Source organism: Dipteris shenzhenensis, chromosome 22 (assembly GCF_047967505.1).
Source record: "Dipteris shenzhenensis isolate YYH24624 ecotype China chromosome 22, Dip_SZ_1.0, whole genome shotgun sequence".
Lineage (NCBI taxonomy): Eukaryota > Viridiplantae > Streptophyta > Polypodiopsida > Gleicheniales > Dipteridaceae > Dipteris > Dipteris shenzhenensis.
This window is the reverse complement of record NC_141617.1, coordinates 15,450,149-15,568,332: the sequence shown is the minus strand read 5'-3', so window position 1 is coordinate 15,568,332 and position 118,184 is coordinate 15,450,149. Positions and strand designations below refer to the sequence as shown.

Below are 118,184 nucleotides of genomic sequence, written 5' to 3'. Positions count from 1 at the left end.
CGAAATTCTGCCTGTCCCTTTACTCTGGATCCCTGCATCTCTGCAAATCGACTAACCTCGGTATCAAATATTGATGCATAGATCTTGGACATGACATATCCGACCATGATGGTCTTGTAGTTCTCTGGGTTCATGGGATCCCCTGCCTTGTAAATAGATGAAATGGTGTTAATCATCCAAATACATGGAAAGCCAAGCCTTACAACTTCATTAAAGAGCTTTGTTAAGGTCAGAGCTAAGATATTAATCCCGTATGCAATGAATTTAGTGCATAAACCCTAGTGATCTTTTGCTCAACCATTATGAAGCTTCACCACGGCCTCCTTAAAACCACCTTTAGTGAAGAGAGTAGATGAGGTGGGGCAAGGTGAGTGTGAGAGGTTAGGAACGGTCTGGTGTGGAATGTCGTATAAAGTGCGTGCATAATCGTGCTAAACCTGAATATCTATGAGGGGTGAAGGGGACCACCTCTCAACGATTTTCCTCCAAAATTCCTTGGAGTTGTTAATGAAGAAGACAATTAATAACTCCTCATTCCTATGGGGGAGGAAAACATGCTTCGTCCGGTGCACCAGTCGACAATACTCACGCATCGTCTCTGATTCATTTGGAAGGTTATGTTTGGTTTCGAATCCGGATTAGCGACGAGACAATGTATATAATCGGGCAGAGTAACTAGGTCAAAGACTACGATCAAGATGTATATCTTGGTAAGTGGTATGATTGATTGGTGGAGTGTGTGGCATTGCGAGACCGGGAGTAGAGATGCAAAAGAAGAGGTACGTGTGGTCAACCCCTCAAAGGGGTGGCGCTAATGAAATAAGTGATACGAGACATAAAAGACAAGGGATCCCATGATGTAGTCAAGTACGTTGGAGCCCCTCCCATGTGGGAAACAAGTCAAACCACCTGAGGAGGGCCATGGAAGGTTATGTTTGGTTTCTAATCTTAGTTGAGAACATAGAGCCTTACACTCATCATCATACCAACTATTGCAGGGGACGGTCCCAAGAGTTGGTCGACGGGTGGATCGAGTAGTGTAGGAAAAGGCGTGAAGTGCAACCTCATGGAGTTATCCTCTAGAGTACGCCTATATAGCTAGGGGACAACATAGACGTATCAGGTGGATGGTGCTTTCTCAAGCCTAGGAGTCCCTCTTCAAGCCATAGTTCTCTTGTGGAATAGTGGAGAGGACACTTTGGTTTTCTATGTGTAGTATGGTGGCAAGTTGGCCAGATCTCCTATTTCTAATGTAATTTTGATGCACGCCTTGAGCTAATTCAAATAGGGGGATGATCTTTCTTAGAGACCATCATAGGCATGCGTGGCATTTCCAACCACAATAGTCATTCTATCCAATTTTTTGGCCTTTTCATACTCTTTAAGTGGTATTTTACCACCAGTTTTTCATCCTCTGCATATGTATCTTTGCCTTGAGTTTCTTCTCTATGATGTTTCTTTCATACTGATTAGGAAGTCTATTTCAAACCCCAAAAAAAGTACTCCAATGAAGGGTCATTGCAACTCTTGCACATAAGATCCCGTTCAACTAAAAAATTAGATCTTAGCATAGCCATATCAAATCGTCTAGTGCGTGTGACTTATATTCCAACTTGAATGCTCAGATGCTTGGGAACTCGTAAGGGCCATGTAACCCTTCTAAGTTAAAGTGATTATCCTTCAAAACAAGCCAACAGTGCAGATCTTTTGATATCCAATGAGATTTGAAAGTATTCAGGTGTCAATCTGAGGTTTCTTGTAAGATTTACATTTTTCATTTAATGCTAAGCATTTTATCAATTATGACAGAATTTGCAGCAGATGATGCTGAAACGATTTCTGATACCCTAACATAATTGAAAAATGGAGGAGCCAAGCTGAGTATAATGCTGGGAAATAGTTATCAGAAAATAAAAAACTAAAAAATTAAGACTGCTTTCAATTTATCTCAAAATAAGATCCAAGCTCAATGGCTATGTGAGCCACATAAAACTATTATGCCTTTTAACGACAGGGTTATCAGCCTTCAAAACAGAAGTCCAAAAAAGCTCTGAGGCTGTTCTGAATTGTCAATTTTTTAATAACCCTTTCTTTTGTGTTGAGGATGTGCCCCTCTCCTGATGTATGCTGACATCTGATTTCTGTTTCACAGAAGGGGTTTTCCTGACATATTCTGGACTTTCACCTCTGTTCCAAACAAAGGCTTTTGATCCTTGCACAATCTGCTCATTTCACCCTATCCCTTGCACACATATCCTCTATATGAGCTAAGAGCTGCTTAGTGAGACTAAGAAGCTTCAAGTTGTCTTGTTGTCTTTGCAAACAGACTTCACAAGTAGTTGCAAGATAGCCAACCTTTTCAAACCCTTGACAAAGAAGAGTAGCCCGCCAGATCTTTTCATCAATTGTCACTTCATTAAGTCTGAAAAATAACCAGAATTAAAGAATGAGGTGTTGAATGGTTCCAATAAAAAATACCACACCATACTGTAAACATCTGAGGAAAAAAAGACGCCCCTCTCTCTCTCTCTCTCTCTCTCTCTCTCTCTCTCAGAGGCAACAGAGCTTTTGCACAATGCCTACACGAGGATGTGTAGAGGATATTTAGGGAATGCAAGCACTGGAAAATGCCATGGCAACATACTCAGCAGGAACAACCCACACTGGCACATCTAATGTACTCGCCAGTCTCAACAAGATATGCCTAGCTTTGATTGAGAAAATTGACAGCATGGAGGCCACAAATGTAGCCCTTATAACATTCGAGACAGAGTAGACAGGGAAGGGAAGGAAACGATGTCAGACTCATAGGATAAGTGCACAAAGTGGACTGAAAATGGCAATATGGAATTGCAATGGCACCCTTCGGTCCGATCCGGGGGGGTTCTTGGAAACATACACCGATAGAGACATATTCTTCTATATCGAGACACGAGAGCCTAGTGCGAGGATCTAGGGATGTGGCTGTCCTTTTTAGATCACATGTAAGACCACTCATATCTATGGTGCGGAGAGAGAGGAGCATGCACGGCATATGTGGATGCGAGTCCAGCTACTAGATGCACGACCGATCTTTATTGAGGTGTGCTATTTCCCCCCAGATACATCATCTTATGCATGTGAGGACAGAGGGACACAGCCCATATGAGACGACACATGATGCCATCATGGAGTTCTCTAGGCAAGGAGATACCCTCCTCCTTAGTGACTGGTGATTTTAATGCACGTACAATAGATAGATAGGTGGGCTTGCTTGACTTTGCATCTGATCCCCTCGTAATACCAGAGCTAGATGTAGCAGAGCTTGGGACAGTGAGGCACTCAGCATATGCACCACACGTGACAAGGTATGGGTGACATCTACTGGAGTTGCCGTGATTTGATCATATATAACAGTCTCCAAAGATGGCGGGCTCACTTGTTTCCCACATGGTAGGGAGACAAGTACAGTGGACTACCTACTGGGTCCCTTAGCCGTTTGCCTCATGGAGACACGACTTTGTTGTGCCTCCTCCGTCACTCGGTGCTGACCACTCATATGTAGCCTTTTGTATCTATGCTACTATGCCAGTCACAAGGAGGTCTCGTCCCACGTCCACTCATGTCCACATCCACATTGATCGTGCCCTTGGCCCAATCTATGTGAACCACCTAACCCAAGAGCTCCCAACCCTACTTGGAGATGATGTAGACCTCACCCACGCCTCGGACACCCTTGCCTCAGTGGTATAGGACGTTGCCACCAGATCTTTCCCCATGACTCGATCTGCACACGTCCTACTAGGAAGATGCGTCAAAACCCTTGGTTCGACGACGAGTACATACGTGATTGAGCCTTAGGCCATCTGACGTCAATTGAGGCACAATGGATCTCACAATGATTGAGACGTTGTACGAGGCAGATTTTTCTCACACCGGATGGATGAGGTGATCATATCCTTTCAAGGGGGAGATCCTACCATTGGATGGTGACTTCTATCAGAGGGGAAGCCGCATATTCCCATCACAAATCCAAATATTTGGCACACATACGTAACGTCCTGATGTAGACACCACCTGATATGTCCTCTATGCTTAGGCCCACTACTTGTCATTTGTTCACTGCACAGAATGTACGTGCTGCACTCCGTCGGCTCCATAATCGGAGAGCACAGGATCAAGGGACTTTGCACATGTGTAGGAGGTCTTGGCTCCGTTTCTAGCGCGGATGTTCAACCTCCGGTATATCATCGCTTCCTACCTACTTGGACCACTACCACTATTGTATCGATACCACCCTCTTATGATTGGCCACACGTTGGCCAAGATTTATGGATCGGTACTAGAGAGGGAGATTAGTACCCGCATAGAGAAAGAAAGAAAGAAAGAAAGAAAGATATATTAATGTCCACGGGAGACCTCGCCGGCCTATGGGACAAAGTGCATAGAAAAGCGGACTCATACAAGCCTCAATGGGCTGAAGCAAAGGGTACGCTAGGACCGTTGCTGAGTACTACTGAGTACTACTCTATGCTAACAGAATCATAATCATATCAATCAATCTATCCAGGCACTGGGACAAAACCGAAGCCTAGTACAGTGATGGCTCTTTGGTGGGCTGCAAAAATGTCTCGTATCTACGTCTGTCGAGTTGTCTCGCGCTGCGGTGGGGGGCGCGGACTCCTTGCTCTCTGGGCTCTCTGGGCTATGTCTAGAGTGACCCCTCGTCTCTGTCGGTCTCCCCTGAGGAAAGCTGTGATAGGCCAAACCTCAATAGAGTGTACTCTGCGGGCTCTCTGTCGCACATGTGGCCTCTGCGCCCCTCTCTCGATGGTACTGTGCCGGCTGCTCATCCAGGCTGCTCTCATATCGACTAGCTCCTCTTCCTCCACTCCACTGTGTCCGGGGACTGACTCAAATGTATAGAAGTCTGTGACGTGCCGCTGTGCCCGCTCACCCTCTATATCCTGTAGTGGTCTCTGACCATCCCCTGCTGCTCTCTGATCTGTTGTAGAAGCGCCTCCCTGTGTCGCTGCATCTCCATCAGATAAAGCCCAATATAGACCTGGTCATGGAAATGGATCAGTCGTGACAAAGGACCGAAGCCACTCCCCTCTAGGTAGAGACAGTGGTAGTGTCCCCGAATCTCGTAGTAGGCTAGGCAAACACAATGAAAATGCTCCTCTGTCCCAACTGCCCCCAGTGTACATAGCGTGCAGACCCACTGCTCTCTAGGTATACCCGTTGCTCTCCCTGCCTCAATCCTCAGCTGATGGGATGAAACCCGCATCTAACCAATGGCAATCCTCAGTGCATGAGATACTCCTTTATCCTCGAGATACCAAGGTCTGATAATGAATCCCTCCTCTGATACTCTCTGGAAGTGGTCGCGATAAAACTGGGTCTTGGTGGTAAGCTCCTAATCCCTCCCCCAAGTCCGGGATGTGTGAGGCTGGAGAAGGTCTAATCGTATGATACGGTTGATCTCATCTCGCGGGATCAACTCAAGAGGTGCATCCATACTATACTGAAAGGGAGCAAGCCTGTCCATCTGGATACCGTGCCTGGCAAGCCATGTAGATATGCGTGCATACCATGTGTCTGCCCCGCTCTCTGCGAGTCGTCTGGATGACTCTAGGGCCAACCTCGGAAGTCTCCAATGAGGTAAGTCTCTCTCTGGATGAAAGTCATTGTCTGAAAGATGGCATCAACCTGGAGACGTGTCATGGCGAACTCTGCCTGTACTATCTCATGTGAAACTGAGGGCTTACATCAGATCATCATGGATCCCATCGTCACCTGTAGCCGCTCGAAGCTCCTCTAGTATGTCCTCGGAAGATCGCACCCCCAGAAAGGTGCTGCATACATGACAGTCGGCCGCACTAGTGTGTCGAAAAGCCAGCCCTTCGTCGGTAGATCTTGGAAGTGCGCCTGGAAACACTGCCGCTCTAGTCTAGCCAAAGCACTACGCCCTCGTGTGAGTTGTGCCTGGGCTGCATGTTTCATCGTGAAGATGGGTCCTGTGAAGACTGCTCCCAAATATGTGTATGACTGCAATATCTCCACTGGTTCACCACGATAGGTGAAAGTAAGTCGGTTAGTCACTGCTTGTGAGGTGTTGAAGATCATAGCCTTAGTTTTCCGAAGGTTGACGTCAGATCTCTCTCTGTGCAAAACACCTCTAATGCCTCCAGATCTCTCTGCAACCCCTCCGCTGAAGAGGATATAAGGACTATATCATCGGCATATAACAATATCTGTATGAGGAGATCCCCTAATAATGGGCCCTCGCCACCTAGGCGATCTATGAAAGATGCGATCTCATCAATGTAGAGTCCAAAGAGAGTCGGTGAGAGAGGGCAGCCCTGCTTCACCCCAATGGTGCTCTCGACCCAATTTGATAGACCGCCTGGGACACGGACCCTGCCTCTGACTGACTCATATAAGCTCATCGCACCCCAAATCAGCATCTCTGGGATCTGCATCTCCTGTAGTCTCCTGATCATGCGGGATCATGGAACAGTATTGAAGGCTTTTTGAAAGTCTACGAAGCATGTGTAGACTCTCTGATGTCTGGACTTCGCCTCCTCAATGATAGCCCTCAAAGTGAAGATGCGGTCTAAAGTAGAGTGCTGCCTCCTAAATCTTGCCTGCCCTAGTGCTCACTGCCCTTGTGCCTCTGTATGACTGATGATCTTTCTCTCTAGTACCAATCCATAGATCTTGGCCAATGTGTGGCCAATCATGAGGGTGCGATAGTTCTCGGTGTCCATGAGGTCTCCTGCTTTGTGTATTGGTACGATAGTAGTGGTGCTCAATGCTGGTGGGAAGCCATGACAAACTGCAAGGTTAAACATATGTGCAAGGATTGGTGCTAGGACCTCCTGCCCATGTCCGAAGTGCTCTGTCCAAAGGCCTTCGTAGGCCTTCGTGATCCTGTACTTTCCGGTTGTGGAGTCGGCGAAGTGCAGCCCGCACATTCTGCGTAGTGAATAGATGATAGGTAGTGGCATAGAGGACATCTCTGTCAGTGTCTGCCTCGGGACATCATATAAGGAGCATGCATAAGTGTGCCACACGCCCGGATCCGTGATGAGGATGGGTGGCTTCCCCTCCGAGAGGAATCCGTGATGGGGATGGGTGGTTTCCCCTTCGAGAGGAATCCCCACCCTGTGGTTGGGTCTCCTCCGCGAAATGATCTGATGATCTCATCCATCCTATGTGTGAGGAAGGCTTGTCTCTTGCGGCGTGTCAACTGCTGAAAGATCTTGTGTGCCTCATGTGATGTCAACTGACCCAAGGCTCGCTCCCGTGTGAGGTGGGCTCGCATCTCTCCGCATTCATCATCAAACCAGGGGTTTTGAGGCATCTTCCCATCTCTACCCGTGAAGATCGGGTCGTAGGAAAGGATTTGGTGGCAGCATCCTGTATCACTATGACAAGGGTGGCTGAGGGGTGGACGAGGTCTAAATCAGCCTCCACTAAGGCCAGAAGCTCTCTGGCTAAGTGACACACATACACTGGATCAAGGGCACGGTCAAAGTGGGTCTGGGTCCGGGTAGTGGTAGGAACTCTCCTTGTGCCTGGTGTAGTAGCGAGAACATCGAAGGCTAGATATGAGTGGTCGGCTCCAAGTGAGGGGAAGGGGGGGGATATGGTGAGGTCATGTATCCGTGAGACAAAAGCCAATGGACCTAGTCCCTTGCTACCATTACCCGTATCATGCCTTCCCTTCTATGCTCCTGCTGTAGAAGGGCGAGGTCATCATCCAAGTAGATTTTGGTCCCCTTCAGGGATGCTCGCATGCTCATGAGGTTGGACCTATCTATTGCAGTTCGGAGTTTCAGCACTAATGGTCTTGTTGGTATCTCCGTCTTCTCTACCCTCCAAGTTGCCTCACGTGTAAGGTTGACTTCCAGCTTGACAAATAGGGCTTGAGCATCTGCCATTGGGGTATCTCCCACTGTGAAACCTCTAACTAGGACATTCATTGCTTTATCGGCCCGTCTTTTCTCTTCCTCTAGTGTCTCAGAAATGAACTCTTTTTTGGGAGCTGCTGACTCATGGGCAGAGGGATCTAGGACAGGCAGGATTTCGGAGACAACACTCCATCCTAGACCACATCGTCACCTTGAGGGCTATCATTAAGGAGGCGAGGTCCAGACATTAGCAAATCTATGCTTGCTTTGTAGACTTTCAGAAGGCCTTCGACACTACCCCATGATCCTGCCTGATCAAGAGGTTATAGGAGATTGCAAATCCCAAAGCTTATGATTTTGGGGGTGACGAGCCTATACAAGCTTGCTACAGGGAGGGTTCATACCCAGGAGGCCTATCGGATTGAGTTGAGAGCACCATAAGTGAAGCAAGGATGCCTCCTTTCACTGACTCTCTTCAGGCTCTACATTAATGAGATCACATCCTTTATAGACTGCCTAAGAGGCGAGGGATCACTATTGGCTGACATAATGATACAGATATTACTATATGGGGATGACATAGTCCTTATATCATCATCAATAGAGCGATTGCACAAAGATCTGGAGGCCCTCGAGGTGTTCTGCAAAGAGACAAAGACCTGCACTTAATCTTGGGAAGACCAAGGTTATGATCTTCAACGCCTCATGCACCGTGCTTCACCGACCTAGCTTCACTTACTGAGATGAGCCAATGGAGAGTGCAGTCCTACACATACCTAGGGCAATCTTCACAAGGCCAGTTTTCATGATGACCCATGCAGCCAGAACACGACTCACATGAGCGCACGGTGCTTTGGCCGGACTAGAGAGACAGTACTTCTAGGCACACTTTCAGAATCCACCGACGAAGGCCTAGCTTTTCAACACCCTAGTGAGGCCGACTCCCATGCATGCAACTCTTTTTTGGGGGAGTAATCTTTCGGCGACAAAGTGGAGGATATTTGAGCGACTACAGGTGACTATGAGGTCTAGGATGATTTGGAAGTCCTCAGTCCCTCATCACATAGTACACGCAGAGTCCACCATGCCACCTCTCCAAGTTGATGCCATTTTTCAGACAGTGACATTCCTTCACAAAGTTTGGACCCTATCCCAATGGAAATTACCGAGGCTGTCATCCAAACGGCTAGCAAAGAGCGGAGTTGATACATTATGGTATGCACGCATATCCACATGGTTTGTGAGTCATGGTATTCAAATGGACCACCTTCCCCCCTTTCACTACAGCATGGATGCACCGCCCAAGCCAATCCCACAAGATGAGATTCATCGTACCATATGGTTAGATCTCCTCTAGCTCCATACGTTTCCGATGTAGGGAGGGGACCAAGAGTTCCCCACCAAGATCCAATTCTATCACAACCACATCTTGAGAGTATCGGAAGATGGCCTCATCATTAGAACCAAGTATCTCGAGGACAGAGGAGTCTCACATGCACTGAGGATTGCCATTGGATAGATGCAGGTCTCAACCCATCAACTGAGGATTGAGGCAAGACGAGGTGCAGGCATAGCTAGAAAGCAGCGGATCTACAAGTTATGCACGTTGAGGAGGTCCAAACGGAGGAGCATTTTCTATGTATCTGTCCAACCCATCGGCTAAGAATTGAGGCAGGAAGAGCTGCAGATATAGCCAGAGAGCAGCGGATCTGCAAGTTATCCCGAGGACGTTAATATATCTTTCTTTCTTTCTTTCACCCCCGCCTAGCTAGTTCCTCCACTCCCACCTAGATCTCCATCCTGCCTAAGCTAGCTCCTCCACTCCGCCGCTTGTAGCAACACCACCGGCAGCAGTACCACTAGCAATAGTGCGACCAACAGTAGCACCTGTAGAAAGCGGTGCCACTAGTAGCAACACCGCCAGAAATTGTAACAGCGCTGCTACCAGAAGCTCACGCACAAGGTTGCACACAGCAAGGACGGATCGCGCACGACAGCAGCAACAGGACCCGTTTCAGGCGCACAGTCAACAGGTCGGGGGACTGCGGGTTGTGCTGAACCCCCTGGCCCATCTGGAGTGCTAACTACAGCAGAGGGGGTTATCCATTTTATAAAGGGTGATATGGAAACACCCATGATCAAGGCGTTCACCCACGCGAGGCTTTCGTATTCGACTGTTGTAGGTTTTGCTCCGACTCCTACCCCATATGCAAAAACATATCAGAGGATGAAGCCTCTCGATCCACAAGAGAATGTCAATGAGCTAGACAACTCAAGCTTTGGCTTGCAGCTCTAGAAAGGAAAGTCCATGATATGGAGGGAAATGGAAAGCATACGGATATTGGAGGAGCTCACTCTGACTCAGCTAAAGCAAAGATCCATTTGAACTTCCTAAAGTGAAAGAAGCCAAGAAAGAAGGAAAATAGGCCATCTACTGTGAAGGACAAGCATTGATTACATAATTCAAACCTAAGCCCCAGAACCCTAAGTCTTAAACTGATGTAATGGAGGTCACACTATGATAGCACTAGAATATCAGTACACTCTATAATTACTATAAGCTAGCCAGCCACCTTTCCCCTCCTCAATCCATCTCGACACACCTGCACTCCAGATGTGCCCTCATCATCAGTCTCCATCCCCACTCCCCATCATCCAGCTCCCATTCACACCATATCCATACCTGCTCCATGGTCAAATGATCCCATCGAGCTCTTCGGACCACTTTCTCTTGAAGAGATACACTACCTTCCCACACAAGAGGCAGAGCAAGGCCGTCTAATCCATAGCCTGAGCCACGAGATATCACAGCTCCATAAGGAGGTGGCACCATGGCGATAGCCCCGCGTAGTGGGCCAGCAATTGAGGCAGTGAAAGCACAGATCGCCACCATCCGGGTGGATGTCGTGAGATGGGAGCCTGCAAAGGCCACTGTTTCAGCCACCATTTTAGATCAGCAGCAGATGGCCAATAAGGGTACGTGGCATTCCTCACACAAAAACCACTCCCATGGATGACACTGATGAAAGGAAAAGGGGAAAGACAGAGAGGGTGAGAGAAGGGCTCAAGAGACAACGCTGATTTCCAAGGGATTCACTATCTACTCATATAAAGTCTTCCTCGTCACAAAGTTCCAAATGCAGGATGCACTCAGTGAGATCTTCATTAAGAAGAGTTATACCAGCCCATTCCTCATCTAACAGATGTAAAATCAAAGACCAGTAACAGCCATGAACTAAGGACAACATAACTTCAACATGAAAACCCTCAAACAAAATTCCTAGCACTTCCAGTCCTAACTCGAGACAAATACATTCTCTTCAATGGGATCAGCAGCTTGAAGCTCAAGAAGAAAAAGCAAATGCATCAGGTGCCAAAGCAGGTATCCAAATCACAAGACTCAAGGTACTCCCCACAAACTTATTGAAAACAAACACACAGACTCACAAAAAACCCACGATTCACACTACCCAAGGCAATGGCAACTTCAGGTCAGCACTTTATCCACGAACTCTTGACAGCTCAGAGGACAATCAGCCACGTAATGCTCACAAAACTCCACCTCCTCATCAAGGTGGAAAAAGCTTCCTTTCGTGTCTACTCAAATACTGACTACGATCAGATTTCAGTTTGCCTTCTCTCCACAATTCAGGCCACGTACATTGTCATTTTCTTCTTCCACTCGCAAGCCAGCACCAACCAGCCCATGCGTCAAATCAACACTCTCTTCTCATTAACTATCAGGAGGCGACGATCAGAATTCGTCAACAATCAGCAAGCCAGCAATCCACATGAGGAGGCTTTCAGTTCCCTTAGGACAGCCCCCTTCTCTCTTATCTCTGCGTCAAAAACCCCACAATCATCTCCTCGTCCAACGTACGTGCGACGTCAAGGAAAATCTTCCTCTTCAGCCCTCAGACTAACCCGCTTCGCACGTCACGGTCTCACGATCTATTCCAAGGTAGCATCTAGTTCCCTTAGGATCGCTCCTGTTCTTCATCTTTTATTGCAACTCCACAAGAACCATTCTTAATCTTTGTCTCACAACGCTTCTGTGAAGTGAAGGAGGAATCCATGTTAGAGGGGAGGGGCACGTCGCACTGATGAAAGAAATAAGTAAGATGGGGGCCACATCTGCACATATGTGTATCCTGATGCTTGCATACTGTACTATGAAAAGTGGAGCAAAAGAATGCAACAAAGTTGCACGATTGGGTTGTAAGAATGCATTGAGGGCCAGCCAAATACCCTTGGGGATGAAGAAATGCCCTGGTGTTGAATACAGTCATGAGAAGAAATAGTGATTGAGGATGACCTCCTTGCTTGTCCCATCAATTTCATTGTGACACTCATGTCCCCGCCGTTGAGATTTGCAAGGAGTGAGGAAGGTGAGAAGCCATTGAGACTCTCCAAAAGTGGAATGGATTAGCAAGTTGGGAAGGTGAAGGTAAGTTGACACGAGAAGGTGTAAGAGTGTGCGTGAACCCAAGAACTCAAAAGTGTCATTACCGATGTCATAGGACTTGATGAGAGACGTGCACAACTTTCCATCCATGAAGGAAAAAACCACCTTGTCAAACTGTGAAAGCGACGGTGCCTCAATCTTCCTCTTTGCCTATCATCCCTTCTCCCGAATTCTCCACGAATTGCAACTTCACGTGCCATTGCCAACTCGCTCTCTAGAAGCTTGGAAATTTCCATCACGTGGCCACCTCGTTCAGCAGCGGACACCTCATGCTTGATTCAGCCACGTATCATGCCAGCCTGTCGACTAGAAGCTTGGAGATTAGTTTCACGTAGCTACCTTGCATGCACATCCCTTTGCTTCCAAAGTTTCCACTTGCAATTTACCACTCCAATTCCCTTTCCCCAAATCTTAGACCAAGGCAATTAATGCCCAAAATCCCAACCTTTGACACACCCTTTGCACATACACTTAAACACGGCATTTAATGCATGCATGCCACACATGACATTACATACTTCACCCTCATTCATACATCAATGCCCATATGACATTACAACGAGACAACAACCACACATGCCCAAATGAATACTCAACCAACCAACACCGTAACACTGGATACTATGATCTAGAGTGCTTGGCATCCACATTGCATTTCATCACTTCCCATTTGTTGCCCTGCAAAATTCATTCATAAGCTCAAAGAGATTTTTACATCAGAGCTGGAGAAGTCTCCCTGTTATGCAGGATGATAGTAATAGGCAGCCAGTTATGCGGAATGATTTTATATTGGATGAGCTTGATAGACCTTCTTGGTGCATCATGATATATGCAATGGTCCAGGTGGGTGAGAGGTCATGCTTCCTCTATGGACTCTTGGAAGGTCTTCAAGTACCTTCCGGAAGAACATAGACACCAACACATCAGTTGACTAGTCACCTCATAGAGCGTGGTAGAAGGGTTGCTCAAATAGGTTAACTATTCCTCTAGTGTGGATCAATAGAGACACAGAGCATCATAGACTTATCAAGTGGATCGGTTTCTCCAGCATAATTGTCCCTCTTCAAGTCATAGGTCTCTTGTGGGACACAGTGAGGACCCTCTGATCTTTGGAGGCAAAGTTCAACTCTTCTCATTATGATGTGGTATCTGATGTGCACCTGGAGCCAATCGTTGTAGTAGGCCTTGTTAAGCAATGCATTTTGCTTCAGGCTGCTATGTAGACCCTCCTCTAGAAGATATCCCACTTGGGACTTGGAGGCTTTGGTGTCCCCATAAAGTATCTTTGATGGGGTTAAGGTGAGTGGGATCCAATAGAATGAAAGTGGATTGGCTTTATGGAGGTGTCCTGATAAAGTGTCTTCGATGGGATCCAAGTTAATGGGAGTGGATTATAGCAAGCAATCACTCAAAGGTCTTCCTTTCTTTGACTTCACCACCACTCATGCCAGAAAATTTCATATTACTGCCAAAGATCGGAGAACTTCCAAAGGACAACATGGGAAGAGCTTTCAGGTCACCTTGGAGATACAGACACAATTTTGGAAGAGGCACTGCAGAATAGAAAAATCATTGATAACTTTCTATACATGGAAGGATTACAGTAAATCAATGGAGGAGTAGCTTTTGAGCTGATCCCTCTTGTCCATGTGCTTTGCAACTAATAAGTCTACTCAACACCACAGACAAGCCAAAATCATTTGGGTTGGGGTAGCAGAACTTATTGGCAGATTTTCCTTTCATCTCTACTTATTACTTGGGGTTCATTGCTCTGGCTTTCGGTTTTTGGGCCTCAAGTGTTTTATGAGAGTCAAGACTCCTCTTGGGCTACTGCAATTTGGCATCATTGTGTAGAATTCTTCCACTTTCATGCCAACCTGTCTCTTAATACAAGCCTGCACATGCAAGATTGTAGCGATCTTCATTGTTTGGCACATAAGGAGATCTAGATGCACAAAGGCTAGTGATGGCACCCAAGTCCACCTAGCTCAATATCATGGCTATTCGATCGAGGATGAAGGGATCTTTGAGATCCAATTCGGCCAAGAGGATGATTAAGACCATCACATTCATGATGTGGCATTTCCAGCCACAATCCTAGTTCTTATCAGGTTATTTCATTTGCTCAAACTTTTGAGTGGTATATTACCTCCAGTTTTTCATGCTCCGCATGATGTATCTATGCCTTGAGTTTCTCCTCTTGGCTGTTTCTTTCATACTTAATAGGACTCTGTTTCAAGAAAAAATAAAACGAAGGAAAGAAAAACTTCATTGCAATTTACATTTTCAGAAGTCCATTTTAAAAATCATGATTGATGGGAAACTCAGAATCTCTTAATACGATGAAGGCGTAAGAAAGAGAAAATGAACTAGAATGCTTGGCCGACTGCTAAGTATATTGTAAGCAGCTAATAATAGGCCAGTTGATCTAACGGCTTAGAATGTGCCACATCGTTTCGTAGGATTATAGAGTTTTATACAACTCTAGTGCTGGCCAAGTAAACACTCTATAGATTAATAGGACTAGCTTCACGGTTGTACAAAAAGTAAATCTATATTTGCTAGGGTTTTACATGATTATGATCAACTTTCTAGACACTGTATATCAATGTTAGACAAAAAGAAGAGGATATATATATATATATATATATTTGGCTTTATTCTGTTGACTCTTATATATACCATGTTATTTGTTTTCATCCTCTTCTTTTCATCTAATATTGATATACACTATCTAACATTGTGTGTGCGTGTGTAAGTGTGTGTGTGTGTGGGAATTGTAAAGTCTTTGGTGATCCAACATTTTCTTTATCTACTTTTTTCCAGTGTTCTCTGCAACAATCTTTTTTTGATTGCTTGCAGACTCGCTACATCGATCATGATGTATATTTAGCATATACAGAGGTTTTCAGCTGATGTAATTTCTAGCTCCTCGCTTTGAGATGGTTTTTCTTGCAATATAAACAATCATGGCTTTCACTAAAAAAAGTGTGTGGGTACACTGGTTTCACCCAAAAAATATGTGTGTGGGTGTGTGTGTGTTTCACTTTAAAAAAAAGTGTGTGTGTGTGTGGGTGGCTGTGGGGGTGTGTGTGTGTGGGTGTGTGTGTTTCACTTTAAAGAAAAGTGTGTGTGTGTGGGGGTGGGTGTGGGTTATAATCAATCAATTTAGATTTGTCAAAATTGACATGCAATCCCGCTGCCAAACCATACAATGATAGGGTGCTCATGAGCATGTGAACTTCCCGGGGAGAATCATGTGGCATAAAGAAGGAATCATCAGCATATGCTTGTGCCAAAAAAGATGCAGCCCCAGGGATTTTAAGACCAGTCATCTGTCCTGTGTTTGTAAGATGATCAAGATACATTAAGAGGGGATGGGTCGCAATGGCATAAAAGAGAGCACTAAGAGGGCAGCCCTGTCTAACTGATCTGCCCAATGTCCATGACCGAGATAGATGACCCCCAAGAATACACTGAGAAGTAGAGCCAGAATAAAGCCAGTAAACTGAATTTGCTATCTTGGAACCAAAGCCCATCTTTGTCATGATTTGAGAGATAAAATCCCATTGAACAGTGTCAAATGCCTTAGCAATATCTACCTGCAATATGAGCACATCTTGATGTGAATACTTAGCATATTCAATTGCAGTCAAGGCATTGGAGATATTATCATGGATTTGTCTGCGCGGCACAAACCCATATTGATGAGGATGAAGTCCCCTGAAACAATGTGACTGGCATTCTATTCTCTGGCCAGGTCAGGTGGTGCATTCCAAAGATGTAGTCAGGCATTTGGGATATCCTATTGGATGGCATATCACCAGGAAGCAGTAGTTAAAATGGATCTTCCAAAGACTTTAACATAAACTCGACTACTGGAAAATTTCTACTTGGCCTCTTCATGTCAGGCTCAAAATAGTACAGCCCATTGTAATGTCCTATGTCCAGTTCTTTTTGCCTTTACTGCATTGGTCCTCCAGAGATATTTCAGCTTTTATGTCTCAAGCAATGGAGATGTTATGGAGGACAAAAACTGCTGTGAAAGCATTGAGACTGATGAAGATGAAAATGGTGTGCTCTCCTAGGATGCATGGTGGACTCAATGTCCTCAATATAAGATATCATCTACTTGCCAGGAAGGCGACTATGCTCCATACTTTCATTGGGAGATTTGTAGGGAAGATACCTGGCTGTCCTTTCTCTACTGCTCTGATACTTGACTGGAAGCAAGTACTTTCTAAGGTCAAATGGGCTCTTGATAATTGCTCGGGGACAAATTCAATGAGGAAAGAAAGTATTCATTGGAGTGCCATCTTTGACATTCCACTCGCTTTACAGGAACCTGTTCGGGCATACAATCTCATGAAATTGGAAACTAGATACATAAATGATGTGGTAGATAATCAGGGCTATGTCTTATCTTTTCCCCAGGCCACTGCTTCCTATGCATTGGGAATGCACCATAGGTCCATATGGAAGAAAATTGCTGATCTATTACTTCCTTTTCTACCTGTTCCTCCTGTGGCTGACATAGACAGGCTTATGGATTGGCAATTGCAGCCCTCTGCTACATTCACGCATCCTGTTCCTCTTTCTGCCTTGACCTCCATCAAAGTCTACACGCTTTTTCAGCCTGCTCCATGGATTCAGCAATATGCTAATACTCTGTGGCATATAAGGAAGCCCCTCTCATGGTGGCGGAAGAATCTCTGGATATTATGGAAGTGTAGAATGCCATTGAAACAAAGACTTTTTCTTTGGAGATGCATGACAAGCACATTGTCAGTGGGAGTCACGCTTGCCAAACGTCGCATTGCACCATCCACATGTTTAAGATGTCAGGCTCCTTCAGAGACTGTCCCTCATTTGCTTTGGCACTGCCCGTGTTCTAGGAACCTCCTCGGGAAAATTTCAAATCATCTTCGGCTCTGTTTCGTGAGTCACATTTTTGGGAAACATTTCTGGCTCTTTGGCAGATTTATGAGGTCTTTGTCTCAATACTCACTATTTCTCTCTTGGGTGAGATATTGGGCTCTTTGGACAATCTGGAGTGAGCATAATTTGGCATACTTAGGTCGGCAAATTCACAAGTCATATGAATCTTTCCGAGCCTCATTGCGTCAATCCTTATATGATGCCTGCCATGAGGGTGATATGGATACTTCTTGCATAGAGCTTTTCTTTTTATGTTTCTGATCTTTGGGATCCTCTCCATTTCGGAGACTTCCCATCTTGTAAATTTATGAACATATAAATATACTGCATTGGATATTACAAAAAAAAAAGTGTGTATAATCAATCAAAGATTTCACCCCAAAAAAAAAGTGTATGTGTGTGTGTATTCTTCTTTGTATAAGGTTCTTTAGGCCTTGCCTTGGGTTTCGCAGCGGGCAAACAACCTTTGGCATATGAATCATCCTGCACAATGGTGGCGACGGAGATTGCGAGGGATTTGGAAATCTAAAATTCCTCTTTGACAGCAGGTTTTTCTCTGAAGAATTTTATTAAGAGTTCTTCCATCTCGATAGTTTCTGTCATGCAAACACGTTTCTCCACCTGTTTGTCACAGATGCTTGGCTCCACAAGAGTCATTGCCTCATCTTCTCTGGCATTGCTCTCACACACGTGACTTTTTGGGATTGCTGCACCAACGTTTACAAACCACATTTCCCAGTGCTGCTTTTGGAAAATCTTTCTAGCTATTTGGGATTCACCCCCACCAACAAGGTTTTGATTTGTTTTTGTATGGGTTCGGTATTGGGCACTATGGACTCTCTGGAAAGATAGAAATCATAGAGTCTTTGGTGATCCCTTTTCCCCCCGATACTCTTTCTTCAGGCACTCTTTGCAGCAAACTTTTTTTTTTTGCTTGCAAACAGGAACTTTTGATCATGATGTATATTTGTCATATCTTGAGATATTCTCTTGATGTACTTGAGCACATCCTGCTTTGGGATTGTGACTCTGTAATATAAAAAATAAATCTTTTTCACCCAAAAAAGTGTGTCTGAAAAAGGGACTTCTATTAAGTATGAAAGAAACTCCAAGAGCAAGTTCAAGGGAGCAGTAGCATGCAAGAGAAAATAACACTCTAATAGGACAGAATCAAGCTCATGTAAGGGAGCAAAGTTCCATGGATAAGGCTGAAAGTGCCCCCTCAACCCTCGGAGGACTCCAACAATGGGGAGCCACTCCAATCCATGAGGACGACAACCTCCCGGCAGAGACTGCCCACTTGTTCTCCCAAATGGCCACCAAGGTGCATATAATATCTATCCAAATACTGACCAATGCGCGTGTAGGATGGACTTTAGTACCATCTAAGGCCTTTGTGCATCTAGATCTCCATATATGTGCGTGCAAGCTGTGCCTGCAAGATGGACTCGAGTACCATATAAGGTCTCTATGCATTTGGATCTCCATACATGCCACGCAAATATGCTCGCCGGAATCTCCGAGAGCTAGGAATCATAGTTACCAAGGAACGGGAACATTCTGGAAATTCGGGTGTCAGAATGGGAACATTCCAGGAAGGGGGAACAAGGCAACATGAACCGGAACGCCACGTCATACACGACACCTAATCATATGACATAAAACTATGCTAGAAAATGAAAGAAACTAACATTTTACAGCTTTAACCTTTCTATATAAGCTCTAAAATACCCATTTGAAACTTTCAAAGTGCAAAAAAAAAAGGGGGGGACGTTCTAGTTCCGGCTTGCTTCCTGGAACGGTGTTCCGGATGTCGGAACACCATTCCCTGGTAACTATGCTAGTAGGAATGTCATTCAGAGAGCATGACTCAACCAAATATTGTCGAATCGAAAGAGCCCAAGAGGGGTCATGTCTTTCATAAAACACCTAAGGCCCTGAAAGAGAAAGCCAAGCTACCGAGCCCCACGTCATGAAGAAAGGAGAAGGCGTAAACTTGCTCAATAAACTAGCAATCCCCTTCTAGAAAATCGACGCATGTTTGCAGCCCCATAAGCAATGTTAAATAGTCTCCTCAGCAGAATGGCAACAATACGAGTATAATCTGCCGCAAACCTAGACCTTCACTACAACAGCAGCTTGATGGAACCAACATACCTGGCTCCTGATTGTCTCAAGAAACCAGAATTAAGTCTGTCATAGGCCTTGTTAGAATCCACTGCGATGAAGCGTATATCTTGCTTAGAGTCTCTTGCATATTGACACCCTTCCCAAAAGTTGATAATTGCTACCAGTAAGTTTCTGCCATAGATAAACCCCTTTTTTTCCTTCCTAATCCACTTTTGCATCTTGGTCTCGAGTGCCAAGGCCTTGGCAACAATCTAAAACCTGTATTTCAGCATAGTCAAGGTGTCTAGCTCCTGAGTTCCTCTTTACTTTCTCCTCTAGGAAGAATTAACTGGATGATGGACCCATTCATAGGTGCACGTACATATCCTAGCTATACACTTTCTTCCCAAACATGAGAAGATAAGGGCCCACTCAATTTCAAAATTCCTTATCGAATTCTATTGGCAAACCATCCTCTCCTGGATTCTTGCCTTCAGCCATTGTTTTTTTTGTTTGCTCCAGCTCTGAAGGGTAAGAGGCTCTTCCAGCTGCTGATTTCACCCTTACCTCTTGATATTTAGTCCAGGCTTCCTGTGAATACGGGCTGCTTAAAGCTGTTTTTGGCTATCCCTGTAAATCCACCTATTACTGATTTTGCCAACTCATCCTTGTTCTTGGAGCTTTTGTATAGCTATAATGGTTCAGAAGACTCTGAAAACAAACAACCAATTGGCATGCCAGTTTCATTATGAGTCCCTTTAAGACTGAAACAACCACCTGGGCAGGGACCAGGGCCAACTGGAAGTCAGCCTCTATCCTATGGCCTATATAACAGGGGCATTCCTACTGTGCTACATGCTTAGCCTACACACAGCACATGGGGAGCAGCATAGGAGAGGCTTGTGATTCCAATTTTTGTGCCTCCTGCAGGCAGTATACGTTTAGTTTGGTGTTTCAATTTGGTGCAACTTTGTGTCCACTCTTGCGCATGTTCTCATTGTGCCTTTCAAGACAGAGTCTCATGCATCTGTCATCCTCCCGCTTATATCTTGGTCACTCTTCATGGGTAGGAGGGGAATGTAGGTGTTGCAAATATCTAAACAGCAAATTGTTAACATACAGAAATGTTTTCAAGCCCAATGCATTACACAGGCGATGACAATTGAGCATACCTGTCCAATATTTCTTGAATTTTGTTTGTCTTTCCTGGTTCAAATTGAACATCTACCGTCTCAGAGCTCCTAGCCTTCATGCTCTTGACTTCACCATATGTCTGACAGACGTTCATAACTTTGCTTGAGCCTGTCTCTGGGTGTATATTCTCTATTCTAATAACCAATGGATCAGGAAGTTCATCTTTCTTAATCTGAAAAATGTGCCCATCAACAATGAACTGCTGAACCTCAAGAACCTTGTTCTTGTCCATTTCATTCTGTTGAACATACACAGCCATTTGTTAGAGCATTGCAACATGTAAGAAGGTACAATTCAATTTAAAGTTCCACTTGAGCTAGCTTCACAGAAACTACCAGCATTCACTATTTTTTTAAAACCATCTTTCACTCAAAGTTGCACCTCGTATCAGCTGGTTTGAAAAGTAGCACAAAATGAAGGCATCATAGACAGTAATTGGACTCCACTGCTTTATGCAGAAATTTTGTGTCAACCAATCTACACAATACTCTAGTCCAGAAGCAAAGAAAAAGACAGAGAAATGTCAGTTCCTAATTACATGCACTTTTAGTCTGATAATTTCCTCTTTTTATTATTTCACTCCACTTTTCCAGCATTACATGACTATCTTTATGTAAAATTGACAGCAGACATATGCCATGTGAGAAGTGTTTTCGGGATATAAATGCTCCAAAGAAAGTCAAATAGACATGGTATCTTCAGAGACTCAAGAGCAATAGACCAGCAGCATCAAACATGCCAAAAAAACAAGACAACCAACAACTGCAACTTTTGGCAAAATCAATGACCTGTCAATAACTGACCTTAAATTCTATGTAACAAGTCTGTTCACCACCCTTACTAGCTGCAGCATTACAGCACATCACCTCTCCATATCTTGAAAAAAGCTCCTTAAAATTGTCAAGATGCAGGTGACTTGGACACTTGTCAATGCTAACAATGTTCTGTATTCTATTGAAGGTTTGTGGCAGAGGGATTCTCCGAGATGAAGCTGGCTCCAGTGCAGCAAGAAGAGAAGAAAACAAACCATCAGATGACTTGCTTTGGAGGACCTTCTCACGTGGGAAACGTTTGTTGTCCATAGCTTTTTTTGTGGATGGCATTCCAGCCAGTCTGTTCAAAACCTCACTGAATGCTCTTTTACTCTCTTCCTCAGGAGACAGAGAAACCTGTTCAATAGTTTCTTTTCCAGCTGCCGAAGAAATCCGTTCCACGTTTACCCCTTCACTTCTGAGTAAATCAGGTTTCATCTCCCACGCCTTCTTCAGGCCCTCCCCTGTCTGTCCAAATTAATCAAAAGGCAGAATTATATTATGCTTTCAACAAAAAACTTCATTTGATTAGTAAAACAGACAATTAAGGTTCCTTTCTTTGCAAAAAGAAAAAGTAAAACAGACAATTTTATCGAGAAATTGCAAAGAGATACAAGCAAGAGGTAGAATTGCAAACCTTGAAGTAGATAAAAGCTTGATCAAGACCATTCTCGTGATGAACAATGCGTGTCTTTAATATATCCTCAGGATTGTGAAATGCAGCCTTGAGTTCTGCTTTACTTATTCCTCTCAGAATTGACTTTGTATCACTTGAAGTGAGTGATATTCCATATGCACTTGCATGTCTGGGCTCATTGGAGGTAACTTCTCTTTTTTGTGGGTCTGGTAAAATAGAAGAAAGGGTCTCCATCCAAGATGAATGATCCTCTATTCCCAATCCAGAAGACAAGTTGACTCTTCTGCTTGCATTAGTTTTGTGATGCACAGGTTTACCTGAAAGGAGGACCTCTTCTGAATCTGCTACCTTACAACTTGCTTGCATCATGTTATCAATATGATTGGAAACCTCTACATCACTATCGTCAATCTTTATTTCACTTGATGCCTCTGACATTGGAGAGACCAAGCAATCAGGTGTGTTATTTCTTTCCGTACCTACTTGGACTGCAGTAGTATCCACTTGGACCAACCTTTCAAGTCTGTGACAAATGTGAATGTCTGTATTGTCATACCCATTGCAAATAATATCTGGTGCATCTTTAACCACAGAGATTTGCTCTACACCTTTGCCTGCAGTACCAACGTCCAATTGCTCAGACCTTTCAACTTCATGATGATTCAGTATATCTGGTTCATCCTTGACTGCACAACTTTCCTCTATGTTTTTGACTGCAATACCTATGTCCAGCTGCTCCGACCTTTGAGCATCACCATAGATGAGCATGCCTGGTTGGCTGAGCACGTTATTATGGGCATCATTCACTAAAGTCTCAGCTGACACCTTCTCAGGTTGTAAAGAAGCTCTAATTGTCTGTTGGAAAGTATCACCAACTGTCAAATCAAGTTTTCCAGACTTTAATTGACTAAGGATTTTTCTGACAACATATGCTGACCCCCCTGTCTCTTCCATGACAAGAGCAACAGTCGGATACTTTCCTGCATTTGCAGCCAAATGGCTGAACGAAGTATATTTCCAATTAAGAGCTACTAATATGGCATGTAAAATATGAAATAAAAGTATTCAACGTAGTTTAATGGCATCATTTTTCCAGGCTAGTGACAAACTATCACTGCAGAGCACAGAAGGCAAACATTCACACAGTTGGGAACCCTATGAGTTGTAGACACATGGGTGAAGCTAGCATAATAATATATGAGGCCCCGCACAATGTGTCATTCATGTTTTAAAAAGCCAAGAGACAATGAGGTATTAACTAAAATCAAACGACTATGCAGATGCTACTTTCACTGCAAAATAAATTCATCACTTATCTAAGAATCATGCCATCTATGAATTGAATCCGTCACTCAATACTGATTGAAAATTTCCTGAGCAATAATGATTAAATAATGGCATGCTTTAGTCAAGGTAAGCTGCCAGCTTCCTTCCATTAAAAAACCCAGTTAGACAAGAACATGCCCTCTATCCTTGGCCGAAATTACACGCTTTGAATCAGCACAAAGGAAGCTAACCTTAAGCCTGATCTATCACTGTAGATATGAGGGAAGTGATGGGGATGTCCAAAAGTTTTCCCAACACAGCTATCGTAGGCTTGTTATGGAAAAACATGTTCACACTTTAGTAGAATGATTAAACTAATTAAGAGAAAATCAATGATGACCCGTGGGCAGGAGGAGAGAGTGAGTTAGTCTATCTCCTGCTACATTGGTATCAAACCTTCAAAAGATAGGGAGGGTCAGTTTAGGGGCGGCTCTATTGTTTTATCGTCCGGACAAGTTCCGGTAAGGATACCATGAGCACCAGTGAGCAGTCCAACACAAGGGGGGATGAGAGCTCAGTGCCTCAACCACCACCACCACCCCCACCTGCAGATACTTCCATGTCTACCATGATGGCCATGATGCAGATGCAGCAGCAACAGTCCAAGGCTCTCCTCAACTGCATGGCCTAGCTCCAGGAAATGCGGGACGATCATGAGCAGGCCGCCAGAGACTGTGACAGAGAAGCTTGGGAGGTGAGAGAGGAACGTGATCGGGAGGCCCGGGAAGCCAAGAAACCCCGGGACTGCGAGGCTCAGGAGGCCAAGGAGCGCAGAGAGCATGCCGCTTGGGAGGAGAAAGAAGAACAGGACCAGCAAGCCCTCCTTACTCTACTCCGACCATCAAGAGAGGACAGCGAGAGGCCCCCCACCGCCAGTCAAGTCTTCTTTTCCAAGAAAGCTCAACTTCACGCGGTACGATGGTAAGCAAGAACCTTTGGTGTTGGCGTCATGGCTCAATCAATTTGAAAGCTATTTTTCTATGATGGCCACAAGCGACAACAAGCGGTGTATCCTAGCATCCATGCACCTTACAGGAGATGCAGTCACCTGGTGGCTCAAGTGGCAGAAGATAGACCACTTTGATGCAAATGAGGGGACACCTCTTTACAGTTGGACAGAGTTCCTGAAAGACCAGATCACGATTCCTGCCACCCCAGTACTTGGAAAGGCTCCAGAGTTAGTTCTACGAGCTATGCTAGGGGGGCACCAAGATGGTGAATCATTATGCCAACAAATCCACTCAGGTGTTCATACAATTGCAGCTAGAGGAAGGTCAGAAGCTGAGTGCCTTCGTGGGCTGCGGTCAGAGATCCAGTGATACGTCCGTAGTTTTCGGCGAACAGCTCAAGTCAGTTCAGCAACAGCAGGAGTCGGCTCTGCTGGTTGTTGGGGCCCAAGGGGCCTATAAAAGACAGCCCCTTGGCCCTCATTCCTCATCCCACACTCAGGCATTCCAGCCTTTAGTCTAGCACTAGCTAGGCCTCCCCGCAACAGACCAGTAGGGTAGCCTCAGCCTCTACATGGATCCCTAGTGAGGATTCACCTCCTCTCCTCAGTATCTAGTCTAGGACAGTTTTGCAATGAGGGTTTCAGCCCCTTCATACAGTTATATTCAACCCTTTGGGCATTCATTACTTACTTGTATCTATTCCTCTTCAGAGGCCCACTATATTCTCTCCCTCTGATTCTCTGACTCATCCACATTTTGTGTATTGAGTGCATTATCTTGCAGTTTGCAGTTAGTGTTGAGTAGGAGAGAGAGTGGATTAGTCTACCTCCTGCTAGATATTTGCCATAAATGGATTGAGAAAAGTTATAGTTGTTGTTAAGGGTATCCTTGGAGCAATGTGCTGAAATCTGTCAAGAGGGAGGTAGTCTCACGATGGGCTGTAGAAATACGCCGTACTGGACCCACCATCAGGGGTTGAAGCTGTTAGTGGGCCTACACGGGATCCTAGCTAGAGTCTCGATGCCTCTAAGCATCTGAGCCATCCTTTCTTATGCTCGGTGGGCCTAACACACGGTCGTCATCACGAGGTGGCCTGTTTCTGTGTAATGTTGCCATGCTCAATGGTGCCCACTAAGTGTGTTCTCATCTCTTGTGAAGAAGTCGTCAGTGATCCGTTGTTGCCCATGATCCTAACCATGTGCTGGTCATAATCCTAACAATGTGCTTGTTGCATTAGTGTGTCTAAATTGTGTAATCTCTAGCACAAAGAGAGTGGCATATCTCTAGTCTAGGTCGTCAACGACCATCCACATATCTTGGAACTCATGAGCACATGCTCCTCTGTCTCCACCTCTTGTAGGTCACACATGGTACATAGTCCAATTATGTCTAGTAGTCACCTAGTCTCAATGTGGAACTTGTGAGATGATGTCCAAAGCTGACCCATGGCTATCCGTATTGCTTGTGACAGATGAATCTGCAAGTACCTCTAGGAAGCCATTTTAGTAGTAGAGTCCACCTTCTCATCAATAAACAAGAGTTATATGCCGTGATCCATGCTTTGAAAGCATGACGACATTATTTATATGGTGCAGATTTTTAGGTCGATGTCGATCATGATACTCTAAAATATTTTTGTAAACAACCTGATTTAAGTGGCTACCAAGCAAGGTGGGCAAAACTCATGCAGGACTTCCATATGGAGATTTGTTACTGAAGAGAGAAGGATAATAAAGTTGTTGATGCATTGTAACGCATTATGCATAATATGAGTTTCATAGTATTAGAAAGCGTTAAAATGACTTTAGTTAAGGAAACTCAATTTGTGGACGAATATGTCCAAAGCATTTGGCCTAAGGTTTTGGTGATAAAACTTGAAGTTAAAGATGACCTGGCATCTGACAAAGGCCATAGTATGCAAGATATACCATAGAGGATGGCATGCTGAAAAGAAATGGCAAGGTAGTAGTACCTAATCGGAATGATCTCCAACAAAAGATCATCCAGCCATGATAGCCCATGTGTGAAACATCCAGGTGTTGAAAAGACATATGAGCTGTGAAGCACGATTTCTTTTGGCCAAAGATGAAAAAGCATGTTCATGAATATGCCGCATGTGTTTTTCATGTTAGGTAAGTAAGGCAGAAGGTGTAAAGGCCAGGTACCTGGCCTTTTATGACCATTGGAAATTTCATCAAGTAGATGGGAGAGCATTTCCATGGACTTTATAGTTGATCTGTCATAGACACAAGGAGAGTATGATTCTATCCTTGTGGTTTTTGACCGTCTTACCAAGATGGTTTGCTTCATTCCAACTAGACAGCTAGTAATTGCCCCGCAGGCTGCAAGTAGCGGATTTAATTTTAAAACGTATTTCATTTGCATGGATTACTGAAATTCACAGTGTCAAACAGGGATATGAGATATATTAGTTCGGGCTGTTGTATTTGATCCCCTTAGGACTAAGTTGGAAATGAGTGATAGGGATCATCTTGAAATGCATGGTCAGACGGAAAGAGAACCAAACTCTTGAAGATATGCTGAGGGCATATGCTTCCTTAACGCAAAGTTCTTGGAACAAGTGGTATGCCATTATTTGCCTTTTCAACTGAATTATGGATTCTGAATACTGCCCCGGTCTAGCTCTAGAAGGTGGATGGAATAAAAGAACAATCAGCTATACATCAATGCCAATAAGAGCAGCTTCTTTTTGGAGAAGGTACATTATTTAAGCTACATCGTCTCTCTGATAGGTGTTTGATTGGACCAAACAAAGTGAAGGACATCGTAGAATGGGAGGACAGCCCAAGATGTTTGCATGTTCATGGGCATGTGTCAAGCATACACGAAACACATCAAGGACTTGGCAAAGATTGTGGTTCCCATCACCAATTTATTATAGGGAGTAAAGACCAAGAAGCATCCCATTCAATTTACTCCAGAAGCCCTTTCATCCTTCGCTCGTTTGAAGGAAGCAATTACCACAGCTCCATACCCTACATTGTCTCAGTGGGATTTGACCGCCGCCAGTGACTACACCATAGGAGTAGTCTTGGAGCAAAATGGTCATCCAGTTGCCTTTGAGGAACGCAAGCTGATTCCGAGGCCAAGTATTTAGCATATGATAAAGAGCTGTTAGTAGTGATCCATGCCTTAAAAACGTGGAGGCATTTTTTGTGTAGATAGGATTTAATGTTCGGACAGATCATCACACATTAAAGTGGCTTCAAACTATGCTAGCTGGCTAGTGGTCTAACCGGCAGGTTCGATGGAGCCAAACTTTTCAGCAGTTTGGTCGAGTGATTGATGTGGGGGTTAAAGACCACTGTACCTTAACCCCGGTTATTGTTAGCACCTATGTGTTGGGAGTGTAGGGTGACACCTTAGGTGTAGGCCCGGGGCACTTTTTACTCCAGCTAGTGGAGGTTTTTTCCCCCGAGCTTGGCAGGCACACTTCCATGTGACCTGCAGGGTGTGCTTAGCAAGCGCAACCCTATCCATGTATATGATGTGACTTTAGTCACATCTTCTCTATCAATCATTCCAATCATTGCTATTGCACTCGCTCACTCCTCGTGTGTCTTGTCTCTGCACCAACAAATGGTATCAGAGCACAACCTGTGAGACCACTGCTCTACGTGTAGTCATCTTCTTCCAGCCATCGCCGCCAAGCTTGTGGATGTCGCTATCACCTTGCAGCCCTGCGGCTTTGCTGTTGCTGCTCGTGAAGTTGTTGAGCGTGGAGCTTGATGCTCGACTTTGCCCTGCCTGTGGTGATAGTCACCTGTGCATAGCCGCTCCAGCCCAGCTCTACGCTGCTGGCTGCACGTCGTAGAGACCTGTATCATCCCGTTTGGAGGTAGCCGCTCCATCCAGACCTGCGCCATCACTTGTCGTTGCTGTCGCATCTGCCCAGCCTGTGAACCGGAGCTCCTGTCGTGGAGCTGTCGCTGCTGCTCCATGGACGTAAAAGCACAAAACAGACGCTGCCTACCTCTCTACGTCGAAACGCCGTCATCTGCCTGCTTGTGGAGCTGTTTCATGCGCACGACGTTTGGACGGGAGGCTGCTGTTGCCCCGTGGTTGTGGAGACTCAGACAACTATGCCTTTGCACCAGACGGGCCCTGCGCCGTGAAAGCCGTCGTCTACTCCAGCTACCTTGCCGTCCCCCTGGCCGTCGCCTGCGCATAGTAGCTCCAGCCTGAACAGGCCGTCGCCACGTGACCTGCGCCGTCGACGTGCTGCCTACACCTGGCTGTTTGCCTCAGACACGTAGCCCACGTCGAGCTACCTACGTGGCAACCACAGAGGGATTGTTTTGGTACGGGGAGTTCTCTATCCATGTGATACGTGCTGGTGTTTTTTCTTTAGCCCGCGTGCCTCGGGGCATTTCTTTTTATTTCAGGTACACAGTCATTCAGGGCAAAATTAGTGAATTCTGAGCAGAAAGCACATGCCTTATTGGTCTTGAGATCTTTGCCTTGGGATTTGTGCATTTTGGGGAAATTCAGTGCAATTATACCTACTACAATGGCAAAAAGGATGTATTTGGATTGCTATCTGCAGAAGATAAGTTGGATAGGACCAACTATCCTCTCTGGTCGTACATGATGCGACATGTGCTTGTGGCCAAAGGCTTTTGGGGCATTGTGAATGGCACTCAGTTGCGTCCACATGCACTTGCTCCTTCACCCAGTTCAGAGGGTGAGTCGTCTCGAATTACAGAGATATCTCATGCACCTACTCCAGAACAAAGTCGATGGGATGGCCGAGATGCCAATGCACATGCCTTGATAGCATTATTTGTTAAAAGAAGCACTATTCCTCACATCCGCTCATGCAAAACAGCAAGGGCAGCTTGGGAAAGTTTGGCAAACTTGTACCAAGTCAGGAATGAAGCCCGTGTGGCATACTTGAAGAGGAAATTGGAGACTCTTCCTATGCTTGATGGTGATTCCATGGATGATTATCTCACGAAGGTAAAGGATTTACGGGAGCAATTAGCATCTGTGGATGAGATTATTCCGGATGCCTCGTTGGTTTCTACAGTGTTGCAAGCCATCCCCGACACGTATCAGAATGTGTCCACTACTATGCGGCTCTTGATGAAGGGTAATCCCAATTCGATTACCTTCGATGAGCTTGTTTCTGTACTCTTGCAAGAGGAGCAGTCCAGACATAACAGGACCGTGATGCGTGTGGCTGATCAGGCTTTTATTGCTAGCCAGAAAGGCAAAGGTAAGGCTGCGTTTCAGGGGGGCAGCAAGCCCAAGAAAGATGCAGGCCAGCCATCTGGCAAGTATGAAAAAGAGGGTGATAAACCCAAGAAAAAAGGGAAGTGCAACTATTGCAGGAAGCCAGGACATTACATTAATGAATGTCGCAAGAGGCTTGAGAAGGAAAAGAGCAAAGAGGCCAGCATGGCAGTCCCCAATTCAGATAACAAAGAGGCTGCAAATTACACTTATACATCCTCCCATGATGAGGAATGGGCTTTTACAGTGTTATGCAGTTGCCAATGTATGGTATTTTGACAGTGGTGCTAGCAAGCACATTACCTCACAGAAGGATTTGTTTACATCTTATGCAGCTGGTTCTCATGGAGGCACGGTGACATGTGCCAACAACTCCTCCCATCCTGTGCAAGGAGTGGGAAAGATTGTACTTACCGCAGCAAATGGTGGTGCATTTACACTCTCTGATGTGCTATGGGTGCCTGGCATCAAAAAGAATTTGCTTTCAGTTTCAGCCATTGCCCGTGGTGGCTTAATGGTGAAGTATTTGGATGACAGATGCACCGTACATGACATTAGTGATGGTGAAACAATTGTGGCTTCTGGAACTTTATGCCATGGTCTTTACAGACTTGATCACTATGAGAGTGCTTTGCATGATGCTTTATTCACCACCACCCCATCACAGTTGGCAAATGCTGAATTATGGCATGCTCGATTTGGCCATCTCAATTTCAGAAGTTTGCTGCATTTACAGATGCCACACATACATACTCTGACTCGCCATGTATGCGAGGGATGTATCTTGGGGAAGATGTATCGCACACTGATTATGGGACTGTTAGAGCTGTCCGGAGATTACAGCTTATACACAGTGATGTTTGTGGTCCTATGAGGACTCCATCTATTGGGGGATATCTGTATTTTGTCACTTTCATTGATGATTTCTCTCGTTTCACGTGGCTCTACCCATTGAAGGAGAAGTCAGAGGTGTTTACAAAATTCAGACATTTTATTACTCAGGCTGAGAATTATGCCTCAGAAAAAGTGGGGACACTTCGCACTGATCGAGGGGGGGAATACATGTCCAAGGAATTTCATGCATATCTTGCAGAGAGAGGCATCATCCATCAGTGTACCACTCCATACACCCCAGAGCAAAATGGGCTGGCTGAAAGGAAAAACAGGTCGGAAATGGAGATGGGTAGATGTATGCTCAAAGGCAAAGGTTTGCCCAACAGGTTCTGGATGGAAGCTCTCGTGTGTGCAAATTATGTGCTTAACAGATGTCCCACAAAGGCCTTGCATAATCTTACCCCGTATGAGGCATGGCATGGTAGAAAGCCTTCTGTTGCTCATCTCAAAGTATTTGGTTGCTTGGCCTATGCACATGTGCCACAGCAACATCGTACTAAACTTGATGATAAGGCTCTCAAATGCATTTTCGTGGGGTACAGTGTTGAATAACAATTGGTATCGGCTGTATCATCCCTCCAGCAGGAGGATTATTACAAGCAGAGATGTCATTTTTGCTGAGGATTCCACTCAGTCATTGCTGTCCTGTCAAAAACAGCCTGATGTCTACTCCAGGGATGTGTTTGAACAAATGCTGCCCATGACAACTCAAGGTCCCTCATTTTCAGAACATTCCAGTTTGATTCCCCATGCTGTTACGCAGGCCGGTACAGCACCTAATCAGCCTATTGTGGCTGAACCACATATGCCTATGGATGAGGCAAATATTGACCAAGCAGTTGATGAGGAAAGGACAGCCATTCATGTTGGAGATAAGTGCACACTAAGTGTACTATTTCCCTAGTCTACATTTGTCTAAGTCTAGTCTAGTCTTTGTGTCTTGAGTGTGTGCCATGTGGCACCTCTACAATTATCCCATAAGCACTCTTGCTTTATGTCTTGTACTTTGGCCCATATATTCATGGGTCACATCATTGCAATCTATCTATCTAGCTTGTGTCTTGTCTACACTCATCTACAAGGTAACTCTTTGTCTATCTTTCAATCTTGTTCTTATTTTACTTCTAGTTTTCTAGTTTCTACTTCTTCCTTTTATATTCCTACATGGTATCAGAGCCATAGCCGCCTCTTCTCTCCCCTCAGTCTGCTGTAGCCATAGCCGCCTCTTCTCAGAGTTCTGCCCCGCTCAGCTGGTCGCCATCTCCATTGTCTTCTCCACGCTGCTGCCGTTCCTATTCAGGTTGCCGCTGCAGATCTGCCCACCTCTTTCTGCCCCGCCATCTCTCTGCCAAATCTGCGCCACCACATCACGCCACCACTTCTCTCTGCCAGATCTGCGCGCCAGATCTGCATGCCATTGCGCTGCCAGGTCTGCTGCGTAGTTCCGCTCTCTGCCAGATCTACTCTTGCTCCTGCTGTCGCTCTAGCACCTGCATCAACGAACGAAGACTGTCCGTACAGTCTGTACGACTGTACAAAATCCGTACCTGCACGTTTGTACCTGCACAGGCCGCACCTCTCCAGCTGCTGTTCGTGATCTGCGCCATCTTCACGGAGATCTGCGCCATCTGTTCAACCTCCTGGACTACGCCCCTTTTTTGCGCCTCTGCCTAGAATTAAGGTACTGTGCTTTGCCTCTTTCAGTTTGCTGAGCAGTCCCTTTTTTGCTGGTTCCTCCTGCTTCGATGGGCTGTCACATGCTATGGCCTTGACAAAGTGGTGAGAGAACCGGCTTCTTGGATCTCTCCTTTCATTTATTTCTGCAATATTGTAAGGGAATAGACACTGCCCTTGCATCTTAGCAAGAGGTAAGACCTTCCCACATGGCATCTTCCTCTCATTCTCTCATGTCTATCGACAAATTCAATGGGTCCAACTTTCATACTTGGCAAATCAAAATCAAGTGCCATCTTATGAAAGAAGGTCTTTGGGGCATTGTTCACCGTGCTGCTCCTGAAGATCCCAACATTGAGTAAGTTGTCACTACCAAGAACGACAAAGCCTATGCTATCATCTTGCTCGGTCTTGGAGATGATTACATTCATCACATCTCCGACATACAGTCTGCTCCTCAAGCATGGATCACTTTGGATACCCTTTTTGGACCCCGATCTAAAAACTCTAAGATTGCACTTATGATCCCATTCTTTGATCTACATATGCAGGAAGGAGCTACTATAGCCTCTCATGTCAATTATCTTCGCAGTCTTATGGTTCAGCTTGCATCAGTAAAGTCTCCCATCTCCGAAGATATTGCTATTGCTGTGCTTCTCAAAAGAAAGGAAGTTCTAAGGTAAGAAAGCCTTGCACCCATTGTGGCAAAACTAATCATATGGAGAAGGATTGTTTCAAGGCTCATCCATGCACCATTTGTGGCCGTGATAATCACCGGGAGAGGGACTGCTACTCCAAACCCTCTACATCAGCCCCTGCATCTACCTCAGCCCATGTTGCTGCAACATCTCCATCAGCAGATCCTGCTGTTCCTTCCTCATATGATGAGAAGTGCTATTTCTTGTCTACCACTTTGACCACCGATGATGTAGGTCAAGGGGTTCTAGTGTCTTGGTCTTTCTGTTTGTCTACAGTCAGTCTTCTGTATATCTAGTCTTGTCTGTATGTCTATTTGTCTATCAATCTGACTGTGTTTTGTTTTAGATCCATCTTGTCCCTACCCTTGTGGACCCATATGAGGATATCACTTGAGGAGGGGTGTCTCAGGATCTTTGTCTGTCATGTCTTCTATCTTGTCTCTCAGTCTATCAGTCTTTATGTCTGTCTTCTAGTCTTGTCTTTTTGTCTTACTCCTAGTGTCCACTTAAGGAGGGTGTTGGAGATAAGTGCACACTAAGTGTACTATTTCCCTAGTCTACATTTGTCTAAGTCTAGTCTAGTCTTTGTGTCTTGAGTGTGTGCCATGTGGCACCGCTACAATTATCCCATAAGCACTCTTGCTTTATGTCTTGTACTTTGGCCCATATATTCATGGGTCACATCATTGCAATCTATCTATCTAGCTTGTGTCTTGTCTACACTCATCTACAAGGTAACTCTTTGTCTGTCTTTCAATCTTGTTCTTATTTTACTTCTAGTTTCTACTTCTTCCTTTTATATTCCTACAATTCAGTCATCCAAACGGGTGCCCAGGTGACTGATTGAAACATTACGGGACAGCAGGTTACATACTCCTTTACCTGCGAGGACTCGTGCAAAATCTCATCATGCATCTGGGTTATTTACTGATTATGCCTTTCAGAGCACATGCAGTGATGAAGAACCTTTGACATTTGAGGATGCTGCAGAGGACCGTAATTGGATGGCAGCCATGCATTCAGAATATGATTCTATCATGCAAAATGAAACATGGCACTTGGCTGAATTGCCTCCAGGCAAAAAGGCCATTGGTACTAAGTGGGTTTACAAGATTAAGAGGAAGGCTGATGGTTCAATAGACCGCTTCAAAGCAAGGCTTGTTGCGAAAGGGTATGCTCAGCAAAAGGGTATTGATTTTGATGAAACCTTTGCCCCTACCTCTCGCATGACCACTATCAAATGCATGATTGCCATGGCAACCCATCATGGATGGCAAGTACATCAGTTGGACATCAAAACAGCGTTCTTACATGGAGACTTGCATGAGGAGGTTTATGTTACACAGCCTCGTGGATTTGTGCAGGATGGTCAGGAACACTTGGTGTGCAGGCTTCGCAAACCTCTGTATGGCCTTAAGCAGGCACCTAGAGCTTGGTATGAGAAGATACACACTTATTTGGTTGCCCAGGGATTCCGCAACAGTCCAACTGAGAGTACCCTCTATGTTAAGAGGATTCAGGATATTTTTTTGGTCATTGTTTTATATGTTGATGACATGCTGCTCACAGGCCCCAATGAGCAAGATATTGCAGCCTTCAAGGCTGAATTACATTCCTCATTTGAGATGAGTGATCTGGACCCTTTGCATTTTTATTTGGGCATTCAGTTTATACAGCGGGATGATGGTATTGTTCTGAAACAAACTAAATACATCCAGAAGTTGCTTCAGCGGTTCTCTTTCCAAGATTGCAAGCCAGTTGCAACTCCTGTGGAGCCTGGCATGAAATTCAGCATTGAAGATTCTGGAGATGCCTTTGATCATACATTGTACCAGCAGGCTGTGGGCTGTTTGATTTATTTGTGCAATACACGGCCAGATATTCAGTTTGGGGTCTCCTTATTGAGCAGATTCATGCATTGCCCAGGAGTTAAGCATTGGCAGGCTGTTAAGCGGGTGTTCCGCTATTTGCACGGTACTATGCACCTTGGTTTATTCTTTCCCAGGGGGGCTGATCCACAGCTGCATGCTTTCTGTGACTCCGATTGGGCAGGATGCTTTGACACAAGAGTGTCCACTTCAGGTTTTTGCTTCTACTTTGGGCAGTCATGCATCTCTTGGTTGAGTAAGAAGCAACCCTCTGTGGCCACTTCCAGTTGTGAAGCTGAGTACAGGGCAGCTTTTACAACCACCGTTGTGTTTGGCTCAGGCGATTATTTGCTGATTTGGGTATGAGACACGAGTCTGCTACCTCTATTTTTACAGACAGTCACAGTGCTTTGGCAATTGCGAAGAATCCTGTCTTCCATGCTCGCACAAAGCATATTGAGGTTCATTATCATTATGTCAGAGAGAGATTGTCTGCCTCAGGAATCAGCATGATCTATGTGCCTACACATGACAATGTGGTAGATATATTCACCAAAGCGTTGTCTCGTGAGAAGTTCGAAGGCTTTCACAAACTTCTAAACTTACTTCCTTTTGGTGATTGATATCACATTTGCATTGTACATTGTCACCACTTCACTCCAGGGGGGTTTGTTAGCACCTATGTGTTGGGAGTGTAGGGTGACACCTTAGGTGTAGGCCCGGGGCACTTTTTACTCCAGCTAGTGGAGGTTTTTTCCCCCGAGCTTGGCAGGGACACTTCCATGTGACCTGTAGGGTGTGCTTAGCAAGCGCAACCCTATCCATGTATATGATGTGACTTTAGTCAAATCTTCTCTATCAATCATATCGGGTCTGCATTTGTTTTGCAAAATGTGAGACATGTTTTTAAGCTGACCAAGAGTCTTATTTCAACGGGTCAGCTACATGATGCTAGTTTTCAGACCACCTTTGGTTTTCAGAATTGAAAAATTCAGAAGGGCTCTATGGTTTTGGCAAGAGGTGCAAAGTGTGGGTCATTGTATCCCTTACATGTATCAGGGATGTCTAATCATGTTGTTGCAATAATCGGGCAACCAAGTACTTCTTTGTGGCATTGCCGCTTGGTTTTGTACCCTGCAACAATTGGTACGATGCGGAGTGCAAGGCTTATCACTGACAATTCCGACTTGAAACCAAATGTCACCTCCCGAACACACCAGACACGGTACGCAAGTGACGATGTCTCGTACGTCGAAAGAAGCAGGCATTTCTTCGTCGAAATGAGGAGGAGCTGCTGCACATCTTGTACAGCAACAACTCTAAGGATTTTTTGTGGAGATTCCTTGAGCGTAGGTCTCCATCACCCCTCACCAACACGAGAGTCTGGCACACGTATGCACACCATCTTTATGATGTCCCACACCAACCCACTCCAGATCTCATACACACACATCGCCCCACCACTTGCACATTGTTCACCAGAGGGGGAGTCAAGGACGCGACATTGAAACTGCACAATGGCCAAGCTAAGGATCACGAGGGGCTATGCACTGAGTTTATCGCATATAGATCGACACGTTAGCCCCGATCCTAGCAAAGCTATTCAATGACCCTGTTTGCCTTGGCTTTTCCCACACCTGGACACTCAACACCATCACCCCCATCCACAAGGCAGGGGATCCCATGGACCTGAGTCATAGTTAGGGGAAACGGAAACGGGGAACCGGGGAACGGAAACGTTTCGGGATTTCTGGGAGGGCTGAAACGGGGAAACGCCATGTCAGCAAGGGAGGTTTAGAAAAGGGAGTTTGGAGATGAGAACACACACATTTAGAATGCTACAGCCTACAGCCTACCTGTAACTTAAAATATAGTGCATAATACTTACCACATGGCACAATGTCACTTAGAAGTTAGAAGTTAGAACTTAGAAGTTAGAACAAGTTACAAATTATAACTTAGAACTTGGAGCTTAGAAGTTAACTTAGCAGTGAGCAATACATATTACAAATATAAATGACAAATCTGAAATCAATGAGAAAAGCTGAAGATTGACAAGTTACAAAATGCCAAAGGCAATATAATATATGATTCATATATTATTATGTCTCATTGTCAAGAGTCAAGACTCAAGAGTCAAAAGTACAAAATTCAGATTCCCAAAAGCCTAGGCTCTAAGCCTTAAGGCCAACCGCTACATCACTGATGATATGATCAAAATCCATAATGTAGATTCTAGAATCTACATAGCTCAGCTGCTCAAGAGTCCTCCTCCTCCTCCTCCTCCTCCTCCTCCACTGCCATCTCCTCATCGTCGTCGTCGCCGTCATCGTCCTCCCCCTCCTCATCATCATCAGTGAGGGTGTCATCAGGCTTATGAAAACCAATAAACTTGTCATGAGTGTACTCCTGTCTCATCCTGTTAAGCAAACGCAAGTTTGCATTAACAAAGACAAGATCGTTCGCCTTGTGTGCTTTGAGACGGTTCCTCTTCTTTGTATGGATGTGGGCAAAGCTGCTCCACATGCGCTCACAAGAGGAGGAGCTACAACCCTGGCTGAGAATCCGAATGGCAAGCGATTACAGCTGTGGGGAATCAGCTCCATAATCCTCCCACCATGTAACAGACCCAACTCGAAATCTGAAATTTGAAAGATCATAAAATTCAGATATATGGCAAAGCTCATGAAATCTGAAAATTATGAATCATTAACTAGTAAAATTTAAGAATTTAAATGAGTTAGGATTACCTGTCATGCTGGGCATCTAGCCATCCAAATATGCCCTCCTTATTGCGGTAATTGGCGAGCTGGTCCTTCACTGTCCGGCAAGCCTCTGGCATTTGCACCATCTTCTGAAGAGTGAGGTTCCAACCACGGACCACCTCTACATCACTTTGTTGTGCAGTTGCCTTGTGTTGAAACTCTGGGTCCAACACAAATGCAGCCGCATGAATGGGAGAGTAGTACTGATTCCACCTAGTCACAGCCAAGTCCTCCAGCTCTTTCAACCTGTGGGGATCTTCGTAGAGATGAGAGGGCTCAGAGCAGAGGGTCAGTCCGGTTTCAGGTGAGACCATGAGACTATGGATCACATACTCAGACTCAGGAGTGTCATTGAGGAGGCCAGATCACGGAAGGAGAGGGTATATTGCTGCTTTGTGGATTTCCACAAAGCCTTTGACACTACCTCGAGCTCGTCTCATCACACGCCTACAGACACTGGGATTTGATCAGGAGATCATCTGGGCAGTCATGGCACTGTATGAGAGAGTCTCAGGCCGAGTTCGGACAGGCGCAGGTTGGACAGATGACCATAAGAGTCAAACAGGGTTGTCCCTTATCATCGACCCTGTTTGGCCTCTACATCGACGAGCTTGAGACTTTCATGGGGGCGTTCGGAGGGACCGGTTGCTCACTTGCCGGGATCATCATCAGGATTCTTCTTTATGCAGATGACGTGGCACTCTTATTGTCCACACCCGAGGAGCTCCAGCGACACTTGGATGCACTGCAGGCTTTTTGTTTATCCCATGATTTGGAGGTCAACCTTGGCGAGACCAAGGTCATGATCTTTAACACCTCTCAAGAAAACATGCAACAGAAGCAGTTTACTTTTACTTTCGGTGGGTCACCAGTTGAGATCGTATCCTCATACACTTTCTTGGGGGTCATCTTCTCTAGCCCAATCTTCATGATGAGACTAACGATGCAGGCCAAACTGAGCAGGGGAAACGCCTCACTGGCTCGGCTAGAGAGACAATGCTTCCACTCCCATTTCCAGGACCCTTGGACCACGGCTCTTCTCTTCAACTCCTTGCTTCGACCAGCCGGTATGTATGGCAGCCCTTGTTGGGGGCTTGACATGTCAGAGATAGAGTGGACACAGGTAGAGCGCCTGCAGATCCTCATGCTGTCACAGATGATCCGGGGGAAACCGTCTGTACCACATCACATCATTCAGGCCGAGTTTGGTGCTTCTCCACTCCAGCTAGATGCAGCCTTTCAGACCATTATTTATCTACTCCGGGTTAGATCATATGGGGACTGCACATCAGGGAGACAGAGGTTGCCATGGTTGGCTCTCGATTCCTCCATGAGGTTGGCAACAGAGGGAGACGATGCTGGTATGCATGGACTCATAGATGGTTTGTGAGACTAGGGTTCCACATCGATAGGATACCTCCTTTTCACTACAGTTTAGATGTCCCTTCGGTACTCCCACCCACCATCCCGATCGGGCCACACACCAACTAGGTCATTCGTGAGGATCTCTTGCAGCTACACACCTTTAGGACTTGGTTGGAGCCAAGCGAGCTTCCAGTGAAGCTGAGTTTCTACAAAGATTACTGTCTTCGTATTTTGGAGGAGGGATTCATCACACCACCGGGGTACATTGAGCTTCATATGCCTCACTCACTACGGATCTCCATCGGACAGTTTCGGGTATCATCACACCGCCTCCGCATAGAGAGCGGCAGAGCAGAGGGGATTCCTAGGGAGCATCGCTTATGCATATTGTGTGACTGTCAGGAGGTCGAGTCGAAGGAGCATTTTATTTTCAGGTGCCCAGTGTACTACGAGATCCGAGGCCGCTACCACTGCCTCTTCAGAGACAGCTCTGAGCTCCTTTCCAGATTCCTCACCTACCCAGATCAGAGATGCCTCGCGGCCTTCATTCACAAGGGGGTCCTACACAAAGAGTACTTACTCAGGTGACGGGGCTTGGCCACATCATCAGACACCTCTCAGAGCAGGATCACAGAGTTCTTCCCATCGAGTGACATTGATCATCCAATCTCTAGCCGCAGACGTGACAGAGACCCCAACCCGACGACCACAACATGACACACGAGACATCGAGGAGACACAGATCACTCTGGGGGACCTCCCGTCATTGTTTAGACCCGGGATACATCCCACGAGAGTCACAGTGGCTTTAGTCTTGCATCAAGCCTCGCCCAGGAGACCGAGACGTCCAGCACCCCTTGATGGGCACCAGCATCCCATCACCGGCTATACACCAGCTAGGGCGACATGACATACGGAGGATTCCGCTCCGCTCCAGTCCTTTTCTTTTCATTGTTACATCCAGATGTATTTGATTTGATTATGTATGATCAGACTTAGGATTCAGCATGGGTGATGATGCTCGTTTCAGTAGCTCCACCCTTACTGTGATTTGTATCAGATTTTCTTTCAGTCTCATAGACCCATCGGTCTTCCGAAGACTCTAATAAAATTTCTTTCTTTCTCTCTCACACACACACACACTGTCTGGGACTTACCCCAGTGGAGACTACCGAGGCTGGCTCTGGAGTCATCTAGACGACTAGTTGAGAGTGGGGCGGACACATGGTATGCACGTGTATCCACATGGTTTGCCAGACATGGGTTTCACATGGACAAGCTCTCTCCCTTTCAGTACAGTATGGATGCACCCACTGAGTCGAACCCACAAGATGAGATTAACAGTATCATACAGTTAGACCTCTTCTAGCTCCACACATCTCGGGCTTGGGGGGAGATTAGGAGCTCCCCACCAAGACCTAGTTCTACCGCGACATTTATTAAGAGTCTCAGAGGAGGGATTCATCATCAGACCCCAGTATCTCACACGCACTAAGGATTGCCGTTGGGCAGATGCGGGTTTCATCTCATCAACTGAGAATTGAAACAAGGAGAGCAGCACGTATACCCAAACAGCAACGGATCTGCATGCTATGCACACTAGGAGAGATTGAGACAGAGAAGCACTTTCTCTGCACCTGTCTCGCCTACGACGAGATCCGAGGGTGATACCACTGTCTCTATCAAGGATGGCAGTGGGTTGGGCCCACTGTCGTGACTGATCCACTTCCATGACCACATGTGCATTGGGCTTTCTCTGCTTGAGATGCGCCAACACAAGGAGACCCTCCTACGATAGATCAGGGAGCAGGAGGAGGGGAGTAGACCACAGGATATAGAGGCTCACTAGACACAGTGGCATGTCACAGATTTCTATGTATTTGAGTCATCTCCAGGGCACAGTGAGGTGTAGGAGGAGGAGCTAGCTGATATGCGGGTAGCATGGATTGCCCAGAGAGAATTGCAGAGGCTACTCGTGACAGGCCAGAGCACACTCGTCCGACCTATCACAGCTTTCCTCAGACGAGACTGCCCAAGACGAGGGGTCATTCTGAACATAGCTCAACGGGATCAGAGATCGAGGAGACCACGTCCCCCTTCGCCACCACAACGTGAGACGGCCACACAGATGTAGATCCGAGACATTTTCGCCACTCATAGACGAGGCACCACAGTGCCGGGTTTCAGATTCTAAGTTCCATTCCTAGTTCCAGAGCTCTTCCTACTTCAGATAGTACATGATATGACATGACATGATATGATATGATACGACATGTTTTGTATTTGATTTTGCTTGAGCAATTGAGCTCTTTATTTCAGCATAGTACTCGGCAAGGGCCTTAGCACGCCCTTTGCCCCAGCCCTTTGTGTCTTGTATGAGTTTTTTTCCCTTTTGGTGTTTTCTGCACTTGTCCCAAAGGCCCGCGAGGCCTTCTGCGGATTCTCTCTCTCTCTCTCTCTCTCTCTCTCTCTCTCTCTCTCACACACACACACACACACACAAGGTCCCATCCAATGGCCAATCAGTTTGATAGATCATCAGTTTATGCTCAGGTACGCCTTCAAATGAGGTGACAACACGATTGCCCACTCTATACCATCACCTCATTGGTGCTATGAAAGTGGAGGGCACACAACTACTTGCTGCTGGCCCACTGCACGGGGCTGTCATCACGGCAGCTGCCATCTCCTTCCATAGCTATGATATCTCTTGGCTCAAGCTATGGTGGATGAGACAATCTTGCTCTACCTCCATGTGCAAAGGTGGTGTATCTCTAGAATATCATGTAGGTACTCTAAATAATTGGGGTTGCTTTTTGCACTCCTTGGGAGCTGCCATGTGCCCTCCCTAAAGCATATGTACTACAAGGTTTCTTGCTGTCCCATAGACCTTTTGGTCTCCAGTGGACATTAATAGACTTTCTTTCTTTCTTTCTTTCTTTCTTTCTTTCTGGGAGGACATGCTCCAAGGAGTTCGATAGGATCATGTGACCATGAAGTGTGTATAGGTGTGGTGTGAATGGGGGGTGGATGATGGGGGGTGGCAATGGAGAATGGTGAGGGGACACCAGGAGTGTGGGCGTGGCGAGACCAACTAAAGAAGGGAAAGGTGTCTCAGTGAGGGCTAAGGGTGACAGAAATGAGGCATATTGTGGAGGGGGGGCATAGTGATCCGGGCTAAGAGGAGCTCTCCCTGATCCAAACACTGATGATAATGATGATGATGCAAAATCTGGTGCTGCCCCTGAAGCTCACACACCCAGGGATAGTGGTGTTGTCGCCTACAAAGAAGTGCAGAGGATATTGGTGAGGATGAAGGTGATCTTAAGGATGATGATGGTGATGTAGAGGCTGATGCAGGCTGATCTGGAGTTAGAAGCTGTTTGGACAGAGGCTTTGTTGGCTGCCTTCTGTGTGGCAGTAGTATCGACCTATAGACCACTTCGGTTGCTGCACTATTCACATCCTCGATCGTGAGTTGTCTCTCTTGATTGCACTCTTCGCAGCAATCCTTTTATTATTGTTTGCAAACTGAGTACATAGACTATGATGTATACTTGTCATGTATTGAGATCTTCTCTCGATGTATTTGGGCACTTCCCTTTTTTGACACACACACACACACACACACACTTCTTTTCTTTTTTTTGGTGAAAATTTTTATGGATTATATTACAAAATAACTATCCCAAGAGGGGATATGTCAAAGTACATAAGTCCCAAAGTAGATAGCTGAAAATTACACATACTTTTTTTTTTTTTTTGGTAAATCCAGTGCAGTATATTTATATTCTCATAAATTTACAAGATGGGAAGTCTCCAAAATGGAGAGTATCCCAGAGATCAGAAACATAAAAAGAAAAGCTCTATGCAAGAAGCATGTATATCACCCTCATGACATGCATCATAGAAGGATTGCCGCAATGAGGCTCGGAAAGATTCATATGACCTGTGAATCTGCCGACATGTATGCCCAATTATGCTCACTCCAGATTGTCCAAAGAGCCCAATATCTCACCCATGAGAGAAATAGTGAGTATTGAGACAAAGACCGCATAAATCTGCCAAAGACCGCATGAATCTGAAAATTACACACACACACACGGATAATCAATACACACACACACACACACACACTAGGCCTATCAATACACACACGCACGTATATAGATGTATAGGTATGCGCGCAGACTGTAGGAGCTCAGACTACTTCTACTACCCAGACCCTCGTAGACATCTGGAGCACGATCGTTCACACGCTCAAGGGTCAGTGGGATCAGATTCAGGGAGAGTCCTGGGCAGGGAAGGAAAAGAGACGACGTTTCCTTCGCGACTGGGACCACCGGGAGTTGTTCTTCCAGCACTCTACTCAGAGTCTTCAGTGGCATTACGCCCCTCCACCGTGGCTGTTTGTCCACTCTCCGATGATTATGCCCTGAGAGGCTTGTATTTAGCATTTTGACTCCTCGGGCTGAATCCGTTTTGTGATTGCAGCCCGCTGGCCTTTAGGCCTTCTTGTACTCTCGCTTTCAAGTAATATAACTAGCACTACTTTTTGCGCAAAAAAAATATAGATGTATAGGTGTATGTATGTATAATCTTTTCAACCACTCTAAGAAGCTCACACCCCTTTATGGATTTTTCTTTCTCACCACTCTCTAATACAACAAGAAAATGTCACATAGGAATTCAACTTCCAACGAAAGAACACAAACGAGTTGTGGATGACCACACAAAACGACTTCAAAACTCATTCACTAGTAAGAGACAAATGCTGATCTCTTACTGAGACACTCCAAATGCACAAGTTCTGGCCGACAGGTATAAAGCAATGGAGCTGTGGTGACAATTTCAAAAATAGTTCTTCCACCCTTCAACTTTTGAAGGAACGCAATTGCTCAACAATGCTCTTCTCCTTTAATTGTGCAAGGAAACAGCTAAGCAAGAATATCCTCACTTCAGCTTTGATACCATGTTAGGGATAAGAGTGAGAGTGGGCAAGAGATCCAATGAGTTGTGAGTAGCCAACAATGTACGGCTACTGTATTATGTGAAGTTGTTATATACAAACTCTGAACAAGGGCAAAGCTAATCAACGTAAGTGAAAGTAATATTAACCATGATCAGGTTAGGTTAAAACTGGTTTGATGTATAATGGGTACATCAAACTTCAACAAAGAATGCATTCGCAATTAAACAAGAAAAGAGTTTGATACAGTAATAAACAAAAAACATCAGGCAAAACCTGAGAGATTTCAACAAGCACAAAGGATCATACCACAAAGAAGCAATAGTTTCATATTGAGCATTTAAACGGCATACAACTATAATCCCCACAAGTGCATTTGCACACCCATGCATAACCAGGTACAGGTTGTGTAAATTAATCTCTTTAATGCATTTGCACATGCATACTTAGGACTGCATTCTGTAAATTCACCTCTTCACAAAAGAAACAACTGGAATCGTAAATTCCTTTGACGATGCCTTATGCTTCCCTCCCCTTGCCTCATTATGGTCTTGTAAAGCTCGAAAACCTCCAAAGAAGCGTCTATTCTCAAAAACTGCAAGCCAGCACAGAAATTTCGGAACCATAAACGTGAACAAATAATGCTACTAGATGCAATTCTGTACACTTCCAAACCATTGCCAACACAAGTATTTGTTATTACAGACTTTTCACACACTGACAAATTGTAGCTATTACAGACTTTTCACACAAACTACAACAAATATTTTTATTTTGGTCCCCAATTAGAGAATTGCAGCAAAGATGAAAGAGAATAGTCCATACAAAGCCTTTGAAAATTGTCGTAGCTATTACAGACTTTTCACACAAACTACGACCAATATTTTTTCCCCAATTACAGAATTGCAGCAAATATGAAAGAGAATAGTCCATAAGAAATAGTTTGCCACTGGAGAAGGGAACACAAAAGAATGTACATTTCTTGCTAATGAGTCCATAGATGCTTCACGTGCTATAAGAATAGCTCGGACTACCAGCTCCATGCTGAACTGGGGTCCTGTAAGATGCATCCTAAGTATGCATATGATGCGACAATGTCTAACTATGCCCTTACCAATTTGGACATAACTAGTGTTAAAGATCATAATCGTGGTGGAGGCCAACTCATCTATGTAGAATCCAAAGAGTGTCTAGAAGGCCAAAAAGACCTATGAGGTCAACATCTGAAATACATCATGCATGCTGTACGGATAACCATAGATGCCGTTTGGGCTTTCCAATGCTCCACGCACTTACCAAAGATGTTTATCTTCATGCATTGTGGAAGATGATGCTGAAAATACAGAAGAGAATGGGGTAAACCCGTCACCAAACCACAGAGGGGGATGAACCTAGGGTGACCGCCGGATGGGACAACCACCCTGCAACTAAAGAGAGAAAACATCACAAAAAATAATGACCACATGTGACTAAAGAGGCTGATGCCACCAATGCAACTGACTGATAAGGTGACCACCATAAAGACATCTTGGAAAACTGAAACAGCAGACCTTGAGCCCGACATGGATTATGGGACACACAGAGAACTAACCTACAGAAGAAGAGGGCAGCCTGGGAAGCTGAGAAAGATGGCACACTCACCTCCACACAAGAGGCATATTCCAGTGCTCCAATACTTTGGCTTCCTTCCAGGCTGAATGTAAGCAACTTAGAAAGATAACTTGAAGCTCGAGCAGCAGCTTCTTCACCATCATGACCAACAATTGTGTGAGATGACAAATCTCTGGATGAAGTGTACTACCTTGGAGGCTACTGTGGAAACAAAGGCAGCGCCATGACCACCATGGAAGCCACCACCAAGAGATGCAAAAAGAAGGCTGCCACCTACAGACATAGATGTATGGAGTACAAAGAAAAATACAAGGATGCTAAACTTCAACGCATTGTGAAAACCCTACAAAGTAAAGATGTTTCTTTCTTAAAGTCTTCGGCATACCGATGGGTCTATGAGACTCTGAGAAACTTGATACAAGCCAGCTGAAAGGGTGGAGCTACTAACCGAGCGTCAACACCCATACAAAAGCAAAACTACATGCTACATAGTCATATCAAAATCAAAACAATAGCCCTCTACAACATCACTATCATCAACACCATCAGCAGAGCGACTGTCATCATAATACAAAGTGAAGTATGCTCCAAAGTCACTCTGGTCCCCCCTCGTCAAGGGTGAGGGAGCGATAGTAAGAAATCAGCAATAGAGTGCTGCCGGCTGCCTGTGGATGCAATCATGTGCTATCTCCTAGTCAGCTCTACGTCTAACAAGGGCGACAGTAACTCCTGTCGGTCTCGCTCCCACCTGAGCTGCCATGTCATTGGATCTGGGTCCCACTCTTGCCTAGGGCTTGTAAGGGGAAGTCTGTGTTGTCCGACTGGAAGAATTCCGTGATCATGCTCTGAGAGGAGTCTACTAGGTATGCTCCTCATGTCTCTGAGATCGGAGTACGCGCTCACGATGTCTGACTGCCTCATGAATTAACGCGGCCAAGGATCTCTGATCTAGAAAAGAGAGAAATCGAGATAGCATCTCGGAGCTATCTCTCAAAAGACAGTAGAATCGCCATCCAATCTTATAGTATACCACGTATCTGAAGATTAAATGTTCCTCCGACTCAACCTCATGTAAGCCACACAAAGTGCATATGCGTCTCTCTCTAGGTAGACCCTCTACCCGACCACTCTCAATACGGAGTCTATGTGAAGAGACCTGAAACTGCCCAATAGAGATCCTCAGTGAATGGGGTAAATGAATCTGTGTGTATCTTGGTAGGTGAATAAAGCCCTCATATGAAATATGTAGGCAATGATATCTATAGAAGCTGAGCTTCACTAGGAGCTCATTCGGTTCTAACCAGGTCCGGAATGTGTGTAGCTGCAAAAGATCCTTACGTATGACCTGGTTAACCTCATGATACCGGAGTGGGAAAAATGGTGCATCAATGCTGTACTAGAAGGGAGAAAGTCTATCCATGTGTAGCCCCAGTCGCTCAAATCATCTCACTATGTGAGCAAACCAACATCTCTGATCACTTGCCGCTGATAATGCCATGGAAGAGGACAATGCTAACCACGGTAATCTGCTACGTCCAGAGGTGTAATCTCCATAAGCCCTCACTCGATATAGGTAAATAATGACCTGAAATGTTGCATCGAGCTACAATGGTGAAGATCCAAACTCAGCCTAGATGATCTAGTGAGGAACTCACAGCTTACTATGAATCATCCATGATAGCATAAGAACCTGTAGTCGCCACACAAGCCCACTCAATATCCGACAGGTCCCCCCATGCCAGCTAGTCAAACCAAGGAGTCAAAGAGTAGGCATTTGGTCTAAGGGTCCTAATAATGTGAGTGAAAGCACTGCCTCTCCAACCTAGCCGAGGCATACCCTCTGCTCAGGCGAGCCTGCATCGCCGGTCTCATGGCGAAAATAGGTCCTAAAAAGATAACTCCCAAGTATGTAGATGATGAGACAATCTCGACCGGCGGTGACATATCAAAAGTAAACTGTTCCCGGTCCATCATGACCCGAGATGTATTGGATCATTACCTTGGTTTTACCAAGGTTGGCCTTCAGATCATGCGACTCACAAAAAGACTGTAGTGCATCTAAGTGCCTCCGGAGACCCTCTGCTGAAGACGATAGGAGTACCACATCATTTGCATATAGCAATATCTGAATTAGAGTGCGAGCAAGAGAGCATCCAGTCCCCTAGTATCTGCATGATTGTCTCAAGCTCATCGATGTAGAGGCCAAACAAGATGGGTGATAGAGGACACCCTTGTTTGATCCCAATCGTAATCAAAATCTCATCTGTCCAACCTGATCCTATCCAAACTGTACCTGAGACTCTCTGGTAAAGTGCCATGACAGCCCAGATAATCTCCTAAACATAGCCCCAATCTTGCAAACGCCAAATAAGGAGGCCTCTCAAAACTGTATCAAAGGCTTTGCGAAATTCACAAAGCAACAGTAAACCCTCTGCCTCAGTATCCTCACCTCCTCAATAATACATTTGAGCGTGAGAATGTGATTCATGGTCCCATGATCATGTCGGGATCATGCATGTCCATATGCTCGAAGCCCCTGCATCTCTACGAATCGATTGACCTCAAAATCAAGCATTGATGCATAAATCTTGGACATGACATGCCCAATCATCATGGTCCTGTAGTCGTGGGCAGGAGGCCAAGCAGGCAGCAGGCACTAAGGGCAAGCCGGAGTGCAGACAAGAGCCAGCAGGGAGATGCGAGTAGAAGCAAGCAGGGAGGTGCGAGCTAGAGCGAGCGAGCAGGAGAGGGCAAGCAGGGAGGTGAGAGAGAGAGCGAGAGAGAGAGAGAGAGAGAGAGAGAGAGAGAGAAGTAGAAGTAGAAGTAGAATTTATTGGCGTCCTCGGGGGGCCAAAAAATGACCCATGGGACCCGTCTCGATACAATGTAAAAAGAGTCCCCTCAAGGAGAGGGATCAGAAGTCTATGAGTTCCTGACGACAGGTAAAAAGACGAGTGACAAAAGATCCCAATGCTGCCGGAGAGGCAGTGAAGAGAACTGATGTCAACTGAGCGGAGTCCCCCAGTATCTGCTGGTAGTCCTCCCTGATATGTGCATATCGGGAGCACTGTAGAGCTACATGTGCCTCCGTCTCAATTGTCTGCATGTCACAAAGGGTACAGACTCTAGCATGTTTGGGCTGGTGTATCCAAGCTCCCTGCTCAATGGCAAATGTATGAGATCTGGTACGGAACCTGGCGATGTTTCTGTGATATAGAAGGGGGATAGGTGTGCTAATATAAGACTGAGCATGAGTCTCTATGGACATGTATGTGGACCAACATGTGGGATTTATGTTGTCTTGGTAATATTCCAGCTTTACCCTCTTTTCACTTGTCAACCAATGATTCCGCAAAGTGCTCAGTAAAGACAGTTGAAACTCTTGCATGTTGACCTTTTCAGGCGGCATGGTCAAATATGCTTCCACTTTCCATCTGCTGAACCATTTTCTTATGTCAGTTGCCCATCTTGTGCAGATGACCTTACTTTTGTAGTTCTTTTGAAGCTTTGTGCTGGCATTCCATGCTTTATGAGGCAGCCTATCAGGTTACATTTGTTGCACCTCTATTAGGTATTGCATAACTCCGATCAATGCACGAAATTCAATTGGTCTCCTTCCCATTTCCAACAGAAGTATTGAGTATGGAGTAGTGGGTTTGACACCAAGGTGTCTCCTTAAGAAAGCTTTTTGCATTTTCTCAATATCATTCCATGTAGAGGCTGAAATGCTGCCTCCCCATACTTCCACTCCATATAATACTGTCTGCACTACATATGCATCAAACAATACATTTCGAATTTTCCAGTTCCTAGTGTCGGTGTGCCTGCAATCATTCTCAAGCTGGTAGTACTTCCCCCAACCAGTGTTTATCCTTCTATGTATACATTGCCACCATCTGTGATCTACCGGGATATCAACCCCTAAGTATTTGAAGGTGCTGACATACTCAATGATCTGTCCATCAAAGGTGATCTCAGGGGGATGTTCTGGCTGATTGGTACAGACTGCCATCATCTTTGTTTTTCCGACATTTACTTGCAGCCCGCTTTCCCTACAAAAAGTCTTAAGCACTTGTAAAAGTTTGTGCATAGATTCCGGATCGTATGCAAAAAGAACGACATCATCTGCGTATAACAACAATAGCACTGTCCAAAGCCCCAATTGCGGTCCTTGCAACCCTTTCTCTACTGCAAATTCATTGATGAGTTCCTCCAGTTGGTCAATGCATATTCCGAACAAGGTAGGCGATAGAGGGCAGCCTTGCTTCACTCCCATATTGCTCTCAAATACATCAGACATACCTTGTGTTTGTTTGAGTCGGCATAATACCTTTTCATAGATGCAAGAGATGCCTACCCTTAAGGCCAAAGGGACTCCTATTTCTTGCATTCTCTTCCATAATCCTCCTGTTGGAACTGTGTCAAATGCTTTCTTGAAATCCACAAAACAACAGAATAGAGTGTGTCCTCTCAGTCTGCATTCATCCATGAGGACCCTTAAGGTAATAAGGTGGTTGGCTGTCCTGTGCTGCTTGCGAAAGCCTGCCCGTCCGATGGCTCTTTTCTGTGCCTCTTCAGCCCATGAGCTGATTTTCATTTCAAGCACTGTACTGAAGAGCTTGGCCAATGTAGAGCTGACCATTATAGTTCTATAATTTGTGACTGAATTTTTGTCTCCACCTTTGTGTAAAGGCTGGACCTAATTTTCTTGCCATTCCTGAGGGAAACCATGGTGTAGAGCATGTGTTAGGATGTGTGAGAGCCATGTTCTTGCTCGGTCTCCTGTCCATTTCACAAATTCCACCTGTATCTTCATGTGATCTGATGCTTTGCCATTAGCCATCTTCTTTAGTCCAACTTCAATGTCTTCGAAGGTGAAAGGACTAGTGCATGTGACCGATAGATCCTCCTTCCCCATTTCAGTAGCAAGTGCATGATTGTACAACTTGGTAACATAATTAAGCATGGTTGCATCTGATATATCCCCTATGACCTATTTCCGTCTGCCTTTCACTTGTTTCGAGCCCTTTCTTGGATTTTTTATGAAAGTGACCAAATCAGATTTCTCTCTTTCCAAAATATATTTTCTTTTCTTTTTCCTTGTGAGGGCATTGTATGTCTTCTCCAATTTTTTATGCCTATCTGCATCCAGTATGTATTTCAGCTCTTGGCGTAGTTGTTTGCATTCCTCGTCATACCATTTCTTGTGTGGTAGTCCTTTGACCTGTTTCTTTTTTCTTGTAGTTACTGCTCCAAATGTTTGCGTGGCTGAGGCAAGTATTGCTTCCTGCAAGGCTGTCCATGTGGGGTTGGTTATTGCTCTCAGCTTTGCATCCAAAGTGTCTGCATAAACTTGGTGTTTGTCTGGGTCTACTTTGAAACCTCCTGCATGTGTTGAAAATTTCTGCTCCCTATGTTCAAGGTGTATGTCAAGATCCATCCATATTGTAAGATGGTCCGATTCCGGATATTTCATCCCTATGTTGAAGCTTTTGATAATGGGTATAGTATCCACATGTACCAAGGCATAATCTAGCACACTCTATCCTCCGCTAGCTGAGAGACACGTCATCTTGTGGGTGTTAGAGAATAATTGCATTCCATTCAAGACTGGCATGTGCAGCCCATTAATCATGCATCGGAGTGCTCTGCCTTGTGTGTTGATGGTGTCGTCCTCGGATCCTCTCTGCCACATGATGTCCGCTTCTGTGACTGCTTCTTTATCCATTTCATCATGCGTAATGGTGGGCCGAAACTGTAGTTGACCAATTCTCCCATCACTATGACTTGGCCTTTTTCTCTGAGTTCAACCACATCAAGACATAGTGCTTCAAACGTAGCACTAGGGTCCACTCCGTGTCTACTGTAAAAGGGTGACTCATGGTGAGGTATGTAGCAACCTGCAAGAAAGACAAGGCATTTGCCAAGTTCTATTTTCAGCCACGTGTATCTTTTGTATTTGTCCACTTTATGAAGGCTGACTTTTCCTGCCATGTGTTCCTGTATCATGCATGCAACACCTCCTTGCCCTCTTTTCCCCACTTGCCGTTGGTATATTGAGCGCACCAAATATCCCGGTATCTCTGGGATCCTGCATGTTTCACTTTCCCAAGTTTCTCCTAAAAGGATGATGTCTGCATCGTGAATGAAGGCATTTATGCTTATCCCTTTATGCCAAGGGAAGCCCCTACAATTCCAAAACATGACTTGTAAGCATTTGTGTGTCCCATGGGTTGCGAGCCCCTATTTCACATTTTGATCCCCATCTTGTGTTTGGGGCAGCTTTCCTTGTCTCATTAGTCTTTCCGTGTATTGCTTCCTTCGCACTTCCTGCTGTTTTGGGGTGCGGTCTTCACTGACATAGAAAGGTGTGCCTTTAAGATACACTTTACTGCTATCCAGGATAATCTCCCTTTTCCGTGGATCTGCTATAGTGCACACAATAGCCCTTTTATTGGGTTTGTCCTCTTGTGCTTTCCCTACACGATGGGGTGCATATACAGTCACTTCAGGCATCACAAAGTGTTCTGAAAAAAATTCAGTCACCTCCTTGGCTAGAGCCAGAGGGGTTTCCTTATCCATCTCTGGTTGACCACAGATAACAATGTTTTGAGATCTCTTATCTCTTTCTCTCTGTTCATGGGCATCTTCTTGGTTTGTGGTTGATGGACGTGACGGTGTTTGAGCTGGTTTTGATGGTTCTTCAACATGTGCTGCACTGGCATCTTTCTTAGACACTATTTCAGTCCATTTATTCCCTTCTTGCACATTCTTTGCATCCCTTTCGACAGGCTTGGCTTGCATAAACTTTTGCATCTGTTGGCATCCATTATCCACTATGTTCTCTAAGGCATCCACTCTTTTTTGGAGTTGCATGACAGTTTTTTGGAGTTGGAAATTCTCAGCCTGTAACTCGATGAACATATTCATAAGCATATCTATTTTCTTGCTGTTCTTCGTGCCATACACCTTCCCAAAAGGAGTAGTTAGGCCTGGGTGTTTGTTCAACTTGAAAGGGGTCTGAAATGACCCCATGTTTCCTAGAAAAAAAAGGCGGTCCACTTCCACCGATCTAGCAAGGAAGAATATGCACTCTGTTTCTTGGGAAGAAAGAAAAAACGTTCCTGTGTGTCTGTAGTCTGTAGACGATCAAAGCTGAATGTCGAGCTAGCTGATTGTCGATGCTGACTGAGGCTGGTCGCGTAGCTATTGGCAGCTATCTTGATTCGTAGAAATTTCAGGTCGCTTCCTGGGCTGATGTCGTGATTCTCCTGGTGAGTCTTCTTGTGGTTTCAGAAGCTGACGGGAGATCTACAGCGAGGGGCTATACTCCCAAGAGCTAGGGCGAGGGCGGGCAGGTCAGCGAGCTGCTGAACATGCCTACGCGTTGGCTGAAGCTACGACGGACGGGAGGCTACAACAAAAAACGGGAGGCTACAACAAAAACGGAGAGGCTAACGATGAACGGGAAGCTGCGACGCCCGGAAACCTCGGGAAACCTCGTGGGCCTTGGGACAAAGTGACACCAAAGGGAAAAACTCATGCAAGCCACAAAGGGCTGAGGCAAAGGGCGCGCTAAGACCTTTTGCTAAGTATTGTGCTGAAATATAGAGAGCTCAATGGCTCAAGCAAAATCAAGTACAAAAAATATATCATAACATAACATCATCATACATATCATATCATGTGCTATCTGCTATCTGGAGCAAGCTGAGAACGGAAATTGAAATTGGAAACTCAAAAACCGAAACCCGGCACTGTGGTGGCTCGTCTATGAGCCGTGAAAATGTCTCAAATCTGAGTCTGTTTGGCTGTCTCATGCCGCGGTGCCAGAGGGGAGTGTGGTCTCCTCAATCTCTAAACCCGTTGAGCTATGTTCAGAGTGACCCCTCGTCTCGGGCGCTCCCCTCTGAGAAAAGTTGTGATAGGGCGAACCTCGATCGAGTGTGCTCTAGGCGCTCTCCGTGTCGTGCAATCCTCTCTCGATAATCCAGACTGCCCGCATAGCGACTAGCTCCTCCCCACCCCACTGTGTCTTGGAGCTGACTCGAATGCATAAAAATATGTGACATGCTGCTATGTGTGGTCAGCCTCTGCATCATGTGGTGTGATCACCTCATGCTGCTCTCTGTTGATTTGTCATAGCAAGGTCTCTTTGTGTCGACGCATCTCCAGCAGATAGAGCTCAATGCAAACCTAGTCATGGAAGTGATCAATCGTGATAGTGGGCTGAAGCCACTCCCATCCTGATAGAGGCAGTGGTATCGTCCCCGGATCTCGTAGTAGGCTAGGCAAGTCCAAAGAAAGTGTTCCTTTGTCTCAACCACTCCAAGTGTGCATAGCGTGCAAGTCCGATGCTCTCTAGGTATACGTGCTACTCTTCCTTTCTCAATCCTCAGTTGATGGGATGAAACCCGCATCTGCCCAATGGCGATCCTTAGTGCATGTGTGACTCTTTTGTCCTCGAGATATAGGAGTCTAATGATGAATCCCTCCTCTGAGATATTTAGGAAATGGTCACGGTAGAACTATGTCTTGGTGGGGAGCTCTTGATCTCCCCCCCGAGCCCGAGACGTGTGGAGTTGGAGAAGATCTAACCATATGATACAGTTAATCTCATCTCGCCGGATCGACTCAGGGGGTGCATCTAGACTATACTGAATGGGGGAGAGCCTGTCCAACTGAATCCCATGTCTGGCAAACCATGTGAATATACATACATACCATGTGTCCGCCCCACCCTTAGCTAGTTGTCTGGATGACTCCAAAGCCAGCCTCGGTAGTCTCCAGTGAGGTAAGTCCCAGACTCTATGGATAGTCACTGTCTAAAAGATGGCATCAATCTGTAGTGGTGTCATGGCGAACTATGCCTGTACTATCTCATGCGGGACTGAGGGCTTGCTCAAAATCATCCTAACTCCCATGGTCACGTGTAGCCGCTCAAATCTCTTCCAGAATGCTATCAGTAGATCACATCCCCAAAAGGGTGCTACATACATGGCAGTCGATCGCACTAGCGTACCAAAAAGCAAACACTTCATCAATGGATCCTGAAAGTGTACCTGGAAACATTGTACAGAGGTGATTTCATCAATGTACAGCCCGAAGAGAGTCGGTGAGAGGGAGCAACCCTGCTTCACTCTGATCGTACTCTCGGCCCAATGCAATAGGCCACCTGGGGCTTGAACTCGGCCTCTGACTGACTCGTATAGGCTCATCACCCCCCATATTAGTTTCTCTGAAATCTGCAGCTTCTCTAGCCTCCTGATCATGTGGGATTATGGGACAGTGTCAAAAGCCTTCCGAAAGTCTACCAAGCATGTATAGACTTTCTGGTGTCTAGATGTCGCCTCCTCAATGATAGCCCTCAAAGTGAAGATGTGATCTAGGGTAGAGTGCTGCCTCCGGAATCCTGCCTGGTCCTAGTATCCGATAGTTCCCCGTCTCCATAGGGTCCCCGGCTTTGTATATCGTCACAATAGTGTGGTACTCCAAGAAGGCGGAAAACCATGACACAACCCGATCGAACATTTGTGCTAGGATCGGGGCTAGGACCTCCTGTCCATGTGCAAAGTGCTCAGTCTGGAGGCCCTCGTGGTCGTGTGCTCTCCGATTGTTTAGACGGCGAAGTGTAGCCCGTACATTCTATGTGGTGAACAAATGACAAGTGGTGGGCCTAGGCGTGGAGGACATATCCAACGGTGTCTGCATCTGAGCATCATAGAGGGAGCATGCATACGTGTGCCACACATCTAGGTCAGAGATGGGGATAGGTGGCTTCCCCTCTGATAGAAATCCCCATCCAGTGGTCGGGTCTCCGCCTCGAAACGATCTAACAATCTCATCCATCCTATGTGTGAAAAAAGCCCATCTCTTACGATGCGTCAATCGTCGATAGATCCTATGTGCCTCAAGTGGCGTCAGATGACTCAAAGCCTATTGTTGTGTGAAGTAGGCTCTCGCCTCTATGCACTCGTCATCGAACCAAGGGTTCTAAGGCATCTTCCCATCCGTAGGCCGCCCAGATCGGGTCGTGGGAAAAGCTCTGATAGCAATGTCATGTACCACTGAGACAAGGGTGTCAGAGACGCTGGTGAGGTCTATGTAATCTCCAAGTAGAGCCGGGAGCTCCTTGGCTAGATGGCTCATGTACACAGCGTCAAGAGCACAATCAAAGTGGATCTAAGTGCGTGGGGGAGTGGGGGTAGCTCTCCCTGTGGCTGGCATGGTGGTGGAGATATGGAAGGCCAAGTAGGAGTGGTCAGCTCCGAGTGTGTGTGTGTGTGGAGGGGGGGGGGATATGGCAAAATCGTGTATCTGTGAGACAAAGTCTAGTAGGCCTTGTAGATAGTCCACTGTACTAGATCCACCACCGTGTGGGAAGCAAGTGCGTCTTCCAGAAGATGGCCATCTGTGAAAGCCATTAAAGATGATTAAGTCGTGGATTGCCCCTAGCCGTAGAAACCCAGCTTCACTGGAAGATCACTCAGGCCCAACCAGGTCCAGAATATGTGTAGCTGCAGTAGATCCTCACGGATAACCTGGTTGACCTCATGTGATAGGAGGGGAGAGAACGGAGCATCCATGCTATACTGGAATGGAGGTAGTATGTCCATGTGGAGCCCTAGTCCTGCAAGCCATCTCTCTGTGCGTGCATACCAGTACCTCTGGTCTCCCCCTGCCGCAAGTGCCATAGAAGAGGACAGTGCTAGCCATGGTATCCTACTACGCCCAGAGGTATAATCCCCATACTCCCTGACTCAGTATAGATACGTAATGACCTGAAATACAGCATCTAGCTGTAATGGGGGTGACCCAAACTCTGCCCGAATGATCTGGTGAGGGATGGCTTACCACAAATCATCCATGATAATATGAGAACCTATAGCCGCTCGACCCTGGCCCACTCTATATCCGACAAGTCTAGCCCCCAGCATGGACTGCCATACATCCTTGTTGGCCGGACCAAGGAGTCAAAAAGCAACCCTTTGGTCCGTGGATCCTGAAAGTGAGAGCGGAAGCACTGCCTCTCTAGTCTAGCCAATGAAGCATATCCTCTCCTCAAGCGTTCATGCATCGCGGGTCTCATAGTGAAGATGGGTCCGGAAAAGACAACCCCAAGATAAGTGTATGATGAAACTATCTCAACAGGAGACCCATCAAATGTGAACTGCTCTCGCGCATGACGACTTGAGGTGTATTGAAGATCATAACCTTGGTTTTACCCAAGTTGACCTTCAAATCATGAGACTTACAGAATAACTGTAGTACATCAAGGTGTCTCTGGAGCCCCTCTGTTGAGGAAGACAAGAGAGCCATGTCATCTGCGTAAAGCAATATCCGGATCAGCGTGCCCGCGAGAGAGCAACCTACCCCTCCCTGTGTCTGCATCACTGTCTCGAGCTCGTCAATGTAGAGGCCAAACAAGATAGGTGATAATGGACACCCTTGTTTGACCTCGATAGTGCTCATGATCTCATCTATCCATCCAAATCTTGTGCGGACTCTGCCTGAAACTCGCTCATGAAGTGCCATGACAACCCAAATGATCTCCTGGTCGTAACCCAAATCCTGTAGGTGTCATATGAGAAGGGCACTCGGAACGGTGTCAAATGCCTTGCGGAAATCCACAAAGCAATAGTAAACCCTCTGCTTCTGTGCCCTCACCTCCTCAATGATACATCAGAGCGTGAGAATGTGGTCCATGGTCCCATGGTCCCGCCTGAAACCGGCCTGTCTCGTTGCTCTGAGTCCTCAACACTCCACAAATCTGTTGATCTCAAAATCAAGTATTGATGCATAGATCTTGGACATGACATGTCCAATCATAATGGTCCTGTAGTTCTCCGGGCTCATGGGATTGCCTGCCTTGTGGATGGGTGAGATAGTGTTGATGGTCCAGGTGCATGGGAACCCCAAGCAAACCGCTTCATTAAATAGCTTTGCTAAGATCGGGGCTAAGAGGTTAATCCCATATGCAATGAACTCAGTGCATAGTCCCTCATGATCCTTCGCTAGGCCATTATGAAGTTTCATTACGGCATCCTTTACCCCCCCTAGTGAAGAGGGTGCAGGATGTGGGACGTGGCATGTGTGATAGGTTAAGGACTGGCTGATTTGGGATATCATAGAGTGTGCGTGCATAATCAGACCACACCTGAGTGTCAGTGAGTGGTGAGGGGGACCATCCCTCTAGAAATCTCCGCCAAAAGTCCTTAGAGTTGTTACTGAATAGAATGTTCAATAGCTTCTCCTCGTTCCAACGCACAAAGTTAAGTTTCTCCTGCGTACCAGTCGACGGTACTCGCGTAGCGTCTCTGGTACGCTCGGAAGGCTGTTTTTTGTTTTGAATGTGAGCTAACGGCATAAAGCCTTACACTCATCATCACACCAGCTATTACAGGATACGGTCCCAGATGGTGGTGGGCGGGTGGAGTTAGGTGGTGTGGGGTAAGGCGTGAAGAGCAGCCTCGTGTAGTGAGCGAGTGACTAGGACAGCATGATCCTCTAGTAGGGGTATAAAGTCAATGTATGCGAGAAGTATGCACAAATGGCCAGAGTAAGTGGGTGAGTGATCATGATCAAAGCGTATATCATGGTAGGTGGAGTAAGAACTCAACGGGGTAGAAGGTGTTGTGGGGCGAGGGGTAGAAATGCTAAAGAAGAGATAGGTATGATCAGCACCTGGAGGGAGAGGTGCTACGGTAAAGTCAGTGATGCGAGATGTGAAGACAGGGGATCCCATGATGTAGTCCACAACACTAAAGCCTCCCCCTTGTGGAAAGCACGTGAAGCCACCTGATGCGGGCCATCGGTCAAGACAATTCTTTTATTTGCAATAGTCATATTTTCAATGTAGCAAACAAGTGAATTTTCAAAGTATGCTTTTATTTGCAATAGTCATATTTGCTATGAGCCTTATAAAAGGCCGTTTTAAAATTATGACTTTTTGACATGAAACAACTAAAAGATTAATTTGCTATTTTTTAGTTTTTTAAATATTTTTTTTAAAATGTCAAAAAAGCATGTAAAATATGCCTTTTTCAACAATCAGGATGCTAATTTTTAGCGATTTTTAAAAAAACTAAGACCTTAAACTTTATCAAGGAAATCTTTAAGGAGAAACATTTGCGATTTCCCAAACAATCTCCAATAGTGTTTCCTCTAAATTGCCTCTCTCCTCTCTAAGAATGTATTTTTAGCTTCCAAAAAGCACCATAAAGCAAGTGCTTTTGGATAAAGGAAATGATCTTTTATAGGCGTTGGGCTAATAGGGACCCCCAATTGGTGAAAAATGCTATTAGAGCATGAGAGATGGGGTAAGGGGGGGAAAGGAGGGATAAATGGGGGGAGGGATACTTTGCCACATGTCCTTTCTCCAATTTTCTTCACCGCCTTGCTGAAGGGTATAAGACCCGCAGCCCCCATTGTCACCACCTGCGTCTGACTACTCATTGCGCTTTGCCTCCCCCGTCACCACGCTTCGCATCCAAGATTCATGGTGCCCTCGAGCACGTATACTAGCTTAGGAGCTCTTGGTAGCCCTATAGAGCTTGGCGTGGCTCATGGCAGAAACAGTTGGAAAGGCCGCTGCTGCGGAAGCACATCAGTCTCACTAATTTAGCCAACAAAAATGCTGTCCTGCATCGACGAGATCCCAAAAAGAGAGAGAGAGAGAGAGAGAGAGAGGAGGGGGGGCGGTGAGGTAGAGGGGGATGAGTAGGCTGGGCTATGCGGAGGGCAGCGAAGGAAGAGCAGATGCGCATATGCCTTTGATTTTTTTGCATGACCCCTTTAGCCTTAGCTTAGGGGGAGAGATGCACAGGGATTGCAAAAGGTGAATTTGTGCATCGCTTTGTTGCAAAATCTTCAACTCCTCTTAACCCAATAGAATGTGTGAATAATGAAACAATTAGACGGCAAAATTACAAACCTAATGCAAAAAATCTTATGCAAATCTGATGCTAGAATGCGAAGATCTTGAATTTTTCATTTTAGGTGACCCATTAGGAACTGGGCTATTAGAACACAATTTTTATAGGATGATCTCCATAAATGACAATTTGAAAAACACAAATTGATTATTCTTTTTAGAAATTACATGTGGAAATTTTTTTAATTAATTTGGATAACTAATTGGATAGTGGCTTGTTTTCACTCTAAAATCTGTAACTTCACTGCATAATTCTGATCACAAAGATTCCAACGCAAACATTTGTTGAAAATGCATACAAAAATCACATCCTAAAAACTTCAAATCAATCTAAAACATCAAAATCCACATTAAATCACATTCTTATACCTTCTCATAGTACCAACATCAATTCTTGCAATTAACTTAACCTATGCAACATGCAGTCCAGCCCGCAGATCATCTGAAGGGTGAAGAGCAGTACACTGCAAGATCAGAGAAACGTTCAAAGGAGCATGCACTGCATTACGATTAGCTGGCCACTGGAGCAGCAGGAAGGTGTGTTTACGGGGCACCACTACGCAGCCCACTGAAGCTCTAGGATAGCACGCAGGCTGAGAGTGTTTTAAAGGTGCCACGAGGAGGGAGGAGAACAGTTCTGAAGTCACAGGGGTCCATATCTAGGCAGCACCCTGGTGCTAGATAGTGGCACACTGTGCAGACATTTTGTATATGGTTTTTGTCCATCTTTGGGACAAGATTTATTACTATTTCTACTCACTCTCTTGAGCACCATTCATTTACTGTCTGCACACACCTCTCTCTGCACACTAGTACACATTAAGGACAAAGTTGGATTTGAATTTAGCACTGTGCAATTGCAGGGGTACATTTTTGTTTATCTCTGCTGCAGGGAGCGTTGGCTACAATGTAGCAAGCAACCTCCACCTCTGTTTCTAACAGTAGATCCATTAAAACAAGGTGGGTAATGTGGGAAGAGGACCACTAGCAAAGTAACAAGGGCACATGGAATGTCATAGCTGCATGGAGGAATTATAACACATCTCAAGACTTCAAGCCCAACGTATTGCACATGATATTATATGGGCAGTTATGGCTCTCATAAGAGAGACACAAGCAGCGTGCACACCACACAAGGATTCTTTTGAGGGGGTGGGCAGCACCATTGGAGTAAAATAGGGATGCCCTCTATCCCCCCACCATTAGAGTAGAGCAGGGATGCCCTCTATGCCTTTGCCCCACCCTCTTTGGATTCTCTAAGAAGTTGGGCACTTCCATTAGCGTAAAATAGGGGACGCCTTCTATTCTCCACTCTAATTGGACTATAAATTGATGAACTAACATTGTTCATGGACACTTTGGGTGGAATGGAATCGACACTGGCATAGACCCTCATCCCCATCCTCCTTTGATGAACTAACCTCATTCATGGACACTTTGGGTGGAATGGAATCGACACTGGCATAGACCCTCATCCCCATCCTCCTTCATGCTGATGATGTCATACTAGTCTCAAATACACGAGGTGCTACAAATGCACTTGGCAGCATGGCATGCATTTGTGAGAACCAGGACATGAAGGATAACTTGGGCAAAAACAAGGTATGAAGCCCAGCTTCAGCGGGATCCATTCATCCTCGCAAGAGAGTCAGTTAAGACAGCCAGATCCTACATATAATTAAGATGCACTTTCAGAAGCCCCAAGCTCACCATGAAACCAGTAGGCACAAGTGCACCTAACTAGAGAACATGCATCACTAAGACTAACAGTGGTTCTAGGCACAGTTTCAGCATGTCAATTCAATGTCCCTTCTTTTTTCTCTAGCCCAAACAGTGGCCCTACATGCAAGAGCCCTTTGGGCCAATAGATATCAAAGAGGATGGGTGTGAATTTCGAGAGACTGGAGATCATGATGCTTGGCCACATCATCAAAGGGAAGAGATTCCCACATGATATCAGACTCGCAGAATTTGCAGATAGACCTCCATACACTGGCACCTCGTTTAAGAAAGCATGACATATACATATCTCAATCGATCTAGACAGTATTTCCTGACAGATGCTAGCGGAAGAGGTAACCATGTACGTAGCTCGCGCTGAATGAAACCAGCCTCAACAACGTAAAGGGTGGTAGGATCCACTTAATTACAGCATACACAATAATTTGACAAATAAATATGCACCACAGATTAAATTACAGGGGAGCTAGAGCGCTCCTACTCAGAAACAAGGACACTGATTGGCCCCAAACGTTGGCGCCCCTTGCGGTATTTATTTAACATTCATTTGAAGCCAAACGGCTGATTGCAAAGGTCTCTGGGAAGATGAACCACAGGCAAACCAACGCCCGCAGACTCCCCATCCAGCCCACCCTGTAACTCTCTGCTCAACTTCAAAAGGTGAATGGCATTCAATCACTAGACAATCCTGTATCCTCAGCCAACCAAAGCATGCAACAGGGACCCCAAAAGCATCCACTGTCTGTGCCACACCTGCAATTGCACAACCAAGTGCCCAACTAGCCAGACACGGCTGAACAACTGCAAGACAAAGCCCTCAACAGCCAAACTCTGGTGCAATCAATCAACAAAGCACTCCCAAACAGGTCACCTCAATCTATAGCCTCGCTGGCCACCGCCCAACAGCATAAATCAACATTTCTTCTCGAGGAAAGAAACCCAGACGCAATAACTAGCCAGCAACCAATCCGGGAACCGCAAAAGTAGGCAAAGACAAGCCTTCTTCTACCCAGTATCCACAGAAGATAGGTCCCCGGGGCTTGAAAACCCTAGATCCTGCAGAGAAAAGCTGATTCTGCTCTAGCACAGCCCTGAAAGCAGCTTAGAAGAGAACACCCACACCTGGAAAGTTACCAAAATCAGCAGCAACACCCGAAAGGCTCCAAAAATCAAATCACAAGTTTCCCTACAGAGCCTGGAAACAAAATCGCAATCTCCTGGAAACACCTAGAACAGCCCTGGAACAGGACGCAGTCACCTGGCACAGCCCGGAAGACCTGTAGATGAAATCGCAATCTGGAAGAGACCCCCTAGCTGAGATAACAATCTGCAACAGGCCCCTCGATCAGGTGTGATTTCCTCTAGCAGGCCCTGGATGCACTGAAACTGGCCCTGGCTGATGGCGATTTTCCCTGGCAAGCTCTGGAAGCTCCTGGCGGATGACAATTTTGCTCTAGCAACACCTGGCAAGCTCTGTCAGCTCACAACTGATGGCCTGGCTCCTTCTAGAACTGATTTTGGCCTTCTCTTTTGGCCCCCTATTGCACAATTTGGCCCTACGAATTAATTTCCTAGTAACTAGGCGCACATTCACTATTTCCAAGGACCCACTAGGGAATTTTAATTCCCCAAGTCCCGCCCCATGGCCGAACCCTCGCGCCCAAGAGGCTCAAGGCAATCACGCACAAATTACAAGAGTCGCAAATCAAAAGTCCCATAATTTCATGTCCTCGTGACACGCGCTATGAGCTGGCCTGAGCGAAGACTTTCCTATAGTCTCTTACCTCACATGCTTGGAGTAACTCACAAACTCAGCCATCATCAGCGGATGCAAGGCATCGCTATCGGGCTAAGAGCACAATCATTGTTCATGGAGTGAGGGTGTGCGTGCAGGTGACAGCCATTTTGCCCCTGTAGAAGATCAACCACCTCTTAAAGGCTGAACGATCACTTTGCTTTAAAGAAGATACTCGTCTACTGAATTAAACTGATTAAAACCTATAGAGAGATGCTTAACACAATTGTTAGCTAATCGAAATTTAAGGAATTCCTCCCAGTCAGACTGTTTTCTAGACAGAAATATCCAAACGCTAAACATATCTTCCTAGCATAATTCACATGTTCTGATTTGACCATCAAACTCCGAATTTACCAACCTTATGGTCAACATTATAAAATATTGAACACTGCTAGCCAAAAACATTGATGTCCCTGTTTCGCCATTAGACCTTGGATCAGCTCAACATACAGCTGTATCCAATTTATAGAATATGTCTGTTTCAATTTTCGTTAGCATAGCCATTTAGTAAATCAAACCATCCCTAACGTAGCCATAATAAACTATCATTTTACTGATTTAGCAGTATAGATAGTTGCCAACTAGCAGCCACATGTGCCCTAATTTTTAAAGAGCATTCCTCTTCTACCAGATCATACACCCTTTGTATGCCCTGATGAGGAGCACTTCTGCTGCCATAAGAATCAAATAAGATGGGAGTGGCTAACATCTTGATGTTACACCCTTTGTATGCCCTGATGAGGAGTACTTGTGTTGCCATGAGAATCAAATAAGATGGGATTGGCTAGCATCTTGAACGTCCAGCACAATGCACATCTACTTTTGAGCTATGCCCAACAGTTCCTACATGTTTCCCCACTGCCTCCATCATGAAAATCATTAGAAGTTGCCCCAAGCTGGACATGTTGCTCCTACAAGACTGAAACCTGTTAAAGACGTCAAGGATGCACAGATGTTAGGAGAGAGAGAGAGAGAGAGAGAGAGAGACGTAATAAAATAAAGTTGATTTAAACTGGCCTCTGTTCTTCAGCTTGTTTATTCCAAGGAGGCTATACTAAGTCAAATCAGTGCCTCAGCCACCAAATCGATGGAATCTTGTTTTATGCATCAATCTAACCATCTGATTCTTTTGCCCTGAGGTGATCAGCCTTAAACAATGTCCAACCTCTGCCATGTCTTGCTGTTTGGCAGGTTCACTTAGATCTGTGATTTGCAACACAGGGACATTTGCTTCATTGCTGCAACACCATTGTCCAGTTCCTGAATCCATTGCACAAGCATGCTTTGCCTTGACCTTCTCTACTTGTTTTAAGACGTAGATTAAAATTAAATTCCACATAATTCAAAATTAGAATTTAGAAGGGCAATTATATCTAAGGCTTTTACATACATGAATCCATTGCACGAGCATGCTTTGCCTTGACCCTTGATTCAAGACGTAGGTTAAAGTGAAATTATGTATAAATCAAAGTAGAATTTGGAAGGGCCAATTATATCTAAGGCTTTTACATGCATGATATTGGTCATTTCTTAACCTTTGGAGACCTTGTTGTAGTCTACCCATGCACCATGTGTAAAATGAAATAAACTGATCCGTTGTAATACATCACAATGACTTTTGAACCTCAAATATAAGAAAGCCATGCTCCCAATTTAAGTTTGGTGCAACCTATACTATTAGATGAAGTATATCATGCCATCTATCCAAGGAAGAGGATGCTTTTTCTTAGCTATTTGTCAAACCTTTTATTGTCAGCACATGAATGCATGAATCCTGATAGCAATTAACTTGGTGAATGTGCCCTATACAGTGATACAGTTGTAGCCATCTCACAAGTGCACCCTCCTCTTCTTTCGGGTTTGAGCCACATTGACAAATTTGCACAATGAGTCTAAACCATAGATCGCTAAGCTTGTGCTTTATCTACAATATAAGCTTCATAGCATTACCCTATCCTATTCTCCATAGAAAATTGCCTATTTGCAGGCTAAGTGCCACGTTGGATCTTAATATGTGCATGTAGCTTGAGTCAAGAGCCACATACGCATGCAAAGTGCTTCATCACAACCAACTTGATCATTAATCCATTCATGCTTTGAAGTCTTCATGAGGCTCTCCTTCTTTTGCTGATACAGCATCTTAAAATGCTTACGTCTTTCTTTTCCGTGACGTTCTGTGTTCCTAGCTGCTTTGATAAACTATACAATGCGATGAGATAACTTTCTAATTCAGAAAATTTGAAAAGAGGAAGTTTGAAAACTCTCTCTCTCTCTCTCTCTCTCTCTCTCTATCTATCTATCTATCTATCTATCTATACAATGCGATGAGATAACTTTCTACTTCACAAAATTGAAAAGAGGAAGTTTGAACACACACACTCTCTCTCTCTCTCAGACACAAAGCCACTTGCCACACAGTTTGAAAATGCAAGAGATGCACAAGCATAGAGAGACTCACCACCGCTCTGACAAGGCTGTCGAATGATGGTGAAAGAGCTATCGACGAACCGAAGTTGGCAAAAGCCCCGCATGGCAGCAATGGAGGGCCTAGCTACGATCAAACTGTTTAAGGGATTCGTTGGTGGCATTTAGCACTGAATGATGAAGCATTGGGAAAAGGTGTCATGGCAACTGATGGACCAGCTATCTAGAGGTGGTAGTCGTCCCATAGTTTGCACTATCAGTTATATTATTTGACCTATCCCTTTACAATTTACTGCCTTGCAAGTGTATGTATTGGTCACATCTCCCTCTAGCAAATACAATTCAAGTTCTTTACACAGTGCGGCTCCGCCCCCCATACACACACTCTTCACATCCAACTGGCTTTAAACAAGGTGAATTACGTTCAAATGGCTTGCCCAATTTCGTCAAGATTTGTGTATAGAAGGGAGTGATCCGACCAATAAATGAAATTTGTTCCATATGTTGTGTTGTTATTGTATTTGTTTGTCCAAATGTGGTCAATTGTGGAACCATGAATACAAGTTGGTTCTTCTATTAATTGTTTAAAACTATTTTGTGCCATAAATTTTTGTAGTTGTGTTGAATTTGTAGAGTTGTTGCAATGATTATTGAAGTCTCCTAAGGTTGTAGTTGGAATTTGTTGTTGTACTTTGTTAATCATGGTTTGCAATATATTTATGAGTGTTGATTGTGGTGAGGAAGTGTGTTTGTAAACATTAATGATTGCAAAGGTTGAATTTTGATATGTTTTAAATATTGTTAACAAACACTCGCAATTTTTGTGTGTAATGTATTCTTGCATTTGCAATTGTACATGAGTTTTGTAACATGTTGCAATACCAATTCCATTGTTGTTTTGTAATATTGTGAATTTTTTCAATAAGAGTGATTCATTATTTTGGCAATGAAGTTCTTGGAGGCATAATATTGTGGCACTCATGAGGCTTTTGTCTGCAACAATGTCTTCGTAGTGTGAAGAGAATTCTCTAGTATTTAGAGATTGCAATGTCATTTGTGTTTTCTTGTTTATAGAGTGGTTATTTTGTTGTGGAATCTATTGTCAAAGTGATCTCAATCATTCTATTTCTTTCACAACATTCTTGTCGATTTTGATGTGTTTAGGTTCAATTGGTTTGATGAGGTAAAGGTTTTCAGGGTTGCGACGAATATGTGATAGTGCTGTGTATGTAAGGCTATGTGCCTTAATGAAAGAAGGATCAAATACAAGGTAGTCCATAGATAGACCTTGCAAATGATGTATTGTTCTTGCAGCTGCTGGTTGTAGTGGAAATTATCGTCTAGAGATAGTGTTTAAATGGTTTTTGCCAATTTGAAATTCTCTTGTTATTTGGTGTATTGGTGTCCATTGAGGAGGAATGTTATTAGTGTAGAGGTTTTTATTGTTGAAGTGAGTTTTTCTTCCAATGTTATTATTAGTAAATTGAATCCAAATAATGTGTGGCTCAATTGTGGTAAACGATTGTTTGAATATTCCGTCGGCACCGTTGACAAGACCATCACCAATGTCCAAGTTTCTCGAACAAATTTCTATTATCATTCCTGGCTTTAGGTACAATATTTGATGCAATCCAGATGTGCTCTTAGGAGATGTAGGAATGTTTATTGTTTTGCTACATGTCTTGTGTCTTTTGTCAATTACTTTCAAGATGTGTGGATTTTCCTTAAGCAATGAGAAAACCTCTTCATTGTGTGCATCTTTCGTTGCATTTGTGTAGAACAAGTAAGGTATGTTTTCCTTTTTTACAAGTTGACGAAAGTATTTATTGTTACGATATGCTATGTCAGTCATCGTTGTGAGCATAGCCTCTCTCTCTCTCTAGAGCCAAGGTCACTTGGCAGATGGTGATCTTGCCTGAGGCCCAGAGAGGACTTGGAATTATTGATACAAAGATCTAGGATAGATCCCTTTTAGGTAGTGGTACATGGTCTCACACCACGCTTCAAGCCCTAAAAGCTCTTACTTTAGTGAGGGCTTCTTAGGAACACCGCCCGTACAAGAAGTCAATGATGATGATCCCAAAGGTGGATTTTTTAGATGCTCCCCTCATAGGGAAGTACTCCCTCCTAATAAGGACACCTCATAGGGTTTGGAAGTGTTTTTTTTTTAGGAATCATTTGGGCTAGTTCAACATACCTAGAGGAGCTTGAGAGGAAACCACTCATGTGGCATCTAGAGGTCTAGGACTAGGAGGGGCTCATTCTGGGCAAGTGAACACACATCATTTGGGACCAATGGGATAGTGGACCAACCAAGTATTTTGGACTTGGAGTGGCCTTCCTGCAAAGTTAGAGGCAAGTCACTTTCTCATCAAAGGTGGGTAGGCACTTAGATGGTGGAAGTCCATTCACGATAATGCTAAAGTCATGGTAGGAGGCACTATTTAGTGTCTCAGATTCTCCTTGCTGGTGTGGATAATTTTTTAGGAAAAAGATCCAATTTTGTAGCAATCACTTGGATCCTATAGGTGTAAAGTTTATAGTGTGGGGAATGGAAGCCTTCTTGACCTAAAACAGTGGGGTGGGGCACCTTGGGGCTGACAAGGATTTGGACTCACATGGATTATGGTAATTGGTTACTTGGGCAAGGACTGGACCATTGACCTAGTTCCAATCACCGCATAGCAGGGTAGGAGGGGGCGTGGTGGCCCCTATGGCTATGGGATGGTTGGACTATTTTAGAGATTTCACGGGACTATTGTGGGTTGGTTTGGTCCATACGAGTAGGGCATTTGGATAGGGTAAAGGAGGTGCCCTTCTTCTTGCCTCTTCTTGTACACAACTCACATAGACTGTCATCTTCAACTAGAGGTGATAGCTTCAAACCCCTTGAGAGGGTGCACTGGGTGGAACAACAAGTTCCCCGTGAATTTATCTCCTACTTTTGGTCATGTCTATGTACTAGCCTCATGCCTAAGAAATCTCTTTTCCTTCTAGATAGTGGTGCATGGAGTCTTGCCGATTGGCCCTTGGCTAGAGCAGATGTGGGTAGGTGGTATTTTCTACTATTGTACAAACAGATATTTAGGGACAGTCCTACATTGCCTGTAGGGTTACCCAATAGCAAGAAGGATTTGGATGGATTCCCAAATAGGTAGTTGAATGATGTTGAGGTCAATTACACTACCACGAAAAGAGAAGCCCTAGTAATGGTCTACAGTGTGAAGAAAATTTGACATTATTTATTGGCCATTGACTTTGTACTTTACATGTTGTATCTTGTGAATTGACCAGTTACATCGATCAAATCACCAAATGGCTTCTACTACTCCAAGAATTCTATTTCAAGGTAGTGGTAAGGAAAGGAGCTCATCACTACATTGAGGATCATATGTCACAATTGATGACAAAAGAAGGGCCAGAAGGAATAGAAGATGGCCTGCTAGATGTTTCTTTGTTTCAAATTGATGCTGTTCCCAAATGGTGTGCAGACATCATTAGCTATTTAATGACAAACCACCCGACCAATGGAGCCAAGGAAATTAATTCTAAAAGCTACCTCCTATCAACTAATTGCAAGTCAAATATACAAAATGGGCAATGATCTAATTCTAAGAAGATGTGGTATGCCTCATGAAATCATGTTGGTCATAAGAGAAGTTCATGAAGGCATAGCAAGATGACACTTTGCAAGGGAATCAACAGCAAGAAAAATCCTCTTGGTAGGATATTGGTGGCCAACCCTTTGGGCAGATGCTTATGCCCAAAGATGTGATTTATGCCACAGAGCAATCAAGACCTAGCACAAGGTTTCAACCCTTTACGACCATGTAAAAAGATGTGATTTATGCCAAAGAACAATCAATCCCTAGCACAAGGATTTCAACCCCCTAATAATAGTTACCGTTCAAAAACCATTTGAAAAATGGGGGATTAATTTTGTGGAACCCATACATCCAGCCACAAAGGGAACCCAAGCATGCTACATCATTGTGGTCACAGACTGCTTCACAAAGTGGGATGAAGCTAAAGCAGTGAGAAAAGCAAATGCCAGAAGCTTAGCAAAGTTCTTGTATGAAAATGTGATTACACAATTTGGATGCCCCATTGTCAGATAGAGGCACACATTTTGTTAATGAGAACTTTTTTCTAGCTTTATGGTTATCCACAAAAAAAGCATAGCCTACTATCCCCAAGGCAATGGACAAGCTGAGTCCACCAGCAAAGTACTATGTATTGTCCTCACCAAAATAGTGGAGCCCAAGTGAACTGACTAGGTAGAAAAGCTTAATGCAGCCTTATGGGCAAATCAAACCACATTAAAGGTCAGTACAAGATTTACACCATTTCAATTGGTGTACAAGCCTACACATAGCAATACAAGAATGCATGGGAGACCATGAGTCCCTTAAGGAAAGACTCTATTAACTAGAAAAGCATACAAAGATAAGGTTAGTTGTCTACCATGCTATGACAGTAGGAAAACAAAGGAGGAAGGCATGGTTTGACAGAATCCTTAAGGATAAGAACATCAATGAACCTAGTTCTGCTATATAATCCCAAAGTCCATAAGGGCAAAGTCAAATATCTAGGCCAAGGGCCATTTAATTCAAAAGACGAATCCGATTGCAATTATGCTACTAGAAACATTCATTGGAAACCACAACAATCAACGGGAGCTGACTGAAGCACTACTACATCAACACGCAAGCCATCCCTAATAATAATAATGATTTGGGAGTCCCAAGTCTTCCATACTAGCATTATATTGAATCATGAGCACTCATTGGCATATGTACATCTTCGCACATATAAATAGCTTCAAGCATTTCAACTAGGGCTCAGAGGTGATGACTGAGTCCTAGCTGCCCTATGAACTCCCTAGCAAATTGAGCATATAGGAGGAACTCTTGCCTCACTAGTCATGCTCAGAGCACCTGCATGTTTTGAGCACCACGAATAAGTTGCACAAATAAAAGCCCCAAGAGATACTTGCTTTGGTCCACACACATGACACCCTCATCACAAAAAGAGTAAAATGCATCAGCCACTCACGGAAGAAACATGCACTATTGGCACATGGCACAATGACACTAAGCCAAAAGGCCCAAACCTCAAACTCAATAGCCCTCCCCAAATCACTGACCTAAAGAAGGATAGGACGGGATTACCAACCTAGAGGTTAACACCAAAATGACCACGGCTGGTGGTTTTGGACAATGATAGTGATGAGGAAATTAATGCAACATGCCAAGGGGGTATGCCATAGAACCTGGAGACCTAGAGTTAGGAAAATTGGAGGCGAAGCCATCAATTATGCAGGATGTAGACCCAAAATAGCAAGGAGCTAACAACAGAGAGAACAATATGGTTTGTATGGCCATGAGTCTCAATGTTCAACTTGTCAACCAATGCATGCAACTTCTTGTAGTCAAAGGGTCTAGGGAACATTTTTGCAAAGCTACAATCCTTCTTACCAACACCTACTATGACAAAATAAATAATTCAATTCATACCGTCATATCAAAGTAGAGAGTTGGGAAAGTTCAAGTACGGCATAATAACTCATAATCAAAATCCTTTACAAATCTACCTCAATAGATCAATAATGTAGAAAGATTTCTCATTTCCAAAGGCACAAGAAGAATATCCAATGTAAAATTTGGATGAAAGGCCCTCAAAAATGTAGGATTGGTTCCCACATGGCACAAAGTCACAAGGCGGGGGGATACACCATGATATGATTCTAGACCCAATATGTAAGGAGGCAACCAACTTTGTGGCTAAAATTTTCAAGCATACACATGCCGATAAAAACTCTTACATACTTTGGCAGGAAAAAACTACAAGATTGGGCTCAACACATATACTTACTACAAACAAACAATGTATCCACCACCTATAATGGCAAAAGCTACATTTCCCATCTATTGGCCATTATAATTGGGCCTCTGCACCCCTCTAAACACAAGAAATAGAAGAGTTTGAAATGTTGATAGTATCTCTCGAATGGAAAATAGAGTCCCCATCCACTCTCAATATGAATGACATGGATTACAACAATGCAAATTCTAGAGTTTGACCATGTGAAATTCTACCAAAGAATTTTGCAACTCAGCCCAGAATCGCTACCGTAACACATTGACTCGAGGGAAGAAATCCAATAGAGAGCCATGCCTCACGATGACTTCACAAGTGGGACATATAGTGTTCCTCTTCAATAATCGCAACTGAACAATATTGATGACTCTACGGCTTCATTGCCATGGCCACAAATCATCTCTAGTGACACTTTACCCCCACAGACTGCCGTTCAGGAAAAATATCAGCGTACCACATGGGTGCATGGGAGCCAACTAGATGATCAATAAAAGCAAGGCAATACAACATTCCAAATCATACAACATCACAATCAACAATTGCATGGCATCAGTGAGCACCAACAAGAAATGGAAAGACGGATGATCCCATTGCTCTAAACTAAGTTGCAGATTGCAAATACTGAGATTCATAATCTCAAGGAAAGTATGGTAGAGCAAATGCAACAATAGCTCCTTATACAAAATGCTCTAGCAAAAATAGAAAAGATGCATTGGAAGCTATAATCTTTTTAACAAGAAAAACAACTACATCTATCTGATGCCTTGAATAAAAAGGAAGAGGTTGAGCTATCCCTCTCGCTAATGCAAGTCTCTTGTGATAACTTGAAAAAAGAAATGGTGCACTTAAACAAAAGCCTGCTACTTAAAGATGATTAGATCCATGCCACAACATACATAAAGAATGAGTTGCAAAAAAGCCTTGAGGTAAACAACAAATTCAAGCACTAGAGAAGAAATTTTAAGTATCAAGGGAGATAATTGTGAATGCCAAAGCACAATTATATGCTCAAGAACAAGAGATACTCCAACTCCATGTGCTTAATGATCAATTGCCAGGACAGCCAAAAGCAGCTCAACAATTCAATAGTCTGAAGCTTGCCTACACCTCAACATTGGGTAAGTATAAAGAAAAGTGCATTGAGGTGCAAAATCAAAAGGCAATAATTTCCAATTTGGAACTTCAACTCTTGAGTCAAGCTAATGATGATGCAGAGGAGTCGGCACAGATCTATTGCTATGGGGCATCACTGCATTATACCAAGATCTTGTTACGGTCCTCAAGTAAGAGGATCACCTTGGAAGAGTACACATTCAATGGAAACACTTGCAACTCAAGATGCTGCACGTAGTATCTAGTCTTGATTGGACCAAACCAGTGAGCACAAAGACTCTCTAGTATCTATGCCAGAAAATGGATAAGGATGAGAAAAATGTGCTCTATCTCTTAGTGCATGCAAACCTCATATGGCTAAAGCCTGATCCAAAACTTCTATAAGAATTCTTGATGGAATTCCTCCTCTTTGGGTAATAGTCGAACTCCTACCCTTACTGCAACAATCACCATCAACTTCCCTAGGATATAATTTCAAGTCAAATCCTACATTAAAGTTGACAACACCTCCCAAAAGTGACAAATATCTATATGAGGAATATGTGGTCTACCTTCATCTACTCTCCCCTATCTTACCACTCTCTTTTCTAATCTTCTCACATCCCTCCCTAACTCGAGTAACATCTTTATACCTTTCTTGAAATCCATGCTAACCCATATTTGCTTGCCATGCCTCTTCGTCCATGCCTCTCAACAGTACCTCCTAATCCAATTGTGTAAATCCTACCATCTAGTAACACCTAACTTTTTCCCACCACTTGAAAACCCTTGCCTCAAGGATTATTAAGTCGTTAAATCCATTTTCCCTTCTCTTCCTCCACTTTCCACCACCAACATTCCTGCTTCCCCCTTCTCTAATTCACTACTGGCTTTAAGTTTAGAAGTCCTATCTGATTTGAATTTTCTTGCCTCAGAAAAGAAAACTACTACGGTTGTATGATTATGCAACTCCAAAAGCATGAGGTCTTCCTCCCAGTAGAAAATCTTAGCTTTGTTGATCTAATCTATGGTAAACCATAGAGTAGATTCAAAGTTATTTCCTTCAATTACTCACAAAGAACTCTAATTTGAAGTCCTTACATGAAGTTAATTTCAAAATATGGAATCGAAGAGCTTACATTGAACTATTGACATACTAGATTCGTATAAAGTAGACTCCAACAAAGCATTTGCTGCTAGCACTGCAATGTTGGTTTTAAGTGTGAAAAGTTTGTTCTTAAGTCAGCTTCCACCTCTCAATTACACTTGAGGAAACTTCTTTAGATGCAGTAGCTTCAACAAAGGCTTTGGGTATGCTGGCTTTAGATATGCAAGGAAAAGATTGCAAAGCAGAGACTTAGGCGGTAATTTTGTTAAAGCCTTCATTTTTATCTCTTTGATTGACTTGAAATTTTGTGAATCTTTCAATCAAATTCCTCAAGGTAATTAGGCCTTTGCAAGGTTTGAAAAAGAAGAAATGCACTCACAATAGTCCTACAGAAGGTCAAAATCGTTGAAGCATGTGTCGAGACATCAATTGTCCCTTTAGATAGCTCGTAGAGCTGATTTGTACTCTCAATCTTGCAAATTAAGCATCTATTAAGAGAATTCTCCTAGATTTCCATTTGAGGAAAATTTTAGTTAAATATGGGACATATCATACAATAAGAGAATCTTGGTGGAAGCTTATGAAAGCTGACCTCACGGACTGCCATGCTGTCCAAACGATCACTATAGTTATTTCTGAAGAATTCATAGCAAGGTTTGCAGATGCTGTCAAAGTTAATAGCTAGATACGTACTCCATACGTTGATGGGTTTTTTTTGTGCGACTGGTATCTTTTTGTATCAGATAAGAAATGCTATGTAAATCATGAATAAAAGCACTCACGTGTAGGAGGCAGTAGCACTAATAGGTGCACATATAGCTAGCATGGATAGGATAGAAGATAGTAGCTAAAGAATATTCTGACATTGGCCCTCTCTATTTTTTTGGGGATGATTTTTGTATTGAACATATATTTTGAAATAATTATGTGCTTGTATGGAGAACCCTGATTGTAGGAGATAATGACAAGAACTTTGCGACCAAATTGATGATTGGATGACCCATGGAGCTTGGATGAGGGCCTTGGATCTTGCACTGGCACATGGAATGGATGATGGAGGGAGTGGTCACTAAGGCACTCCAGAAGGCTTCTGAGTGGTGCTTTTCTCAAAGAGACTACACGTAAGGAGTACTTTGCATGGCCACAACAAAAAGTAGAGGACCATAAAGAAGGGTGGAAAGTGAGATAAAAGGTTAAGTTCTCATTGGTTGATAGTGGAAGCCAATCGATGGCCAAGGATTTGCATGGAAAAGGAAGGACGTGGGTTAATGGAACTACTAGTTGGTGGATCTCTATAAGAGGGGTGGACGGACCAGTTCACAATCATGCTCGTCTCAGGCTGAAGAGGGCAAATGATCAAGGATTCAATGAGCTTTTGGCTCATTTTTTCAGTTCTTGTTGAGGAGGGTTTCGTGAGCTTATGCTCATTGTAGAAGAGCTTTGGTTTATCTAAGTAAACATGTGGATGCGCCATCATTTTAAGGAGGCAACAGATCGTCAGTTGCAGTCTATGCTCGTTTCAAGAGTTCTTTGGTCGATTTGATATAGCTCGTGGGTCCAGAGAGCAGCTGATTTTTTTAGAAACTCAACATGTTTTTAACAAGCCGAATGGAGAAGGAGGTAGGTCGAAATCGTTTTCCTAGGACAATAGTTTGCATGCTGAAAATTCTGAGTATACGTGAAGCTTGAGAAGGCTCATATTAACCAACTACGTGAAAGTCGCTGGAGACAGGCGCCATCTAGCTACGGCTCCTATGTTTCTATGATTAAGCTTCAATGCTGCTGCAGATGATTTTTTCATGGGCTTAATGGTTCTCCTGGGAAGGATAAGGGTGGCCGGAAGCTCTACTGGGTCAAAGAGAGGATCGTGGATGTTTGCTGGTAAAGGAGCTCATGGTTTTAAAGGGCTCGTGGATGCTCTGAACGGTCCAGCCACGGATAATACTTGCTTCAAAGAGCCAGCATAGTGGAGGCTCATGCAGTGCGCTCTTGTTTTTCTACATATTTGTATCTATGTCCCAAGAAATCACAAATTTGAGGTTACTGCCGCTCTGGGAAATGCAAAGTGGCCAAGTTGGTAGAAGAAGTTCCATTCGACGGCAGCAGCTGATCGTAACTAGGGGAAGCACTGGCAATAAACCTTGTGTAGATAAACAGTGCATGGTTCGAGAAGAGCTGTCTGGTGTGATAACTCTTGAAGCGGGTTTTGTTTAGAGGCTGCATGTGTAGTAGACGCTCACTGAAGCGGCAGAACCAGGAGAGAACGGTGGCTGAGCGCTGGTATCTCTACAACAGTTATTAAGGGATACTTATTACTGAAAACTTTAGAGTCTGGCCGAATGATAGTTCATGGTTTCTTCCACTGTCTCTCTGCCAAAGCAAAACAAGGAAATCTTGTGAACAGGATTCAGAACGAGGGTCTCGCAGTTCCAAGCTTCACATGAGTATACACAGGGGCGGCTCCATAATTGAATTGCCAGAGGAAATCGTTCGCTGCTGCATATGATATCAGGCTTTTGATTGGATGCGAAAGTTTAACTTCGAGTTAGCACAATTGTTTTACTCACAAGGATTACAAGATAGTTGTAGCTCTTAGTGTTGCCGGCTGTAGTCCGAAGGAATACATGAAGATTCTTGATCATTGAATTTGCTTCAAGGGTCTCGTAGAAGCATAAATAAAGGAAGATAGGAACTTCTTGAAATTCTAAAAGGCTTTAAGGACCGGTGAAGAAATCCCAAGTTAAGCTAGAAGTGGAGCATTCAAAATTGCTTGGAGGTTGTGATTCCTATACATTTCATTCTTGTATTTTCTACAGTTATTGGTGGCTATCATTATATCGAATTTCTCAGTGTTTTTTTCAGTTCATGGTGCTTTGAGTTCATCTTGGGATTACGTTTCCTCTCGGTGTGTTTGCAAATGTGACTGTTCATCCAGCTATAAAGGCATTTCAGTGTAGCTCTACCAGTCTCATCACGTTTTTGGTGCCTCCACGGAGGATCGACGATCTCTGGCCGGGCCTTCAGTTTATAATTTGAATCATTGGTGTTGATCATCAGAAAGCATGGCTCAGGACTTCCTGTTGTTTCATGGGATGCCAGGCAAGGATAACGAAAAATTCATGGAACAGTTGGAAATTACTTGTGTGATCAAGAATCGGCAAGATGCAGCCTTCATGCTACAGACCTTCATGTATTGTGTACAGGATGAAGCAAGGAGATGGTTTTATGCTTACGAAGCCACTCAGGCAGCAAATAATCCACTAGGAGAGGTAACTTTTGAATTGGCAAGGGATGTTTTTTTGCAGCACTACATAGAGGTAGAGGATCCGAATAAGTTGTGGGATGAAATACAAAGGGAATGAGCACCCACCTGCCATGTTGAAAAAGGAGAAGTTCATTTCAGGACTTAGAGGCCCTTTGAGGATGAAGACAGAACTAAAACCTGTAGCCAATTTCCAGGAAGCTGTGCATCTGGCAAAGGCAAAAGAGTGGAAGATGATAAGAATGGAGCAGTTGACTACAACAGTACAACAAATTCCAAGGAGGGAGGAACAACCTTCTATGGGTGCTTTGGTTGCACAAGGAGAAACAAAGAATACAGAGAATGATAGTTTGCATAAAGAAATACATGAGGTGGCTAGAAATACATGAGGTGGTTAACTTGTTCAAAAATCTCAGTCTCAATCTTTTGGGAGGTGTAGAAAGAGGACAAGGAAGAGGGCCTAGGCCACCGTATCAAAATTCAGGGAACAGACAAGATCCAGGAGCAGGTAAAGGAGCTAATTAGAGAAGGTTTGAACCCTATAATTGTTACAATTGTGGGGATTGGGGCCACACCAGTCCAAATAATGATGATAAGCCTCCACGTAGAGGAGGAGACATGTTTCCTTTACCGAGCAATTTGAATAGTGCAAATGATTATGAAATAGAGATAAAGGGGATGCTTGGAACAAGTGGGTTGACACCAGAGGAAAAAGGGAAAGGACAGATAGATGAAAGGCAACCTGATGTGTCACCAATACACTTAGAGGATCCTAAAGTGATGCTGGTTAAAATAGCAAGAGAAAAAGAGCCTGAAAATGGACATGGTGATGCAAAGAAGGGAAAACAAAAAGAAGGGGAGTCCGCTTCAAGCACAAAGAAGACAAGACCACGAAGGCATTTTCAAACAGGGGATTTACCACTTGGAGGAACTCAAGAAAATTACTCTCTTTAGAAGGATTTGATAGGTAAGAAAGTGGACACTTCGTATGGTCAATTAATGGAGCTTTGCCCTCGGCTAAGGAGAGAATGGAAGCGACTAGTCAACCCACCTAAGCCAGAGAAGAAGAAGACGGTAAGGGTTCAATCCTTGGAGGAATTGCCTGATATATGTCCTGTGATTGACGCTTGGCATAAGGGAAAATCTATAGGAGAAGCATATATTGATGGTGGAGCCCAAGTATGCATAATTACAGAGTCTTGTGTTGAAAGGCTAGGTCTCAAACTGAATGGAGTATCAGGATACAAGATCGGACTGGCAAATCATTCCAAGGTGAAATGCTTGGGGATTTTGAATGCCATGGACGTGAGGGTTTTTGGGGTAAATATAAAAGTCGATTGTCATGTTATGCCAGCCGGGATGGGAGCTTTTCCACTAATCTTGGGTAGGCCATGGTTGAGGCTAGTGAAAGCAGGATTGGGGGAAGGGAACGCTTACTATGTTGGATAAGAAAGGGCTCAAGAAAAAGTTCAGCATGGTGGACAGGAAGCTCCTAGAGGAAGAGGAAGAAAAAAGTGAAGTCAGCTCAAGTGGGACTGAAGAAAGAGTGAGAGTGAAAGCGACATCACAGATTCAAGTGATGAGGTAGGCATGTTATTGCCAGATGTTAAAGTTGAAGCTAAGGATGAATTGGAGGGAAAAGATGATTCATGGTTTGATTTTATGAACTTAGTGGAGGAAATAGATCAGGTGGAACATATGCAAGACTTTCAATAATGCTATATTATCTCAAAAGATGTCAGGAAGGATGACATTAAAGTAGAAAAAGAAAAATATCTTGATGTTGTTAAAAACGAAGATACAAGTGGTTACTTAGTGCAGGGACATATTGAGAATGAAGTAAATCATGGCAAAATACGGCATCATGAAGACGAGAGCTGGAAGCATGAAGGTGTTAAGGAGGATCCATCCCTCCTATCAAGCTAAAGCAATGGTCAATTGCATCTTTTCCATTTGATCCAGGATAACATAGGAGGACAAGACATGTGCTTCTAAGCATGTGCATGCTCTAGCAGTTAGGGGGAGGGCAAAATATGATGGGGTTTTTTTTGTGCGACTGGTATCTTTTTGTATCAGATAAGAAATGCTATGTAAATCATGAATAAAAGCACTCATGTGTAGGAGGCAATAGCACTAATAGGTGCACATATAGGTAGCATGGATAGGATAGTAGCTAAAGAATATTATGACATTGGTCCTCTCTATTTTTTTGGGGATGATTTTTGTATTGAACATATATTTTGAAATAATTATGCGCTTGTATGGAGAACCTTGATTACAGGAGATGATGACAAGAACTTTGTGACCAAATTGATGATTGGATGCATCAACCCATGGAGCTTGGATGAGGGCCTTGGATCTTGCACTGGCACATGGACTGGATGATGGAAGGCGTGGTCACTAAGGCACTGTAGAAGGACTGGTGCTTTTCTCAAAGAGACTACATGTAAGGAGTACTTTGCATGACCACAACAAAAAGTAATGGACCATAAAGAAGGGTGGAAAGTGAGATAAAAGGTTAAGCTCTCATTGGTTGATAGTGGAAACAAATTTCATTTAGTCCAAATGCAGCCGGTGCTTTGATGGACATTGGTACAATTGGCTTTGCGATATTGAACATCAATGCTGTTTCAAAAGTGAGTGGCGGCCAGCTTGAGTAATTAACAATTATTGACAAGTATCTATCAACCAATAGAGCAACTGTAACTACTCTTGCTCTTTACGGTGCACAGCCTAGGGAGATGTTTAGGTTTCCTCACACCCCATTGAGCCATGTGTCATGAATCTAAGCCCTTGATCTCCCTTGATTTTGTTTGATGTAAAAGCTAAGCTTTTGACTAAAGCACTAAAAGCATATATGTGCTTTTCACAATAAAAAGACTATATAAATGTTTCAAACCTATTAGATTTGAAGAGATGATCTACTTGATTTACAAGTTTGGACTTATTAGCATGTGAAGCTTGTGATGAGCTTATGCTCTACTCTCACAAGCCTAAAAGCTCAGCTCAATATAGTGACCAAACTCCCATTTTCTCGAGGTTGGAGAGGCACGTAACGCTGGCTAAGTGGAGAGTGAGAATGTTACATGCTCTACTTCGAACTTCCTCTAATGACAGTTGTCTTTTTGTGTTGTCCACAGTTTACTAAGTGATCTGAGAATGTTGGAATCATCTCGCTCAAGGACACACGCATATCCTCTCAGGGTCACATTCGCAAGTTTTTCGGATATTGTCTCTTGGTGTTCGATTATGATTATGACTATTGACATTTAGATAATATGCCAGTTTCTTATCCATTCGCGAGACTTATCCTTGGCGCTAATATTCTCGATGTTTATATTCTTGGTGTTATCTCAATACCCAAGGAAGGGCCCGCTCCCTCGGATTATAGCTCTTTGGGGAAGGAAGTGTGTCGCCTCCCCGCCCACACTATGTGTGGTTATAATAATTATATATTATATATTATAATATAAATATTTTCAATTACTAGTCCATTAAAAAAAATTATTTTCAATCTGAATTCTTACAACATTCCTCTCGTTTAATGCATGTTTTTGATGCGAGGGAGTAAGAAAATCCAAAGGTGGATGCAATATTGAAGGATGACTACACCTTTATTCATATGGTTGAGTCCATGTAACAATATTGTAAAAATTGCAACGAAGATAAGCTATTGTATCACCTTATTCATGTATTTGTTGGACTTCAGCTTTCAAAATATGGACATCACAAAATCAATAATAAATCACCACCCCTGACATTTGCAGGAAGGATCGGGTCCTAACGGACCCTGTGTTGAGTCTCATGTCCACTATTTTACTCATTCTCTTTTTTCCTTAAACAATCGATAAAATAGTAGGATTCAGCTTCAATTTGAAGTTAGTAGTTACTTGGCTTTGAACAACGCTTTCTTTCTATCGACTCTAAGAATTAGACCAATGCAAAGGCCATGCTTATGAGTGTCAAAAAATTTGGTGTGCTCTCACTTAACTATCAGGGCCAAATCATTGACTTCCAACCTCCACGGATGAAGTGAGCCTGGAAAAATTGGGAGCTGATATGAAGAGCGCCTACAACATTGAAGTCTTGTCCAATCCTTACGCTTTTTGTCTTGCATGTTCCAAAATGTCTTTTCATGTATTGAGTTTGATGAAGAGGAGACACTAACTTATAAATCCACATCAAACTTATGCGACGTCTGCTTATACATCTTCCATCATACCCACCACAGAGACAACTTCTATTGCCTTTGTAGTCATTTTTTTGTAATAATTATACAAGGAACTTCTAATGTATACCATAGTTATGTAGCATCTATCAAGCCTATAAAGGCAATCTGTAGATAGTTTTGTGAATATTTTTTGATGTGCACTACAATTACGCAACACCTATGAAGTTTATAGACTCGAGTAGTGCATAGTTTCTGTTTAACTATTTCTAGTGAAAATCTTTTTTGGGATTGTTGTCCAATCGGCGTCTTTCCTTATGGTAATAGAAAGTATGTAACATCTTTAAGCCAATTGTGTATTGGTTCAAGTATCTACATGTTACACATTCAGTTTTAAATATCTTATGCTCATTGCACATAATTTCCTTTTCATGTATTTATTCTCTATGATCGTCAGTTACCTCTGATTACTATCATGGAGCATACTTGCTTTTCAAAAAGTTTTTGTTGAACAAGCATCGATTATCTTTCATACATTGCTTCAAATAGCTACAGTTCCATTGGCTACTTCAAATACTTGCAAATTACTTTTTCAATTATTGTTTGTTCTTGAAAGATCAGGTACCTTTTCTAAGTCCTAGTGCAAAGCATCTTAGAAATATTCGAAGCATCTAAACCAAATTCAAAGACTTCATCATTCGATAGACCTCTTGCAGTTCATTCTGCCTAATCTATGGATTTGATTCTTAGCTCTCTTGCTACAAAATATCAAAAAGGTTTTAGTTGGTTTCATTATTATATTAGACTAATAGATCTACACTCAAGTCACAAAGTTGATGATTGTAAATGTAGATTGGGATCAAAGCAATAGCTTACGACTTCATTATAGCTTCCATAAATGCTTCTATGAGATAGCTAATGACTTATCTACTACAAAGCCACTTAGAAGATAGAAAACAACAAGGATTTTAATTGCCTATTGTATATTGAGTGTGGCATTCAAACAAACCTTCACATTGTGAGCACCAACCTTGAAAAGGGAAACATAAAGCACACAACGGCTTTTCACACTCCAACAATGTGTCGTTGCTCTTAGCCCAAATAGTTTACCTACTTAGAAGAAGTTGCTTTAAGTGCAACTTTTCTATTCTAGATGGCAAATCAATTGACAAACCTTTCTCTTAGAATCCTAGCTATAGACGATATTAGTGCCCCCCAAATCGATGGTAATTTTATCCAAACATCCCCTCAAATTAAAATATATTCCATGCATTGGAACATTTCACAAACTATGAACTTACTGCAGGTGCACTAGAATCAATGCTGGTCTCAAAAATCATTGAAGAAGTGGAAGTTGCTGAACATGACTCGACCCTTCAATGAAATTCATTTTTTTAAGGGAATGACCCAAGCCTTCAAGAACCAATGATAAGGGAAAGACATACTTTCTCACTCCAAACAATTTCTTATAATTTAGCATATCTCTGATATTGTTGCAAGATTTATGAATTGGACTCTAGCAATGAGAACCTATAAAAACCTTCAAAGAGAACACATTAAAACATATGCTTTGAATGCTAGTGGAAGTAAGGCCTAGGTCGTTCTATTACTTGATATGCTTTAAAATGAGTTCCTAATATTTCTAGTTCAAGAGAATCTCAAAGTATGCCAAAGACGTGCACACTTGCTTGTGAAAGAAGATGATCTATTAAACACACTAGTTGATGTTGAAGGAATGCCCCCTGCATGTGAAATTGCATGTCGATTCAGGATGCTTTGCCCACCACCAACAATGACTAAGAAATATATTCAAGCCAAAGTCCACAGAATTTGAAAGAAGTAGAAGCAATTAGAACTCCCCTTGTCAGCTTTCAAGAAGGTCAAAAGCACCATCTAAAAGGAGGAGAAGTATTCCAAGGCCATTGATGACACCTTGCAATCCATGCTATTCTTGCAAGGCTCTAGTGTTTAAGAAAAAACTACAAAGACTAAACCACAAAGGCATCATTACTTCCAACACCATCTCCCATTCATACAGGAGAAACTTCAATCTACAAGGCATAGACATATGTAAGAAATGCATGCAATTTGAACATTGGTAGAATCCCAAAGCTATTTGCAAATTCTATGCTCCAAATGAATAACCCTGCTGAACATATTCAAAAAGTAAATCCGATTGAAGCATGATTGATCTCCATAAGTACACCATTTTGCACAAATTCGAGAACTAAATTACGAAGGGCAATATGGATTGTGAGGGAGTGTCATAAATGCAATGGCAATGTTAAAAATGCACTATAGGCATTGCCTCAATTCCTAGATGATGAAGCATCCATGTTGGTGGCAACTAACAAAGGCTTCAATACAAACATTGCTACATGAGTGGTGTTGTTTGATGTTGTTTGACCGTTGCTAACAATGAAAGCACTTAAAGAGCTCATCTCAATGCAACTTTATAGTGAAAATAATGTACATTTAAATGTTGCATGGATTGAACATATTGCTTTGTGGTAGTGAAGTGAGCAACAAATTGCTTTGCTTGACAGTTGACATGCTCATGAAGACTTGGAAGGCGAGAACTTAAAAAGTGACAACTTGAATCATGGACTATACACATTGCAACAAGTCAACCATAATAACTCCTTCTCACACATTGCACTTTCAGAAGATTATTGGCCACTCAGCTTATTGAAAGATACTTCCTATGAAGAAATGTTATTCCCAACATTATTCTTTGGGAAACAAAGGAAGTATCATGTCTTATGCCATGCTAACTACCAAATAATTGCGAAGTGGAGATTCATGAATAAAGATAGGAGATTTGTAGGAAACATAGAAAACCTATTCTTCAAGTAATGAAAATAATGGTCTTGAAGTTCTTAGCATCCACTTGGGTAGGTATGTGAACGGGATAGCTACAAGGAAAGCAACTGAGTCCAAAGAATTGTCGAGATGACATGAACATAAAACAATTACTAAATTTGAGAATAGGATACAAGGACTTCGAGGCCCTACAAACATCAAGGGATTACAAAGAAGAGCTAAAGAAAAACATCTTTGTGATGATACGCCAACTAGGGACCCCTACATTCTTTGTGACATTCTCATGTGTTAAAAGTGATGGCCAAAGCTTCTAAAAACAGAGCAACTAACCTACGGTCTCCATTCCACCCACAACTATCCGGGATCATCTGAGGCTCCAAACGGGCCCCGTAACTCAAGAGTGGGCTGTCGCGAGAAATGCTCTGTCTACCCTCAGTGCGGTCAGTCAAGGGATGCCTTCTCGCACTTGCATGTAGCCTAGTTGGTGGTGTGCCAACTCTATCTAAAGCCATCCAGCCATCAGGCCACACATGGCTCCCATCTAGTGTCCAAACCAGGACCTACCGGATAATCAAGCTACTCAAATGCCTTCTCCTCATATGGGGGGCTTGCAAGTAGAGTTAGCTGGTTCCCGCGTAGTTACACGAGAGTGGAGCATTGATATCTAACAATGTCTACATCCCATTGTATTTGCCACATACAGTAGTTTAGCATTTCCATAATTCATATTTGGTAGCCTTAAGGCCAATTTTCATACGTGGGACTTATATGGGATGTGTATGTCCCTGTGTTTGGCATTTTGTGGCCCTTTGCTAATGGGTAGAAGTTCCAAACCAGGACATTAATTGGACACTTATCTAAAATGAAATGTTATAACCAGAGAGACAGTCCTTAATTGGGCTTTATTGGTCATGCAAAGTCCATTCTCGGGTCTCACTTACAGTGACGTGTAGCAGAACAAAGAATTATGGACAGCAAGAAGCAACATAGGAATATATTGGCGCTTCCAAAAAGATAATCTTTGAGTCTCCTTAACAATTTATTATACTTTTATTACTCTTTACATCCAACCTTTAACTCATAGGGATGTATTTTGGTGTGCTTTGTAGGATGACATGGATTACAACCTTTCACCGGTTGTAAGGCCTGTCTTCTCTCTGCAAGCTAATGCTTGGTGTTTGCAGTGGCTAGTGATAGGTCAGCTGGTGTACTTTTCTACAAGGTTTGCATGATAGATGCTATGGTTGGATCTGGGTGCAGTAGTACACTCTACTTGCTACTTGCAAGATATACCAGCAAAACTTTCGTCTTTATGCAATATGGAACTAGTCCCTGGCAACAAGACTACTAAGCCATTACTGGTTTTGGGACCTTGTAATGGACTTTTGGAAAGCACTTTTTTGATCTAGTCCTTTGTTGTAATATAAGAGGCTTAATGTAGAAAAGGTAACTTTGGAACCTCTTTTGCTATGAATGTACTCTTCTATTACACCCTAGGCAGTTTTTGAACTACTATTATGGGAAAGAATGAGTTGGCTCCTTCATATTTCTTAACAATTTTGATAGCCCCTGGACAAGGATGTAATGGGATAATGACAGTTATGGTTTTTAATGAAATTGTGGTAATTTTTCACACAAAAAAATGCTATGGGTAAGCCTCTTTACTTTTGGTACACAAGGATCAGTTTTATATTTTTCTACATTTATTCATTGAGTTAGTGCCAAACTGCAATATGTTGTTATCAGTGAACTACTTAGGTTGGTCCTACTTGCAATTGGAGTTTGATTGATCACTAAAGACAAGAAATCGATTGGGAAATGGATTACGTTCGATGGGAATGATACTGGATTTCTTAGCACTAGTAGGGTAGTTTGGAGCGATTGTTATTGGAAAGCAAAGGGCGATGGAACGGTGGCCATTAGAAAAGCAAATGTGACTCAAACATCAAACATCGAACATCGTGATGCTTGCAACTCAAACATCAAAACATCGTCACTCATGAAAAATTGTGATATGCAATTGTGAGCTCTTCTCTCCTCCATGCTACCATGTGTCCTGGAATTTTCTTTTCTCTGTCATTGGCTAATAGATAGTATAGATGTATTATTTCCTTGTTACATTGACCAAGATGGCACAATGCTGGTCTAACCAATTTCTAATTGGTAATTTCAAAGATTTGCAACAAATGTCCGAAGCTTTCTTCAAGAGCTTTAGACAAGAAATCAACGAGTGAGATTTTCGCACCAAGCTCACTGACTTGAATTAGAAGGAGCACAAGTCTATTCAGGATTTTATGCTCAGAATGTGGACTGTGATTAATCAATTTAGTAAATCACCAGACAACAAGTCATTGTGTGTGTGGTTGATTACAGGTTGTACTCAAATTGACCTAAGGTCTCCAGAAATAGTTAACCCTTTAAGACATATGAAGAGCTATTGAATTGTGATGTTGTTGAGATATCGAGCTCCACTCGTGATATGCCAGGGTGACCGTTGTGCATTGATGTCACCGACTTGTTAGCTGCAGATGCGGTTGGTACATCGCCCATGAATAATAGCTGGATGACAGCTATCTTTATATACTCTAGTTAGTGGCTCAGTTAGTATGCCACCTAGGTTAGTTGAGTTTGGCTTGAGACCCACATATAGGGTTCATCTATTCCTTTTTGTAAGAGAGAGAGTTTTTTGGCTTTCACAAATAAGAAGAGGAAAAACTATTTTCAGCCTCCACCTTTGTATGTATTCCCCCATTGTGTATGTGAGAAAGCTGCAAGTGAGACTCTTTACCTCTCTCCCACTCTCTTCACATGGTATCAGAGATTGGTTTGTGGTAAGGAGCTCAAGGAAGCAAACCAAGTTCACAGTGTCTTGGTAAGAGGATCAATGTTGCTTTCCTTTCTCAAGTTTGGGAGCAAATCTCTTAAGGTAGCACAGCCGGAAAGGGCAAGAGTGCACTGTCTCAGATTGAGATGCCGTTCGCGGTGCGACGAGAGGGTAGTTTATGCTACGGGACTGGGAAAAAACCCTTGGTGACATTATTTTTTTGATTTGAGGCTGTTTCGGGGCCCGTTTTGGTGGCAGAAATTTTTTCACAGGCACTCAAAAAAGTGGCCTGTTTTGGCTATGCGACCATTGTTCTGTAGGTCGGTGAAAAGTTGCTACAAAAATTGCATCGTATGCCTATGCGTAGAGATATTGGGAGTGACAATATCATTCTTATTGCCCGTTGATGCAAAATCGTCACTAGGAAGTGACTGTGTGGTCAAATACCACTTTCGTCAGTTTTGCAGATTTGCTTTGTGAGGCAGAAGTTGTGTTTTTTGCAGTGACAGAATATTTGTAGTGTTCTGTAATGGCGTCTGACTCTCTTTCACATATTGTCACTGAAAAGCTTGACAAGAACAACTTCCAAGCATGGAAGTTTAGAATGACGAATTTCCTTATGGAAAAAGGCTATTGGGAGTTCATTACAGGAAATGAAGAAGAACCATTTCTTTCTAATGTTCCCAATCAACAGGAAATGCAGGCATTTAAAGGCTGGCATGAGAGAGCTAGAAAAGTTATGTATTGGCTGTCTATCAGTATCTCAGATTCTATGATTGTGCATATTCAGGATGCAAGCACGCCAAAGGAGACGTGGGATACTTTGGCAAAAATGTACAGCACAAATACACAAGCCAGGAAAATGCAGCTCAAGCAGGAGTTGCACAATGTGCATAGAGAAAATATGAGCATCAATGACTACCACATGAAGGTGAAGAAGATTGCAAATGCACTTGCTTCCATTGGGTCGCTAGTGGAAGATGATGATTTAGTTTCTGTGACCTTGAACGGTCTAGGAAAGAATTATGCACAGTTCCGGACATCCATTGCCATCCGTGAAAAATTTCCTGATTTTGAGGAGTTGATTGCTCTCCTATTTTCTAAAGAGCAGAGAAATGGTGGTGCATCTTCTTCAGGAGGAACTTCAAAAGAAACTGTCTTCTACTCAAATGCTAAAAGAGGTAGAGGCAGAGGTAGAGCAGGCTGATCTAGAGGCCGTGGCAGAAATCAGAATATGCAGCAAATTCATGAAAACCAGTCCTATGGAGGAGGACATGGTAACCTTAGAGGCAGGGGGAGCCAAAGAGGTCGTGGTGGATGGTAGAGAGGCCAAAATGCAAACAGCAATGTTGAATGCTACTATTGTGTTAAAATGGGCCATATGGCTAAAGACTGCTACAAAAAGCAGAATGACATTATGAATGGAAAATTGCGGCAAGACAATTATGCATCCTCTAGTAGACAGGGTGATGACAGAAATGAGCATTTGTTTATGGTGCAGCACATGACCAATTCTGTGACAAGTGCAGAAGAAAGCAATGATGTGTGATATGTTGACTCAGGTGCATCAAACCATATGACACGTCATGCAGAATGGATGCAGGATGCAAGGAAAATGAAAAAACCAGGATTTGTGGAGACTGGTGATGATACTGCACATCCTATTGTGCACATTGGTAAAATTCCTTTTTCTATACAAGATGGGAAAAAGAAATACTTGTCTGATGTATTTCATGTTCCGAACATCACCAAGAACCTGGTTTCTGTTGGTCAAATGGTTGAGCAGGGCTTGCAGGTCAAATTTAATCCTCATGGATGCTTTGTTGAGGATATGAAAAATAAAGGTCGCTTGATAGCAAAAGGAAAGAAGAAGGGCAGGATGTTTACATTGGATGCGGACATGCCTGAATGGAGTGCAGCAATGTTTGCACATGGGACTGGTGTAGTTGCAGATATTGATATTTGGCATAAACGCATTGGTCATGTTAATGTACAGTGACTTAAATTAATGCATGCCCAAAATATTGTTGCAGGATTGCCCGAGTTCAAGGTTGCAGAAATGCATAAGATATGTGAAGCCTGTCAATTTGGAAAACAGGCAAGGAAACCATTTCCTAGACATGTTCAAGAGAGTAAGAGGCTATTGGAATTAATCCACTCTGATGTGTGGACTACTAAAGCTGCATCTATTAGAGGTTGTCATTATTTTGTCACTTTTATTGATGACTACAGTAGAAAATTTTGGGTGTATTTTATGAAAAAGAAAAGTGAAGTGCTTGGGCATTTCAAAGCTTTTAAAGCTATGGTTGAAAAAGAAACAAGCTTGCAAATAAAATGCCTAAGGTCAGATGGAGGGGGAGAGTACCTCTCAAATGAGTTTGCAAGTTCCTACAGGAGCATGGCATAAAACAACAATATTCATGCAGTCATACCCCATAGCAAAATGGACTTGCAGAAAGGAAAAACAGGCATATTAGAGAGGTATCTCGTGCCATGCTCAACGAAAAAGACCTGCCAGATTTTTATTGGGCTGAAGTAGTTGCTACAACAGTCTACATAATGAACAGGACTCCCACTGCAACAATACATGGCATGACACCAGAGGAGAGGTATACTGGTAGGAAACCAGATATTTCTCATTTGAAAGTTTTTCAAAGTGATACAAGAACTAGAACCCACTTCTTTAAAGCAAGCCATGGGAAAAGAAAAATGGGAGAAAGCCATGGATGAAGAAATGGATGCCTTGGAAGCAAATGCTACATGGGAATTGGTGCCTTTGCCTCAGGACAAGAATGCAATTGGCTGCAAGTGGGTCTAAAAGGTGAAGCACAATGCAGATGGTTCTGTGAGCAGATACAAGGCAAGATTAGTTATCAAGGGGTATGCACAGACATATGGCATTGATTATGAAGAAACATTTAGTCCAGTTGCAACGATGGCAACTGTAAGAGCAATCATTGCTATGGCTGCATCGAAAGGATGGTCTTTACATCAGATGGATGTAAAGAATGCCTTCTTGCATGGTGATTTGCAAGAAGAGGTCTATATGGAGCAGCCACCAGGTTATGTGCATGTTGTTCATCCTGAGTTTGTTTGTAGGTTGAAAAAAGCCTTGTATGGCTTGAAGCAAGCACCTAGAGCATGGTCTGACAAGATAGGACATTATCTTGTCACTATTGGCTTTCAGATTTCCATGGCAGATTACTCACTTTATATGAGAAAAATAGAGAAAGGTATTATGCTGCTTGTCATTTATGTTGATGATTTAATCATCACAGGTGATAGTGATGAAGATATCCTTCATGTGAAAATGCGATTGAAGTAGAAGTTTGAGATGAAGGATTTGGGAGAGCTGCGTTACTTCTTGGGCATTGAGGTGATTAGATCCACAAGTGGGATATGGCTCTTGCAGAGGTAGTATGGATTGGACATGCTGTCCAAATATGGGATGACAGGCTGTAAGCCTATTTCAGTTTCGTTGGAGCAAAATGTGAAGCTGAGTGCAGATGCAGGTGAGCTTCTGGAAGATCCTACTATGTACAGACGCATAGTAGGAAGTTTGATTTATATGACTATTACCAAGCCAGATTTGAGCTATGCTGTTGGGTTGGTAAGTCAGTTTATGTAGGCTCCAAGGAAACTGCATTTGGATGCGGCTAGACGCATATTGAGGTATGTGAAGTCCACATTGCAGTATGGACTATTTTATGAGACTGGGGTTCAGAAACAGTTGCATGGATACACTTATGCTAATTGGGCTGGTAATATTTCTGATAGACGATTTACCAGTGGATATGTGTTTTCTTTTGGGAGTGTTGCAGTCACTTGGAGCAGCAAGAAACATCCTACAGTTGCCCTATCGAGCACAGAGGCTGAATACAAGGGTGCAGCAATGGCTGCATGTGAGGCAGCTTGGTTGCATAAGCTGCTTTATGATATGCATCAGTCTATAGATGGGCCAGTTGTCATTTATTGTGACAACATGAGCATTATGCACTTGGTAAATAACCCAGTCTATCATGTTAGAACAAAGCACATTGAGGTGCATTACCACTATGTGCGGGAGAATGTTCTAGTAGGTTTTTATGTCAGCACAGAGGATCAGGTAACTGACATATTCACGAAGGCAATGGGCACAGAGAAGCTGCGCAAGTTCAGAGACCTGCTTGGTGTGCAGGAATTGGGATTGAGCTCGAGGGGGAGTGTTGAGATATCGAGCTCCACTCGTGATATGCCAGGGTGACCGTTGTGCATTTATGTCACTGACTTGTTAGCTGCAGATGCGGTTGGTACACCGCCCATGAATAATAGCTGGATGACAGCTATCTTTATGTACTCTAGTTAGTGGCTCAGTTAGTATGCCACCTAGGTTAGTTGAGTTTGGCTTGAGACCCACATATAGGGTTCATCTATTCCTTTTTGTAAGAGAGAGAGTTTTTTGGCTTTCACAACTAAGAAGAGGAAAAACTATTTTCAGCCTCCACCTTTGTGTGTATTCCCTCACTATGTATGTGAGAAAGCTGCAAGTGAGGCTCTTTACCTCTCTCCCACTCTCTTCACAGATGTTGCATTGGAAAAGAGTGGACTTGCCAAAAAGAGGACCAAGAAAAAGACGAGGTGAGTGGTGAAGAGGGCATCTCAACAAAGGTAGAAAAGTTGAAATCATTAATTGAAGAAGGCTCTGAAATCATGCATTGAAGAAGATTGAAATCATACTTTTTGAGTGAAACCAAGACAGGATGAAAAGTGGTGGACATACTATGAAAATTGTAAAACCAAGTATTGTGGAAATTCTAGATCATCTTCGGACGGAGGAGGAGCAGGGGAAGAGGCTGCGTATCACTCGCTATGGGGTTGGCCTCTAAGGGCGTAATCATGCATTCAGGTGATGGTCTGGCCACCTCCTGCGGTTCAGGAGTGCGACATGAACGTTGGGTGCAAGTGCATGTTTGGGCTTTGGTGGCCATATTGGTCTCAGAAGGGCATGGCCCATTTGCTTGAGCACGTAAGTGCTCAAAGGGGTTGAAATTTGGGGCAATGAGCCGAGCCAATGACATTCCGCCACACGTCCATGCAGCCATCACATCTGCAACAGTCGTCAGTGCAGGGCAGGAGCGCATTGAGCCTAGGACTATTAAAATACATCTTGTGCGTTGAACTCTCCTTGTTGCCTCCTTTGTTCCCCTCTTTTGCCCTTTCTGCTCCAACTCTTTGGTGGGCAGAATGGTTCCTCGAGCTCAGGGCTTCTTGCCTTTGCCTTCATGGCGCCCAAAGCTACTAGTAGTCTTTCCCTTATTCCCTCCATGGTTGCTCACAAATCAAAATCAAGCATGGATCACAGATGGGTTCCTAGACAGCTCTTGCCTGCAATGGAAGGCAATCAGCAGCAACACAAATGCTCCAAAAATGTTTGCCTTCCTACCGATTTTGCTCATTATGATTCGCTCTTGCGGTCTTGCAGCATCGCAGGAGCTTTGCCTCATGGCTACCGCATCCATCAACATATCATCAAGGCTGGACTTGATGAGAGCTTGTTCTTAGGAAGCCAGCTTGTTCTGATGTATGGCAAGTGTGGCTCTCTGGAGGATTCACTGGCATTGTTTGCTTATATGCCTCAACGTAACGTATTCTCTTTCAACTTCCTTGTGGGCGAGTACATCCGGCACCAACAGGTCCAGAAGGGTCTCCAACTCTTCCATCAAATGCTTCAGGAAGCAGTCATGCCCACTAAGGTCACCTTTGTCACTCTGCTTGCTGCTTACACCACCCGCACAGCATTCCCTTGTGGCAAGCGCACACATGCCCGCATTGCAGGCAGCGAATTCGATTTGGATGTAGTTCTGGGCACTGCTCTTGTTAGCATGTATGGCAAGTGTGGCAGCGTCGAAGATGCCCGGCAGTTATTTGACAAAATGTCTGAACGTAATGTAGTGTCTTGGACCGTCATGATTGCTGTGTATATCCAGCACAGAGAGAACAAGGAACCCCTCCGTCTCCTTGACCAAATGCAACGGGAAGGAGTGACACCAGACAAAGTTACCTTCGTAAACATACTTGCTGCATTTGCCAGTCTGGAAATGCTAGCTGACGGCAAGCGAGTGCACGCGCTCATTCTAGAGAGCGGACTAGAGTCGGACCTTGTGGTGGGGAATGCCCTTGTCAACATGTACAGCAAGGGTGGAAGCTTGGAGGATACACGACGGATGTTTGATAACATGCCCAAGCGGGATGTGGTCTCATGGACTGCTACGATTGATGTGTACAGGGAGCATGGGCGCAGCCAGGAGGTCCTCTGGCTTTTTGAGCAGATGCAAGGGGAAGGAGTCATGCCTGATAAAGTCACGTTCATTAGCGTTCTTGCTGCATATGGCATACAGGCGACTCTAGCTGAATGCAAGCGTATGCATATGTGTATTCTGAACACGGGCTATGCATCCGATATTGCTGTAGGAAGTGCTCTTGTAAACATGTACGGTAAGTCTGGCAGCCCGAAGGATGCAAAGAGGGTTTTTGACATGATCTTGGAGCGGGACATTGTTCTGTGGAATACCATGATTGCAGTCTATGCCCAGCATGGGTGTGGAAAAGAGATCTTTCAGCTCTTTGAGGAATTGCAGCAGCAACATGACAGACTTATGCCAGATGAGGTCACCTTTGTCACCATGCTTGATGCATGTGCCAGCCAGGTATCTCTAGCTGAAGGCAAGCTTATGCATTCCCTTGTGCAGAACAGAGGAGTTGAGGGCAATATTGTTGTGGGAAACGCCCTTATTAACATGTATGGCAAGTGTGGCAGCCTGGAGGATGCACAAACGACTTTTATCCATATGCCTAACCGGAATGTCATTTCGTGGACGACAATTATTGCAATTTATGCTCAGCATGGGCAGGCCAAGGCAGCTCTCGAACTTTTTTCAAAAATGCATAAAGGAGGAGTTACACCAGATCACATCACTTTTCTCAGCATTCTTGTTGCGTGTGATCATGCAGGATTGGTTGGTGAAGGATACCAATTTTTCACCTCTATGAGTCGGAATTATCATCTCTCACCTACTGTGAATCACTATGCATGCATGATTGATCTGCTTGGGAGGGCTGGACTCATGGATGAGGCTGAACATCTGATAGACAACATGCCATTCCCACCTAACGTTGAGGCCCTTACGGCTTTCCTTGGTGCCTGCAGGTATCAAGCTGATGCAAGGAGAGGAGAACATGTTGCAAAACATTTGTTTGAATTGAATCCTGATATTTATACTTCTTGTGCTACCTAATATATACTGCAGCTGGCAGGGGAAGGATGCAGGTTATGGGATAAGGAGAATGAGGGACGGGGTTTAATGAGGCTGCAATCGAGTTCCAATGTGATCTTACGTCTGGGTTTTGTTCAACTGGACCCACACAAAGAGGGCATTGATATGAAAGTCATAAGTAGTCCGGTTCAAGGATGTTGTTTGAGACCTGGGGCATGTCATGATTGTCGTGCTACCATAACCAAAGCATCTCCTTCGGTTGAAGGCTGTAAGTGCTGCACTATGTTAGTACTACGGCTGGTAGGGGGAAGATGCAACAGTAATGATACACACAGCAACAAGTTTTAAAAGTCACTTTTGGTTATTAGCATGCCCCATGTGGTACTATTTTGTTAGCATAAAGCAGCATTGGGCAGATTATGGTGGTCAATATACCATCACATTTATATTAAAGTTACTCATGAAAGGGTGGTGAAAGATGTGAATTGCTTTGATCACAGGAAAGCTGACATGCAGTTTTTTGGGTTGACTTGGAAATAGATGTGCTGGAAAGCATCTCTGTGAGGTGAAGTAAATCCTTGAACTGCTGGCATCATTTTTATGCTATCTATACTGCAGCTTGGGGGGAGATGCAGATGAGACATAGAGGAGGGTTTCGGAAGTTGCTTCTTGGTCGCTGTCCAGGGCAGAGTGCATAAGTCTCATTGATTATGATAAGCCATACCCTTAGAAGATAGGAGATTTGTACAGAACTGCAGATATCGAGTCGCCAAATGAATAAAAGTGGGTCTCTTACAAGAACATGTGCACAGTTTAAGATAGTTCAGATAAAAAATCCTACTGCATCTTTTGGGTTTTCAGCACACCCCTGATATCATAAAACACATGTTTGTGTGTCAACATTGTACCGATCACCACGCTACACCCTGAGATTTCTGAGGATTGAACTGTCTCTGGGGGCATGCTGAAGCCCAAAAGTAGCACGTAAGCAAAGATCAGTCAGACATCCACCAATAATTTGCACATGAAGGGTTGTAAGGGATGCTAATAATTTCCATTGTATTAATTATGGATTTTGTGTATTTGCAGATTGTTGGCAAAATTGTGCAATTGAAGTAGCATATGCTATGAGCTTTGGTATCATGAAGTCTTGTTGTTTAGGTTTGCAAAATATGTCAAGACACTGTTCAAACCTTATATCAGGAGACATCGAAAGGTATTTCCTGCTTTTGCAACACAGTCAGTAGTACTTGAGCCCCCAGAAAAGTTCAGAATCATCTTGCAAGATTGAGACAGGTGGGAGAGTACTCGAAGCTGAGATTCCAGGAAGATATAGGCCACCCACTCAAATATAATTCAATTGCTTCTAGGATCACTGCGACTGAATGCACAAGTTTGCCCATCTTGCTGATCTCCTTGTACTCTATCACTGCGTTTGTTAATTCGAAGCTTGATGATCTGCTCGAGTCAATGCATGCATCTCCGTTTATTGATTCGAAGTCCAACGATTTGAGAGAGGTGGTGAATGCGTCAAGTCTGGATTGCATTGCTCGTTTATGTGCTTTCAACAGCTCTCTGTCCAACCACTTCAATATCTCTGGCCTGTGGTATTCATAGTAAGCTGCATGATCTCTTGCTTCTCTCGGATCAAAGAATAGACGATGTCTGGGATTGAATGCGCAGCTTTGACTCCCTTGCTGATCCTCTTGTATTCTATTAGCTCCGTTTGTTGTTTCGAAGCGATTTGGTGGAGGCGGTGCATGCATCACGTCCTGATTGCATTCCTGCACAACGTCCTGATTGCATTCCTTGTTTCTTTGCAACTGTCTTTGAGAGCTTTCTTTTAGTCTGCGACATGCAGTTAGCTTTAGATAGCTATATCACATGACAAGCTACATCTTTTTATATCTGATAGCTACATCAGATTTTCATATCTTGTCATTGGTACTGATGTTGTTTGTATGTCATTGCTTTCTGATGTAGAAAACTAGTGACAGTCGGAGTGTTGAAGCTATTGGACTTAGTTGTTGTCTAACAGGATTGCTGGCTGCATATGACAATGTAATGTAGTAAACAACTTGTCTGGGATAGACTAAAATGAAATCGTCTAGTCTTCACAAGCACTTGTAGCTTGAATAAATAGATTTTGGACTACTTTTTTATTAGCCTTCTCCTTTAGTGCTAACCTTCGTCATGGCTGAGTCTGCAGTCCACCTCCGGAGTGCCGACAGAAACTCAGTACCAAGACTCTGTATAAATGAATGCTCAAGTATGTGTGGGTGTGTGGATGTGTATGTGTGAGAGCATATGTTTATAGTATGGTCTACACCCACTGTTGGGCGCCGATGACGTCAGTGGGGATGTCATAGTAGCTAGTCCCTGCTATGCATGATGGAGTTTATGGTTTTCCACCTTATGAGTGACTATCATGAGATTGAAACTGCACTATGCTGTGTTTTTAGAGGATGACTTTGGGCATATTCCTGGATTCATCTAGATATAAACTACTATCCATTGCTTCTCTCTTTTGAGAGTTTCTAAGATTTAAGGTTCAATAGTCCTTTGCGCAACTAGTTCAATAGCCTTACCTGGGTTATGCAGAGTGAGCTGTATGATTCGACTGTTTCTACCACCAGATACATGATACTCTCGAGCTCTATGAGATATTTCTCGCTTCTCTCACCTCATCGATCATACTGCATGCTATTTGTGCATCATTCTTTAAGTGAAGCTATCAGTCTTGGACTTTGCTATATCGTCCTTTGATGTATCCTCATACCAATGTGTCTTTCAATGGGTTCAGGTTATCAAACAAGGGGGCACACTTTCCGACAGCACTGCCCCCTTTTCTATGATCCCAAATAGAAGTGTGAGACCAGATTATTATTTTAGAAGCTAATTAAGGTTGGATAACCTTTAAAATGAAACATTGATGCAAACCTTAAAAGAAATGAGGGACCGGTACGAATTTAAGTTCTTTCACATCACGGCAATCCTGCATGAGTCTGTTTTAAACGTAGTTACGCTGAAACGCCGAAACGGTGCAACAAAGGCCCAAAACGCCGTTTCCCTCGTGCCAGATCCCCCGAAACGCAAAACGGCCCTGAAACTTGAAACGCAGGTTGAAATGGCAATCAGAAATGCCAAGACGGCATCTGAAACGTCGTTTCAGATCCGAAACGCGCCGTTTTGGGTGCCGTTCCGGGCGTGACCTAAAAAGAGGGCAAAACAATAAAAATGCCGCCCGTGTTGTCGCGTGTTTTTGCCCTTCTGCCTGTTGCTCTCCCCCCCGATTTCTTGCTCGCCTAGTCCTCTCTCGAGTCTCGAGTCCCAGCCCTATGAGTGGCTGCTCTTTTGGACGCCCGGCTTTGGTCACTGGTGAGCACATTTTCTTTCTCGAATCTCTATGCTTCTCTTGCCACAAACATCTTGCTGTTTTTTGGTTGCAACCATTGATTCTTGGCTTTTCCCTTTGAAATTTGATCTATTGCAGCTTGTACAAGTGCTCTTTTTGCTCATGGATATGAGCAAGAGAAGGAGTTCACCCAATCGGATTATTGGTGGAGCCAAGTTGATTTGGTAGGCAAGTATGACTCCAAGAAAGGAGGAGCTCGCAAGTTTAGATGTAGATGGTGTGGATTGGAGCGAGAAGGGAACCCTGATAGGGTCAAATGTCATCTTCTTGGCATTAAGGATGGGGGGATTGGGCTATGCTCCGTAATCTCACCACAAGAGAAAGAAAGGTTGCAAAGAGAGGTTGAAGTATTGCCCACTACAAAAAGGGCAAAGACAATGGCTTCCACTGATGTAGGAGCTTCTTCAGGTGCTCATGCAGCACGTGTTCAGCAGGCCACTGCATTTCGGAGTCCTCTTTCCTCTGCTACTACGGCTTCTTCTTCTGCGAGTGCACATGGAGCTCCTGCTAATATTCCTGCTACATCTCGGTCTACTTCACATAGGCAGGGTAGTCTTTACACATCATGGCATCCGCAAAGGAAGGCACAAGTAGATGCAGTTGTGGCCCGATTTTTTTACTCCAATGGGATTAGCTTCAATGTTGCTAGATCACCCTACTTCAAAGAGATGGTGTCAGAAATCAAAACATTTGGATCCACATATACCCCTTCCACATTTGATGCTTTGAGAGGCAAGCTTCTAGAGGATGAGGTGGTGGCAGTTAAGCAAGCTATTGAACCTGTGAAAGAGAAATGGGTAAAGTATGGGGTAAGTTTGGTTGCAGATGGATGGAGTGATGTGCGAAGTCACTCACTTGCAGGTAGCATTAGCGACTTTATTTTTTTGATTCGAGTTTCGGGGCCCGTTTTGAAGGCGGAAGTTCTTCGCAGGCACTCAGAAAAAGGCCCTATTTTGGCTGTGCGACCATTGCGCGGCTAGTCGGTGAAAAGTTGCCGCAGAAATTGCATCGTATGCCTGTGTGCAGAGATATTGGGAGTTGTAGATTCATGCTTGTTGCCTGTTCATGCAAAATCGTCACTAGGAAGTGACTGTGTGGTGAAATACCACTTTCGTCAGTTTTGCAGATTTGCCCGTGTGAGGCAAAAGCTGTGTTTTTTGCAGTGACAGAATATTTTGCAGTGTTCTGTAATGGCATATGATTCTCTTTCACAGATTGTCACTGAAAAGCTTGACAAGAACAACTTCTAGGCATGGAAGTTTAGAATGACGAATTTCTTGATGGGAAAAGGCTATTGGGAGTTCATTACAGGAAATGAAGAAGAACCTGTTCTTCCTAATGTTCCCAATCAACAGGAAATGCAGGCATTCAAAGGATGGCATGCGAGAGCCAGGAAAGTTATGTACTGGCTGTCTATCAGTATTTCAGATTCCATGATTGTGCATATTCAGGATGCAAGTACACCAAAGGTGGCATGGGATACTTTGGCTAAAATGTACAGCACAAATACGTAGGCCAGGAAAATGCAGCTCAAGCAGGAGCTGCACAATGTGCAGAGAGAAAATATGAGCATCAATGACTACCACATGAAGGTGAAGAAAATTGCGGATGCACTTGCTTCCATTGGGTCGCCAGTGGATGATGACGATTTAGTTTCTGTGACCTTGAATGGTCTAGGAAAGGATTATGCACAGTTCCGGACATCCATTGCCGTCCGTGAAAAATTTCCTGATTTTGAGGAGTTGATTGCTCTTCTAATTTCTGAAGAGCAGAGAAATGGTGGTGCATCTTCTTCAGGAGGAACCTCAAAAGAAACTGTCTTCTACTCTACTCAAATGCTGGAAGGGGTAGAGGCAGAGGTAGAGGAGGCCGATTTGGAGGCCGTGGTAGAAATCAGAATATGCAGCAAACGCAAGAAAACCAGTCCTATGTAGGAGGACGTGGTAACTCTAGAGGCAGGGGGAGCCAAAGAGGCCGTGGTGGATGGCAGAGAGGCCAAAATGCAAACAGCAATGTTGAATGCTACTATTGTGGCAAAATGGGTCATATGGCTAAGGACTGCTATAAAAAGCAGAATGACATTGTGAATGGAAAACTGCAGCAAGGCAATTATGCATCCTCTAGTAGACAGGGTGATGACAGAAATGAGCATTTGTTTATGGTACAGCATATGACAAATTTTGTGACAAGTGCAGAAGAAAGCAATGATGTGTGGTATGTTGACTCAGGTGCATCAAACCACATGACAGGTCATGTAGAATGGATGTAGGATGCAAGGAAAATGAAAAAACCAGGATTTGTGGAGACTGGTGATGATACTGCACATCCTATTGTGCAGATTGGCAAAATTCCTTTGTCTATGCAGGATGGGAAAAAAAAATACTTGTATGATGTATTTCATGTCCCGAACATCACCAAGAACCTGGTTTCTGTTGGTCAGATGGTTGAGCAAGGCTTGCAGGTCAGATTTAATCCTCATGGATGCTTTGTTGAGGATATGAAAAATAATGGTCGCTTGATAGCAAAAGGAAAGAAGAAGGGCAGGATGTTTACGTTGGATGCGGACATGCCTGAATTGAGTGCAGCAATGTTTGCACATGGGATCGGTGTAGTTACAGATATTGATATTTGGCACAAACGCATTGGTCATGTTAATATACAGTGACTTAAATCAATGCAGGCCCAAAATATTGTTGCAGGATTGCCTAAATTCAAGGTTGCAGAAATGCACAAGGTTTGTGAAGCCTGTCAATTTGGGAAACAGGCAAGGAAACCTTTTTCTAGGCATGTTCAAGAGAGTAAAAAGCCATTGGAATTAATCCACTCTGATGTGTGGACTACTAAAGCTGCATCTATTGGTGGCTGTCACTATTTTGTCACATTTATTGATGACTTCAGCAGAAAACTTTGGGTGTATTTTATGAAAAAGAAAAGTGAAGTGTTTGGGCACTTCAAAGCTTTCAAAGCTATGGTTGAAAAAAAAACAGGCCTGCAAATAAAATGCCTGAGGTCAGATGGAGGGGGAGAGTACCTCTCAAATGAGTTTGCAAGGTTCTTGCAGGAGCATGGTATAAAGCAGCAATATTCATGCAGTCATACCCCACAGCAAAATGGAATTGTAGAAAGGAAAAACAGGCATATTGGAGAGGTATCTCGGGCTATGCTAAATGAAAAAGATCTACCAGATTATTATTGGGCTGAAGCAGTTGCTACAGTAGTTTATATAATAAACAGGACTCCCACTGCAGCAATACATGGCATGACGCCAGAGGAGATGTATACTGGTAGGAAACCAGATATTTCTCATTTGAAAATTTTTGGTTGCATTGCCTATGTCCATGTGCCAGATGAGTTGAGGTCCAAGTTGGATTCAAAAGCTGAGAAGTGCGTCTTTATTGGTTATTCTCTGCAGCAGAAAGGGTATAGATGCTATAACCCTTCTACTCGTAAGTTTACAGTGAGCAGAGATGTTTTTGATGAGATGAGCAGCTGGTATAAACTAGTAAATGTGATGATTAATGTCGATGCACAAAATGGTAATGCTACACAGATTTCACAGCAGCAATCACAAAATATCAGTGGACCTTATGACCTGAGAACCTATGCTACACTTGTGAACACCTATGCCACAATGAGCAATGACATGACTATAGGTGACCAACACTCTCAGAACCTGGACTTGTTGGAAGGGACAGTGGCCATACTCATAGCAGCCCATGGTCATGTTGGCTAGCCCTATCTTGGAATTCTATAACAAACAAGAAGTCAATCAATTTGCACACCGGTTCTATCGTATGGTCGGTGGCCTATTTCGGGACTGACCCCCAGTCGATCGTTTTGGGTGGACTGGGTCGGCCACCCAATTGAGCCTAACCGACTACGACTGGTGGCTATATAAGAGCAAGTCCGTGAAGCCCATTTCATCACTGGCTACAGCAACCTTGATTCCTTAGCATTCAGCCTCCGTCTTCTACTGTTTCCAGCACGCCATCGAAGCTTCTTTCACAGGAGCGCACGGCTGGGAGGTAGCGCCATCTATTGTATCAAGTCTACAGTAATCAAATTTTTGATTCTCCATACTATCTTGTTTTCTCTCTTGCATACGAGATCCTATTATCTGTTGAGCCCTTACATGGTATCAGAGCCTGGACTCTAGCAAGAAGATTTGGTAGTGTGTTTCTGTTTGCGAGCAAATTGTAAGAGATGGCCCAGCCTCTGTAAGACTACGAATCCCACCGTTCGGCGAAAGCAGAAAGTTGGACGGCTCTAACTATCCTCTCTGGAAGTTCAAGATGAAGACCATCCTAAGCGCATATGAGCTTTGGGACACTGCTACTAGGGTGGATGTGAGGCCGGTTCCGAGACCGAATCTAGCTAATGCAGGACAACAAATAGTACCAATTGCGGATGACATTCTCGCATGGATAAGAAGAAATACAGATGCGCTGTGTTCTATTGTCTGCAGTGTTAGTGATTCCGTCATGGCGTTAATTCAACATGTCACCACAACAGAGGAGGCATGGATGGTCTTGAAAAATCAGTACGAGACCACGAATCAGACGCGGATTCAGAATCTGGAGACTCAACTCGCAAATGAAAAGTTGTTTGAGTCTTAAGCGGCAGAGAAGTTCATCACCAGGGTGAAGAATCTACGCGATCAGATGACTGCGATTGGCATCACCATCACCAACGAGAATCTAGCACAAAGTTGCATACGGATTCTCCCACCAAAGTACGATAGTCTTGTTACGACGCTGAATACACAAAACATAAATCCGCCCCTCAACTTTGAGGATTTCAACGCGATGCTTTTGGAGGAGGAGATGCGTCAAAAGACGAGGATTGAAGAAGATTCGACTTTCTAGACCGAATCAAAGAAAGGTAAGGGTAAGGACTCTGGTAACCCATCTTCTTCTGATGATAAAAAGAGAAAGAAGAAGATCAAGTGCTTCTATTGCAACAAGGTAGGGCACAAGTAGAATGAGTGCCGCAAGAAGATTGCAGATGAGAAGAACGGAGTGAAGAAAGAGTCCAGCAACAGTGCGCAGGCAGTACCCATAGAGCTATTCGGCGCAATTGAGGAGATTTGCATGGAGGCAGTTCATGTACTTGCAGATGAACCTTGGATCATTGACAATGGTGCATCACGCCACATGACTAGTCGGAAGGATTGGTATACCTCTCTATAGCCGGTAGGGAATGACATCATAGTAGCACTCGGCAATGATGCAAAATGTCCAGGAAAAGGAAAAGGTACGATTGCTCTCAAGTCAGATGGAGTTGTAAAACAGTTGTCCAATTTTCTTTATGTGCCAGATATCAAGATGAACTTGTTGTCTGTTTCTGCGATCACGGATTGGGACCTCAAAGTTCAATTCGATAAGAATGGTGCACAAGGAAAGGTCATTGGTAAAGGTACACGGCGCAACAACATTTACGAACTCTTAGCTTTCAGTGCTCGAGCGGATGTGAAGAACACTAAGCTGTGGCATGAGAGGTTTGGTCATCTAAACCTTAGTTCTTTGAAGGAGATGCATAAAAGTGGAATGATTGCAGACCTACGAGAAATTTTAGATCTGCCCGATGTATGTGAAGCTTGCATGATGGGCAAGCAGCATTGGTAGCCCTTTCCTAAAGAGGCCAGCAGAGCAAAGGCTCCTCTAGAGCTCGTTCACACGGACCTCTGCGAAAAGATGGAGACGGAAGCTTTGGGTGGTTCCTTCTACTTCATGACGCTGATCGACAACTACAGTAGAAGGATATGGATATACTTCCTGAAGACGAAAGACGAGGCTTTCAGTAGGTTCAAGGAATGGCATGTAATGGTCGAGAAAGAATCAGGGAGGAAGGTGAAGAAGCTGAGATTAGACAGAGGTGGAGAGTTCACATTGACTGAATTCGAAAGTTACTGCAAAAGTCACGGAATCAAGAGGCAGAAACCCCGCCACATACATCACAGCAAAATGGAGTAGCAGAACGCAAGATGCACGTCATCTGCGAAATGGGCCGAAGTATGATGAAAGAGAAAGATTTGATAAAGACTTTCTGGGCTGAAGCATGTAACACTGCAATTTACATCCTCAATCGTAGCTACACGAAGGCTGTGAATGGGATGACTCCACTGCAAGCCTTTTCTGGTAAGAAACCTTCAGCTGCACATTTCAGAGTTTTTGGATGTGATTGTTTTGTGCATGTCCCTGATGCTACCAGGACCAAATGGAAACCGAAGAGTCGAAAGTGTATTTTCTTGGGCTACAGTGAAGAGGTGAAGGGTTACCGTCTCTATAACCCTGTTACCAAGAAGGTCATTGTAAGTCGCGATGTGGTCTTCTCAGAACAACCGCATCAATTGGAGGAGGATGCTTCCTTCCCAGACAACTAGGACTAGGATATCCATCCAGTACTGCCACCAACAGCAGACCGAACTCCCCCAACAGTGCTTGGGAGGATTCAAGACAAAGAAGATGAAGAAGAGCCTGCAGAACCACAACGGCAACGACCATTCCCGAAGTGGGTAAAGCAGCTTTTGGACGACAGAGAACCTCCAGCAATTGAGGAGGAACCATCCGAACACCGCCGGTCCAAGAGATTAGAGGAGTAAAGAAGGGTGCAGGAACACTTGGTCAACTATGGTTTGAATAAGTGATCCGTGCTAATGAACCCAAGTGTCTTGAAGAGGCACAAGGCGATGATAGGTGGATGGAGGCTATGTAGTCGGAGTATGGCTCCATAATGAAGAACAACACTTGGGACCTTGTGGATCGACCACCAAAGCACAAGGTAATCGGAACCAAGTGGGTGTACAAGATAAGTACAAGTCCGACGGCATGTTGGATAAGTACAATGCTCAACTCGTGGCAAAAGGATTTGCACAGGTACATGGTTTTGATTATCAAGATACTTTTGCTCCCACAGCTTGACTAACCACAATTCGTAGTGTTTTGGCTTTAGCTACCCAGGGAAGTTGGCCCGTGTTTCAGATGGATGTGAAATCCACCTTTTTGAATGGAGATCTCAAGGAGGAGGTATACGTGGAACAACCACCAGGTTTTGAGATCCCCGGTTCAGAAGGTAAAGTTTGCAAACTAAAGAAGGCACTTTACGAGCTGAAACAGGCCCCACGAGCATGGTACCAGCGAATTGATGCCTACTTTCTACAAAACGGGTTCAGGAGGAGCCCATCTGATGCAAATTTGTATATCTTTAGAGAAGGAGGCAGGTGTATGATCGTGGTCCTTTATGTGGACGACCTTGTCATCGCAGGGAACCATGAAGAGAAGATCTCGCAGACGAAGCATTTGCTAGGAAGAGAGTTTGAAATGACAGACCTCGGACTGATGCATTTCTGTTTGGGGATTGAAGTTTGGCAGGAGCCAAAACATATCTTCATTTCACAACTAAAATATGCTGGAGAGATACTGAAAGCATTTGGCATTGCTGAGTGCAAAACAGTTGGTACCCCTATGGAGGTTGACGCGAAGCTCTCAAACGACGATTCATCACCACTGGTGGACGAAGCAAAGTACAGAAGGCTTGTGGGCAGCTTGATCTACCTGTGCAACACACGGCTGGACATTAGCTTTGCGACTGGTGTACTAAGCAGGTTTTTCAATAAGCCCCAGGAGAACCATTGGAGGGCAAGGATGCGAGTGCTGAAATACATCAAAGGCACACTTGATTATGGCATCACCTATACCAAGGGCAACATCTTGACTTGATTCTGTGACTCGGATTGGGCAGGAGACGTGGACAAGAGGAGATCAGTGGTAGGGTACTGTTTCTCACTTGGATCTGGAGTTGTGTCATGGGTCAGCAAGAAGCAACCCACAGTTGCTCTTTCTTCTACCGAGGCCGAGTACAAATCTGCATGCTTTGCTTCTTGCGAGGCAGTGTGGTTGAGGAGGATTTTAGGGGACATGGGTGCAGTGCAGAACAAGCCTACGCAATTATCATGTGACAATCAGAGTTGCATGGTGATTGCAAAGAACCCGGTGTTCCACGCTCGCACAAAACACATTGAGATTCAATATCACTTTGTATGCGAGCTGATCATGGATGGAGAGGTTGACTTGGTGTACTGTTCGACTACAGAGAATGCTGCAGACATCTTCACGAAGGCTCTTGGAAGAGACCTACTGGAGAGGCATCTTCATCGACTTGGCATTGGGCTGAAAAAGTAAGTTCACTTGCGGGTGGACATTAAGGGGGGGTGTTAGATATCAATGCTCCACTCTCGTGTAACTAGGCGGGAACCAGCTAACTCTACTTGTAAGCCCCCCATATGAGGAGAAGGCATTTGAGTAGCTCGGTTATCCGGTAGGTCCTGGTTTGGACACCAGATGGGGGCCATGTGTGGCCTGATGGCTGGACGGCTTCAGATAGAGTTGGCAAACCGCCAACTAGGCTACATGCAAGTGTGGGAAGACATCCCTTGACTGACCGCACTAAGGGTAGACGGAGCATTTCTTGGGGTAGCCCACTCTCGGGTTGCAGGGCTCGTTTGGAGCCTTAGATGATCCCGGATGGCTGTGGGCCGAACGGTGACCATATAACAGTTGCTCTGTTTTGTGCACCGGTTCTATTGTATGGTCGGTGGCCTATTTCGGGACCGACCCCCAGTCGACCGTTTTGGGTGGACTGGGTCGGCCACCCAATTGAGCCTAACCGACTACGATTGGTGGCTATATAAGAGCAAGCTTGTGAAGCCCATTTCATCATTGGCTACAGCAACCTTGATTCCTTAACATTCAGCCTCCATCTTCTACTGTTTCCAGCACGGCATCGAAGCTTCTTTCACAGGAGCGCATGGCTGGGAGGCAGCGCCATCTATTGTATCAATTCTACAATAATCAAATTTTTGATTCTCCATACTATCTTGTTTTCTCTCTTGCATACGAGATCCTGTTATCTGTTGAGCACAGATATTGTATAATTTTCTTACAGACATTGCAAGGCTTGCCCTAGTTGACATGTATGTCGCTTTCTCAATAACAAAAAACAGCAATGTCAAAATAGACCAACAACAATCCCTCTTCATACATAACATTTTGTTTTGTTTCCTATCCACACCCATAAAGGAAATTGGGAGCCAATATTCAAGATCTACACAAACAATGTTCCAACAAGGCTTCCCCCAACATAAGGCCACACTTTCGTTGTAACTCAATCCTTAAGCTATAAACTAACACCATTTGACAATGTATAATCCTCTTGTGATGAAAATAGGTATGAGCCTGCTGCATACTATTCATGGCTACACCTACATGATACATGACATCACAAGTTTATTTCCTACAGGGACAATGCATAGCGGGTTCAAAGTATATACTTCACTCATTTTGTGATGCCAGTGGAGGTTTTGAATCTACAGCTGAGCATTATTCATAGGCGTCAAGATTGCAAACCAAGTAGATGAATTGTTATGACCAGTCTATCGAGATGCTCTAAACCAAGGGACCCCATGTATGAAGGTAGGCATGGTCATGCTCATTGACAACCAATTCTCCCTTAGAGACTAACATAGTAATGTAAATCCGATTTACATTACAACACCTCGACAAAGTTAAGAACCCAGAGTGAACGTGAAAAGTACTACAATCATTCAAAATATTGTTCCACCTCATTTGTGGTCACAAACTCTAAGCCATACACCAAAACTAGCGTGAAACGACAAAGAGCATACAAAAACCACATGAAACATTGTCAATGGTAGAAAATGTTGAGGAACTCCGAGTGCACAATGAAAGCTAAACACTAAGTAACGTAGAAGACTCTGACATATGTAAGAGGACTAGGCTTCCAAATGGTTCCACATGTAGGGGTATAGTCAACTAGGGAGCCTAGTGCAGCAATAAAAAGTAAGGCTCAAAGGTCCTAGGGTTGATACTGCTCATCGATAAGTCCCAAGATAAGAACATGTAGCCATTAAGATGCACAAAATGAAAAATGCTATAGTCCACTAAGAATGTAGATAGCTTAACAACAAGTCAAGCTTCGGCATAAAATGCGCTAATAGCTACCAAGTTAGTGTGGGAGAGGAGAGCACACACAAAGGGATAGGAGACACCAAAAGTGGTGGAGCAAAAGCTACTCCATCTTATTCCTCTATCATATATATATGAGTATACATGGGCACTGTACAAGTGGGTGGGCACACTGCCCTTTACCCCAACAACCTCCCACTTAAAGGGAGTGTGCCTTTAAGGGAGTATAGTACACATAATACAATCAGCCATAGGCTGAAAAACAAGATAACCAGACCGTCATCCTATGCCCATCGGCACTTTACAATGTGCAAAGTGCATAGAGGATAAGCTGCTAGCAGACATCAGGTTTGCAGGATAGAAAATGACAAGCTGTAGATGCCTGTCAACCAAGATCTCATGCCAGATCTCACTGGGAGAGTGAATTCTCACCACCACGTGCTCCTGTGCTAAGTCCATAGCACCCGAACTGTCACTGTGCAAAGAAAATGTCTCTGTACCACCTGTGACCATAAGCACATGCCCTACAATAGACCTCTGCTGGTCTACCCAACCTGCATCACTTGCATGCTGCTCCTGGAAGCATAAGGACCTGATGTCCACATCCGCTTCCCTACTGCCAAAATCTGCCATAATCATGCTACCAACTCCCACAGCAACGGAAGCAAGAACCGGAAGTGTAGCCCCAATGGCAAACATATGAGAACCAAGTCTCAACACAGTCATGGATGCATGAAGTACTATGGCTGCCATATCAACCATAACTTGCTGCTCAAGTGATCTGTGATCATCAAACCTGCTGTGTTTCAAGTATGGAGCCAATAAAGGCAATGGAGTACTCAGTAACTTCCCCCTCTCCATACTGAAACAACCAAGTATCTGACAAACATCATCAAGACCATGCAGCGCCCACTGCAAAGCATCCCTGTCCATAAGGAACCATATGGCAAGTAACCTCAGAAGGATAGCAACCTCCTGAATACTGAGACCATAACCTGTCTCACTACGCATCACATCCTGAGCTCTCATAACGGTATCAAACCTATGAAGCCAAGCTCGAGGGGATTGCTTCTGACCATGGAGGCACTTACGAAGCAAACATATCAATGATTCTTGCCCATGCGCAATATGACCCAAGTCAATAACTGCAGAAACCACATCTGTCCTGGCATAACCAGCCAATGGATCATACCGGGCATCATTAGCCAAGGTATCCTCCTCACCATGCATAGCCTCATCCTCATCTGCAAGAGGCACTCCGCATCCTGGGATTAAACTGTAACTGTCCATAGAAGATGCATCAACAATCTCCATAGGAGTATAAACCTGTGGAATACTTGAGACATCTGACTGTCTCGGACCAAAATCAGGAAGTAATCGTGGCTGTCCCAACTTTATAACCTGCTCACCGTGGGAAAAACCTCCCACTCCAAGGGATATGTGCTGCCCCTGCAAAGAATTCGGAGGTATCAGTGCACTTACACCCTCCTGGAACACCACTCTCCGGCTATCCACAGTCCTGGGCTGTCTAAACATAGCATCCTCTCTGAAATAGACATTATGGCTGCGTATCAACTCTCTAGTTGAAGAATCCCATAACCTATAGTCCTCACTGGACTCACTGTATCCAAGGAAGATACACCTCCTCGATCGGGAACCATGAGCATAAGCCTCGCAGCCAAACACACGTAAATGCTCATAACATGGTGCCTTGCCTGTCAAGAAGTCAAATGGCACTCTACCATTCAGAGATCTCCTGGGTGACCTGTTAAGCAAGTATGCAGCTGTCTTACATGCCTCAGCCCAATAGCATTTGGTAAGATCTGCATATCGTAGCATGCTACCAATCCTGTCCAATAGAATCCGATTTATGCCTTCTGCCAAGGCATCATGAGCAGAAAGATGAGGAGTGGTCAACACCCTCCTGATACCAAGTGTATCACATAGATGCTGAAATCTAGAAGAGGTAAACTCTGCATCACCATCAGTCATCAAGCTCAATAGCTTCTTTCCTGACTGATTTTCAGCATTACCCAAGAAGCGCTGAAATGTATCATATACATCATGCTTCTGCCGAATCGGATAGACCCATATGTACTTTGTAGCAGCATCAATAAATGTCACAAAGTAAGAGGCGCCACCCAGTGAAACGGTAGGCATAGGCCCACAAACTGCACTATGAACCAACTGCAATGGCTCAAGATACCTCTCACTAACTGTCTTCCTCACAAAGGAGGATCCTGACTGCTGACCATCATCACAATCATGACATAAAATTTGAGAGACATCCATAACAGGAATGTATCTCAATGTTGTAAGGGCTTCAATACCTGCAGTAGACATATGTCCAAGTCTGGCATACCATAAACTAGCTGATGGCTGCTTACTAATCATAAGCATCTTATCCTGGACACGTGATACATGCAATGCATAAGAGAATCCAACCCGTGATCCCCTAGCCATAACCAGATTGCCTCTAGCAATCTTCCATGCATGATCACCCAAAGAGACATGATAACCTGCCTCAACCACTGTCCAGTACTGATCTTGCTCGTAGCAAGTCCTGGTATATGTCTAACCCTCTGTAGAACAAGAATAGAGCCACTAGGCATAACAAGGTGGATATCCCCATAATTATAGACATCCATAGAATGATCAATGCCCATCAAACCACTCTCCACAATGCATTCCTGATATGCACTGAACCATGACCTATGAGGGGTCATATGACATGAAGCACATGGATCTAACGTCCAATCACCAAGAATGGGTACATCAGTGGCCAAGAAGGAGGTGTCAGACATAGACAAAAGAATGCCTTCATCACTGCTACTGTCAGTGGAAACCCTGGCATCCACGCCTTGAAGCTCAACATGCTTCTTCTCCTTCTTCATGTCATTCTTAACCTTGCTCTTCTTCTTGTATTTTCTCAGCCATTTCCAACAATACTTTTTCATGTGGCCATACTTTCCACAATAGAAACATCTAACACAAGTCCGAGAGCTAGACTTGCTCTTGGAATTCCCCCTTGAACATGACCTGTTTCTACCAATTGATCGACCTTTGGAGTGCATATCAAGGCTGTATTTCAGCCCATCAGGACATTTCAGCCCATCATGCTGTAACATAACACTATCATGGTCATACATCCGGCATATACGAGTATAAAACTCATATGCATGGTAGTCTACACCCTGTACACCATCCTGTACCTGCAAGTAGACTGACTTTGAGAGTGATGACTGAATGATAGAGCATGCTTGCTCATCCATGTCATCCCAATCACTCTGTTTAATGCTATTAGGCTTGACACCTTTGCATTGAATGGGCTTATGCTGCCTCTTCTGCACTAACACATCATAAATCTGCTCTTTCCAATACTGAAAGTTTGATCCATCCAACCTCTCAATATCAAAGAGGGCACTACCAGCTGTAGATGCCATATCTGTGGCACATAGGTCACAACCAAAGAGCAGTATAGTGCAATAGGCAACCCAAATGACCAAAAAATATAGTGTTGTCCAGACCAATCAGGTCTCCAAATAAATTGGCTGATCCAATGCTCAAAAGCACTCAGCCATAAAGAGGCATAAACAAGAATATATGCAGCTCAGTAACCTGCCAATGCCTGGCAATCCAAGTAAGAAATGCACTGAACCAAATGAGCAATGCCTGCTCAACCAATGGCAATAGGAGCCCAGCTCAACTATCCATAAACATCAGTGCGGCATCCACCAATGCAAATCCATAATGCATCGAAATGGCATTTACTGCATCACCAATGCATCACCTCAAGTGTGCAATCCTTTGGCAACAAAATCAAGCATTCACCACTTGCCAAATGTGCCAAAGTGACTTGCCAAAATGCCAATAATGCCCTTGGACTGAAGTGAGATTCCAATCACTTTCTGTAATTTACTGTGAGTTCCCAATTCACTGTTGTGCAAGAGGAATTCCTACAACAATACCTCACAGCCACTTTGGGAAAAATAACACGCTGTCCCTGTTTTTGAACAGCGATATCTTTTCACTGAAATACCGGATGCCAAAACTGTAAACAACAAAGTTGTAGTTGGTAGAAAGATCTACAACTTATCAGTTGACCTCAAGAGCCAAATCCTTGTGGATTCTCAGATATTCTCACCTGAAAAACAGCTTCCTGCACATTGGTCACAAATTGACAGTAGACTGCAACTTTTTGTGGTATTGCAGAGGCTGTAACTCCTGCAGCTTGTACCGGATCAACTTGCTTTCAAAAGCAAAGTTGTAGTATGTTCAGTGAACTACAACTTTCCAGTTCGGCACAAAGTGCAATTCTGCACCAAGAAAGAGATATTCAGTCCTGAAAATGACTGTTCTGTCATTTTAAAAAAAAAACAGCAGCAACTTTTCAATGACCTGTCAGTCAAGAATATCAATCATTTTCTCGTGGGCTTCAAAGCATAACCAGATATTGAACATCCAATTTCTGAGCAAAATACTTGCATATACTGTGGCATCCAATGCATAAACCGCTTTCTGGAAATTTCATACCAGAGAATAAAAAATGCCTTTCAAGAGTCTCCAAAATGCATTTACTGCATGTATATGGCCTCATTATATTGGCATTCAAGTGAACATCAAATTGTATGCATTTGCCGCTCACTTATGCATCCAAAATGCATCAATTGACAACCAAAATGGCATCCAAATGGCATGTACCACTATATCATTTGTGCATCCAAGTAAGCGACAATATCATGCATCCGTTGTACCCTTGTGACATCTGCAAAAAGAAAAATGGCATTGTACTTGTGCTGGCACTGTATTTAAACAGCAATATCTTTTGATCCAAAAGTTGGATCAACTTGCATCCAACAGCAAAGTTGTAGTGTTTTGAAGGATCTACAACTCTCTAGTTGAACACAGCGGCAGATTCTGCACAGGTGAAAAGATATACAGTCTGCAAAATGGCTGTCAGCACACTGATCACGAACTGTCCCTATTTTGGACCATAAATAACTTTGTATTGTAAACTCGGATGACCGAGCTGTCAACAAAGAAAACGTAGCCCTTCCAAAGTTCTCCGACTCCTCTGTTGGGCACCGAGCCTAAATCCTTATGGATTTGCAAATACTTGCTGTCGAAAATGGCATTCTGCTCACTTTTACCATCTGAAATACTGTCAGATTTCCAGACTAAAAACAAAGAACTCACTCTTTTTCTCCAAAGTGGATGTTGTTGCTATCACTGGGCTGCTCTTCCTTTGCTCACGGGAAGGAGAAGGGTATGGAGAGAAAGAGACTCCTATCTACTCCATCTAAGAGCTCGCAGTGGCTCACGAGCCATCTGCAGCAGCTGCATCTACAAAGAGCTTCCCTACAGCCCTCTCCAAACAACGCTCTCCAATGAAGGCTCAACCTCAACTCCAGCCTGCAGCACACCCCAACTTAGAAACCTCTGCATTGAGCAACTCCTACAACGCCAGTCGCGCGGCACCACACCTCTCCAGTCAACGTCCTAACAACAACGCATCGCTCAAAGCTCTAGCCTTAGTAGTAGTAGCAAGCCTAAATGACGCTCCTACGATCGGATCTCCGAGTCTCCAAACACTTCACAAGCAAGCCCAAGCCTACGGCCGTCAACGATCTCCAGCAAGTATCTACAAAGCAATGCCTCCATCAACGAGGCAATGAAGCTCCCAAATGATGTCTTCTCCAACCACTCCTACTCACGGCTCTACAACAGTGTCCTGCAACACACGCTCATGGGTGCCTCAACAGCCTGGAGGGACTGCAACACACGCTCATGGGTGCCTCAACAACTAGGGCTCCCTCGATGGCTCCATTGAACTCTCTCCTCAGGCTCTTCTCCTCGAGCTCTCGGAGCTCAGATCAGCAGATAAGCATAGCTATGGCTGCCTCGTCTTCTCCACGAGAGACATCGATCCAAAGATCCTTCAATGCTCGATTCGCACATACCACAAGCCCTCGCGAAGATCCCCGCAGATCGAACACCACGACGTGCTCTGATACCAGTTGTGAGAGAGGAGAGCACACACAAAGGGATAGGAGACACCAAAAGTGGTGCAGCAAAAGCTACTCCAGCTTATTCCTCTATCATATATATATGAGTATACATGGGCACTGTACAAATGGGTGGGCACACTGCCCTTTACCCCAACAGTTAGTAAACATTGATCAATATTGAAGGTCTCTGAGGGCATGACAAACAACTAGGCCTTGAGTGCAATTGCATTGGTGGTAGAATACTACTTCCAAGTAAACAAGTGCACAGTTCCACGGATACAAAACCTCCCACTGAGATGCATCTCAAACACAGTGAAGAGATCACGAGAGAAAGATCAATGTAAGAAGCATCATTCAAACGACCTTCGAAGGAACCTGGCTACCAAAGTGCCAGGTTCCTTTGAAGTTCTACCATCACTTAGGCCATAACTGCTCATGGTGTCATTTCTCCCCATTATGGTTCTAGACCACTATATGATTAATTGTCTTGTTGCCATAATCCATGTACTTCCCATATTTGGCCACTCCTGTGGCTCCACGTATTGAGGGTTGGCTGGAGTCCTTCTGTACATGGAGTATTCCCTATTAATTGTTGGATACTCACGTTTGCGGTGGTTTGTATCAGGGTGACATGCCGTTAACTTCGAGTGTAAAGCCCAACATGGACCGACTAATAACCAAAATTTCCACCCTATTAGCTTATCCATATTATGAATAAATACCTGTATATATATGTGTGTACACACACACACACACATGCAAACATATACATAAATATATATATATATATATCCCATGATCAAGTACAAAGAGTTCTTTGGAAGACCATTGTAGATAAATTTTTACCTTTCAACTTTCCTTGAGCCATTAGTATAGCACTATATAAGTATACAAATATATATATGTATATATGTGTGTGTGTGTGTACATACATATATATGTATGTATGTATGTATACATACATACATACATATATATGCATGTATGTATGTATGTATGTATTACACACACACACACACACACACATACTATCCCTTTTTCCTTTTGACCATACTAATTACTTTTTTGCCCATTATAATCCTTTGAAACCCCTTTTAAACTACCTTTCCCTCTCTCTCTCTCTCTCTCTCTCTCTCTCTCTCTCTCTCTCTCTCTCTCTCCCCCCTCTCTTTCTCCTAAATTCCCTGTTTACCTACCTTTTCCTTGCTTACCCTTAATTTCCTAAATTTTTCTTAATTTCCTAAATTTTTTCTTATATCCCTCCCCCTAATTTCCCTTATTTTCTCCCTCCTAAGTTTCCCTACTTTTTCCTATTTTCCTAAAATTTCCTTAATTCCCTAATTTTTTCCTTATCTTCCCCTGCCCCCCCACCCCCACCCCCACCCCCACCCCCGCCCACCCCCAACCCCTTACGCCTGTTTATTTACTTACACCTTCTCTCCCCCCCCCCCCTCCGCTCCCCTCTCCCGTTATCTTTCCCTATTCTTCCCTACTTTCTCATTTATCCCAAAGTTTCCTTATTTATTCTTCCCTTTGTAATAATTTCTCCCTTATTTATCCCTAATTTTTCTTTTTCTAACTTTCAAATCCTATGACCTTTATGCATTAATCCCTCCTAAATTTCCATTATTTTCCTATCCTTTTACATCCATTCCTCTATTCTTAACCCCCCCCTGCCCCCCTCAGCCCCCCACCACCCACACCTTTCCCTTTCCCCCCCCTTATTTCTCCTCCTGTCCTTTTATTCTTTACTTCTCCCTTATTTTCCTCTTCTTTTTTCACATTTTTTCAATATTTAACCTCTTATTCTCCCCTTAAATTTCTTTCCTTTTTCAAAATTTTTATCTATTCTTTTTTATTTTCCCTTTTGAATTGTTTTTGAAACCCTTTTTTCCCCTTAGATTTTTAAAAATCCCCTTCTCACTCTCTCTCTCTATATATATATTCTCCTTCTTTTAATCTTAATTTCCTGTTAACTTCATTTTTTTTCAAATTTATGTCCTTAAGGCTTTTTAATAAATTTGCTTTTTTTTTAAACTTTTCCTACCTTATTCAAAACCCCCCTCCTAGCATTTTCTACCCACCCGCCATTCTCCACCCTTCCCACATTTTTTGCTGACCCGCCTTTCCATATGCTAGTCTCCCCGCATTTACAGGCGGCCCGCCTTCCCAAACCCTTACACTCTCTAGCCCTCTACATTTGCCTGACTCCCTAGCTACCCTCACTCCAGCCTATTTAAGGAGGTACTACCCTCTACTCTACCCACCTCTAAACCAGTCACATGCTGTCGTCTAAGTGCTGCTACGTACGTGCCACATTGCTCCTTTGCACCTCGCTTCTAGCGCCAGCACGTGCTACCTCCACCTTTGCTCTGTGGCCCTTTGGCTCTACTCTGCTCCTCGTGCTCCACTGTGCAATCTGCAATAATGCTCACTCTGAAGCTTGTCTTTCAGCTCCCATACCCATGCAGACCACTTACCCTTTGACTAAACCCTCTCATCATCTTGATTGTGATAACGCCTTCTCTTCACGACTTCATTGACCTCGACTACCCTGCGTATTATGGACTCTCACATCCTTTTTTCTTTATGCTCTTATGTTTATATTTTTTATTAAACACCCCCCCCAACACCCCCACCCCCTCTCATTTTAAAATCACTTGGGTAAACCACCCCTCCCCCATCCCCCATTAATTTCATTTACCTGATTTATGTATCATTTATCATTTTTTTCATCTTTTCCATTAATTTGCTCAGAATTTCGCTTAATTCTCTCACTAGTCAACTTACATTTTTTCTTTCCTTCTTTTTATCCTTGTTTTTTAGTATAGAATTTTTTCTCGCACTAAAGTCATTTTCCACACTGCCCTTTTCTTTTTTTAATATTTTTAGGATAAGTTCTCACACACTATCTCTCTTATATATTTTCCCCTCTATTCTAATCCTACTTTCCCTATATAATTACCTCTATTTCCCCATACACTTACTCACTCTAGCCCCTTCTAACCTCCTGCAAACCTTTAAATCCTCTCTCCTCTCTCAGTTTTTCCCCCCCCACCCCTTTTTTTCTCTTTCACCTCCCCCCCTCCTCTCTAGTTATCTATTTCTATCTTTGCCCTCTTTTACTATGTTCCCTCCCCCTTTTCTCTATATATGTACTTTCTTTTTTCCTCCCCCTCTCCCCTTATGTAATCTCCCTTCATAATTTTCCCTCTAGGTCTTTCCTTTATAAATCCCTTTAAAATTTCCCTCTATATATTATTACTTTGATTCATTTTTTCTATTACACATTAAAGTGATGCTGGCTAGGACTTATCCAAGCTCTACTTTTATGTAGTTGTGCAAAATCATTTTTACAAAATTGCCTTGGCAACTTTAGGGGTTCACCTACTTGTTCAAATTCTTTTCCTTTAATGCAATAAGTTTCTCTTTCTTTTCCATTCTCCAGCCTCACTCTCTAGTCATTTCACTATGCAAAGGGGTGTTGTCAAGTCTTCCACACACATGTCCTTTCCCTTGCAACTTTGGACGGTTGTACATAGTACACTTAAGTCATTAAGGCCTTTTTTGGCTTCTTGACTCCTGCTGGAAACTGTTTCCTACACACCATCCTCTGGTAGAGGTGATGGGCATGAGCAAAAGGGCTGAACTGCATCATGAATCTCAATCCAGGAGACCTTTGTCTATGTATTTTTTAAGTCAGAGACATAGGGTCAATCGCAAAGGCATGTTCTCGCTCTGTGAGCTAGGCTACCATCCCCCAAGTGTAATCCATGCTCATTGTCTGTGTACTAGCCACAATCCTGAAGGATGCCAGCCATATCAATTGTGTGATGGGGCAACCCCATAAGTAGTGAGGGGCATCTCCAAAACTCCATCCATATAGCCAAAGCATATGTCATCTACCCGCATCTACTCCAATGGGCAGACCCCCATGAGCCATCAGTTATAAAAAGTAGGAAATCTTGCATGGGCGTAAGCTCATCTAAAGGCAAGGAAAAAAATGAACTATGACCTCTATTGGGACATCCTACTCTAACTAATGGCGTTACCTCTAGGGGGACCATGCTATTGCCTCAAGCTATAAATGGTGTTTGATGTGAGCAGTGAAAGAAAAGAAGGAGACCTCCTCCACTTGGTCCAAATGCCCTATGAAGATGGGCGAAAACCACTCTCTTGGATCCCATTGAATGTCACATAAGGTTCTGTCGTCGCAAATCCATAAGTGCCACACTGCTTGCTCTAGGGTCGATAAGACTCTTGAGGGGTCAATGTTGCATAAGGGTCTACCCTCCCAATCTATAAGTGCCACATCGCTCCGGGGTTGATAAGACTATGTAGGGGTCAATGTACCAAGTCCTAGGACAAACGGCCCACTATCCTAACGCTCTGCCACTCTAGGTCCTCCAGGACCACCTGTGCCTCATCCTCCAACTCTGACTCTGTTTGCAATGTGCTTCCCAATCCCACCCTATAAAATGAGACTAGTGGGGTCCAAGGGACTCACAAAAGAAGTGTATCCGGAGCAGTATCCTCATCTACGAGAACTGTCTTGACCAATAGTGGGGGTTCTAAGGACTCCATAATCCCTCCCACCATGAATCCAAGATTGCTGCCTCGATCTCCAGCATCCTAGTACTTGCTCCTAGGAGGTGAGATAGAGCTTGTGTGCAGGTCTCTGTCTCTCGGGGAGAGCACCTCCATGCTCCAAAGAATCTAGCTGATCCACTATCCCACTATGCCCATCCTATGTGAGTCCACTATCCAAGCATGCGCCCCTTCGAATCTCTGATCTCCAAGTGCCAAATGAGCGGCTATCTCTCAAACTCCTCTCTACAAGATGGCCTAGCCCAGATGAGTCCTCTCGCTAATCTCTCCCTCACTGATAGAGGCTCCTCATGAATGGAGAACCCTTCTCTGTCAAAGGAGCCTCAGAGAAGATCCACCTATAGGACTGTTGCCACTGACCGCCTATGTGAGGATTATTCCCAAGAAGCCCTCGTTGGAGTAGGAGCTTCCAGGGCTCCACTCCTGGGGTGACGCC

The 118,184-nt window shown here is 43.9% G+C and overlaps 2 protein-coding genes and 1 pseudogene across 2 annotated transcripts; 2 read left to right on the top strand and 1 right to left on the bottom strand.

Annotated features, from left to right (window-relative positions):
- Positions 1–1,909: 1,909 nt before the first annotated feature.
- On the bottom strand, positions 1,910–65,611 carry LOC147887795 (uncharacterized). Its single transcript, XM_087393566.1, has 6 exons — positions 65,359–65,611; positions 44,290–44,413; positions 22,054–23,053; positions 21,408–21,884; positions 20,583–20,842; positions 1,910–2,422 (listed from the first exon to the last, which is right to left on the bottom strand). The coding sequence occupies exons 1-6, from the start codon at positions 65,486–65,488 to the stop codon at positions 2,227–2,229; spliced, it is 2,187 nt and encodes a 728-aa protein (XP_087249692.1). The 5' UTR covers positions 65,489–65,611; the 3' UTR covers positions 1,910–2,226.
- LOC147887796 (secreted RxLR effector protein 161 pseudogene) lies at positions 34,627–35,342 on the top strand (annotated as a pseudogene).
- Positions 65,612–91,668: 26,057 nt separating the features above from the next.
- On the top strand, positions 91,669–94,824 carry LOC147887794 (pentatricopeptide repeat-containing protein At1g11290, chloroplastic-like). Its single transcript, XM_087393095.1, has one exon. The coding sequence runs from the start codon at positions 91,743–91,745 to the stop codon at positions 93,753–93,755; it is 2,013 nt and encodes a 670-aa protein (XP_087249221.1). The 5' UTR covers positions 91,669–91,742; the 3' UTR covers positions 93,756–94,824.
- Positions 94,825–118,184: the final 23,360 nt, after the last annotated feature.

Coding starts and splice junctions, on each gene's coding strand:
- LOC147887795 (XM_087393566.1), bottom strand. CDS start 65,488: ATGCCACCAACGAATCCCTTAAACAGTTTGATCGTAGCTAGGCCCTCC. Junction 44,414..65,358: donor ACAGCCTTGTCAGAGCGGTG/GTGAGTCTCTCT, acceptor GCTGGCTTGCAG/TTTTTGAGAATAGACGCTTC. Junction 21,885..22,053: donor AAGCTTTTATCTACTTCAAG/GTTTGCAATTCT, acceptor TAATTTGGACAG/ACAGGGGAGGGCCTGAAGAA.
- LOC147887794 (XM_087393095.1), top strand. CDS start 91,743: ATGGCGCCCAAAGCTACTAGTAGTCTTTCCCTTATTCCCTCCATGGTT.